Source organism: Dendrobates tinctorius, unplaced genomic scaffold, assembly GCF_039654945.1.
Source record: "Dendrobates tinctorius isolate UK_male_01 unplaced genomic scaffold, ASM3965494v1 ptg000066l, whole genome shotgun sequence".
Taxonomy (NCBI): Eukaryota; Metazoa; Chordata; class Amphibia; order Anura; family Dendrobatidae; genus Dendrobates; species Dendrobates tinctorius.
This window is the reverse complement of record NW_027361734.1, coordinates 349,632-482,500: the sequence shown is the minus strand read 5'-3', so window position 1 is coordinate 482,500 and position 132,869 is coordinate 349,632. Positions and strand designations below refer to the sequence as shown.

General features: G+C 43.8%; 2 protein-coding genes across 2 annotated transcripts; one reads left to right on the top strand and one right to left on the bottom strand.

Annotated features, from left to right (window-relative positions):
* Positions 1 to 12,034: 12,034 nt before the first annotated feature.
* On the bottom strand, positions 12,035 to 59,849 carry MEST (mesoderm specific transcript). Its single transcript, XM_073580978.1, has 12 exons — positions 59,737 to 59,849; positions 42,302 to 42,456; positions 41,950 to 42,029; positions 34,792 to 34,869; positions 33,369 to 33,505; positions 31,818 to 31,876; positions 26,511 to 26,551; positions 22,702 to 22,772; positions 20,718 to 20,819; positions 19,880 to 19,956; positions 12,859 to 12,922; positions 12,035 to 12,228 (listed from the first exon to the last, which is right to left on the bottom strand). Exons 2-12 carry the CDS (start codon positions 42,453 to 42,455, stop codon positions 12,111 to 12,113), a joined length of 981 nt encoding a protein of 326 aa, XP_073437079.1. The 5' UTR covers position 42,456; positions 59,737 to 59,849; the 3' UTR covers positions 12,035 to 12,110.
* LOC141095089 (acrosin-like) lies at positions 45,539 to 120,819 on the top strand. Its single transcript, XM_073580970.1, has 6 exons — positions 45,539 to 45,622; positions 59,926 to 60,049; positions 109,640 to 109,838; positions 115,712 to 115,977; positions 120,314 to 120,459; positions 120,559 to 120,819. Exons 1-6 carry the CDS (start codon positions 45,539 to 45,541, stop codon positions 120,742 to 120,744), a joined length of 1,005 nt encoding a protein of 334 aa, XP_073437071.1. The 3' UTR covers positions 120,745 to 120,819.
* The last annotated feature ends 12,050 nt before the right edge of the window (positions 120,820 to 132,869 follow it).

Genomic DNA, 132,869 nt, shown 5'->3' with positions numbered 1-132,869 from the left:
GGGTTTGGTGAGTTACCTTTTAAATGATTTTTTATACATTTATATTTAATAAATATTTAACGATTTTATGATTAGTTTAAAAACGTCCGTCCTTTATGACTCACCCGGTATATATATATATATATATATATAGATAGATATCGCATGCAGCGATTTTTCTCTGTCTGATTTCAGCTGAGAAAAAAATCGCAAATGAGACGTCAACTATTGAATAACATTGGTCCGAGTGCAATCCAATTTTTTATCGCATGGCACTCGTCCGTTTTTCTCTCCAATGAGTATGAGCCCTTAAAGGGATTTCCGGTATGGAAGTTAGGGCATTTCCACTCAGCGCTCTGGTTCTGAACCCAGGCTCTCTTAAAGGGATCCCCGGTATGGAAGTCAGGGCAATTGCCTTCAAATGCTCTGGTACTGACCGCAGGCTCTCTTAAAGAGATCTCCTGTATGGAAATTAGGGCAAATCCCTCAGCGCTCCGTTTCTGACCCCAGGATTTAGGACCGTTCCACTCAGCGCTGTGGTTCTGACCCCAGGCCTCTTAAAGGGATCCCTGGTATGGAAGTTAGGACCGTTCCACTCAGCTGTGGTTCTGACCCAGGGTCTCTTAAAGGGATCATTGGTATGGAAGTTAGCGCAATTCCACTAAGCGCTTTGGTACTGACCCGAGGCCTCTCTTAAAGGGCTCTCCGGTATGGAAGTTAGGGCAAATCCCACAGCGCTCTGATTTTAACCCCAGGCTTCTATTAAAGGGTTCATTGGTATGGAAGTCAGGGCAAATCCATGCAGCGCTCTGGTTCTGACCCCAGGCCTCTCTTAAAGGTATCCCCGGTATGGAAGTTAGGGCAATTGCCTTCAAATGCTCTGGTACTGACCCCAGGCCCCTCTTAAAGGGATTCCCGGTATGGAAGTGAGGGCAAATCCACTCTGCACTTTGGTACTGACCCCAGGCCTCTTTTAAAGGGATCTCTGGTATGGTAGTTAGGGCAAATCCCTTAGCGCTTTGATTCTGACCCCAGGCTTCTATTAAAGGGATCATTGGTATGCAAGTCAGGGCAAATCCACTCAGCGCTCTGGTTCTGATCCCAGGCCCCTCTTAAAGGGATTCCCGGTATGGAAGTTAGGGCAATTCCACTCAGCACTCTGGTTCTGACCCCAGGCACCTCTTAAAGGGATTCCCGGTATGGAAGTGAGGGCAAATCCACTCTGCGCTTTGGTACTGACCCCAGGCCTCTCTTAAAGGGATCTCCGGTATGGAAGTTTGGGTAAATCTCTCAGCGCTCTGATTGTCACCCAAGGCTTCTATTAAAGGGATCATTGGTATGGAAGTCAGGGCAAATCCACTCCGTGCTCTGGTTCTGATGCCAGGCCTCTTTTAAAGGGATCCCCGGTATGGAAGTTAGGACAGTTCCACTCAGCGATCTGGTTCTGACCCCAGGCTGATGGGATGATGTGGGATATTAGGGGTAGTAGTCCGGTGGCTCTGGCTGACGGGATGATGTGGGATTTTAGGGGTAGTAGTCCAGTGGCTCTGATGGAATGATGTGGGATATTAGGGGTAGTAGTCCGGCGGCTCTGACGGGATGATTTGGGATATTAGTGGTAGTTGTTGCGTGGCTCTGGCTGACGGGATGATGTGGGATATTAGAGGTAGTAGTCCGGTGGCTCTGGCTGACGGGACGATGTGGGATATTATAGTGAATGTGGCTATGCGGAGTGGGCAGGGCTATACACTCAGCTTTCTATATATAGATATAATCATTATAATTTGTTATAACTAACCGTAGTTAGTTACTATGCCCGGGCAGCGCCGGGCTCTTCAGCTAATTAAAGCAAATTAAAGTGCAATTCGTGCATGCCAAGCTCGATCGGATCAAATAGATCAAATGTTTTGATCGCCCCTTATTGCATTGTTACAACGACCAAAAAAAAGGTAATTCTCGTGTTTTGATTTTTTTTTTTCTCTTTACACCAATCGGATTCTTTTTATACCTCGATTCTGACCGTGGTGATACCAAATGTGTATTTTTTTAATTCTATTTTGAATGGGGCAAAAAGGGGGGTGTTTTTAACTTATTTTTTTGTACTTTGATATTTAAAAACTTTTTTTTTCTTTACTTGTTTCAACAGCCTCTATGGGAGACCAGACGCTGTGATCATCCGATCTTCTGTGCTACACAGAGCAGGGCTTCAGCCCTGCTATGTGTACCTAAAATGATCACCTGCTATGAGTGCGGACACTGGGCGGCGCTCATAGCCGTTCCGCAATGACAACCACAGGGGTCTCCTGCAGATCCCGGGTTGTCATGCCAACTCATTGGCGACCCACGGTTATGTGACACGGGCGCCGATTCGGTTTGCGCGAGTTAAAATCCACCCACGGCTGTTAACTAATTAAATGCCGCTGTCAGATTGACAGCGGGCATTTAATTAGTTAACAGCCGTGGGTGGATTGCGATTTCACCTGTGGCTGTTAGGGGCACATGTCAGCTGATTAGATCAGCTATCATGTGCCTGAAAAGGTGCGCGCTCCGGCGATAAGGGGGAGTTGACCTATGACTGACACTGCACGTCATAGGCCATTAAGGCGTCAAAACAACATTTTAGAGTAAAAACCCTATTTTTTTTTCATTTTCATTCAAATTTGCGTTTATTCTTGTGTAGCACCTGAAGGGTTGAAACGTTCCCTGACAGCAGTTTTGATGTATTTGAGGGGTGCCGTTTTTAAAATGGTATCGCTTTTGGGACTTTTCTAATATATAGGCCTCGTAAAGTCCATTAAAATTTGAATTAAGTCCCTAAAGAAACAGTTTTTGTAAATTTCTTGAAAAAATTAGAAATTGCTGCTAAAAATTTTTAATCTTTCTAACATCCTAACACAAAATGATGTTTGAAAAATGATGCAAATGTAAAGCAGACATATGGGAAATGTTATTTATTAATTATTTTGTACAACATGACTAACTGGTGTAAGGATATAAAGATTGAAAGTCTGAAAATTAAGAATTTCAAAATTTGTGCCAAAATTCCGATATTTTCACAAATAAACAAACCAAATCCACCTAAATATACCATTAGCAAAGTACAAAGTGTCTTAAAAAAACAGTCTCAGAATCACTGGGATACATTGATTGTTCTCCAGAGTTAATACCACATGAAGTGACACTGATCAGTTTTAAAAAAAAAAAAAAAAAAAATTGGCCTGGTCATTAAAGGAGTTGTCCGGTACAAGTCGCTGTTTGCTGCAGGAATTTGCCAGTTTCTGAGCCAGGACTGGAGGGTATGTATGAGTTATACATGCTCTGGGTCAGTGGGCGCAGCCTCGCTTGCAAACAATTGTATGGAGCGAGGCCGTGCCCGATAGTTTACCACACCCATTAGGAGGGCCACGTCACAAGACAGGGAACAGACCCAGCTTAATACAAATGTATGGAGCGAGGCCATGGCCACTAGACGGGCCCTGGCCGAGAGTATGTATAACTCACACATACCCTCCAGTTGCGGATCAGAATCCCCGGAGCGCATAGTGTGCGAGTAGGGGAGATTCAGAAGTATGCAGTCACTCAGGTTAAAATTAGCTAATTCACTCGGGTTAAAACCAAAATGCCTCTTCAAAGAGGACTTGAACTTTAGTGCCAGCTATTGGAAGTAGCAATCCTAAAAGTGACTTAGTATAAAAGACCAGACCGGATCTTAAATTGCAGACTCATGTTTTGGAGTCTGGCCCCGCCTCAGTGCAAAGCATGAGATCCGATTTGGCTGTATGACAGGCCGTGAACTCAAGTCTAGAAAAACATAAACATCTATGGCATTAAATTAAAGGTGGTGGACAGCATTGGTTGTAAATTTTTTTTTTTTTTTTTTTTTATTAAATGCCCATATTAGTCTAAAAATGTCTGAAATTAGGTTTAACACTACAAATTTTGTCTGGTTTGCCCTCTATCTCCTTTCAGCCTAGAGACAGTCAGTAGAAGACAGATAAAGGTTATAGTTGTCCGGCATGAACAAATTCCCTGATGTATTCTCAGTTAAACTGTTCATCATCCAGCAATAGACAGGTTGACACTGGGACTTTAGAAAGGAAGCCAAGTTTCTAATATGAAATCCAATATGCAAACTGCCTCTTCAGAGAGGACTAGAACTCTATAGCACCACCTGTTGGAAGTAGCAATCCTACAAGTCAGGTGAGGAGGGTAATGACTTCATGGATAGGTTCCTTTTAGTAAAGACCAGGTGACTGTTTTTCCTTCCTCCAACTGCCTTTTGTCCCATCGACAAGACCTCATATGGATATAAATTTTGCAAGAAGAGTTCTTGTTTTGACTAACCTCATACAACGTACTAGAAAACGAGAAAAAAAGGCCAAAAAACATGCAATTTTGCCATTGTTCTTTGAGTTTTGTTCATGATGCAGTAAACATCTCCTAGAAGCATGATTTTTCAGATTAGTGTGATGTGTGTCAAGCTAGTGTTTTTTTACTTGTATTATTTTGGGGTTGATTTGATGTGTTGATGTCAGGTTGTTTTTTTTTCATTTCTATTGGTGGAGATGCAGATACTGAAAATACGCATTTGTGATGTTTCAGTTTTTTTTCCCCTACAGTTTAACATACTGGTTATATTTTGATTGATGGACAAAATTTTACATTGGTCTCGGGCCAAAAAATGTTTGTTTTTTGGATGAGAATCTGTCAGCAGGTTTTTGCTTTATAATGTGAGAGAAGGATGATATTGGTGCTGAGACTCTGATTTCAGCTATGCGTCACACTTTGAAACAATCAGTTTTCTATATTCCTGCAGTGTATAATCCCACCCACACCACTGATTAGCAGCTTTTTGACAATGCATACACAGAAAGCTGTCAATCAGTGCTGGGGGAGGGGTTATATGCGGCAGTTAACTAGGAGAAACCTAGTCCTGTACTGAATTTCCTGCTGATAAAACACTGATTTTATTGAAACAGCAACACACACTAGTAAGGCTGGTTTCACACTAGCGCTATTTAGCGCAGAGCATCGTGCGCATGCGTCCTACACCCCTATCTTTAACATGGGGGCGCATGGTCTTGCATTTGCACGCGTTCGTATGCGTTTTCGTGCGCATGCGTTTTTTTGTAGTGTGCGCCTAGGCACCCCGGACGCAACCTGTTGCGTTTTTGGTCCGTCCGACCTGTGTCAAAAAAACGCTTGCGCACGGAATGCGACAAAATAACACATTACAGTCTATGGGAACGCCTGCGTTTAAAATCGCATGCGTTTTAAGAGTTAACATGGATAGAAACTGGTTAAAACGCATGCGCCTAAAAAAAGCAACCGCATGATGTTTTTCTGCATGCGTTTCTCTGCATGCGTTTCTATTGCACACGAAGCGCAGCGCTAAAAAACGCTAATGTGAAAGTAGCCTAAGTGACATCACTCACATACATTATGATGCTCTCAGGTTACATAACAAAAACCAGTGAACAGTTTCCCTTTTAATTTTTTTTTTTTTTTTTTACATTTTATTGTTTTAGTATCCCAGTTTCTGTTTTTTTCATATACTGCAATTTCACAGTCTCCTATGAAGCCAAACCTGTGACAGAGCTTGGTTTGAGTACTCCTATGGCAACCTATCACAACCACTCAGGGAGGTGGGCTGATGGGCAAATGGAACATACTACACACTTTAAAGGGAATCTGTCACCACATTTTACCTATCTAAATTATTAATATGGGCATACATGTTATAGACCGCTGAAAAGAATTATGCCTTTGTTGCCTCATATCAGATGGCTTGTTGTGTATAAATCACCTTTTTTCACTCTGTATGAACAATGCATTCAGGCTATGGGTAGGACAGTGCCTGGGAGAAAAGCTCTGCCTCCAGAGCTTATTTTACATGAAGGGGAGTTACCAGTGTGATGTGTAATGGCCGCTCTCTGCTCTCACTGCAGAGCTGTGTGTGATTATACCTGACACATCTGCAGGTTCCTTTCAGCTTCCATCTCACCGACAGACAGGGCAACAATATTGTTACAATACAGCAGAACTCAGAGCTGCAAAAAATGTGTTTGTAAGAAGACAAAGTACAGTTCTACTGTACTGTTTTAGTTACTAGTCTCACACTGGTAATGCAGTGGCGTAGCAACTGTTTGTGGCGCCCGGGGCGGTCGAAAAATTTGCCGCCCCTTTGGTCGTTGATAATTCGGAAGCATCCGAAGAGCCCACACTACACTCAAAGATCTAATTTTTAGTCTGCTACTATTTCTAAATTTCTAGACTTTCAACTTCTTGCAGTTCTCTATATATATATATGTATGTATTAGCTTGATGATGCTGGATGAAGACCTAATGGCTTTTTTTAATAATAATTTTTAATGTGACAGAAAAAAACCCAGAAAGTACAAATTATTTTGGCGGACAGGGGGCGGACACTGACAGCTTGGGGTCCCTGTGCAAGAAATGTGTCCGGGCCCCCCTCCTTTTATGGCGTCAAAGCTACGTGTGTGTGTGTGTGTGTGTATGTGTATATATATATATATATATATATATATATAGATTATTGATATTATATAGCCACACACACATACAGGTATATATTACATAGTCTCCTTTATTATGTATATTGCTGTCCCATACACAGTGCCTTCTCTTGTTATGTACAGTTCCGTCCCTTACATATTGGATTATATAGAGCCCTGTTTTTTATTACATACCGTCCTGTCTTGTTAGCTGTATAAAGCAATGATGGCTGATAGAGCATGGGAAAGCTTCCTTTCTAATGGAGGAGCTGATGGACTGGTCGTCTGGTCACCGGCTCCTCGATCAGCAGTCATTTTATATCTAACAAGAGAGGGGACCATGTAATAAAAGAGGGCGCTGTGAATAACAAAAATACACTATGTAAGAGACAGCACTATACATAACAGCAGAGGAAGCTATATAATAAGGGACGGCACCATATATAACTAGAGAGGATGGTAGGTAATAAGGGGCGGTGTTATACATAATAAAAGAGGAAACTATGTAACTAAGGATGGTGTTATACAGAATTAGTGAGTACACTATTTACTAAGGGACTGTGTTAGACATAATAAACGATAATGTCTTCCTCCACCTCCCCCTGTTCCTAAGGCCATTATAAGTCCCCCTTCCTCCCATCCCAATCCCCCACACCCCTCATTGTCCTCCTCACCTCGCATCCAATTATTGTCCTCTCCCCCACCTCCATCATTTTCTTCTCCAACACTATCTTTGCTTTCTCCCCCACCACTCCCATCATTGCCCATTCCACCACCTCCATCATTTCCTCCTCCTCCACCACCCCCATTTATTGCCCTTTCCACCACCACCATCATTGCATTCTCACCCACCACCCCATCATTGCCCTCTCGACCATCACCCCATCATTGTCTTCTCCCCATCACTGCCTTCTCCATCACCCCATCACTGTGCCTTCTCCCCATCACTCCCATCATTGCCTGCTCCATCACCCCCATCATTGTCTGCTCCATCACCCCCATCATTGCCTGCTCCATCACCCCATCACTCCCATCATTGTCTGCTCCATCACCCCATCACTGCCTGCTCCATCACTCCCATAATTGTCTGCTCCATCACCCCCATCATTGCCTGCTCCATCACCCCCATCACTCCCCTCATTGCCTGCTCCATCACCCCCATCATTGCCTGCTCCATCACCCCCATCATTGCCTGCTCCATCACCCTATCACTGCCTTCTCCATCACCCCATCACTGCCTGCTCCATCACCACCATCACTCCCCTCATTGCCTGCTCCATCACCCCCATCATTGCCTGCTCCATCACCCCCATCATTGCCTGCTCCATCACCCCCATCACTCCCCTCATTGCCTTCTCCATCACCCTATCACTGCCTTCTCCATCACCCCATCACTGCCTTCTCCATCACCCCATCACTGCCTGCTCCATCACCCCCATCACTCCCCTCATTGCCTGCTCCATCACCCCATCACTGCCTGCTCCATCACTCCCCTCATTGCCTGCTCCATCACTCCCCTCATTGCCTGCTCCATCACCCCATCATTGCCTGCTCCATCACTGCCTGCTCCATCACCCCATCATTGCCTGCTCCATCACCGCCTGCTCCATCACCCCATCATTGTCTGCTCCATCACCCCATCATTGCCTTCTAGACCATCACTCCCATCATTGCCTGCTCCATCATACACACAGACATACACACACACAGACATACATACATACACACAAGACACCACCTCTCTCCTCTCACCTGTCCGCAGCATCGCCCGCGCTTCCTCCCTCACACAGCAGCGGCCGCTGAATGATGACGTCATTCAGCGGCGCTCCTCTGTGTGAAACAGGAAGCGCGGCCTCCGGGCAGGAAGCAGGACGGACCCTTGCCGCTCCGCTCCTGCTATTCACTCTTGCAGGCAGCGGAGCTGCCGTGATCGCATCGCTCCCTGCCCGCCGCTGCACTGCACTGCAGGGTGGAATTGCTGCTGCCGCGCCGCCCCCACACACATGCCGCCTGGGGCGGACCGCCCCCCCCACGCTACGCCAGTGTGGTAATGTTCCCCTTCATGCAAAATAAGCTCCAAAGCCAACATTATGTTCCAGGCAGCGTCCTCCCCAGAGCTTGGAAGATCTCCTTTACATATTCTAGAGAAATCCACGCTTTTCTTATAAGACATCAGAACACATATCAAGGCATCATTTTATTCAGCTTCCTATGACTTGCGTGCACATATAGAGGGCTACTGACAGATTCCGTTTAATTGTCGCTGGGTTGGTAGTTTTTTTTTACTTTTTTTTTTTTTCTAACATACAATCTACCAATGCATACTTCCAATGGAAAACATAAGGTATTTTGTATATGTATACAGTGATGAAAAAGGGGGGCAAAACCATTTATACATGAGAGCATACCGTATATAAGCCGAGATTTTCAGCACTTTTTTTGTGCTGAAAACGTCCCCCCTATACACGAGTCATTGTCCAGAAAGCCGGCGGGGGGAGGGGCAGGAGCCAGCGGCTGTGGTACAGTGATAGCTGCCGGCTAACAGAAGACATCATACTTGCCCCTCCTCGCGCCATCGCTGCATCTCCGTCCCGGCAGCTCTTCCTGTGCTCAGCGGTCACATGATACTGCTCATTAAGTTAACGACTATGCACGTGTCTCGACTCCCATAGGCGTGGCACGCATATTCATTACCTTAATGAGCAGTACCACGTGACTGCTGGGCACAGGAAGAGCTGCCGGGACAATGGAGATGCAGCGACGGCGTGAAGAGCGTAAGTCGGGGTGGGGTGGTGTGATCCATGCATACGATGGGACCGGGGGGGGTGAGCCATGCATACGACAGGTGGAGTCACACACATAGCAGGACAAGACAGGGGGGAGCCACACATAGCAGGACAATGCATACCCAGTTTATACTCGTGTTAATAAGCTTACTCAGTTTTCAGTGGCAAAATTACGTGCCTCGGCTTATACTCGAGTATATACGGTAACCGAAAAAAAATCTTTATTCGGGTACACCTTGCACTGGTGGGATGGCTTTTACATTTTATTTTTTTTTTTTAATCAAAAACAGTTTTACTAAGTACCCTATGTTATTTTTATGGACTATTGCTTTTTACTTACAGCATAGTATATGTTCATTTTGGTTCTGTTTTAGGTTTATCTGTTTAATGGCCAGTGTGAACACGCTCCCATTTTGCCTGTATACCAACTTATACTCTAGTTCCTTTTTTTTGTTAAGTTTCAGGTTTCTGCACCTAGTGCTGGTAAGGGTGTCCTCTCCCCTTCTTTGAGCTGGACATTACATTTATAAAGCTTTCCTGTTGCTGGGTATCCATATTCAGAATCCAATCCTGCTCTGCCCTTATTCACATTGATGTCACTTTGACTCTTGGTAAGGTTTTAATACTACAGGTTAGGACTGTTCCGATTTTGGTGCACCTTGATGCTAGTGGCATGGCCTTTACGCTTTTGTTTAATTTTCTTTTAATCAAAAACAGTGCTTACCAAGTATCCCATGTTAGTCATATGCAATATTGTTTTTACTTACAGCAGGGTATATGTTTATTTGGTTTCTGCCTTAGGTTTTACATGGGAATATATTCTAAATGTGATTGTTTCAATATAGTGTAATAAGACATTCCTGTCTCTAGACAAAAAAGAAAAATGTCGACATCTTTGGTTAAACAATATAAAAAATTTTTAAAAATCACTACAAACTAAAAGCAAATATTGTTCTCTGAATATCAATGTGTCTGCTCTGGCATGTTGTTAAAGAGGTTTTCCAACAAGCTTGTCAACTGTTTCCGGTTGTGCCAAGGAATACTGTAAAATGTAGGTTTTGACTACAAGGGTACTTTCACACTGCGCTTTGCCCCATGTTCAGTGGTCCCAGCGGGGCAATATGCGTCAACGGGGCCTACTCCATATGAGTGTCCTACTCCAGTAGGCATATATGCACAACAGAACACACGTTGACTAGGGGGCAAATAAGAGTTTTGTGGGGAGTTCAGATGTAAGCCCCGACGGCACCACCGGAATGTGGGGATGAACGCAATGTGAAAGGGGCCTAATACTGCAGCTCAAGATGAGATCTGTATTACCTGTTAGTGTCTACATGATAAATTAAACAATATTTGTAGATACAATTAAATGAAAATACAGTCCATCCTAGATCACTAGCTTTTAAAATATTTCTATAAATGAAGAAACTGAAGGTGTTGCCTCCCTTAAAGAGGTTGTCCACTACTTTAGCATTGATAACCTATGCTTAGGATAGATCATCAATGTCTGATCGATCAGGGTCCAACACCTGGCAGCCCCACCGATCAGCGCATTGTGGAGCTAGCAGTCTTCTGATAATGGCCGAGGCTTGTACAACACATTTGCCTCCTATTCAAATCAATAGAAGATGATCAGCTCCCGTGAGTACGGCGGGCGGCCACTGATAACAGCTGATCGCTGGGTGTGCCGGACCAGATATTGATAACCTATCCTAAAGGCCCCGTCACACTAAGCGACTCACCAGCGATCCCGACACCGATATGAAGGTGTCAGGATCGCTAGTAAGTCGCTATGTGATCGCTGGTGAGCTGTCACACAGACAGCTTCACCAGCGATCAGCACAGCGATGCAGAGCGCCCGGCATTGCTGGCTATCGCTGTAGAAAATAGTATCAAAATAAAAAATATAGTTATTCTCACCTTCCGACGTCCCGTTCAGCCATCCTGCCTCTCTCCACGCTCCGGTCCCAGTGATCCTTTGCACGAATGACCGTGAGATGTCACGGTCTCGAGGGATAACAAAGTCTCGCGGTCATTCATGCAAAGGATCACTGGGACCGGAGCGTGGAGAGAGGCAGGATGGCTGAACGGGACATCGGAAGGTGAGAATTACTATATTTTTTTTTATTATTTTTTTACACCTGATCGCTGGTCTCCCGCTGTCACACACAGCGATGCGTGCTGGCCAGCTGGAGACCAGCGACCAAAGAAATGTCCAGAGGTTTCTTGCAGCGATCAGCGATACCAGCAGGGGGGCCGCTCGCTGATCGCTGTCACACACAGCGATCTCGCTGGTGAGATCGCTGTTACATCACAAAAGTTGTGACTCAGCAGCGATCTCGCTACCGAGATTGCTTAGTGAGACGGGGCCTTTAGGATAGATCATCAATGCAAAAATAGTGGACAACCTCTTCAAGATCAAAACACTGCAGCCCTTAGTGCACTCAGTGTATGGCTTAAAGTATTTTAAATACATTTTTCCAAACACCAAGGATCTGTAAATCTTCTTACTGTGCTGGCAATCCTGTCAGTTATATACTGTCTAATCATCTCTCATATCAAAATGGCTTCAAATACAAATTAGACTAGGAACATGCAATTTCCTCCTTGGTGTCATCAAAAACATTCTTAGTGAATATGTATGAGTTGTATAAATGACCAATTCATAAGTGTTAAAAGACAAGCCATCCCTGAGATATTCCGGAGGTCCCTGCTAGGGAGCTGGTGCGGAGCAATTAAAAAGCCCATTACATGAAAATTAGAAATGTTATTGCTTTACAGGAGCTCTGTTCTCCTAGGATGAAATGGCACTCGGTTTGTCCTTCATGGCTCAAAATGAATTGATAAAGTTTAGATAAGCATTCAGAAATCCAGTGGGATCCTCAAGCTGAGGGTAGTGACTGATGTGGTCATCCAGCACAGTAAAAGTTGACTTGGGAATAAGTTTCCTATAAGGCAAAAGACAAGAAAATAACTTTTTTTTTTACTACCGTATTTAATGCTTCATAAGGGTACAATCACATGAATGTATTTTCGTGCAAAGTGTTGTCCATTTAAAATGGAAAGTACCCAGCCAATGTTGGCTAATATGCTACTGGTCACACCGTGCATTCATACACCATACTAGTACCTGTATTTAGCACACAGCTCGTTTATTAATCTTTATTTATCGGCCCCAACATCACATCCATATTGCCTCCATAACAGCTCTTGGTTCCTCCACTAGACTAGGTCAGACTGTCAATCATACGCCAGTTTACCCCACTGGGATTTTTTTCTGCCCAGAAACCTGATCTCCAGCCAGTTGGTTTCTGCACAAACTTTGTCAAACTCACCATTGGGTTGAATGTTTGTGATGCCAAAATGGATTACAAATGTAAAATCCCTGAATAAGTGTTGGCATTAAACAGTTACTACATGGATAGTGCTTCTACCTAATAAAATGTCTCTATTCTTATTTACCCCCTTATGTTCTCTATACAACAGCACGTTGATTTAGGTTTCTTAGCTTTGGCCTGTGTTATACACCAATGGTATAGAATGGAAGTGTAATTAATAGCGAAAAAGGTTACACTTACTTGTATTTATCCAAGAATTCAGGATGGGGATTGACTGGATCCAACGGTCCATAAATTAAATGCACTGTTGGTATAAAATGCAAATGATAACATAACAGTTTAGGATTTGGTAAGTAACTGCTCTCCTAACATCACACAATGACCATATGCTACTGTGTTTCTGAAATCAGCACAGGCGATCTCCAGAACAACGTCCCCAATGTACATTACATTTTGCCACCTGCAGAGTTCAATTATCTGAATTTGAATCGTGGAAGGGAGGGGGACAGGCAATTTGCACACTAAAACGCATTGATATATATTATGCTTGTCTGAAAGGAGACTAATGAGCAGTATTTAGCAAATTAAAGGATGGTAACTTGCTAACCCCAGTGCATGGGGAGGAAGTTATTACCTGTAATTGAATAAAGATGGAAAATAAAGCCCATTTATCAGTCAGTCTGCCTGTTTTCTACCATAATTCATTTAAAAAAAAAAAAAAAAAAGGCAGCAATGCAATATTTATCAAGAATTACGCCAACAAAGTAATTTGTTCCGCTATGCTGTTGCCATAGAATCATAGAATCATAGAATCGTAGAGTTGGAAGGGACATCCTGGGCCATCTGGTCCAACCCCCTGCTCAAAGCAGGATTCGCTAAATCATCCCAGTCAGATGTCTGTCCAGCCTCTGTTTGAAGACTTCCATTGAAGGAGAACTCACCACTTCTCGTGGCAGCCTGTTCCACTCATTGATCACTCTAACTGTCAAAAAGTTTTTTCTAATATCTAATCTGTGTCTCCTCCCATTCAGTTTCATCCCATTGCTTCTAGTCTTTCCTTGTGCAAATGAGAATAAAGTTGATCCTTCTACAATGTGACAGCCCTTTAGATATTTGTAGACAGCTATTAAGTCTCCTCTCAGTCTTCTCTTTTGCAAACTAAATATTCCCAAATCCTGCAACCTTTCCTCATAAGACAGGGTTTGCAGACCGGTCACCATTCTGGTCGCTCTTTTCTGAACTTGCTCCACTTTGTTGATGTCTTTTTTAAAATGTGGTGCCCAAAACTGGACACAATATTCCAGATGAGGTCTGACCAAAGAGGAGTAGAGGGAAATAATGACGTGATCTAGACTGTATGCTTCTGTTAATACATCCTAGAATTGCATTTGCCTTTTTTGCTGCTGCATCACACTGTTGACTCATATTCAGTCTGTGATCTATTAGTATACCCAAGTCTTTTTCACATGTGCTGTCACTTAGCCCTATTCCTCCCATTCTATATATGCTTTTTCCATTTTTATTGCCCAGATGTAGTACTTTGCATTTCTCCCTGTTAAAAACCATTCTGTTTGTTGCTGCCCACTTCTCCAGTTTATTTAAATCTTTTTGAATCCTCTCTCTCTCTTCTCTATTAGCTATCCCTCCTAGCTTTGTGTCATCAGCAAATGTAATCAGTTTACCCTCAATTCCTTCATCTAAATCGTTGATAAAGATGTTGAACAATACAGGGCCCAGGACAGAGCCCTGTGGTACCCCACTTGAGACATTCTTCCAACTGGATGTGCAGCCATTTACGACCACTCTTTGGGTCCGATCACTAAGCCAGTTATGAATCCACCTAACAGTTGCCTTGTCCATTCCATACTTAATCATTTTTTCAATAAGGATTGTATGAGAGACTTTGTCAAATGCTTTGCTGAAGTCAAGATATACTATATCTACAGCATTTCCTTGATCCACCCAATCAGTGATACCATCATAGAAGGAAATTAAGTTAGTCTGACATGACTTATTAGTTACAAACCCATGCTGACTCTGTTTAATCACTTCATTCTTATCCAGGTATTGACATACATGTTGTTTAATAATTTGTTCAAAGATCTTTCCTGGTATAGAAGTCAGACTCACCGGCCTATAGTTACCTGGGTCCACCTTCTTCCCCTTTTTGAAGATAGGAACAACATTTGCTCTTCTCCAGTCTTCTGGCACTTCTCCTGTTCTCCAAGAATTTTCAAAGATTATAGAGAGGGGTTCAAAAATTTCTTCTGCTATCTCCTTCAGTACTCTGGGGTGTAATTCATCTGGACCTGGAGACTTGAATTCATTTAGGCTAGCTAAGTGTTTCCTCACTATCTTTCTGTTTATAGATATCCTGGATACTTCTATTCCCTTTATAGGACAGTGAATAACAGTTGATGTTACATTTCCTTTCTGAGAGAAAACAGATGCAAAATAGGAATTTAAAAGTTCAGCCTTCTCAACATCCTGTCTTACCATTTCATCATTTTCATCCTGTAAAAATCCTATAGCATCTTTGACTTTTCTTTTACTTTTGACATATCCCCAAAATCCTTTATTATTGCTTTTGACATCTCTTGCAAGCCTCAATTCATTTTCAGCTTTAGCTAATCTGATTTGTGCCCTGCAGGTTCTGCAGACAGCATTATATTCTTCTTTAGATATGCCTCCCTCTTTCCATTTTACAAACATTTTTTTCTTCCTTTTTAGCATGTGCTTAAGTTCTGTGTTCATCCATCCTGGTTTCCTTAACTGCTTCCTATTCTTCCCTCTTTTCGGAATTGTTAACAACTGTGCTTTGAGAATTTCATTTTTCAAGATTTCCCATCCTTCCTGGACATTTTTGTCTTTAAGGATATCCAGCCATTGGATCCCTCCAATTCTCTTTCTGAATCCCTTAAAATCTGCCTTTCTGAAATCTAACCTTGACGTCTGAGTCTTCACTGGTCTTCCGCCTCTAGTTATCCAAAATTCTAAAATAGTATGGTCGCTACCTCCTAGGGTCCCAGCCACTTTTACCTCCTCAACCATTTCCTCCCTGTTTATAAGGATTAGATCCAAGGTAGCAGTTCCCCTTGTTTTCTCCCTTAGCTTTTGGAAGATAAAGTTGTCAGCAAGAGAGGATAAGAATTTCCTTGACCTGTTAGTTTTGCCTGAGAGAGATTCCCAACAAATGTCTGGATAGTTGAAATCTCCCATGACAACTATGTCATATTTTTTGGAGAACTTGGCCATTTGATGCATAAAGAGTTCATCCATAGCTTCAGCTTGCACAGGCGGCCTGTAGTAAATGCCTACAATGGTGTCCTTTCCATTGTTCTGTCCTTGTATTCTTACCTAAACAGTTTCCACAGAACTCCCAGTCTCTGAAGCTTCAATCTCTGTGCAGATATACGCGTTTCTAACATACAATGCGACACCCCCTCCTCGTTTATCAAGTCTGTTTCTTGCAAATAAGTTGTATCCTTCTAGTCTTGTATTCCAATCATGTGTATTGTCCCACCAAGTTTCAGTGATTCCAATGACATCATATTTCTTTTCCTGTGTTAGTAGTTCCAATTCTCCTTGTTTGTTGCCCATGCTTTGTGCATTAGTATAGAAACATTTTAGTTTGTGATTGGTTTCTTTTTCCCCAATATTTTTATTAATTAGATTCTTTCATCTTTGTTCTTCCTTTCCACTTCTAATAGCAGAGTTCTCAATAGCATTTGTCAGGTGTATGGCTTTTTCTGGTCTTTTGCTTCCCTTCCCATGTTGTTCTAGTTTAAAGCTCTCCTTACAAGTGTAGCAAGGCGACTTCCAAATACATGCTTACCAGTCTTCGTAAGGTGCACCCCATCTCTAGCAAGTAGTCCATCGTATAAGTAGTTCACTCCGTGATCCAGAAATCCAAATCGTTGCTGACGGCACCATCGACGTAGCCAGTTGTTCACCTGCAGAATCTTATTCCACCTCCTTGTTCCATGGCCATCCACTGGGAGGATGGAAGAGAAGACCACCTGCGCTCCCAGTTCTTTCACTTTCTTGCCTAAGTCTTCAAAGTCTCTGCAGATGGTTTCCAGGTCGTTTCTTGCGGTGTCATTTGTCCCCACATGTAGTAGCAGGAATGGGTAGTCATCTGTAGGTCTGAAGAGTCCTGATATCCTGTCAGACACATCTTTAATTTTTGCACCTGGAAGACAACACATTTCTCTTGAAGTAATATCCGGTCTGCAGATAGCGGCCTCAGTTCCTCTCAACAGGGAATCCCCCATGACCACCACTCTCCGTTTCTTCTTCACAACATTTTTCTTTCTCCATCCAGGAGGACTCTGAAGGCGTACAAGGTTGCTGCTTGTTGGCAAAGTCTTATCCTGATGTATTTCTTCATTGTTTTCCTGCGTGAGAGCCTGGTACTGGTTTCTGAGCAGTATGGGTGCTGACTGCCTCCTGATCCTCCTGCTTCTCTGGGTCACATGTCTCCATTCCTCTGTTTCTTCAGGTGCACTTCGAATTTCTTCTCTTTCTGTAACATGAAGAGATAATTCTGCTCTGTCCAAGAACTCTTCACCTTCCTTAATGATCTTCAACGTAGCTAACCTCTCTTCGAGATTTTGCAACTTTTCCTCCAACAGGGACACAAGCTTGCATTTGTGGCATGTGAAGTTTGGCTTTTCCACTGGTAAGTCTGTGAACATGTAGCAAGAAATGCAGCTCACCAAATGGCTCCTGGCCTCTTCCATCTTGAGATTTCTTAAAAACGATGAAAGATGAGCCCAAATTCCCAGAAGGCACTGGGAATATGCAAATGATCTCCTCAAGACTCTTCCCCTGGTTTTCCGATTTCCTCTTTTCAGCTGCAACGGCCAAAACCCAGTGATCGTTGAGCTCGCGGAGACTCTTCACTTATCCCAGAAGGCACTGGGAATATGCAAATGATCTCCTCAAGACTCTTCCCCTGGTTTTCCGATTTCCTCTTTTCAGCTGCAACGGCCAAAACCCAGTGATCGTTGAGCTCGCGGAGACTCTTCACTTATCCCAGAAGGCACTGGGAATATGCAAATGATCTCCTCAAGACTCTTCCCCTGGTTTTCCGATTTCCTCTTTTCAGCTGCAACGGCCAAAACCCAGTGATCGTTGAGCTCGCGGAGACTCTTCACTTATCCCAGAAGGCACTGGGAATATGCAAATGATCTCCTCAAGACTCTTCCCCTGGTTTTCCGATTTCCTCTTTTCAGCAGCAACGGCCAAAACCCAGTGATCGTTGAGCTCGCGGAGACTCTTCACTTATCCCAGAAGGCACTGGGAATATGCAAATGATCTCCTCAAGACTCTTCCCCTGGTTTTCCGATTTCCTCTTTTCAGCTGCAACGGCCAAAACCCAGTGATCGTTGAGCTCGCGGAGACTCTTCACTTATCCCAGAAGGCACTGGGAATATGCAAATGATCTCCTCAAGACTCTTCCCCTGGTTTTCCGATTTCCTCTTTTCAGCTGCAACGGCCAAAACCCAGTGATCGTTGAGCTCGCGGAGACTCTTCACTTATCCCAGAAGGCACTGGGAATATGCAAATGATCTCCTCAAGACTCTTCCCCTGGTTTTCCGATTTCCTCTTTTCAGCTGCAACGGCCAAAACCCAGTGATCGTTGAGCTCGCGGAGACTCTTCACTTATCCCAGAAGGCACTGGGAATATGCAAATGATCTCCTCAAGACTCTTCCCCATAACTCCCATTTGGCTGTTTTTTGTAGACTCGCCTCTGGTGGCCGAAACTTAGAAGCTGTTTTTCCTATCTCAGTTATGAAAGGCAGAGATGGGAATAACCCTTTAATAGATAAAAGCTTTAAAAAAAAAAAAAGCAGGAATGGCTTAAGTCCTATTATGTGCGGTTAGATGGCAAAGATTCTCTAAAATGTGTCTTTTATACATATGCAACTAGCTTTGCAAGTGCACTTGTGGGCGTATTGGTGTACGTGCAGTCCTTGATTCCTGTTCGCTTCTCCCAGCCTGTGCCATCCTCAGTTTCCTCAATTAATAGTGAAGAAAGAGGAAATGCTACATAACGTCATCTTTGCTCTTCACTGCCAATCAAGAAGTGAAGGTCGGCCCTAAGAAATGCAGCGAATTGCAAGTGCACTTTGTAAAGCTAATTTGCATATAAATAAAATAATTTTGATGCAAGATATAATGGCGAAACAGGTATCCCTGTAATTATTTTACATTAATCAATCCTGCGGTATCCCTGCCTGCTTCAGATAAATGTTACAGACAGATTCCCTTTAACACAAAACCCTCTCTAATTTATAATTAGAGATTTTAATTAGAGAGCTGTATAGAAATCATAGATACTCTATATTCTTAGCTATCGTAATATTCTACTTTATTTTGCAGTTTAAATGGATTGTGAGAAATTCTATTAGATTTTGGAATATACTTAATCATCTTTATATGTTCTACAATGATTATTGTTTCTAGGTTCAAGAATACATGTACCGTATTTTGCGGTTTAAAAGACGCACCCCAAATTTTGAGGAGAAAAATAGGGAAAAAACCTTTAATAAAATGGTGGCGCTCCTTACAATCCAGGCGTCTTATTGCTTACCGGGGGTGGTGGCTGCAGTGAAGCGGGGTCCCAGGGTCGCTGCTGGCGGAGGCAGGAGTGGGGTGATGCTGCGGACCCCAGACTGGGAGAAAGGGGTGTTCGGTGTTGTAGGCCGCAGTGGAGCAAGGTTGCAGCTGGAGGAGGCAAGAGTGGCACTGCGGGTGTTCGGTGGTGCGAGGGCTCCGCCGACATTTTGTGAAAGCCCAGAGCCCCCGCACTGTTTACTATGTGGTGGACTCCAGGAAAATGGCTGCCGGGGCAACACATGTGCAGATTGAGAGCTTGGCGCTGAGATCTCATCTCCAGAGATCTTGGTGCCAAGATCTCCATCTGCGCCTGTGTCGCATCCGCGGCCATTTTCCTGGAGACATCGCGTAGAGGAAGGCACGAATGGAGATCTCTGCTTTCCACCATCTGTGCCTGCGCTGACTGAGAAGGCGGACCCTGGAAGAAGAATGGCGGCCGCCACCACTCGCTGCAGGACCACTGCAACACCCCCAAGCTCCGGGCTCGCAGCATTGACCCCTCGGTAAGAACAGTGTTCGGTTTATAAGATGCACCCCCGTTTTTCCCCTAACTTTAGGGATCATAAAAGTGTGTCTTATAATCCGAAAAATACAGTACTTTTGTTTAATAAAAAAAAACAAACAACTACTACTCACATGGAACTGATGTATTGATCAAAGCTCCCACCCAGCGTTCTCTGTGCTTTTTGCGTTGGTTTATATACTGTAAAATACTAAACCAATATTAAGATTATAACACATTTTATTGTATATTTAGGACATGCCCTAAATGAAACAAATGCTGAAATTATTTAGCAGTTTAATTTGAACTAACTTATATTCAACTCTATAATAAAAAAAATAAAAAACTGCAAGGCACTCAGGAAACAATAAGTTCGTGGATGTTGCACAAGTAGGGTATCCGGCCCGTCATACAGAATAATAATAAACTTGGCACTCAAATTAGTGAAAAAAAGATTCCATTTTATTGGCATCCAATTAAAGTGTTACTCTAAATGTTTTCGGCCCAACATCAGCCCTTCATCAGAGAGTTTCTTAAAGGTTGCTGGATGCTCGGTTGAAAGGCTCAATAGCGCTTTTAGTATGGCGACATGCGCCGCTTTGAGATTGCGCTGGGACCACCATCAGAAATTCTCTGATGAAGGCCTGATGTTGGGCTGAAAACGTTTAGAGTAACACTATCTTTTTTTCACTAATTTGAGTGCCAAGTTTATTATTATTCTATATTATATATTTTATATTCAACTCTGGTAGGTGAAGCCCTCAGATACCAGATACTGGCACAACAGACAGTAACCCTGCTTTCTGGACTTGCAGAAAAATCACTAGATTCTTCTGGAAGGTCTACTTGATATGAATAAAAGTTACATATGTACAGCAAGTTATAAGCATTTCATGTTGGGTGACTAGCTTTAGTACAGTGATAAGATATTCATTGCCCTATGAAAACCAAAGTTTATTTATTATGCTTTACCTGTCTACTACTAGATTGCCATCATTAGTCCTCAGAGAAGTCCACATATCCCAATATTCAGACTCTGAAGGCTTAGTATAAGGACCAAATACTTCACCGATACTACCAATACAAAGTAAATAAATCCTGATTACAAAAGTATCACATAACATAGGCTACCCTTCTGTAATCACAATTACTGCATTATAAATTGTTATTTTGTGAACTACATTCCTGCTGTAAGAAATACATTTCAAGAGAATACGCCAACCAAGGGGATGTTCTAAAGGAGATAGTAAGGCTATGCCAAGGGGACATGATTGGAGATAGGAATTCTTCACACCTCAGACCTCTTTCTGGTAACAGATACCATAGAACAAATGGAGTAGCCCTAAACCACAGAGGATAGGATAAAAAAAGAAAATTTTAGGCTATGTGCACACGGTGCGGATCCGCAGTGTTTCTGGCCCTATAGCGCTATATAAAAATAAAAATAAAGATTATTAATGTAGTCTAACACCCATGTTGTAGTGAAGCTCGTAGTCCCCACACTGCCCCAATGCGCGTTTCGCTATCGCTTTCTCAAGGGTGTGATTTTCTAAATAAAATTTTTGTTTTTTTATCCTATCCTCTGTGGTTTATGGCTTCTCCATTTGTTCTATGGTATCAGTGTTTAAGAGTACTCCACTTTTTTCAAATTCTATAAACATGGGGGAATAATAATTCTGAATAGATTCCCGAGCCTATTAGTATTACAATGTGCATGTTGAATAATTGGATAACTCTTTCTGGTATCTGTGCAATTACTGAAGTAATTAAGTTTAAGAATTAATCTAAATATATAGTTTTTTTTTATTGTATTTTATCTTCCTTCATGCAGATCTGCTTATAAATCTCATAAAATGTAGACGGTATTTTACACAATATATACATTTGTATTACACTCACTGTTCTGTGTAATTTATTGACCGAACCTCGATCAGACCCAGTAAGATGAATGGATAAGAATTCTTAAGGCCCAGTCTCACATAGCGAGATCGCTGAAGCGTCACCGATTTTGTGACGCAACAGTGACCTCGCCAACGATCTCACTACGTGTGACACATAGCGGCGACCGGCCCCCCGCTGCGATCTCGCTGATAATGCGCGAATGTCCTGGGCCATTTTCTGATCGCTAGTGTCCCGCTGGCCAGTGCGCATCGCTGTTTGACACAGACGAGCGACCTCGTTAGTGACTAAGAAATCAAGGATGAAGGCGGGAGTCGTCAGAATCGCTGCTGTGTGACAAGGTCCCAATGACCGCCAATGTCGTTATACGGATCGCTAGATGGTTGCTGCGTCGTTGGGTAAATCTGCCTGTTTGACGGCTTACTAGCGACCATGTAGCGACGCACCAGCGATCCTTACCAGGTCGTATCGTTGTCGGGATCTCTGGTGCGTCGCTTAGTGTAACGGTACCCTTACAGTTGCAAAGTTTGGGCACCCCTGGTCAAAATTACTGCTACTGTGAACAGTTAAGCAAGTTAATTAAGAGACGGCAGTTAACCGTAACAGTGGAAATCAAGATAAAGGCTGGAAGACCAAGAAACATTTCAATGAGAGCTAAAGACCTTTGGAAATATTTAGCAGACTTTGGAGTTGTAGTACATTATCCTAATGTTCAGAGACACCAGCACAAATATGGCCATCATGGAAGAATCATCAGAAGAAAACCTTTGCTGCGTCAAACTTTTACATGCCACTGTATATTTCACATTTATATATTACATAGCTTGTTGCGCTTTACCATATCACATTAATTGCTATAGGAACATTATTCACTCACTTTTGTCATATGAGAAAATTAAAATTGCAAAGTGTGAGAGAAGGTAGACAATGAAAACATAACTAGCACAACTAATACAACCAGAAGAAAATTCTGGAGTAATGGCAACATTCCTTCCCATTTTTCCAGCCATAGATATAGATTATCACATCTGTTTATGATGCAAATGTTAATACTTACCCTTTGCTAAAGAAGTAAAAGTTCATCAGCCTTGTTATTACTGGTGAAAGAATCCCACCATCTTTCAGCAGCTAATGATAGGAAAATAAATATTTTGCTTTAACATGGCACCGTCTAAGAAAACTTAATACCACTTCAAATGAATTGCTATCCTTGGTTTCTTTCTCCTAAATCCTTCTACTAAAGTAAAGCTTGAAATGAGGCATAATCAAAATGTTGGCCTGTATTCAGATACATTTTTTTTTTTTTTTGGAGTGAGCTTACTATTAAGAGAGCTTCTGACATAGCATTAGACAGGGCTGTGGAGTCGGAGTCGTGGAGTCGGAGTCGGAGTTAGTTTTGGTTGGAGTCGGAGTCGGTAGAAATGTACCGACTCCAGCTTTAAAAAAAAATGTATTAATATTTCATAATTGAACTTTCATATGAATTTTATAAATGTTACTCAAATATATATGTTCTATCAAACTATGAACAACAGTGATAAGCAGTTCTGCTGGAGATAGAGACATTTCATAAGGCCCTTTTACATTTAGCGATGCACCAGCGATCCGACCAGCGATCCCACCCGGTCAGGATCGCTGGTGCATCGCTAAATGATCGCTAGTGAGCTTTCATACAGAAAGATCTCACAGCGATGCAGCAGCGACGCAGCGCACGATACTTACCATTCACACACAGCGATCCTGCGTCCTCCCGCCCGCGTCCAGCGTCGCTTGTCGTCACAGCAGGAAGTCTCAGCAGGAAGCGCCCGACGAGAAATGGAGCCGGACATTCTCGCGCGATCAGCGATGGACAGCAGGGGAGCCGGTCGCTGGTAAGTATCACACATAGCGATATCGCTAGCAATATCGCTATAACGTCACAAAACCAGTGACGTTTTAGCGATATTGCTAGCGATATCGCTTAGTGTAAAACCCCCTTTACTTCTTGTGTGTCACTGTTCTCCACTGCCCTTATCTAATCTTATACTTGGTTAACCTCATGCTGCCCCAACCCCCCTACTTACAATGTATGAAACTGAAAGTGAAAATGTGTTGCAAATTCTTAGTAGTAAAGCTCCTCCTCTAGACTAGATCATACTAGGTGTGCGTCTTCCAAGCATCTCACAGCTGCCTGCTACTCAGAAGAGGAAGACTGTAAGAAGTATTATCCTTTCAACAAACTTTGCATCAGTTAACTGTGAGTACATGAGGAATAATAACAGTATTACTGACCACTATATCAGTTGTACGACCTGGCAATAATTTTGTACAATTGTTTTTAGGAAAAACAATTGTCATTTGGATTGTGAATGCAGAATTAAAAACCTGAGAATGTCAAAGAAGCATCACATTAAATCAGCTGTATTTGAACATTTCACCATCACTCAAGATAGAAAACATTATGTCTGTCAGTGTATGACAAATGATCCAGACGAAAACAAATGCTGTGAAGCCAAAATGAGTGCATATTCAGGCAAAGATAAAAATGCTCCTACCAGAGCTTCTAATCTAAAGAGACATTTACAGCGCTTTCATCCAGAAGTACTGAAAGCAGTGGATGAGAAAGACTGCATCCAAACCAATGAACCAGTGCCCAGCTCTTCCAGCCAAACAAAGGAGCAGAGAACTTTGCAGCCATCAGTTGCAAGATATTTTGTCAGTGACAAAGTTACTGTGACAATGACAGTAGATACATTTAAAAAACAGATCATAGAGCTTGTTGTAAAGGATAATGTGCCTATTTCATTATTTTCACGACCAGCTTTTATGTGTCTGAATGGGGAAATGGCCCGCAAGCTTGGTGTTTCTCTGGAGAGAGAGAGTATTAGAAAATTAGTAATCGAAGCTTTTAAACAAAAGGAAGAACTTAAAAAAACTGTCAAGGGACGCTTTCTGTTTCTTAAAATGGATGCCTGCACACGTCACAGAGTGAACTATTTTGCCATCAATGTCCGATTTGTTTGTGACAAAAATGAAATAGTTACCAAGACATTGGCAGTAAAAGACACCAAAGCTCATCACACCAGTGAGTTTCTCCAGGTCTTGGTGGAAAAGGTTCTGCAAGACTATGAACTTAAAAAAGAGCAAGTTCTTTCTGTCGTAACTGACAATGCTTCAAATATGATAAGTACTATTAAGCTAATGAATGAGAGTAATGATGGTGACCAGCAGCTAGAAAAACAGTCTGGGTCCACAGACACAGAAATGTTTGAAATAGAGGAACACAGTATTGTAACTGAGGAGCAAACTGAAGTTGCTTCAGATGAACAGCAACATGATAGTTTAGATGATCTTGTTGAAACTGTCAATATGTTCTTTCATTCATCACATGCGCTGTGTTGTGCATACGCTACAGCTGGCTATAAGAGACAGTCTGCAAGAAGGACATGCTGCTGCACTGATTGGCAAGGTGAGAAAATTGGCTACTGTTGCCAGAACCCCTAAAGTTGACTCAATTTTGAAGAGACGTGCTGGAAAAGGGGCAATTATTGATCAAGCCACACGATGGGGCAGTACTTACTTAATGATTCAGCGCTTTGTTGAACTGAAAACCTTTCTTGTAGACATGGCTAACCCTCAACTGACGCTAAATGAAAGTCAGTGGAATCAGGTGACTGAGCTGGAAAAATTGCTAGAGCACCCATTTACAGTGACTAAAAAATTACAAACAGAGGACTTAACTCCAGGTATTTTCTTAAAGGAGTGGAAGAACCTGATGTTTCGCCTGTCCCAAAGAGGAGGGTTAATTGCAAGTGGCATTACTACATCAATGAAACGGAGAGAGGAGCTACTATTACAAAATAACATTCTTTTGGCAGCTGTTTATGTAGACCCAATGCATCGGATTCTTCTAGATGATCAACAGCTAAGTAAAGGAAAAGAAGCTCTGTTTGAAATAGCAGTAAGGATGAAAGCAGTAAGGATGAAAGGGTTGCAGAACAGTCAGGGGGCACAAGAAGAATTTGGTCGTCCTGCCACATCTTCACCCTCATCATCAACTGATGAAGAACTTAATTTCAAAAAATATTTGGATCACAAGGACCGTGCAAAGCGTTCCCGCATAGAAGAAGAGTCATCCCCATCAAGGAACACAGCAAGTACATTTCAGCAGAATTTTTCATGTGCACTAAAAGAAATTGAGAAATTTGACCGTTCATCAAAAATAACAGTGCAACAAGCGATTCCTCTGTATCCTGACATTGTCAGAGATGTTGCCCGAGTGGTTACTGCTTTGCCACCAACACAAGTTAGTGTAGAGAGGTTGTTCTCTGCTCTCAAAATAATTAGATCAGATTTGAGGGCATCCATGAAGGAGGATCTGACAGAGGCAATACTTTTTCTGAGGACAAATTTATAGATTTCTTCTTATTTTTACTTACAGTTTAGAAAAGTTTATAAAAGTTATTTGCTATATTCTAATTGTATTCTAATAAATGTAGTTTTTGCTCTAAGTGGTCTGATTACTTATATGATGGTGAGAAACTGAATAAGCACGATGTTTAATATTTTACAACAGTAAATTTGTGGTTATGAATTGGCCATTTATGAAGGAGTCGGAGCCTGATAAAATCCAGGAGTCGGAGTCGCAACGGTGGCTTACAGACTCCACAGCCCTGGCATTAGACGTACACAATGGTGGGGGTCTCATTACCTTGTTAGTAATGACAAAAGGGTTGCACAGGACACCTTTTAAACTTGGGGTACAATCTATTAATATGAAAGAAAAGCTTTTGTGCATTTCCAAACAAAATAATGGCTTTCTGCTGTAGATTTACAAATGAAAACCCCTAGCAATGACAATCTTGTATTAACCATAAATGAACAGACCTTCTGAATTAATCTTGGATAGTAATTCTCTGGGAAGATTCCTGTAATTAAAAAAAACAAACAAACACATCATGCATGGCATCCCAACAAGTGTATAAAAAACTTAATGTATTAGTTATTTAACATTCACAGAATTCCCAGTAAAGGCCCCATCACACTAAACGATGTCCCAGCGATCCCACCAACGATCCGACATGACGGGATCGCTGGGACATCGTTAGACAGCCCCAGCGACGCTGGTTTCTAATGTAAACGTCGGGTATCCAGGAGCCGTGGCTCCTGGATACCCGCTGTTTACCTTGGAAACCAGCGTACATGTATTAATATCCTGGTGATAAAAAATTGACTTTATTCTTTATTGAAGCTCTAACACAAACCATTAAGTGACACATACAGGAATCAGGCTCTCTGCCTCTACACCATGCTGCTCTCAGATTATATAGCAAAAACATGCTGATCGATTCCCTTTAGTTTTATGTTTTAATGACACCATTATGTGTTACATGTAAGTTATCGTTTAGTTAACTTTTTTTTGTTTGTTTGTGTGTAGGGGATGCAGACTCATTGCACACATTGTGCAAATCAATGTAATGATATAGAGGTGTAGCTGTCCCTTTTGTTGTCCATGCCCCCCATTGCATGGCTGGTATAGGTTAAAGGGGATTTGTCAGCAGAATTTCATACCACAATTTATTTATATGTGCAGGTGCATATAGCTTCTTCAAAAGTTAAGTCCAGCAATACCTTTACATGGCCAGTCTGTTCCTCTCTTACTTAGAAACTAGTGTTTCAATTGATATGCAAATGAGGCTGAGGAGCTCTTTGTAGATCTGAAGCCTGTCACTCCAGCTCTATTCTCCACCCAACGTTGCCTTCTCCTGCGTAACTGACGGGCACTATGCTGTGTGACTTCAGGCTAAGAAGCAGGCAGTCAGGAGGAGGCACTGCTGGTTAGGGGGGTGAATAGAGGTGGAGAGACAGATGCTTCATATCTGCAAATAGTGCTTCATTTGTGTTATCAATTCAAACTCGGATTTCTCAGGAACATACTGGCCATGTAAGGCTTCCTTCACAAGTCAGTTTTTCTCTGTGGGCTATCCGTGTTTTTCACAGATAACTCTTGTATTTATAATAGTGAATGGGCATATCACATTTTTCGTGGAATGAACGCAAAATCGTAGAGACATTTTTGACCTTGACCCAAAAATTTTAAAAAATCTAAATCTATTCCAATTTTCACGGACTGTTACATAGGGCCCGCATCAAACTCTGGGAGCCAGCATATGCCATATTGGTAGGGGGTTAAAAAAAAAAGTAATAAGAAAACTGGCTGAATCTGCCGCTCTCGGAGGGACACCAGTGGCAGTCTCACGAATATTATATCAGGCTCGTGGCGGCTCACTGGAAGGGATCTTCTGTACCCACAATCACAGAAGTTACTGATGCAGTTAATAATAATATAGATATGGAGAAATGTGTACCAAAAGAGAAGAACAATTAAGAAATGGGAGGATAAGTGGGCGCTTGGGTTAGACACACCCGGGTTGGCTCCTCCTAGATTAACATGGATGAGAGCGTTGAGGACGATATAACCGGAAAACTCTGGCTGTGCGAGACCAAATGCATTGGGAGAGAAGAGAGTTTTTTGTCGGGTGAGGGTAAGATGGGAGGGATTTTTGTGGGGTTCTATTGTATTTATGTAATACACTATTTGGGAACTATCCTGTATGTGATTACCTTTTTCAGTTTTTGAAAATGTTTAATAAAAAATTACCTGATAAAAAAAAAGAAAATTGGGACCCTCCCGGGAGTGATCTCGGATCACAAACCCATAGATTTAGTAAACGGACAGGGGGGATTGGGCGGGAAGTGAGGTGGAAATTACACCAGTTATGGCTTGAACATATCAATAGGAGTATCATTATGAAAGAAATGGAGGAATATTGGCAGATTAATGAGGGGAGTGTGGATAACCGAGTGGTGTGGGATGCCATGAAGGGGTCCTAAGAGGTCTTTTGTTTCTGGAAATCTCTAGATGTAAATCTAAAATGAAATTAGAAGACCAAGAGGTTATAGAAGCCTTGGAGAAAGTAAAGAGGGATATGATAGTGAACCCCTCAGTAGAAAATAGGAGCTCAGGAAAAGCTTAACGAGGTATGTATGAGAAAAGCAGAGAGGAGGAGGGCCTTTCAGAAAATACAATTCTATGATGAAGGTGAAAGAGTGGGGCATTTATTGTCAGCTGTGACGGCGGCGCAGAGGGAATCGTCCTATGTATATAAACTAAAGAATGATGCGGGAATTGAGTTAAGAGATACAGAGAGTATCCTGGGGGAGTTTAGACGGTTTTATGAGCAGTTGTATTCTTCTTCATTAGGGTCAGGGGACTCGTCTGGGAACATAGAAATATTTCTGGAGGAAGCAGAACTCCCGAATATTAAAGAAAGTGATAGGAGGAGACTGGAGGAGCCCATAACAAAAGAAGAAATTGAAGTAGCTATTATGTCTATGGCAAATAATAAAGCCCCAGGGGCAGACGGTATCCCGAGTGAGAGTTATAAACTAATGATTGAGATGGTAACGCCCAAATTGAAGAGGTTTTGAGGAAGCATTCCAGGAGGGGGTGGTGGTGGTTATCCCTAAGAAGTCAAGGGATCCAGAGTTGGCGGAATCTTATACGCCTATTTCGTTGCTGACGGTTAGATGTGAAAATTCTAGCTAAAATTCTAGCTGGCCGTCTGTCAAGTGTGATTCAGAATCTCGTCCACCCTGATCAGTCGGAGTTCATGCCGAACAAGTCTACAGCGATCAACTTGCGTAGGCTCTTTCTGAATTTGCAGTTGGCATCAGACAACAGAGGTAGTAGAGTTGTGGTGTCGTTGGACGCACGTAAAGCATTTGATAGTATCGAATGGCACTATCTTTGGAAGGTGCTGGAATGTTTTGGATTCGGACCGACTTTTATATCATTGTTGTGTACTTCCCCAACCGCTAAGGTTAGAGTTAATGGGCAGACGTCTAGAGATTTTATTCTTCATAGGGGGACTAGGCAGGGGTGTCCGCTGTCCCCGATTCTTTTTGTGTTGGCGGTGGAGCCTTTGGCGCAGACAATAAGGAAAGCGGCCTCAGTTAGGGGGTTCAGATATGGGCCAATAGAGGAAAAAATTTCCCTATACGCGGATGATGTGTTGCCCTTTCTGGAGGATTCAGGAAATTTGTTGTTGGGTGTCATGAATATCCTTAAAACATTTGGGTCTATTTCGGGTTTAGAAATTAATTGGGAGAAATCCACTATATTAGCGGTGGATGAATGTACAGATGAACTGATGTTATCGGGGGAGGGTAGTAGCTGGTAATTGTGCGACAGTTTAAATACCTGGGCATTCAGGTGGCGCTCCCGCTTTCAAGTTATGTGGACTTAAACCTAATTCCATTGTTGAATGGGTTCAGGAGCAAAGTAGGGGCGTGGTGTAAATTGCATCTTTCTGTGGTGGGAAGAACAAATTTGATTAAGATGACACTAATGCCCCAGCTGTTGTATGTGTTGCACAATGCCCCTATATGGTTTCCCAAAAAAGGTTCCGTATTATTGACTCTATATTTCGTGATCTTGTATGGGGGAAGAAGCAGTCGAGGATCAGACTTGAGATATTGCAGAGGCCCAAGGATGGAGGGGGACTGGCGCTTCTGAACCCTTGGATCTATTACTTAGCGGCCCAGGGCCAACAGATGAGGGGATGGAGGGAAGTAGCTGGTATGGGTTCAATACAAAAGGTGCTGGTTCAAGTATTGGGGAGGGACCCTTTGATCCAGGGGTTGAAGGCAGGTAGCTTTAGGAATATGGGTTTGATGTATCCCACTCTAGCGCTGATAAATAAGGTTTGGGAGGCAATTAAAAAGACCAGAGGTTTAAAACATTTGACAAAGCTTTCCCCGATTTGGCAAAATGAAGCACTACCAGAATTTGAAAAAAAAAGAGGGAGGTTAAAAATTGGAGGAGGACGGGAATACTATACATGGCTCAGATACAGGTCACGCAAGGGCTGTTATCCTTTGGGAAGTTGCAGGAAGATTATGGGCTGCCTGGGGCATGTGAATTCCAGTACAGGCAGTTTAGGCATGCATATGTCACACAGAGTAGGATGGTTAATATGGAGGTCAATAAGGATATATTCGTGGATTAGGTCTGCACAGAGGGGGGAACAAAAGAGGTGGTATCAAATATTTACAAGAATTCAATGTATACCTTTTTAAACAACTACCCAATTAAAGCAAAAGGAAAATGGGAGGAAAAGTTGGGAAGGATAGAGGAAGACAAATGGGAGGTAATTATGGAATATATACCCCAACTGTTGATGAGTGAGTGGGGCAGACTCTCACAGAAATATGTACTTCATAGAGTATATAGGACTCCTGAATGGTTGTATAGAGCTGGTGTGAGACAGACTTCTGGTTGTCCTCGATGTCAGGCTGAGGGAGCAGGGATACTCCATATGCTATGGCAGTGTCTACGGCTGAACTCATACTGGGTAGCAGTGGTTAGTACCATTGGGGGAGCGTATAATTGCAAGATTGAGAGGGACCCTATGGGGTGTATTCTAGGATATGTGGAAGAGATCCAGATACATAATAAATATAAGGTGGCCATAGCTGGACTACTATATATTGCACGGAAACTAATTGCCAGATGTTGGATAAATGAAGAACCGCCGATAGTGAGAGACTTTCTTAGACAGTCTGACTCCATTGTGAATGTAGAAAGGAATATTTATGTTAAAAAGAAAAAGGAAAAGACTTTTGACACACTGTGGACACCATGGGTGGAAAGAAGATGATCCCAGATGATGGCTGTATTACCAACTAGTAGTTTTGCATGTATGTAATAGGGGGGAGAGAGAAGGGAGGGGAAGAAATTTTGTAATTGTTGTCACTGTTAATATTGGCAATATTGTGACTGCCTTTTGTTTCCCATCTTGAACTTTGTTAATAAAAATTTATCTGATTTAAAAAAAAAAAAAAAAAGAAAATTGGGACCAGTTTCCCAAAATACCAGAAACCTATCTAGTAAACGTAATACTAAAAGACAGTTGCCGCCCCAATAAAAAAAAAAAAAAATATGAACTGATCATCTGCTCCTACTTATTATTGTGCATGCTCTTCATTAGTCCATAGCTAAATATGCATTTACACAAAAGCCACCGGCAGCTCAATACGACAACGCAGCCATGTCTTGGTAAAAAGAATATCAATATCCTTGCAGGAGATGCCTAAGTGCATCATATGCCATTTCTGCAAACATTTTCTTACCTCCATTGGAGAGACACAAACTCCCAATGTTGAGGTGTCCTTGTCTTCGGTTTTCATACCTAAAGAAATATACCATAAGAAGAAAGATCTGTAGGCTCTAATTCCTGAGCGCAGGCCCTGCATCCCAATATCAATTTACTGCTCAATATAAAAAAAAATCTAACAATTTTTGTAATCTCCTGGAGAATGTAAGGCTGTGTGCCCACGTAAGCGTTTTTTTCGCGTTTAAGCATTTTTACTGGCAAAAACGCTTAAAAATCGTTCAAAAGAAGCTTCCCATTCATTTTAATGCATTTTGCACTTTTTGTGCATATTGATGTTTTATTCTGCGGAAAAAACGCTTCGCGGTAAAAAAAACGCAACATGCTCATTAATTTTGCAGAAAAGTCTGTTTTTAGCTATTTTCTGTGTCGCGGTTTTTTTTTTTTTAGCAAAAATGCGCGTTTTCTGGGAAGGAGTCCGGTTTTCATGCAGAAATTTTCTGCATAGGTGGGCACATAGCCTAAAATTCATTTTTTCACTAAAGATTTGGAGCCAAATAGGCGTCTAAATATTGAACCAAGTGCTGCACTCATTTTACAGTAAGAACAACATTCAGGCTAGCAAAAGACAGGCAGGATCTCTGGAACAGTTTTGGTCATTCACATGACCAGCACTTCCAAATTGTCACGCCACCCGCTGCCACGCTCCCAGCTTCTTCTGTCACGCCGCCCGCAGCTGCATCCTCTGCCCCTCCTCCCGAACACCGGCGCACTCACCTCACCCGGCGCGCTCCCGAGGTGCGCACGCGCCATCCTGCCCCTTCTCTGCCGCCGCTGCAACCGGCCTTCCATGCCCGTCGGGTGCGCCTGCGCACTGTGCGCCAGTGATCCTGCCACTCATTTCCCCTGTTGCCGCTGCTGCTCCACCTCCTGGCCGACCCTGAAGCGCTGCCTGCAGTCCTATATCAGGTAGCCTTGCCTCCTGCCCAGTGCCTATCAATTGTGTCTAGCACTGCTGATTCAGGTCCACGCGTCCCTGCGCTTTCCCAGCATAGCACTCTGTCCTGCGCTCTGTGTCCCTGTGTCTTCTTGTAATCTCTCCCTGTGTTCTCTCCTAGTGCCTGCCTCGCCCGTCCCCGGCCTCAAGTCCTCTCCTGCAGTATCTACCATCGTCAGCCTAAATCCGTTCCTGTCTACAAACCCTCCCCTGCTGGTCCTTCCGCAACCCTTGTGGTCACCTCTGGTTTTCCTCCTGCTGTTGTCCCCGGGTATCAGCTTCCGCGGCGATAGTCTCCCCGAGGCTTGCCCCAGACGCTCCCTGTATAGGGGTGGTCCACTTGGCCAGCTCGCCCCGAGGAGGTTCGTCGTCGCGGTCCTGCGGGTTCACTTCTGGTTCTCCTCAGCCCTACACAAATATTCATCTCTTCCCATCTTCTACTAGGCCATGGTTGTAAACATTGAGCAGCACTAGGTTACTGTCCAACTTTGGAGTCATCTAGGGCTCCTAAGGACCCACCCATTAAACACAACACACATGAAACCTACATGCAAAAAGAGCTATAGAACTGACCTATAAATCAATTCCTGGGCAACAGTGTCTCCATAATCATGTGAAAGTAGGTTCACTCTTTGATCTCCCAAGCCGAGGTGACTGATGAGAGCTTCCACAATATTGGCCTGCTCAAAAATGGAGTAGTGGTGGAGTCTCTGCAAAATGAATGTTACTTCTGAAACACATGATTCTAAGCATGGTATGTTGCAAAGTTATGTTGTAATTAATACTGTGCTTGTGTAACTCAGTGCAACTCTACAAAAAAAAAACAAAAAAAACCTTAAAACAAGATAGGTAACATTTTTAATTTTGTGCTACAACTTTTCTGTAGTAGAACACTAATATCTAGCTTTTAGTACATGTAAAGGCAGGAATCCTGAGACAAGTAGGTTTTGATCAGCTACTGCACTCTCCTTTTCTAATTGCTGAGACATGCGACTAGCTAGAAAAGGGGATGCTCCTAAAGTCTATGTACAAGGGTGTCAGCTCATCAGCATTTACGCCAGTAAAATACTTTGAAAAGACGCAAATTTTTTCCAACGTCTGGCGTTTTCACATCAGTCCCATCAAAGTATGGGGCATGGTGACGCCCACCCACAGAACTCATTAAAAGTTATACCACATCAGTTTAGAGCAGGGGTGGGGAACCTCAGGCCCCAAGGCCATTTACGGCCCTCGATGACCTTTTATCAGGCCCCCAAGCAAAGCAGATTCTCAGGGACTGCATTCTTGGGCAGGGAGCTGTATTTTGATTGCCACAAGCTCATTAATTTCTTCTTGCTCTGTTAGCACACACACACGCAGTGTTCACTACTGAACATTGAAGGGCATGCAATGAAAGATTAAGTCATGAAACCAGTGCCAGAGCCAGGATGTACTTTGTGGGTGGGATTTGTACGGCCCCCGGAGGATGGTATAAATATCCAAATGGCCCTTGGCAGAAAAAAGATTCCCCACCCCTGGTTTAGAGCATGTCTGATGAGGTGCACGCCACTGAGAAGATGGGCCGAATTCATTAAGTGGTGTGTGCCTCTTAATTACTTCTGCACATCCTACTCCCCCACACGCCTTTATTAAGATTGGCATGCACAACGCCCCTATGATTAATGATTCGGCCCTATCATTAACAAATATGAGGACAGAATAAGCAAAGGCCTGAGAAGAAAAGAAAAATTTTTAAAAAAAAATGAAAGAACCAACCATATAAACAATATTATTAAAAAGAGAGCGCGAGAGAAGTAAGATATAGAATGCAGTAAGGACAGATAGTACACATACACGGCAGAAAGACCATGCAAAGTGTTAAAATAAAGAGATAAGAAAGGGGGAAAATGTATTCATGGTGACTACTGGACAGGGAGGAGGAGAAATCAATAATACACACATATTCAGTGGTCAGATACGCTGTGAATACTACGAACAGGTAACCTTATATACTTACTGGTTTGTCACTAAACCCAAAGCCTATAAAGTCAGGAGCAATTACTCTTTGGAATCTCTGTGTTAGCCCTTCCCAGACCTGGAAGAAAAATACCATACAAAACTGTGAACACCATGACGTGATAAAATGATATATAAATAAGGATAAAGTAATATAAATAAAGTGATTTATGTGATTGTAAGGGGCAGCAACAGAGAGATTCAATGGCAAATGAAGCAGAAAAAGGAGGGGAAAAAAACTTGTACATTGTTACTGAGCACGTGTTACAAATATCAAGTTGTGAACACACGAGAAGAAATGGAGCAAATAATCCCTAAAAATAGCAAAAACTAAGTATAAATCTTGCTTTTATTAGTACAAAATACAAGACCCCCAGAGGAAGCTATCGCGAATCGCGCGTAGGGGTACGCGCTTGCCAATGGACACTAGCACGGGTAATGGTTGAAACTCCCCTCCCTTGATTTTCCACCTCCCTCTCCACTCCCCTTTACTTTGTTGGTACTACACATGTTTGCATTTTTGCAGGATTTAGTTAGGGCTACTCCTAGCTGCATGTATGGGGATATTTAATGGGTGAGAGGGTTTGGACCCCATGAGATTGCTCCCATTTGTTTGGGTTACTAAGTGACTGTCGTTTTGGAGACAAGATACAATTTTGAAGATATATGTGGGGCCCTTAGGGTAATTTCATGCCTTATTCCGATGCTGGGTGCTCATTTTTGGCAGCACGTTGTATTCCAACTTTGGTGCATTCTGACCTGTGTCTTATGTCTCGGGTCCTAGTTTGTAATATTATGTGAAAATGTTTTTCTTACACTTTTTGTACTAATAAAAGCAAGATTTATATTTAGTTTTTGCTATTTTTATGGATTATTTGCTCCATTTCTTCTCGTGTGTTCTAGTTATTTGGGAGCTCTATAGGGAAGTATTTCCCATTAATATCCTGGTGTGACACCAGGAATAATTGCCATAGAGAATATGTATTCTGTACTTGAGATCAAGTTATTTAAATATCAAGTTGTGACAGGAGAGAAACAATAGGTGTGTTGTCCGCGCTGCCGCCGGAAATCTGAAAGAATGGTCCATGATACCAAGTAGACTTGATACAGTTTTACCATCAACGCGTTTCAAAGTCTTCAGACCTCTTCATTACGATAAAACCACATGTGATATATAGCAAATTTCCAACGAAAGGGAAGACTTACCAGTATAAGGATAGGCGTATCAGCAAGGTTAGAGATGGGTATATACTTAAGGTAAAATCTAGAAAAAGCCTCCTGGCTATAATAAAAAAAACAGGCAAAATATAATCATTCTGCAACCAAGGAAAGGCAATTAGAAATGTCCTAAAAGCTGTAAATGTAAAAATAAAAAAGGAACAATCTCACCATGGATGTGGGTGATGTTCTATTAATGATCCCTCCAGATTACTGATCCTCCAAGTAGAAAACAAGATGGGGAATAAATCCATCCAGCCACACATTACCCCAACTGGAATCAATAGGAATCAGTAGATCATAAATACTCCCAAAATCTCCCGATGCATTTCATCACAAGAATCAGAGGGATAGATTTAAGGGGAACGAGCTAGGCTGGGTATATACACTACCGCATAGGCCATTAAACATATCATCTGGCTCTTATTTGTGCAGACCGCATCTTTAAATCACAATGGCATGAATGTCATTTCCATGCGCCGGAGAGCGCAATGTCCAAGCCAGTGTGTCCGCTCGTCAGATTGTTCCTTTTTATTACGTTTACAGCTTTTGGGACCTTGGTATTCGCCTTTCCTTGTGGTTTTACCCAATTGATTGCAAAATGATTATATGTTGTGCCTGGGGTTTTTTGTTTTTTTTTATAGCCAGGAGGCTTTTTAGATATTATATAAAAAGCTAAGTTTTATATACCTATCTCTACCCTTTCTGATACGTATAATCACGTTGTATGTGGTTATATGCTGATGAATAAGTCTGGAGACTTGGAAATGTGTGGACCATTATTTTGGATTTCCATCAGTAGTGCAGATGACCTACTGTTTTCCTCTGGCAAATCAACAGTTTTTTAACCCGTGGGAGTGAAGGAGCTGAGAAATGTAAACTTTATCCTTGTGTGATACACAGCTTTACCAGGTGAGCAATTCCCTGCACCTTATTATCCTTTATTATCAGATAAGACCCTATTGCACTTTTTGCTCCTCAGCTATTTCCTAAATACCAAGTTCTAGCTCGCTAAATAATTTGTTTAGATGAAATTCATAGTCTGCAAATGTTGAGAGAGAATTTTGGTCCAAGGTTGTACAACACTAGATAATTCTAGTGAGATATTTTATAATATTCACTTATGAACTACAGTAAGACAAATGCAGCACATACACACACAGTGGCAATCGAAATTATTCAACTCCCATTGTAAATTTAACTTATTAGTAACATTTACAAGCTTTCTGCTGTTTGGAATAAACCCCCAAAAAATTATTAAGCAGGAAAGATTTAATCTGCAAGTAAATAGCTTCTGTGCTGAGCAAGCTTTCAATAAGAGTGCCTGGGTGTGCTTACAGCCGCTGTTCACATAAGTTGATTTTCTCCCCATAGCCGCACTACCAGTAAGGAAGCAGACAGCATTGTAACCCTATTTACCTGCAGACTAACCATATACCGTACATGCAGGAAAATAGTTTTTTCGAGTTGACAGGTCACTTTAATTAGCACAGCATAACTAATAAAACAAATGGTTTCTCCACATTCAAACACAACTTTTCATGACTTATGCAGTCTCAGAATTATTCACCCCCTGACACATTGCATTCGTTTTCTTACAGTGTCACATTGTGACAGTGAAACAGTCGCCCACATTTGTTGGATTTTCTGTCAAACTTGACATATACTTCCATGCAACGTGTGACTTATCTGCGACTTGGCTTTTTCATTTACAGCACATCTAAGGGGAAACATTTCTCCTCATGGAGAGTGCCAGGCTGATGTAAGGAGGCTTATAGACCATCTAATGCTCCTCTTGGAAATTAAAGCTACACCCAGGGCCGCCATCAGGGTATTACTGCCCTGACTGGTGTATGGGGCCTCGTCTCTTCTACTCACTGGGCCCCAGTGGCAGGATCCTGCGGGTGCAGTAACTCTATTACTGTGCGGACACAGTTAAAAGCAGGCCTTGATTGGGCATCTTCCAAGGCAGGCCGGCAGGGCTCCATCACAAAGTGGGCTGCCAGCGCTTTAAATCTTCTGAGTGAAGGCCCTGTATGCACGCGCACGCTGTCTAGTTACACGTTCTGACAAGGGCTGCGGCGGCCTGCGTCAGTGCGCGAGCACAGCTGCGGCCCCCTTTCGTGCGTACGTGCAGCTGCCAACCTTGTCAGTGCGGGCAAGCAGAAGACTGCGTGTGCACACAGGGCCAAGTTAAAAATTTGAAAAGGATGGCGCTGCTGCTGTGCACGTAAGGCTCCTCTATCTGTGTCTGCCTCTGGCCTGCCAGTACCATCGTCAGAGAACCCTGCTCTCACCGCCAACGCTGGACAGTGGACCCCTCTCATCTGTTCATCCTTACCCCATCTCAGGGACCTGAGTAAGTCCCAAGGTGAAAACATATTTTATGTATATACAGCAGGTGGACCTATATAATGTATAAAGACTGCTGTATATACAATATATAAGTGATACTTATATAAGTACTTATAAGTACTTATAAGTGATACTTATAAGTGATACTTATAAGTGATACTTATAAGTGATACTTATAAGTGATACTTATATATCTCAACTCAAAAATATTTCACAAATCCGTTCATTCCTCACCCAAGAAGCTGCAAAAACCCTAGTCCATGCCCTCATCATCTCTCGCCTTGACTACTGCAACCTCATGCTCTGTGGCCTCCCCTCAAACACTCTCGCACCCCTCCAATCTATTCTAAACTCTGCTGCCTGACTAATCCACCTGTCCCCCCGCTATTCCCCAGCCTCTCCCCTCTGTCAATCCCTTCACTGGCTCCCAATTGCCCAGAGACTCCATTACAAAACCCTAACCATGACATACAAAGCCATCCACAACCTGTCTCCTCCATACATCTGTGACGTCGTCTCCCGGTACTTTCCCGCACGCAACCTCCGATCCTCACAAGATCTCCTTCTCTACTCCCCTCTTATCTCCTCTTCCCACAATCGCATACAAGATTTCTCTCGCGCATCACCCCTACTCTGGAACTCTCTACCACAACATATCAGACTCTCACCTACCATCGAAACCTTCAAAAAGAGCCTGAAGACCCACCTCTTCCGACAAGCCTACAACCTGCAGTAACCACCGATCGACCAAACCGCTGCACGACCAGCTCTACCCTCGCCTACTGTATTATCACCCATCCCTTGAAGATTGTGAGCCCTCGCGGGCAGGGTCCTCTCTCCTCCTGTACCAGTTATGACTTGTATTGTTTAAGATTATTGTACTTGTTTTTATGTATACTCCTCCTTACATGTAAAGCGCCATGGAATAAATGGCGCTATAACAATAAATAATAATAATAATAATAATAATAATAATACTGCTGTATATAATCACTGTATCACCTATAATGTATATAGCAGTCTATATAAATTATATAGGAAATACTGCTACTGATGTGTATAAACATAATATAGGATATATAGATATATATATATATATACACACACACACACACATATATATGTGTGTGTGTGTATATATACAGTGGGTACGAAAAGTATTCAGACTCCTTTCAATTTCTCACTTTTTGTTTCATTGCAGCCATTTGGTAAATTAAAAAAAAGTTCAATTTTTTTTCTCATTAATGTACCCTCTGCACCCCATCTTTACTGTGAAAAAAACAGAAATGTAGAAATTTCTGCACATTTCTTAAAAAAGAAAAACATATCACATGGGGCAGGATGGAAACACATGGAGCAAGAGGGGGACATGGGGCAGGAACATGGGGCAGGATGGATACAATGGAGACAGATGGGGCAGGATCATGGGGCAGATGAGGCATGATCATGGGGCAGAATCATGGGACAGATGGGCCAGGATGGGGAGATCATAAGGGCCAGGATGGGGAGATCATAAGGGCCAGGATGGGGAGATCATAAGGGCCAGGATGGGGAGATCATAAGGGCCAGGATGGGGAGATCATAAGGGCCAGGAGGGGGAGATCATATGGGCCTGGAGGGGGAAATCATATGGGCCTGGAGGGGGAGATCATATGGGCCTGGAGGGGGAGATCATATGGGCCTGGAGGGGGAGATCATATGGGCCAGGATGGGACATCACATGGAGGCAGAATGGATACTCATGAGCGAAGAATGGGAGAATATATGGCTGGAGCCAGGAATGAGACACACGGGGGCCAGGATGGGGGATATTATTACCATAGGGGCTAATTAAGGGATATTATTACTGCAGTGATGTATTTATTTTATTTTTTGAGGATACTGTTTTAAACGGGGGAGGCGGTCCTGTTACCGTGCAGAGCGGCACTGTCGCCTTTTTTTCTTCATGTGGTGTAGTGTAGAAGTTGTGAAAAAATTAAGTAATGTGCTCTGCAAGCGGTGCTCTAGATAACTTATTTCCTGCAGAGACGAGCCCTAGTTGGAAGAAGTGATGGCGGTCTGTGGGTGTGCTGGATGAAGATGAAAAGCGAAGATGCAGGAATTCACCTAGAGATGTCACTGGTGAATCAGTGTGTTACCTGTACCCTGACACTATACACTATGCCTTATACAGAGCTCCTGCGTATAATGTCATTGATCACTGTATAACCTGTACACTGACACTATATACAGAGCTCCTGTATATATTGTCACTGGTGATCACTGTATTACCTGTACATGGACACTACATATAAAGTACAAATCTCCTGGGTATAATGGCACTTATTGTAGTATTCGGTCACTATGTGGTGGTAATATGTGGTCTGGCCATGGTGTGGCTGTATTTGTTCCTTGTTTGTGGTATTATAGGTCACTATGTGGTGGTAATATGGTGTCTGGTCATGGTGCGGTGGTATTTGTCCCTTGCATGTGATATTGGTCATTTTAAAAATGGAAAAATAAATAAAAATATACCTAAATTGCATTGCATATTTTAACAAATGTTTAACCCCTTCAAAACCCTGCCCTTTTTCATTTTGGGGTTTCTGTTTTTGCTCCCCTTCTTCCCAGAGCCATAACTTTTTTATTTTTCATCAACATGGCCGTGCGAGGGCTTGTTTTTTGCAGGACGAGATGTACTTTTGAATGACACCATTGGTTTTACCTTGGGTCAGGTGAGGGCTTATTTTTTGCGTGCTGAGCTGACGTTTTTATTGATACCAATTTGGTGTGGATACGATCTTTTGAACGCCCATTATTGCATTTATTGCAAAGTCGCAACCAAAAAAATGTAATTCTGGCGTTTTGACTTTTTTCTCGCTACGCCGTTTAGTGATCAAGTTAATCTTTTTTTATTGAGAGATCGGGCGATTCTGAAAGCGGCGATACCAAATATGCGTATATTTGATTTTTTTTTATTGTTTTATTATGAATGGGGCGGGGGGGGGTGATTTAAACCTTTTTTTTATTTTTTTAACATGTTTAATGACTTTATTTTTTTAATTTTGACATGCTTCAATAGTCTCTATAGGAGACTAGAAGCTGCCATAGCCCGATCGGCTCTGCTACATAAAGGCGATGATCAGATCGCCTCTATGTAGAAGAATTACTCACTTGCTGAGTGCCGACCACTGGGCGGCGCTCGAAACAATCCAGCACTGACAACCATAGTTGTCTTCAGGAGACCTCTGGATGTCATACCAACGAACAGGTGACCCGAGAAGACGTGACGGTGTCACCGGTGGGAGGATTTCCGGCCCGATGGCTGGAAGCTCGTGTTAAATGCTGCTGTCAGAGTTTGACAGCGGCATTTAACTAGTTAATAGCCTGGGTGAATCGCGATTCCACCCACGGCTATTGCGGGCACATGTCAGCTGTTTAGGCAGTCTCTAGTCACTGCATCCAGGCAGAGAATGAATGGAGAAGTAGCTGTGCATTTATGCTGCTATAGAAGTTATTGAAACACCCGATCACGGATTCTGAGCTGCTTCCATAAACTCTCATGGAAATTAATGGAGAGCCCCGTGTGAGATTAATTTATTGTTACCTTATACCAGTCATAGCTTGATGTTGGGAATCCATGTAAAATAATCACCACATCTGAGCTTCCAACAGCTCCAAAGGATTCTAAAAAGAAAAAAAAAAAACAAAGCTGTAAACAGCATAAGCTTTCATGCGCACAAGCTTAGAGCGATGGATGGGGTGGAATCCCAGTTTATGAGGCAAAAAAAAAAAAAACAAACAAATAAGGCTTTGGGAAAGGTTTCTAATCTTCCGGAATGAAATCCAGTCCTGTCCTTGACTCTAGACATACGTCTCATGCCTATAACAATTCCCCACCTAATAGGCCAAGAGCTTATTTCCCTCAGCAGAATTTTATCTATACCTCTAAATAATACCTCTATAAAAGATCCGTTGTTCTTGGAATGTGAAAAATGCACCGGATGACCTCCATGTGAAGAGTGCCGGGGAGAGGTTGGGTGGAGGAATGTGCAGGTAAACAGCAAGCAGAGGAACTGCAATCAGCCCAACCTGAATCCACCATTCCTTCATCCTGCAACACACACATAACCAGGTAACTTCATGTGTTTATATAGGCAAAAAGCTGTAAGAACATCTCTGGTCATAAATATTCTGTGCTCTTGACAAGTTACGCCAAACCTGGGAGGACGCAATAGTATTCCTCCCAGCACACCACAGTCACATGTTGTATGTCCACATCACTGAGGTTCTGATTCTTCACGGCTCAACTAAATAATGGACTTTACAATCCGCAATTCACATTCCTGGATTTAAAGCAAATTTGAAAAGTCCAGCATCTTCAGGACCAATAAGGGTTTTCAGAACCATAAAGGCCAGGAAGATTTTTAAGCGCTGATGCAGATACGGCTAAATAGGCGCTGTCAATGTTGTGCGTTGGAGACTGTTGTGTCATAGATAAAAAATATGCCATTCATACCATAGTATTTTTGAGCAATGGCAGACCCCCACTGTAAATATGGAGTCTGTGCATAAACTTGATCTGTGTATCAATAAAAGTGTAAAAACTTATCAAATACATATAGTTGTATTTCAGCAACCATCTGAATAACAGATCCAAAAGTGCTGAAGAAGCAAAGTTTGTGAAAAAGAGAAATCATATAAAAAAAGCACCATAAAGAACCAAGTAATAAAAATATGAAATTTTATTAGAAACATCAATATAACATGAAATAAATAAGTAGGGATATTACAGTTGTGAGCTGAAAGGATGGAACCACAGCAAAAAGAAAATTTGGTAAACCAGCAGGCATGTTAGTATAAGAAACTGATTTCCTCAAAGTGCATGTGCAATAGTGCAGTCAGTGTACCCTGAAATATGAGCAAGGTATATAGTGAACCAAATACACAAGGGTTATAAAAAGAAAAAAACTGAAGCCAGGAAGGCTGTATACCTATCACGGATAAATTGTGCTGAGCAACCAGAGTAAGTAAATGGTTAAACGCCTAGGTTACCTTTGCATCTGTGGTGCCACCCGCCCCTACGCGCGTTTCGGCGCTGTGCCTTTTTCCGGGGGGGACAAGTTTGAGAAAAGCAGAACCTGTATCAGTCGCTAAACTTTTTTCCGTGGCTGTACACATGTTATATACCATATACGTACATCCAGCTGTGCATGTTAACAGCCTTGTAGAATGGTGACTATTGCTGTTCAGATAAAAGATATCTGTGTTTTCTCCTGAAAGTATGGGGCTCCAGACTGCACCTGTATGGTTGTAAGCAGCTTTATAGCCACAGACATTTAATCTTCTTAACGTTTCTGCTTCCTCAGGACATAGCTGTGCAGCAGATTTATGAGTGCTCTAAAAATGTGTCACCACCACAATTATTAAACACTAATCCTTATCACTCTGGAACAACTTTTCAGAGCACAACGGCTTTTAGAGGCTTTAACCATATGTGACACAAGCAACTGACGGTTGGAAGTAGAAGTGTATGTCTACCAGAGACTGACATATAAATAGTAGAGAAGGTGATAGGGCAAAGTGTAATCAGAGTGCCTCTAGATTATGTGCAAATAGGGCTGATCTGCTGTTGATTTCTGCAGTAGAAAACTCCAAATAAAATCGTGCAGGTTTTGTTTGCATTGCAAAGAGTCAAATCCACAGCATAACTTGACATGTTGGAGGATTGAAAATCCAAACTATAGGCCAAAATATTTTTGGGGAAAAATACAACATCCACAATGTTATGGTCGTCATTTTTCTACCAGGAACACTCACAGATTAAATGAGGCTATCCCTTGCTGACGAACCTTATGGCTACCTACTGCAAGTCTTAACTACTGTATATGTCACAGGTCTTTGTATATAAAAAATTGAAGAGGACCTTTTACAGGTTTTTTGTTTTTTAAATATTTTATTTAAACCGATATCCTCCTTCAATAGCTGCGGCTCCACTGATTCTGGAACCGTTTTTCTTTGTCTTATGTGCTCCTCCGTTCCATAGTAATGCCCCTCGGTAATAAGGGTGCAAAATTTCGCTTCAACTAACTGGAATATGTCTCTGAGTTTCTCTGTGGATGCGACCATGTTCTGACTGGCCGACCCTGGAGATGAAATAGAAGTTCTGTGGCACACACCCCGGCTGGGTCAAGGAAACATTTGCATCTTTATTATTGTGGGGGGAGGCATAACTTTGGATCAGAGGGACACAGAAGAATAAGTAAATCTATTCCAGAATCAGTGGCATATATTCACTTTAAGGCCACATTCACACATCAGTATTTTACCTCAGTATCTGTAAGCCAAAACCAGGAGAGGAACAGTCAGAGGAAAAGTCTAATAGAAACACGTCACCACTTCTATATTTATCACCCACTCCTGGTTTTGACTTACAGATATTGATGTGACCAAATATTATACTATGAATATATTTACTAATATTCTGTATCATACTAATGGCTAAATCTGAAATATGGTCAAGGCTTAGATCATTTGGTATTTACAGCATACAAATGGCAAGAAGTATACAAAAAGTGTGTCACTTTGGCATAAGAAGAAATTATGATTTTCCTACTGTATACATAGAACCTGGACCAGAGAAGTGGTGTTCATGTGTAATGTAAGGAGGCTGACCGAACCGCGGGTACCTGCATGCCGGGTCCGGAACTAAAAAGGCGGCATCCTTTTTCCGGGGGGAAGCCTGAGAGAGGCGGACCTTCCCCTGCTGCAGGAGGGAAGGAAGAGACGGAGCTTCCTGCTGACAGGAGGGGGCGGGGAGAGCCAGAAAAGTGTGCACAGCAGAAGAGGTATAAAAGGAAAAAGCGGGGCAGTCTGGCGCCCGTGTGGAGCAGTGCGCTCTGCTTCCCCCATCAGAGAGTACCGGTCTGGCGACAGGCCATATGGAAGGAGCGTCCGTCGCCTGCAGATAGAACCATGCAGAGCAGAGCCATGTTAGCAGAGCAGAGCCGTGCACACAGAGCAGAGCTGAGCTGGGTGTTGCAGCAGCGAGAGGAGTGCTCCGTCCAGGAAGCACCAGCCCCACACAGACCAGCGACCGCTGTCACCTGCCGCGGGGACCAGAGAGAGAGAGACGGGCAGTGCGTGCCCGGTGACCGACAAAGCCAGGAACCAGACACTTGAGGTTCGCGAGTACCATGCGTGTGCCGCCTGAAAGAGACCGGGAGCGAGACCATAACCTACACCCTGATCGTGCTAGTGAATTTCTGCCCCAGACACTTGTGACTTGACTTGGCCTTTTATACTTGCATAGCTACTCTGGGCTCATACAGGACTGTGGCCCTCACCGTTGTTTAGCCACAACAGTATATGAACTAGGGGCAGTGGAAGGTACCGGAAACCGACTGCTGTCACCAGAAGATGGGGTGTTGTCATATACTTGGCCCCACTGGAAACGACATCGCGCCAGCCGCTGTCGGCGCAATTGAGTACGCAGCCGGAGCTGCAGATTTAGGACTTCCTAACACGCTTGCTACTGAGCTTGTACTGTTGTACCTCACCTTGCAAAATCCATTGTCATTTATATTGTTTAACCTTTTACCCTCCCTGCGTGGAGTATCCACCTGTAAATAAACCTGTTAAACCCTGCTCTGCCTGCGTCCCGTCACTGCATCTCGCGTTCCTGCTTGTTACCTTACACATGTGCTTTGGAGAAAAGTATGAGAGAACACATGGGAGAGAAAAAAAAACACCCCATCTACCGCATGATGTGTCGGAATAACAATTCAGGGACTTCCCCAAAAAGATCATCACAACTGGAAAATAAACACAATGCATTATTTGTACCGAGTTTCATATTTATCTAATAGCTTACAGACAACCTTGGGGGATAAAGAACACGTACAATCAACTTATGGAGATTTTTGCACTATAAAAGAAAAGCTTTCCTAAACTCCAATTTACTTAATGAGGTTGTCCAGGCAAGTGATACTGATGAATTTTCCTTAGGATAAATTAACAATTTTAAACAGATTGGTGGGGGGTCAACACCTGGCACCCACTTTGATCAGCTGTTTTCATCCCCATCAGTTGAATGTTGAGAGGAACAGCAAAGCTCCACTGTTTTAGAAGACATACTGCAGATCAGCTCCTATGGAAAAGAAAGCTGCAGTTCTACAAACCGGCCAGTACACAATAAATGGAGCTGCACTGTGACGGCTCCATTCTGTTTAAACCCGGAGACCACCGAAAAAGAGAAGATCGGTGCAGTTGCTGGGAGTCGTACCCCCACCAGTTTGATGCTGATGACTTAACCTGTATGGCATCTATATCATCAGCCTGGTCAGTCCCTAGAAGTGTAAGGGTTCATCAGGGCAAAGTAACCAAAAACATTTTCGGTCAATTGAATCATCCTGATTTTGTACTAATTGGATATACGACTAAATGTTTCTTCTGTATTGGAACAGATGTATTGACAACAATTGCAATGGAAAAACAACTCCTATATAAATATCATTAATGCCCAGAACAATCTGTACTGGTATGTCCCATTTCCATCAATCTGAGAAAATCATTACTATAGATGTAGTTATTACTCAGGACGGTTTGGGAGAAACGTGGATGCAAAAAAATGTCTTAAAGGGAACCTGTCACCAAAAGAAATGCAATTAACCTGCAGATATGGTGCCAATCTGCAGGATAATAACGTTCTAAACCTGCCAGGCGCCTGCACTTAGACGAACGCTGCAGGAAGAAAATTAACTTTATTGCCCCTGCCAGGTTTTAGCCACAGATCTGAGAATACAGAGCGGCGGCTGTAAGCGCTCCCCTAGCCCGCTCTGCATTGAGGCCCGTGGTGCAGTTAGTCGCCATTATGTATAAAACAAGATTTAGCTAGGTAGAAGGGCAAAATGAGCAATTGTACGTACACAGTGATAAAGTGATGACTACAATATTTTAAGAGGATGTTTTGGCCGCTATAAGATGCAGCCACTGCCTTTAAGGGCTTATCTACAGCATTTATTATACTCACCCTGGGGCGGTGGCGGTTCGATGCGGTCTGGTCCGATGGGTGTCGCAGGTCCGGGTCCGGCGCCTCCCATCATCTTGCAACGCTGTCCCTCTTGCTTACTTCATCGATCCCGGCATTACACTTCTGCGCAGGGGTACTTCTTTGCCTCTCTGACTTTTCCCCCGGCGCCTGCGCACTGCAGTATTTTGCTCTGCCCTCAAAGGGCAGAGAAGTACGCCTGCACAGAAGTGCAGTGCCGGGAGCGATGAAGCAAGCAGGAGAGCGGTGTCGCAAGAAGATGGGAGGTGCAGGACCTGAACCTGCGACACCCATCGGACCGGACCGCATCAAACCATCCCCCCAGGTGAGTATAATAAAACTTATTTTTCTTGTCTTTCAGGTCGGACCGGGGGCTTATGTACAGCATCATAGAATGCTACAGAAAAGCCTTGAAAGGCAGAGCGGCCAAAAGTGCTGACAGGCAGGGCTGTGGAGTCGGTAAGCCAAACCTGCCACTCCGACTCCTCAATTTCCCTTACTCCGACTCCAACTCCACGACTCCGACTCCCACATACACTCACTAGCCACTTTATTAGGTACACCTGTCCAACTGTGTGTTAAGACTTAATTTCTAATCAGCCAATCACATGGCGGCAACTCAGTGCATTTAGGCATGTAGACATGGTCAAGACAATCTCCTGCAGTTCAAACCGAGCATCAGTATGGGGAAGAAAGGTGATTTGAGTGCCTTTGAACGTGGCATGATTGTTGGTGCCAGAAGGGCTGGTCTGAGAATTTCAGAAACTGCTGATCTACTGGGATTTTCACGCACAACCATGTCTAGGGTTTACAGAGAATGGTCCGAAAAAGAAAAAAAATCCAGTGAGCGGCAGTTCTGTGGCCGGAAATGCCATGTTGATGCCAGAGGTCAGAGGAGAATGGGCAGACTAGTTCGAGCTGATAGAAAGGCAACAGTGACTCAAATTGCCACCCGTTACAACCAAGGTAGGCAGAAGAGCATCTCTGAACGCACAGTGCGTCGAACTTTGAGGCAGATGGGCTACAGCAGCAGAAGACCACACTGGGTACCACTCCTCTCAGCTAAGAACAGGAAACTGAGGCTACAATTTGCACAAGCTCATCGAAATTGGACAGTAGAAGATTGGAAAAACGTTGCCTGGTCTGATGAGTCTCGATTTCTGCTGCGACATTCGGATGGTAGGGTCAGAATTTGGCGTAAACAACATGAAAGCATGGATCCATCCTGCCTTGTATCAACGGTTCAGGCTGGTGGTGGTGGTGGTGGTGTCATGGTGTGGGGAATTTTTTCTGGGCACTCTTTGGGCCCCTTGGTACCAATTGAGCATCGTTGCAACGCCACAGCCTACCTGAGTATTGTTGCTGACCATGTCCATCCCTTTATGACCACAATGTACCCAACATCTGATGGCTACTTTCAGCAGGATAATGCGCCATGTCATAAAGCTCGAATCATCTCAGATTGGTTTCTTGAACATGACAATGAGTTTACTGTACTCAAATGGCCTCCTCAGTCACCAGATCTCAATCCAATAGAGCATCTTTGGGATGTGGTGGAACGGGAGATTCGCATCAGGGATGTGCAGCCGACAAATCTGCGCCAACTGTGTGATGCCATCATGTCAATATGGTCCAAAATCTCTGAGGAATGCTTCCAGCACCTTGTTGAATCTCTGCCACGAAGAATTGAGGCAGTTCTGAAGGCAAAAGGGGGTCCAACCCCTTACTAGCATGGTGTACCTAATAAAGTGGCCAGTGAGTGTATATTGCTTATATTTAAGTGAAAAATTTATTGTAGTACAACGTGAACATCAGACATTTAATCATTTTTATGATACAATAATCAAGATATTTAGATAGAACATAATATATATTTATTGGACTGCAACATTAGAACACAAAAAACTAATAAATTGTAAATATGTAATACACTATGTAATATCAAATATATATTACACACACACACATATACATACAGGGGTTGGACAAAATAATGGAAACACCTGGAAACATCAACAAAAGTTAGATTAATATGGTGTAGGTCCACCTTTTGCGGTGATTACAGCCTCAATTCTCCGAGGTATGGATTCATACAAGGTGTGAATTGTTTCCAAAGGAATTGTAGCCCATTCTTCAGTTAAAACACCAAACAGTTCTTTGAGCGACAATGGCGGCGGAAAGCGACGTCTAACTTGAATCTCTAAAATCAGCCATAAATGCTCAATAATGTTGAGGTCTGGGGATTGTGGGGGCCAGCAGAGATGCTCAAGTTCATTACAATGTTCGTTGTGCCATGCTTTAATGATTCTAGCTGTATGAATTGGTGCATTATCATCCTGAAAGATGGCGTTCCCCTCCGGGAACAGTGCTTGAACCATAGGATGCACTTGGTCGCCCAAAATGCCTAAATAATCGTGGCTGTTAATTCTTCCATGAAGGGATATCATTGGCCCGGCGGATCTCCACGAAATAGCACCCCAGATCATCACAGAACCTCCGCCATGTTCTACGGTTGGGAGAATGCAGTCTGGATGGAAAGCTTTTCGGCTGTCTCCAAACGTACACTCGGCCGGAGGTCGGAAATAGGGTAAACGATGATTCGTCTGAGAATATCACGTTTCCACTGCTCGAGGGACCAATTCTGGAGGTTTCTACACCACTCTAAACGCTTGGAAACATTTGTCATTGAGAGCAGCGGCTTTCGAATTGCAGCTCTTCCGTGGAATCCAGATTTGTGCAGCTCCCGACGAACAGTTTTCGTGAAAACTGGGTTCTGTAGGTGTTCATTGAGCTCAGCAGTGATTTGCGGAGTCGTGGTCTTGTGATCCTCTCTCACAATTCGCTTTAGAGTCCGACGGTCTCTCTCAGTCAACTTCGACTTTTGGCCAGACCTGTGCTTCGCTGCGGACATTTTTCCTTCTCTTTCAAACGCAGTCATCAGGCTACTTTAACACTTGCTTTTTTTGCGCTGCGCACCGTGCGCAGTGCAAACGCACATAAATAACGCATCATGCGTTTGTGTGCGTTTTTTTGCGGGTTTAGGCGCATTTTTTTTTTTTTTTAAAAACGCATGCTTTTTTTGCACTGACGTGCGCATTACCATGCACACGTCAGCGCACCCATAGACTATAATGGGTGTTTGGGTGAAAAAAAACGCATTGCGTGCACATGCGTTTTTTTGGGACAGGTCGGACGCACAAAAAATGCAACAAGATGCATTTTGTGCACCTGAGCGCACACTACAAAAAAAAACGCATGCGCATACAAACACGTATAAACGCATGTGTATGCGCACCCATGTAAAAGATAGGGGGAAAAAACGCATGCTTTTTTTTGCAAAAAAACGCAAGTGTGAAACCAGCCTTACTTTGGAGACAGTACATCTTGACACGCCAAGCATTTGGGCACTTTCTGTTACACTAGCGCCTGCCATACAAGCACCAACAATTTGGCCTCTTTGAAAATCCGAGAGGTCTGCCATTGTTATCAGGTTTTCATCAATGTTCTTACAATTCTGCAAAACAGTTCATTTACATACACATATCACATAACACAAATAATCAACTACAAAACATTACCATATGTCACAGATTCCATGTTTATAACATGTTCGAAGATTATGATGCCAAAACGTTAGGTGTTTCCATTATTTTGTCCAACCCCTGTATATACAGTACAGACCAAAAGTTTGGACACACCTTCTTATTCAAAGAGTTTTCTTTATTTTCATGACTATGAAAATTGTAGATTCACCCTGAAGGCATCAAAACTATGAATTTACACATGTGGAATTATATAATTAACAAAAAAGTGTGAAACAACTGAAAATACTGTATGTCTTATATTCTAGGTTCTTCAAAGTAGCCACCTTTTGCTACAGTTTTCAACAGAAACATACTAAATAACATTTGTGCTGTTTATGAATTTGTTCTCAGAAATAGAATTGCCTCAATCAGATCCTCCTTCATAGATGACCTCAAATCTGACCTAATAATTTTAAGGCCAGAGAACAACCTCTCTACAGTAACTTGGGTTGGAGGCAAAGCTGTAACCACTCGGGCAACATCTCTAACAATTTCCGGGTATAAAGGAATTGCCTCATGCACAGTCAGTTTTGCTGAACGGTTGAATTTTTCTATTTCTTTGAGAGCAAGTGAAACATTTTGCTGAAATATGGTCAATCTGCTTGCTATAGGAGACGGAGTGAAATCTTTTTTCCTTGCGGCAACGCTTTGCCTGCTCCATGTCATCCAAATACTTGTCAGTCAAACTCCTCATCTGATGAGGATGAAGATATGACAGCAGTAGCACTGTCAGGACCCAAGTCCTCTTGCGCCTGGCAGTCCTCCTGTAGGCCACTCATCCTAACTGCTACCTCAGTCAGAGCTTCTTTTCCTTTAGTAAGCTGTTGATCATCAAGCAGTATACGATGACTTGGATCCACATAAACAGCTGCCAGAAAAATTTTATTTTCCCAATAGCAGTGTCTCCCTCCATTTCATTGAAGCAGAATTGCCATCTGCGATTAAACCTCCTCTTTGGGACAGGCAAAATAGCAAGTTCTTCCACTCCCTTATGAAAATGCCAGGAGATAAATCCTCAGCTTGAATTTTTTTTGTCACGGTAAATGGGTGATTAAGCAATTCCTTCAATTCTGCCACCTGTGTCCATTGACCTTCATTTAGCGTTACCTGAGGGTTCGTCATATCTATAAGAAACGGTTTTAGTTCAAGCAATCGCACAATCATTAAATAAGTGCTGCCCCACGAGTGGCTTGATCGACAATTGCCCCTTTCCCAGCACGTCTCTTCCAGATGGAATCAATTTCAGGGGTTCTGGTGGCAATAACCAATTTCCTCACTTTTCCAATCAGATTTCCAGCATGTCCCTCTTGCAAACTACCTCTTATTGCCAGCTGCAGCGTGTGCACAACACAGCGCATGTGATGAATATGAAAGTGTTTTGAAGCAGCATCAACAAGATCATCTATTTCTAAAGTATAATTTTGCTGTTCTTCTGTTGTAATCTCTGTTTGTTCCTCAGTTACATGAACAGCACTGTGGCCTTCCATCTCAAACATACTGAATCCTAAATTTTCTTCTAGCTGTTGGTCATTACTTTCATTCATCAGCTTAATTGTACTTATGTTTGAAGCACTGTCCATTGCAATAGCAAGAACCTGTTTTTGTGTGAATGTAGCCTTAGATCAGGAATAGAACACCCATTTATAGGACATTTCATAACTTTCCCAAATTCCTATGAAAAAATATTCAGCACATCCTGCATTGAACTACTGTACCCAATTTATTATATATTTTAGGAGTCGGAGTCGGTCCATTTTATACCGACTCCGACTCCACAGCCCTGCTGACAGGTTCACATTAAGTAACAATACTGGGTAATCTTTTCTTAGGACTCAGTGTTGTGTTATCCCAATAATACAGTGGGGAAAAAAGTATTTAGTCAGCCACCAATGGTGCAAGTTCTCCCACGTAAAAAGATGAGAGAGGCCTGTAATTGACATCATAGGTAGACCACAACTATGAGAGTCAAAATGAGAAAACAAATCCAGAAAATCACCTTGTCTGATTTGGTAAGATTTATTTTGAAAATTATGGTGGGAAATAAGTATTTGGTCATTAACAAAAGTTCATCTCAATATTTTGTTATATATCCTTTGTTGGCAATGACAGAGGTCAAACGTTTTCTGTAAGTCTTCACAAGGTTGGAACACACTGTTGGTGGTATATTGGCCCATTCCTCCATGCAGATCTCCTCTACAGCAGTGATGTTTTGGGCCTGTCGCTGGGTAACACTGACTTTCAAATCCCTCCAAAGGTTTTCTATGGGGTTGAGATCTGGAGACTGGCTAGGCCACTCCAGGACCTTCATATGCTTCTTACGAAGCCACTCCTTTGTTGCCCTGGCAATGTGCTTGGTAACAATATAAAGCTGAAAGACCCATCCACGCTTCATTTTCAATGCCCTTGATAATAGAAGGAGGTTTGCACTCGAAATCTCACGATACATGACCCCATTCATTCTTTCATGTACACGGATCAGTCGTCCTGGTCCCTTTGCAGAGAAACAGCCCCAAAGCATGATGTTGCCACCCCAATGCTTCACAGTAGGTATGGTGTTCTTTGCATGCAACTCAGCATTCTGTCTCCTCCAAACACAACGAGTTTTATTTCTACCAAACAGTCCTACTTTGGTTTCATTATATCATATGACATTCTCCCAATACTCTTTTGGATAATCCAAATGCTCTCTAGCAAACTTCAGATGGGCCCAGACATGTACTGGCTTAAGCAGGGGGACACGTCTGGCACTGCAGGATCCGAGTCCAGGAAGCGTAGTGTTTTACTGATGGTAGCCTTTGTTACGGTGGTCCCAGTTCTATGCAGGTCATTCACTAGGTCACCCTGTGTGGCTCTGGGATTTTTGCTCACTGTTGTTGTGATCATTTTGACCCCACAGGGTGAGATTTTGTGTGGAGCCCCAGATCGAGGGAGATTATCAGTGGTCTTGTATGTCTTCCATTTTCTTATTATTGCTCCCACAGTTGATTTCATCAGACCAAGCTGCTTGCTTATTGCAGATTCAGTCTTCCCAGCCTGGTGCAGGGCTATAGTTTTGTTTCTGGTGTCGTTCGACAGCTCTTTGGTCTTCACCATAGTGGAGTTTGGAGTGTGACTGTTTGAGGTTGTGGACGGTGTCTTTTATACTAACAAGTTCAAACAGCTGCCATTACTACAGGTAATGAGTGGAGGACAGAGGAGCCTCTTAAAGAAGAAGTTACAGGTCTGTGAGAGCCAGAAATCTTGCATGTTTTTAGGTGACCAAATACTTATTTTCCCCCATAATTTGCTAAATAAATCTTGCCAAACCAGACAAGGTGATTTTCTGGATTTGTTTTCTCATTTTGACTCTCATAGTTGTGGTCTACCTATGATGTCAATTACAGGCCTCTCTCATCTTTTTAAGTGGGAGAACTTGCACAATTGGTGGCTGACCAAATACTTTTTTCCCTCACTGTATCCCTCCTTGTAATGAATGAATACATTGATAATTGGGGATACTATTCTACTTGTCACTAAGGTGTGGCCATCTGACCGAATGAGAGGTTGTGATCACAAATCCCAATCACAAGGGTAGTTGATACAATGTATGTTCTCCAGTCACTGGAGCAAAGTTACCTACATATATAGGTACGGTACAGCCATAAACCAGGTCCGGGCTCACAGAGGTCAGAGTACATGTACATGGTGATATGGCGTTACCGCTCACTCTGTTCATGCCGATCTCTGACCTCATTTTTCTTTTTAAAGAAAATGTGAAAAGTGTTATAAACTGTAGACAGAAATGACGAGCCTAGACAAACACCATGGGCCGCGCCAGCGCACACCTAAACTGACCTTATGCTAAAAATGTTACGTAAGCCACAAAATATAATGTAAATATGTAATAACCCAAACCAGAAAGATCCATCAATTAATAAAGGCATCAAATCTAACAAAGCAGGAGGCAGCGGATACAAGGAGAGATCTCCCGGAGAGACACTGAATCAGACGTGTTCTGGTAGGGGACAACTCTGCTGACTCCTGTTATGGGGGCACTGGGACCAGCTATTGTAAGAAAGGAACATAATTGTTATTGTTATGGAGGCACTAGGGCTCACTGGTAAGGGACCACTCTGTGTCTTGTTATGGGGACACTAGGGCAATCATTGGTAAGGGGACCACTCTGCCAGTCTTGTTATGGGGGCACTGGACAATCACTGGTAAGGGACCACTGTCTTATTATGGGGGCATTAGGGCAATCACTGGTAAGGGGACCACTCTGCCAGTCTTGTTATGGAGGCACTAGGGCAATCACTGGTAAGGGGCCCACTCTGCCAGTCTTGTTATGGGGGCACTGGACAATCACTGGTAAGGAAGCACTAGGGCAATCACTGGTAGGGGACCACTCTGCCAGTCTTGTTATGGGGGCACTGGACAATCACTGGTAAGGGACCACTGTCTTATTATGGGGGCACTAGGGCAATCACTGGTAAGGGGACCACTCTGCCAGTCTTGTTATGGGGGCACTGGACAATCACTGGTAAGGGACCACTGTCTTATTATGGGGGCACTAGGGCAATCACTGGTAAGGGGACCACTCTGCCAGTCTTGTTATGGAGGCACTAGGGCAATCACTGGTAAGGGGCCCACTCTGCCAGTCTTGTTATGGGGGCACTGGACAATCACTGGTAAGGAAGCACTAGGGCAATCACTGGTAGGGGACCACTCTGCCAGTCTTGTTATGGGGGCACTGGACAATCACTGGTAAGGGACCACTGTCTTATTATGGGGGCACTAGGGCAATCACTGGTAAGGGGACCACTCTGCCAGTCTTGTTATGGAGGCACTAGGGCAATCACTGGTAAGGGGCCCACTCTGCCAGTCTTGTTATGGGGGCACTGGACAATCACTGGTAAGGAAGCACTAGGGCAATCACTGGTAGGGGACAACTCTGCCAGTCTTGTTATGGGGGCACTAGGGCAATCACTGGTAAGGGACCACTGTCTTATTATGGAGGCACTAGGGCAATCACTGGTAGGGGACCACTCTGCCAGTCTTGTTATGGGGGCACTGGACAATCACTGGTAGGGGACCACTCTGCCAGTCTTGTTATGGGGGCACTAGGGCAATCACTGGTAAGGGACCACTCTGCCAATCTTGTTATGGGGGCACTGGACAATCACTGGTAGGGGACCACTCTGCCAATCTTGTTATGGGGGCACTAGGGCAATCACTGGTAAGGGACCACTCTGCCAGTCTTGGTATGGAGGCACTAGGGCAATCACTGGTAAGGGACCACTGTCTTATTATGGAGGCACTAGGGCAATCACTGGTAGGGGACCACTCTGCCAGTCTTGTTATGGGGGCACTGGACAATCACTGGTAGGGGACCACTCTGCCAGTCTTGGTATGGAGGCACTAGGGCAATCACTGGTAAGGGACCACTGTCTTATTATGGAGGCACTAGGGCAATCACTGGTAGGGGACCACTCTGCCAGTCTTGTTATGGGGGCACTGGACAATCACTGGTAGGAGACCATTCTGCCAGTCTTGTTATGGGGGCACTAGGGCAATCACTGGTAAGGGACCACTCTGCCAGTCTTGTTATGGGGGCACTAGGGCAATCACTGGTAGGGGAACACTCTGCCAGTCTTGTTATGGGGGCACTGGACAATCACTGGTAGGGGACCACTCTGCCAGTCTTGTTATGGGGGCACTGGACAATCACTGGTAGGGGACCACTCTGCCGGTCTTGTAATGGGGCACTGGACAATCACTGGTAAGGGACCACTCAACCAGTCTTGTTATGGGGGCACTGGACAATCACTGGTATGAGACCACTCTGCTGGTCTTGTTATGGGGGCACTGGACAATCACTGATAAGGGACCACTCTGCCGGTCTTGTAATGGGGCACTGGACAATCACTGGTAGGGGACCACTCTGCCAGTCTTGTTATGGGGGCACTGGACAATCACTGGTAGGGGACCACTCTGCCAGTCTTGTTATGGGGGCACTAGGGCAATCACTGGTAAGGGACCACTCTGCCAGTCTTGTTATGGGGGCACTAGGGCAATCACTGGTAGGGGAACACTCTGCCAGTCTTGTTATGGGGGCACTGGACAATCACTGGTAGGGGACCACTCTGCTGGTCTTGTTATGGGGGCACTAGGGCAATCACTGGTAAGGGACCACTCTGCCAGTCTTGTTATGGGGGCACTAGGGCAATCACTGGTAGGGGAACACTCTGCCAGTCTTGTTATGGGGGCACTGGACAATCACTGGTAGGGGACCACTCTGCCAGTCTTGGTATGGAGGCACTAGGGCAATCACTGGTAAGGGACCACTGTCTTATTATGGAGGCACTAGGGCAATCACTGGTAGGGGACCACTCTGCCAGTCTTGTTATGGGGGCACTGGACAATCACTGGTAGGGGACCACTCTGCCAGTCTTGGTATGGAGGCACTAGGGCAATCACTGGTAAGGGACCACTGTCTTATTATGGAGGCACTAGGGCAATCACTGGTAGGGGACCACTCTGCCAGTCTTGTTATGGGGGCACTGGACAATCACTGGTAGGAGACCATTCTGCCAGTCTTGTTATGGGGGCACTAGGGCAATCACTGGTAAGGGACCACTCTGCCAGTCTTGTTATGGGGGCACTAGGGCAATCACTGGTAGGGGAACACTCTGCCAGTCTTGTTATGGGGGCACTAGGGCAATCACTGGTAGGGGAACACTCTGCCAGTCTTGTTATGGGGGCACTGGACAATCACTGGTAGGGGACCACTCTGCCGGTCTTGTAATGGGGCACTGGACAATCACTGGTAAGGGACCACTCTACCAGTCTTGTTATGGGGGCACTGGACAATCACTGGTATGAGACCACTCTGCTGGTCTTGTTATGGGGGCACTGGACAATCACTGATAAGGGACCACTCTGCCGGTCTTGTAATGGGGCACTGGACAATCACTGGTAGGGGACCACTCTGCCAGTCTTGTTATGGGGGCACTGGACAATCACTGGTAGGGGACCACTCTGCCAGTCTTGTTATGGGGGCACTAGGGCAATCACTGGTAAGGGACCACTCTGCCAGTCTTGTTATGGGGGCACTAGGGCAATCACTGGTAGGGGAACACTCTGCCAGTCTTGTTATGGGGGCACTGGACAATCACTGGTAGGGGACCACTCTGCTGGTCTTGTTATGGGGCACTGGACAATCACTGATAAGGGACCACTCTGCCGGTCTTGTAATGGGGCACTGGACAATCACTGGTAGGGGACCACTCTGCCAGTCTTGTTATGGGGGCACTGGACAATCACTGGTAGGGGACCACTCTGCCAGTCTTGTTATGGGGGCACTAGGGCAATCACTGGTAAGGGACCACTCTGCCAGTCTTGTTATGGGGGCACTAGGGCAATCACTGGTATGGGAACACTCTGCCAGTCTTGTTATGGGGGCACTGGACAATCACTGGTAGGGGACCACTCTGCTGGTCTTGTTATGGGGCACTGGACAATCACTGATAAGGGACCACTCTGCCGGTCTTGTAATGGGGCACTGGACAATCACTGGTAGGGGACCACTCTGCCAGTCTTGTTATGGGGGCACTAGGGCAATCACTGGTAGGGGAACACTCTGCCAGTCTTGTTATGGGGGCACTGGACAATCACTGGTAGGGGACCACTCTGCCAGTCTTGTTATGGGGGCACTGGACAATCACTGGTAGGGGACCACTCTGCCGGTCTTGTAATGGGGCACTGGACAATCACTGGTAAGGGACCACTCTACCAATCTTGTTATGGGGGCACTGGACAATCACTGGTATGAGACCACTCTGCTGGTCTTGTTATGGGGGCACTGGACAATCACTGATAAGGGACCACTCTGCCGGTCTTGTAATGGGGCACTGGACAATCACTGGTAGGGGACCACTCTGCCAGTCTTGTTATGGGGGCACTGGACAATCACTGGTAGGGGACCACTCTGCCAGTCTTGTTATGGGGGCACTAGGGCAATCACTGGTAAGGGACCACTCTGCCAGTCTTGTTATGGGGGCACTAGGGCAATCACTGGTAGGGGAACACTCTGCCAGTCTTGTTATGGGGGCACTGGCCAATCACTGGTAGGGGACCACTCTGCCAGTCTTGTTATGGGGGCACTAGGGCAATCACTGGTAGGGGAACACTCTGCCAGTCTTGTTATGGGGGCACTGGACAATCACTGGTAGGGGACCACTCTGCCGGTCTTGTAATGGGGCACTGGACAATCACTGGTAGGGGACCACTCTGCTGGTCTTGTTATGGGGGCACTAGGACAATCACTGATAAGGGACCACTCTGCCGGTCTTGTTATGGGGGCACTAGGGCAATCACTGGTAGGGGAACACTCTGCCAGTCTTGTTATGGGGCACTGGACAATCACTGGTAGGGGACCACTCTGCCGGTCTTGTTATGGGGCACTGGCCAATCACTGGTAGGGGACCACTCTGCCAGTCTTGTTAGGAACTATTGCTCTGGTAAGGGGGATGGGTACACGGTGTCCATTCTACTGGAGGCAGTGACACAAGCACAGCCTTTGTGTGGACACTATGTATGATGAAGCAGCACTCTACAGCACGGACTGTCCGCAGCCATCACCAGCCAGTGCTATGAGGCGCAGTCCGGCGATATCTCCACTCCACTGACAGCCAAGGACTGCGGGTCACCGGCTGCCCCCTGCGTGCGTCCTCTCACGCCTCGTCCTCGCTGTCCTGCAAAGCATGGCGACCGTCCTCCTTACCTGAGCTCAACTTCCCATCCTGTTGCCTGGCCCTGCACCTCCTCAGGCGCGTCCACAACGACAAAAGTCTGGTGTGCGCGCCTGTGAAAAGCAAAAGGCGGAAACAAGCCAGAGACACGTAGGCGGCCATCTTTAGTCCTGGCAGGGAGTGGGCCAGAGCGAGCACAGGCGCCTTTCTGATCCCAGCAGCGGGGCTGGCGTCTGCTGTTAGTCCTAGAGCCATTTCCACAAGGAGTATGTACACGAGAAGCTGCTGCAAACGCTTCTTATCTTGGCAGCACATTATCACCCGGCATTGTGGTCACCTCTGCTGGTATGCAACTCCTGCTGGTTTTGTCATTTATGTCCCTGTTCATGCCGGGACGTGCTCAGCCTTTGCTTTCATTATCATCATCGTTTCTCTGGTGAGTGCATGCCTGTTCCCTTGAGGACGAGTATTTAATGATTACTGTTTTATGTGCAACTATCCATTGTATTTGGAGCTTGCACTTTTGTTGAGCTGGTGTATGTTTACTTAGGGGTGCCTGTGACTATCATTTGTTTACTTTTGTAGCCTCGATTTAACCCTTTTAGCGCAGGTCTTCCTGTTTATTTTGCATATGGTACTGTACATTGTTTGTGGATCTGCTGCGGATCCGCAGGGCCAAATCCGCTGCGGATCCGCAGCAGAATCCGCAGCGTGTGCACATACCCTAAGGATGTCATTTTAACCCCTTCACCCCCAAGGGTGGTTTGCACCTTCATGACCGGGCCAATTTTTACAATTCTGACCACTGTCCCTTTATGAGGTCATAACTCTGAAACGCTTCTATGGATCCCGGTGATTCTGACTTTTTTCTCGTGACATATTGTACTTCATGCTAGCGGTAAAATTTCATTCATATAACTTGCGCTTATTTGTGAAAAAAACGGAAATTTGGCGAAAATTTTGAAAATTTCGCAATTTTCCAACTTTGAATTTTTATGCCCTTAAATCACAGAGATACGGCACTCAAAAAAGTTAATAAGTGACATTTCACATATGTTTAGTTTACATCAGCACAATTTTGAAACCCAAATTTTTTTTTGTTAGGAAGTTATAAGGGTTAAAAGTTGACCAGCGATTTCTCATTTTTGCAACACCATTTTATTTTTACGGACCACATCACATTTGAAGCCACTTTGAGGGGTCTATATGATAGAAAATACCCAAAAGTGACACCATTCTAAAAACTGCACCTCTTAAGGTGCTCAAAACCACATTCAAGAAGTTTATTAACCCTTCAGATGCTTCACAGGAATTTTTTGAATGATTAAAAAAAAAAATGAACATTTAATTTTTTTTTCACAAAAAAATTACTTCAGGTCCAATTTTTTTATTTTACCAAGGGTAACAGGAGAAATTGGACTGCAAAAGTTATTGTGCAATTTGTCCTGAGCACGCTGATACCTGATATGTGGGGGGGGAACCACTGTTTCGGCGCATGGCAGAGATCGGAAGGGAAGGAGCGCTGTTTGACTTTTTGCAACACAAAATTGGCTGGAATTGAGATCGGACACCATATCGTGTTTGGAGAGCTCCTGATGTGCCTAAACAGTGGAAACCCCCCACAAATGACACCATTTTGGAAACTAGAAAACTAGACCCCCCAAGGAACTTATCTAGATATGTAGTAAGAACTTTGAACCCCCAAGGGTATCACAGAAGTTTATAACGTACAGCCGTACAATTAAAAAATCATATTTTTTCCACAAAAATGATCTTTTCACCCTCAATTTTTATTTTTCCAAGGGTAACAGGACCCCAAAAGTTATTGTGCAATTTGTCCTGAGTATGCTGACACCCCATATGTGTGGGTAAATCACTATTTGGGCGCATGGCAGAGCTCGGAAGGGAAGCAGCGCCATTTGACTTTTATGGCTGGAATTGAGATCAGACGCCATGTCGCGTTTGGAAAGCCCCTGATGTACCAAAACAGTGGAAACCCCCCACAAATGACACCATTTTGGAAACTAGACCCCCCAAGGAACTTATCTAGATGTGTGATGAGCACTTTGAACCCCCAAGGGCTTCACAGAAGTTTATAACGCCCACAAACGTGATCTTTTAGTCCCCAATTTTTTTTATTTTCCCAAGGGTAACAGGAGAAATTGGACCCCAAAAGTTGTTGTCCAATTTGTCCTGAGTACGCTGATACCCCATATGTGGAAGAAAACTACTGTATGGGCACACGTCGGGGCTCGGAAGGGAAGTAGTGACGTTTTGGAATGCAGACTTTGATGGAATGGTCTGCAGGTGTCATGTCGCGTTTGGAGAGCCTCTGATGTGCCTAAACTGTTGAAATTCCCCACAAGTGACCCCATTTTGGAAACTAGACCCCCCCCCACGCAACTTATCTAGATGTGTGGTGAGCACTTTGAACCCCCAAGTGCTTCACAGAAGTTTATAACGCCCGGGCGTGAAAATAAAAAAAATCATATTTTTTTTCCACAAAAATGATATTTTTGCCCCCAATTTTTTATTTTCCTAAGGGTACCAGGAGAAATTGGACCCCAAAAGTTGTTTTGTAATTTGTCCTGAGTAGGCTGATACCCCATATGGGGGTAAAACACTGTTTGGGCGCATGGCAGAGCTTGGAAGGGAAGGAGCACCATTTGACTTTCTCAACGCTGAATTGACTGGAATTGAGATCAGACGCCATGTTGCATTTGGAGAGCACCTGATGTGCCCAAACAGTGGAAACCCCCCAATAATAACTCCAACCCGAACCCCAACACACCCCTAACCCTAATCTCAGCCCTAACCCTAATGGGAAAATGGAAATAAATACATTTTCTTTTAGTTTTATTATTTTTCCCTAACTAAGGGGGTGATAACGGGGGGTTTGATTTACTATTTATGGCGGATTTTATATTTGGCAGCTGTCACACGCTAAAAGGCGCTTTTTATTGTAAAAATAGTTTTTGCATCACCACATATTGAGAGCTATAATTTTTCCGTATTTTGACTCACCGAGTCATGTGAGGTCTTATTTTTTGTGGGACGAGTTGACGTTTTTATTGGTACCATTTTCGGGCACGTGACATTTTTTGATCGCTTTTTATTCCGATTTTTGGGACGCAGAATGAACAAAAACCAGCGTTTCATGAATTTCTTTTGGGGGGTGCGTTTACACCGTTCCGCGTGCGATAAAATTTATGAAGCGCTTTTATTCTTCGGATCAGTACGGTTACAGCGATACCTCATTTATGTCGGTTTTTTATGTCTTGGCGGTTTTATGCAATGAAAACTATTTTATGTAAAAACTATTTTTTTGCATCGCTTTATTCTACGAGCTATAACTTTTTTTATTTCTTCGCTGATGATGCTGTGTGGCAGCTTGTTTTTTGTGGGACAAGATAACGTTTTCAGCGATACCATGGATATTTATACACGTCTTATTGCACGTTTTGTTCGGCGGTATGATAATAAAGCATTATTTTTTTGCTTTGTTTTTAATTTTTATTTTTTAAGGGGTTCGCTAAAGGGGTTAACGAATGGTACAGTGTTATAGGGCGGGTCGTTACAGACACGGCAATACCAAATATGTGTACTTTTATTGTTTTGGTTTTTTTTATTTCCAAAAAAATGAATTATGGAATTTTTTTTTTTTTTAATTTAGCGATTTTTTTTTTTTTTTTTTTTTTTTTTTTTAATATAAATTATTTTTACACTTTTTTTTTTTAACTTTATTACATTGTCCCAGGGGGGACATCATTGTCATGTTTGAGATCGCTGATCTGACACATCACACATGCGCTGGACAAGGCTTCCTCATGCCTGCGCTCTGCAGGCAGTGAGGAAGCCACTTCCCTGCAGGCCCCCAAAGGTCCCTGCCACCATATTGGATCCGGGGACCTGCAGGGAAGTAGGCCCCCGCAGCAGCGCTGCACATCACGCTGCTGCGGGGGTCTCAGGGAAGCACGGAGGGAGCCCTCTCCCTGTCTATGCTTCCCTAAACCCCCGGTACACTGCGATCGTGTTTGATCGCAGTCTGCCACGTGTTAACGTGCCGGGGCCGGTCCGTGAGCGCCGCTGACCGCTATGACGTACTATCCCGTCCATGGGCATAGGGGCCCGGGTCCCATGGACGGGATAGTACGTCAGATGTCAGGAAGGGGTTATTATTCCAGTAGATAATTGCTGTTGCTCATGTTATTCTCAAGCTCTTATGCAGCTGCCAGACCATGAAAGTTTAAGTAGGAAAGCTCAAGGCAAAGCACTATATGCACCAGAATTAATTCCAATGTCCATTTGGAATTTAATATTGTTGGCCAAATTTTTTTGCCTGTTTTTAACACTTTTATTTCCATTGTAATTAAACAAAAATGTGCAAAGTCTATATTTTATGTGTTCACTGTTCACTTGTATTTTTGTGTTTGCTATTGTGGGGAAATGTTTTCACTTGATTCGTCAATTGTGACTTTTTTTTAATTAAAAATCCCAAAATGTATCACAAATGTAACTCCAGTCTCCCCCTGGAGTGATTTTATGTACGTCACATATTTTGGCTCAATTTCTGCAACATTTTGGTTGCAATAAAGGTCAAAGAAAAAAAATAAAGAACATTTTTTTTACTTTGCATAAAATTTGTGAACTGCGTGCACCATTTTGAAGACTTTAGCACAAAAAACAACAACTATACCAAAAGCCAGACTAGAAAACTGATGTAAAAAAGCCGCAAATGGGCCATTCCTTGGTAACTTACGTTACATTCACAAGCCAAAAACTGAGTTAATAATGGCTACAGACTGTTCCTTGAAGGCAGGCACAAAAATGAGTGAATGTATATTGTACATTAAACTATTCTCAATAGATTTCAACAGTTTGATTTTTCAACAATACAAATTAAATACAAAATACAGTCATGGCCAAAAGTTTTGAGAATGACACCAATATTATATTTTCACATGATTTGCTGGCCTCTGGTTTTTATGTGTGTTTGTCAGGGCTGTGGAGTCGGTAAGCCACAGTTGCGACTCCGACTCCTGGATTTTATCAGACTCCGCCTCCGCCTCCTTCATAAATGGCCAATTCATAACAACAAATTTACTGTTGTAAAATATTAAACATCGTGCTTATTCAGTTTCTCACCATCATATAAGTAATCAGACCACTTAGAGCAAAAACTACATTTATTAGAATACAATTAGAATATAGCAAATAACTTTTATAAACTTTTCTAAACTGTAAGTAAATATGCAATAAACACTTTTATGCAGTTAATAAGAAGAAATCTATAAATTTGTCCTCAGAAAAAGTATTGCCTCTGTCAGATCCTCCTTCATGGATGCCCTCAAATCTGATCTAATTATTTTGAGAGCAGAGAACAACCTCTCTACACTAACTTGTGTTGGTGGCAAAGCAGTAACCACTCGGGCAACATCTCTGACAATGTCAGGATACAGAGGAATCGCTTGTTGCACTGTTATTTTTGATGAACGGTCAAATTTCTCAATTTCTTTTAGTGCACATGAAAAATTCTGCTGAAATGTACTGGCTGTGTTCCTTGATGGGGGATGACTCTTCTTCTATGCGGGAACGCTTTGCACGGTCCTTGTGATCCAAATATTTTTCGAAATTAAATTCTTCATCAGTTGATGATGAGGGTGAAGATGTGGCAGGACGACCAAATTCTTCTTGTTCCTCCTGACTGTTCTGCAACCCTTTCATCCTTACTGCTATTTCAAACAGAGCTTCTTTTTCTTTACTTAGCTATTGATCATCTAGAAGAATCCGATGCATTGGGTCTACATAAACAGCTGCCAAAAGAATGTTATTTTGTAATAGTAGCTCCTCTCTCCGTTTCATTGATGTAGCAATGCCACTTGCAATTAACCCTCCTCTTTGGGACAGGCGAAACATCAGGTTCTTCCACTCCTTTAAGAAAATACCTGGAGTTAAGTCCTCTGCTTGTAATTTTTTAGTCACTGTAAATGGGTGCTCTAGCAATTTTTCCAGCTCAGTCACCTGATTCCACTGACTTTCATTTAGCGTCAGTTGAGGGTTAGCCATGTCTACAAGAAAGGTTTTCAGTTCAACAAAGCGCTGAATCATTAAGTAAGTACTGCCCCATCGTGTGGCTTGATCAATAATTGCCCCTTTTCCAGCACGTCTCTTCAAAATTGAGTCAACTTTAGGGGTTCTGGCAACAGTAGCCAATTTTCCCACCTTGCCAATCAGTGCAGCAGCATGTCCTTCTTGCAGACTGTCTCTTATAGCCAGCTGTAGCGTATGCACAACACAGCGCATGTGATGAATGAAAGAACATATTGACAGTTTCAACAAGATCATCTAAACTATCATGTTGCTGTTCATCTAAAGCAACTTCAGTTTGCTCCTCAGTTACAATACTGTGTTCCTCTATTTCAAACATTTCTGTGTCTGTGGACCCAGAATGTTCTTCTAGCTGCTGGTCACCATCATTACTCTCATTCATTAGCTTAATAGTACTTATCATATTTGAAGCATTGTCAGTTACGACAGAAAGAACTTGCTCTTTTTTAAGTTCATAGTCTTGCAGAACCTTTTCCACCAAGACCTGGAGAAACTCACTGGTGTGATGAGCTTTGGTGTCTTTTACTGCCAATGTCTTGGTAACTATTTCATTTTTATCACAAACAAATCGGACATTGATGGCAAAATAGTTCACTCTGTGACGTGTGCAGGCATCCATTTTAAGAAACAGAAAGCGTCCCTTGAGAGTTTTTTTAAGTTCTTCCTTTTGTTTAAAAGCTTCTTCGATTACTAATTTTTTAATACTCTCTCTCCAGAGAAACACCAAGCTTGCGGGCCATTTCCCCATTCAGACACATAAAAGCTGGTCGTGAAAATAATGAAATAGGCACACTATCCTTTACAACAAGCTCTATGATCTGTTTTTTAAATGTATCTACTGTCATTGTCACAGTAACTTTGTCACTGACAAAATATCTTGCAACTGATGGCTGCAAAGTTCTCTGCTCCTTTGTTTGGCTGGAAGAGCTGGGCACTGGTTCATTGGTTTGGATGCAGTCTTTCTCATCCACTGCTTTCAGTACTTCTGGATGAAAGCGCTGTAAATGTCTCTTTAGATTAGAAGCTCTGGTAGGAGCATTTTTATCTTTGCCTGAATATGCACTCATCTTGGCTTCACAGCATTTGTTTTCGTCTGGATCATTTGTCATACACTGACAGACATAATGTTTTCTATCTTGAGTGATGGTGAAATGTTCAAATACAGCTGATTTAATGTGATGCTTCTTTGACATTCTCAGGTTTTTAATTCTGAATTCACAATCCAAATGACAATTGTTCTTCCTAAAAACAATTGTACAAAATTATTGCCAGGTCGTACAACTGATATAGTGGTCACTGTCAGTAATATTGTTATTATTCCTCATGTACTCACAGTTAACTGATGCAAAGTTTGTTGAAAGGATAATACTTCTTTCAGTCTTCCTCTTCTGAGTAGCAGGCAGCTGTGAGATGCTTGGAAGACGCACACCTAGTATGATCTAGTCTAGAGGAGGAGCTTTACTACTAAGAATTTGCAACACATTTTCACTTTCAGTTTCATACATTGTAAGTAGGGGGGTTGGGGCAGCATGAGGTTAACCAAGTATAAGATTAGATAAGGGCAGTGGAGAATGGGATTAAGATCTGGGGAGTTTCCAGGCCATGGTCCCAAAATATCTATGTTTTGTTCCCTGAGCCATTTAGTTATCACCTTTGCTTTATGGCAAGGTGCTCCATCATGTTGAAAAAGGCATTGTTGATCGCCAAACTGCTCTTGGACGGTTGGGAGAAGTTGCTCTTGGAGGACATTCTGGTACCATTCTTTATTCATGGCTGTGTTTTTAGGCAAGACAGAGAGAGAGCCCATTCCCTTGGCTGAGAAGCCACCCCACACATGAATGGTTTCAGGATGCTTGACAGTTGGCATGAGACAAGACTGGTGGTAGCGCTCACCTGGTCTTCTCCGAATAAGCCGTTTTCCAGATGTCCCAAACAATCGAAAAGGGGATTCATCAGAGAAAATGACTTTACCCCAGTCCTCAGCAGTCCACTCCCTGTACCTCTTGCAGAATATCAGTCTGTCCATGATGTTTTTCCTGGAGAGAAGTGGCTTCTTTGCTGCCCTCCTTGAGACCAGGCCTTGCTCCAAGAGTCTCCGCCTCACAGTGCGTGCAGATGCACTCACACCTGCCTGCTGCCATTCCTGAGCAAGCTCTGCACTGGTGGTAGCCCGATCCCGCAGCTGAAACACTTTTAAGAGACGGTCCTGGCGCTTGCTGGTCTTTCTTGGGCGCCCTGGAGCCTTTTTGGCAACAAGGGAACCTCTCTCCTTGAAGTTCTTGATGATGCGATAGATTGTTGACTGAGGTGCAATCTTTCTAGCTGCGATACTCTTCCCTGTTAGGCCATTTTTGTGCAGTGCAATGATGACTGCACGTGTTTCTTTAGAGATAACCGTGGTTAACAGAAGAGAAACAATGATGCCAAGCACCAGCCTCCTTTTAAAGTGTCCAGTGGTGTCATTCTTACTTAATCATGACAGATTGATCTCCAGCCCTGTCCTCATCAACACCCACACCTGTGTTAATGGAGCAATCACTGAAACGATGTTAGCTGGTCCTTTTAAGGCAGGGCTGCAATGATGTTGAAATGTGTTTTGGGGGATAAAGTTCATTTTCTAGGCAAATATTGACTTTGCAAGTAATTGCTGTTAAGCTGATCACTCTTTATAACATTCTGGAGTATATGCAAATTGCCATTAGAAAAAATGAAGCAGTAGACTTTGTAAAAATTAATATTTGTTTCATTCTCAACTTTTGGCCATGACTGTACAGTGTTATTACTTGGTAACTTACGTTACACAAAAAGGAAAGGCAATTGTCCATATCATGAGACTGCAGAATTGTCTGTTCTGGTAAGCAGGGCAGAAGCACTATTTTTATTGTATTAAAACACCATAGTCCAAGCAACTTTAACAAATTTATTTTAACCTCTCAAGTTAAATGCAACTGTTTTTATTACAAGAAATGTAGGTAACTTACGTTACAACACAATATAGTAACTTACGTTACAAACCAAAGAATGTGTTCAACTTTGTCATTGTTCATATTTGAGAAGGCAAACTGACTTTATTTAGACAAAACATAGGCTGCATATGATGATTAATGCACACTTGCGGAGTCTGGTTGGGTCCCAGGGGTGGTTAATGCAAGCTTTCGGGGTCTGGATGTGTTTCAGGGGGGTTAATGCACACTTGCGAGGTCTAGTAGGGACCCGGGGGGGGGGGTAGTGCATGCTTGTGGGGTATTGGTGGATTCCCGGGGGGTTATTGCATGCTTGTGGGGGTCTGGTTGGGCTCCCAGAGGGGAGGGGGGATTGATGCATGCTTGTGGGTTCTGGTTGGGCTCCCGGGGGGATTAATGCAAGCTTGTAGTTTCTGATTGGGCTCCCAGGGGAATTTAAGCATGCTTGTGGGGTCTGGATGGGCTCTTCACTGTGGGAGGGGGTTAGTGCACATTTTTGTGAGGTTTGGTTGGGCTCCTGGGGGGGCGGTTAGTGCACTCTTGCGGGGTCTAGTTGGGCACACTTGCAGCATCTGGTTAGCCCCCAGGGGGATTAATGCATGCTTTTGGGGTCTAGTTGGGCCCCAGGGGGGTTAATGCACGCTTGCAGGGTCTGGATGGGACCTGCATTAACCCTCCCCAGGAGCCAGCCAGACATCACAAGTTTGCATTAACCCCCCCAGGAGCCAACCAGACCCCACAAGCCTACATTATCCGCCCAGGAGCCCACTAGACCCCACAAGCGTGCATTAACCCACCCTCTCCGTGAGCCCAACCGGACCCCACAAGCGTGCATTAACCCCCGTGTTTGTGTTGTCTGCTTTGGCTCCCGGGGGGGCGGGGTTAATGCCCACTTGTGTGGTCTGGTTGGGTTTCTGAGGGAGGGGAGATTAAGGGTACGTGCACACGTTGCGGATTACCCTGCAGATTCTTCCATGCGGATTTGGCTAAATCAAGGGGTAAAATTACCTGTGTTTTACCTGCGGATTTAGTGCAGATTTACTGCGGATTTTCGTCTCTTCATCTTTTCAGCTGGCGTTAATGGCATTTGGACTCTAAAAATACAAAGAAAGACCCTATACTATAAAGTAAAATGAACATCAAAATTATGATAGTATTTAATTATTTCAAAAAGCTGACTGTAGATGTTGTGCAAAAATTGAAAGGCAGGTAACTTACATTGAAAAGCTGAAGTAACCTACGTTATAAAGCTGATGGTAACTTATGTTACAATAAGTTTACTTCATACAGAAACTGTGAAACTTTTAGCAGCAACATGAAACTTAGTGAATAGTTAATACATTATGCAATATAAGAACTCTGCAAGTTACAACTTAGTTTATGCTTAGTTCTCAATCCTACAAAAACTTTATATTTTTTTGGTAACTTACGTTACTGAGAAAATGTCTCAATGGATATGTGCAAAATTTCCGGTAAACAATAATCTAACAGAACCAAAGATATTATAGTATCTTGGTTTCCTAACAGTACTTCTTTTATATTTACTGAACTTAAGTTATGCATGTTTGTAGTTAATAGTAATCCACTTACCAATAGGGAAGAGTCTTGAGGAGATCATTTGCATATTCCCAGTGCCTTCTGGGATAAGTGAAGAGTCTCCGCGAGCTCAACGATCACTGGGTTTTGGCCGTTGCAGCTGAAAAGAGGAAATCGGAAAACCAGGGGAAGAGTCTTGAGGAGATCATTTGCATATTCCCAGTGCCTTCTGGGATAAGTGAAGAGTCTCCGCGAGCTCAACGATCACTGGGTTTTGGCCGTTGCAGCTGAAAAGAGGAAATCGGAAAACCAGGGGAAGAGTCTTGAGGAGATCATTTGCATATTCCCAGTGCCTTCTGGGATAAGTGAAGAGTCTCCGCGAGCTCAACGATCACTGGGTTTTGGCCGTTGCAGCTGAAAAGAGGAAATCGGAAAAACTTTCATCGTTTTTAAGAAATCTCAAGATGGAAGAGGCCAGGAGCCATTTGGTGAGCTGCATTTCTTGCAACATCTTCAAAGACTTACCAGTGGAAAAGCCAAACTTCACATGCCACAAATGCAAGCTTGTGTCCCTGTTGGAGGAAAAGTTGCAAAATCTCGAAGAGAGGTTAGCTACGTTGAAGATCATTAAGGAAGGTGAAGAGTTCTTGGACAGAGCAGAATTATCTCTTCATGTTACAGAAAGAGAAGAAATTCGAAGTGCACCTGAAGAAACAGAGGAATGGAGACATGTGACCCAGAGAAGCAGGAGGATTAGGAGGCAGTCAGCACCCATACTGCTCAGAAACCAGTACCAGGCTCTCACGCAGGAAAACAATGAAGAAATACATCAGGATAAGACTTTGCCAAGAAGCAGCAACCTTGTACGCCTTCAGAGTCCTCCTGGATGGAGAAAGAAAAATGTTGTGAAGAAGAAACGGAGAGTGGTGGTCATGGGGGATTCCCTGTTGAGAGGAACTGAGGCCGCTATCTGCAGACCGGATATAACTTCAAGAGAAATGTGTTGTCTTCCAGGTGCAAAAATTAAAGATGTGTCTGACAGGATATCAGGACTCTTCAGACCTACAGATGACTACCCATTCCTGCTACTACATGTGGGGACAAATGACACTGCAAGAAACGACCTGGAAACCATCTGCAGAGACTTTGAAGACTTAGGCAAGAAAGTGAAAGAACTGGGAGCGCAGGTGGTCTTCTCTTCCATCCTCCCAGTGGATGGCCATGGAACAAGGAGGTGGAATAAGATTCTGCAGGTGAATAACTGGCTACGTCGATGGTGCCGTCAGCAACGATTTGGATTTCTGGATCACGGAGTGAACTACTTATACGATGGACTACTTGCTAGAGATGGGGTGCACCTTACGAAGACTGGAAAACATGTATTTGGAAGTCGCCTTGCTACACTTGTAAGGAGAGCTTTAAACTAGAACAACATGGGAAGGGAAGCAAAAGACCAGAAAAAGCCATACACCTGACAAATGCTATTGAGAACTCTGCTATTAGAAGTGGAAAGGAAGAACAAAGACGAAAGAATCTAATTAATAAAAATATTGGAGAAAGAGAAACCAATCACAAACTAAAATGTTTCTATACTAATGCACAAAGCATGGGCAACAAACAAGGAGAATTGGAACTACTAACACAGGAAAAGAAATATGATGTCATTGGAATCACTGAAACTTGGTGGGACAATACACATGATTGGAATACAAGACTAGAAGGATACAACTTATTTGCAAGAAACAGACTTGATAAACGAGGAGGGGGTGTCGCATTGTATGTTAGAAACGCGTATATATGCACAGAGATTGAAGCTTCAGAGACTGGGAGTTCTGTGGAAACTGTTTGGGTAAGAATACAAGGACAGAACAATGGAAAGGACACCATTGTAGGCATTTACTACAGGCCGCCTGTGCAAGCTGAAGCTATGGATGAACTCTTTATGCATCAAATGGCCAAGTTCTCCAAAAAATATGGCATAGTTGTCATGGGAGATTTCAACTATCCAGACATTTGTTGGGAATCTCTCTCAGGCAAAACTAACAGGTCAAGGAAATTCTTATCCTCTCTTGCTGACAACTTTATCTTCCAAAAGGTAAGGGAGAAAACAAGGGGAACTGCTACCTTGGATCTAATCCTTATAAACAGGGAGGAAATGGTTGAGGAGGTAAAAGTGGCTGGGACCCTAGGAGGTAGCGACCATGCTATTTTAGAATTTTGGATAACTAGAGGCGGAAGACCTGTGAAGACTCAGACATCAAGGTTAGATTTCAGAAAGGCAGATTTTAAGGGATTCAGAAAGAGAATTGGAGGGATCCAATGGCTGGATATCCTTAAAGACAAAAATGTCCAGGAAGGATGGGAAATCTTGAAAAATGAAATTCTCAAAGCACAGTTGTTAACAATTCCGAAAAGAGGGAAGAATAGGAAGCAGTTAAGGAAACCAGGATGGATGAACACAGAACTTAAGCACATGCTAAAAAGGAAGAAAAAAATGTTTATAAAATGGAAAGAGGGAGGCATATCTAAAGAAGAATATAATGCTGTCTGCAGAACCTGCAGGGCACAAATCAGATTATCTAAAGCTGAAAATGAATTGAGGCTTGCAAGAGATGTCAAAAGCAATAATAAAGGATTTTGGGGATATGTCAAAAGTAAAAGAAAAGTCAAAGATGCTATAGGATTTTTACAGGATGAAAATGATGAAATGGTAAGACAGGATGTTGAGAAGGCTGAACTTTTAAATTCCTATTTTGCATCTGTTTTCTCTCAGAAAGGAAATATAACATCAACTGTTATTCACTGTCCTATTAAGGGAATAGAAGAATCCAGGATATCTATAAACAGAAAGATAGTGAGGAAACACTTAGCTAGCCTAAATGAATTCAAGTCTCCAGGTCCAGATGAATTACACCCCAGAGTACTGAAGGAGATAGCAGAAGAAATTTTTGAACCCCTCTCTATAATCTTTGAAAATTCTTGGAGAACAGGAGAAGTGCCAGAAGACTGGAGAAGAGCAAATGTTGTTCCTATCTTCAAAAAGGGGTAGAAGGTGGACCCAGGTAACTATAGGCCGGTGAGTCTGACTTCTATACCAGGAAAGATCTTTGAACAAATTATTAAACAACATGTATGTCAATACCTGGATAAGAATGAAGTGATTAAACAGAGTCAGCATGGGTTTGTAACTAATAAGTCATGTCAGACTAACTTAATTTCCTTCTATGACGGTATCACTGATTGGGTGGATCAAGGAAATGCTGTAGATATAGTATATCTTGACTTCAGCAAAGCATTTGACAAAGTCTCTCATACAATCCTTATTGAAAAAATGACTAAGTATGGAATGGACAAGGCAACTGTTAGGTGGATTCATAACTGGCTTAGTGATCGGACCCAAAGAGTGGTCGTAAATGGCTGCACATCCAGTTGGAAGAATGTCTCAAGTGGGGTACCACAGGGCTCTGTCCTGGGCCCTGTATTGTTCAACATCTTTATCAACAATTTAGATGAAGGAATTGAGGGTAAACTGATTAAATTTGCTGATGACACAAAGCTAGGAGGGATAGCTAATACTAGAGAAGAGAGAGAGAGGATTCAAAAAGATTTAAATAAACTGGAGAAGTGGGCAGCAACTAACAGAATGGTTTTTAACAGGGAGAAATGCAAAGTACTACATCTGGGCAATAAAAATGGAAAAAACATATATAGAATGGGAGGAATAGGGCTAAGTGACAGCACATGTGAAAAAGACTTGGGTATACTAATAGATCACAGACTGAATATGAGTCAACAGTGTGATGCAGCAGCAAAAAAGGCAAATGCAATTCTAGGATGTATTAACAGAAGCATACAGTCTAGATCACGTGAAGTCATTATTTCCCTCTACTCCTCTTTGGTCAGACCTCATCTGGAATATTGTGTCCAGTTTTGGGCACCACATTTTAAAAAAGACATCAACAAACTGGAGCAAGTTCAGAAAAGAGCGACCAGAATGGTGACCGGTCTGCAAACCCTGTCTTATGAGGAAAGGTTGCAGGATTTGGGAATGTTTAGTTTGCAAAAGAGAAGACTGAGAGGAGACTTAATAGCTGTCTACAAATATCTAAAGGGCTGTCACATTGTAGAAGGATCAACTTTATTCTCATTTGCACAAGGAAAGACTAGAAGCAATGGGATGAAACTGAATGGGAGGAGACACAGATTAGATATTAGAAAAAACTTTTTGACAGTTAGAGTGATCAATGAGTGGAACAGGCTGCCACGAGAAGTGGTGAGTTCTCCTTCAATGGAAGTCTTCAAACAGAGGCTGGACAGACATCTGACTGGGATGATTTAGCGAATCCTGCTTTGAGCAGGGGGTTGGACCAGATGGCCCAGGAGGTCCCTTCCAACTCTACGATTCTATGATTCTATATAGCCTGTTACTGTATGATTGCAGTAAAAACAGTAGGTGTTCACATGCAACCCTCTGCCATCTTGGAAATATATGGAATTTGAAAGAAACAGTGTTGCCACCTTATGCCATGTGTAATGAAGTACCAACTTACATAAAATTAACTATTTCCAAAATATTTGAAAATTTTGAAAATATTCCTTCTCAGCATGGAACTGCCCAAATGATGATTTGGGGAGACCAAACACAGAAGAATTGTACAGTAGAGTTGAGCGAAACGGGTCGAAAAAATTCAAAAGTCGTCGGGTTTCGTGAAACGAAACCCGACCTCAGCATGAGGTCGGCGACTTTAGCGCCAAAGTCGCATTTCAAAACATGCTTCAGCGCCCTTTTTCAGCCAATGAGGAAGAATGGACACTGTGGGCAACGTGATGACATAGGCAGCGTTCCCCACCATCTTTGAGAAGGGCATGCAAGTGATTGGCTTGCTTTGGGGGGCGTCACAGGGGGTATAAAAGGGCGTGCACGCCGACCGCCATCTTACTTCTGCTGATCTCAGTAAAGGGAGAGATGCTGCTGCATATTCTGTAGGGAGAGCGTTGGGCAGGGAAGAAGAAAAAAAATCAGCTGCTGCTGCTAGCGATTTTGCCTGTACAACACACCAGTCACTGTGCAGTGCAAGGGGAGGCTATATTTTGGTGGATCAGCTCTGTTGGTTGTTAGGCTGCCTTATAAGGCTACCTGATAGCTGCATTGCTGGTTTCACACTGCTTTGCAAACTGCTTTTTTTAAAAGCAATCCTTTTTTTTTTTTTTTGTCCTGGTGAGATACTGAGCGTGCATTTTTTCACACCGTACAGCGGTGTACGCTGCTCTCTCAGTACCGTGTAACGGCTGTTATCACGGCCACAGTGAAGCTAAGGGTGTGACTCTGTAAGGATAAGTCGAGAAGTTGTTCCGTTCTTACAGACCTCCACTTTATAGTTTTGTCTGTTTTTCAAACAGTCTAGTCTATTTGCTGTTTGATTACATTCAAAACTATAGAGAGACAGCGTGTGTCAGTCCGTATACTAAAAAAACACGGAGCTTGACAATTTAACATACACCGGACAGCGGTGTATGTGCACGCTGCTCTCTCAGTACCGTGTAACGGCTGTTATCACGGCCACAGTGAAGCTAAGGGTCTGACTCTGTAAGGATAAGTCGAGGAGTTGTTCCGTTCTTACAGACCTACACTCTAGGGAGATTCCAATCCTGCCCTGTCCTATATAACATTTTTCACACCTGCCAAATTCATCCTGTCATACAGCGGTGTGATATACACTGGCCTATCACAATACATCAGTGTCCAGAATTGTGTAAGGACATTCCATTTCTGCCGTCCTATGTCACATTTTTCACACCAGCCAAATTCAGCCTGTCATACAGCGGTGTGATATACATTGGGCCTGACACAATACTTCAGTGTCCAGAAGTGTGTAAGGACATTCCATTTCTCCCGTCCTATATAACATTTTTCACACCTGCCAAATTCATCCTGTCTTACAGCGGTGTGATATACACTGGCCTGACACAATACATCAGTGTCCAGAAGTGTGTAAGGACATTCCATTTCTCCCGTCCTATATAACATTTTTCACACCTGCCAAATTCATCCTGTCATACAGCGGTGTGATATACACTGGCCTGACACAATACATCAGTGTCCAGAAGTGGTAGGAGAATTAAATTCTCCCCTGTCCTATATACACCTTGTACCTTGTTTTACAGTTCCATATCGTTGGTGGAATTGTGGGTACATTTTTCAAAAAAATGAGGAAGTGTGGTGTAAGGGGCCGTGTTAGTGGGTGGGGGTTGCCAGCTGTTAATTATGGTGTTGGTGTTGGATCTGCTGGTAGTGGCAAAAGCAAACTAACACCTAATGCAGGAGGTGTTAAGCCTGCGTCATTGTCTGGCTCTACAAGGCCTCGAAGGCTCCCTTTTCTGGGAGTAGGTAAACCGCTTTTAAATCCGGAGCTTCAGGAACAAGTTTTGGCCTACATTGCTGACTTGGCCTCCAGCTCTATCGCCTCTCCTCTTATGAACTTGTAAAAAATAAAAGCACTGAGTCGTCTTTGGAGGCTCATGGTCATGAACCACACCTTTCTTTGTGTCCTTCACCCCAACCAAAATTAAAGGATGCGGCAGGCCACACAACAGATTACTCCATGGAGCTGTTTTCACATACCATGCCTGGGTTATCAAGTGAAATGGTGAATTACCCAGGCCAAGATGAATCTGCACTGATGCAAAGCCACTGATAGATGATTCTGCTGGTACATTCACTCAGAGCACGACATTGTCTTCGCAGTGTACTGAGCCAGATTCTGACCCTGATGAAACTCAGGCGCCCCTTCCCGCATACTATACTACCGTACACGGTGACACAGAGGAAGATGCACATGACATTGAAGAGGAGGTGATGGATGACCCAGTTGTTGACCCAGATTGGCATCCATTGGGGGAAGAGGGTGCCGCTGCCAATAGCTCCGAAGAGGAGGAGGAGCATCCGCAGCAGGCATCGACATCGCAACAGCTGTTATCTGGCAGGCACGGAGCAGTCCAAAAACGGGTTACAAAAAGCCAAAAAGTTGCTGGACTGCTTGGCCAGACGGTCAAAATAGCACAGCGTGCAAGGATGCAAAATGTCTTCCATCGTAGGAAGAGTGCAGTGTGGCACTTTTTTGAACAAAATCCTAATGATCAGGCCAAGGTTATCTGTAAGAAGTGCGCAAAGACCTTTAGCCGAGGGAAAAATCTGAAAAATTTGAATACCAGTTGCATGCTTAGACATTTACCCACCATGCACTTGCAAGCGTGGACGGAACACCAAACCTCAAGTACCACATGTGCAAATGCTCCCAAAGAAGGTAGTCGGCAACGCTACATTGTTTCCCCCACTGTAAGCCCACCGGTTAGCACAGCAGCAAATGTTGAGGTGTCGTTGCAAGGCCAAAGCTGTCAGGGAATCACAATGTTATATCAACGAAAGACTGAATCTAGGCCATCAGAAAGAACACCAACTCCATCATCAACCCTCTCTCAGTCCGCCCTGTCCACCGCTAGTTCCACCATAGGCATCTCTCAAGTCCAGCTCACCCTACCAGAGACTATGAGTAGGACAAGAAAGTACTTATCCTCTCATCCGTGTACACTGGGTTTGAACGCCCACATTGCCAAACTAATCTCGTTAGAGATGATGCCCTATCGGTTGGTGGAAAGCGCAGCTTTCCTCGAACTCATGGCCTACGCAGTACCACGCTATGAACTACCCAGTCGCCACTTCTTTTCTTGCAAAGCCATCCTAGCCCTCCATCTTCATGTGAAGGACAGCATTGTCATGCACTCAAGCAATCAGTGAGTAGAAAGGTGCACCTCACAACTGATGCATGGTCCAGTAGGCATGGCCAGGGCCGTTGCGTGTCCATCACTGCGCACTGGGTTAATGTGGTAGATGCAGGGTCCACAGGGGACAGCGGTGGTGGGACAGTGCTGCCTAGCCCATGGTATAGGAAACAGTTGGCTGTAGGCGTTCGACCCTCCTCCTCCTACTCCTCTAGAAGCGAAAGCTCGTCCCCAGAGCGCAGTCGCAGCAGCACTCCATCCGCAGCTGCCAGTGTTGCACACGAGGTGTCCCCCTATCGATCAGCTAGTGGAATGCGTCAGCAGGCTGTGTTGAAGATGATGTGTTTGGGAGACAGACACACCGCGGAGGTACTGGCCGACTACTTTCAGCAACAAACTGAGTCATGGCTGGGCAGTCAACATCTTGAGGCAGGCAAGGTAGTCAGCGATAAAGGCCGTAATTTTGTGGCTGCCATAGCCCTTTCAAAACTCAGACACATACCTTGCTTGGCTCACACCTTGAACCTGGTGGTGCAGTGCTTCCTCAATAATTATCCAGAGTTAACAGGTCTGCTCCAGAAGGTTCGAAAACTGTGCGCACACATCCGCCGGTCGCCCGTACACTCCAGTCGTATGCAGAAGCTGCAGCGATTGCTACACCTTCCCAAGCACCGGCTAATTATCGACGTTGCAACAAGGTGGAACTCCACCCTGCACATGGTTGAGCGGCTGTGCGAACAGAGGCAGGCCGTAATGCATTTGTGGGAGGATACCCGGACAGGCACTTTGAGGGCAGACATGGAGTTGACAGGTGTGCAGTGGTCAAAGCTGAAAGACCTCTGTAAAGTCCTTCAGTGTTTTGAGGAATGCACACGGCTGGTAAGCGCAGACGACGCCATTATAAGCATGAGCATCCCACTTATGCGTCTGCTCATGCAAACTTTGACGCACATTAAGGAGCAGGCGTCTGCAGCCGAGGTTGACGAAGAGGAGGAGGAAATCCTTGATGACAGTCAGCCATTGTCTGCTCCGTGACCTCTCCTGGACGAGGTAGAGGAGGAGGAGGGTGATGATGGGGATGATTATTTAGGGGAGGAGGATGCTTCTCGTGTGTCCAGAGAAAATGTTGGCGTGGCAAGGTCTGGTACAGGGTTTGTGCGTGACTGGAGGGATGTGGATTTGCCAGAAAGTGCTCCTCCACCAAACAGTCGCACTGCATCATTGACACCGGGAACATTGGCCCACATGTCAGATTATGCCTTGCAGATCCTAAAAAGGGACCCCCACATTGCCAAAATGATGAACGATGACGACTACTGGTTGGCCAGCATCCTGGATCCACGCTATAAAGGCAAATTCCAAAACATCATGCCACAGGAGAACCTTGACCTAATATTGGCTAACAAACAAGCTACTCTGGTAAACCGGTTGGTTGAGGCATTCCCAGCACACAGCAGCGGTGATGGTTCTCACACGAGCCGTAGGGGCCAGGGGCAGTTAGGAAGAGGTGTTCGTGGTGCACACATCAGAAGTGGCGTTGGAGACAGGGGTTTCATGACCATGTTGTGGACTGATTTTTCAAGTCCCGCTCACACGACTGGTAATACTGCATCGATGGAAAGTGACAGGAGACAGCACTTGTCAACTATGGTTACAAACTACTTTTCCTCCCATGTCGATGTTCTCCCTCACAGGTCATTCCTTTTTGACTATTGGGCCGCTAAACTGGACACCTGGCCTGAATTGGCACAATATGCGCTACAGGAGCTCGCTTGCCCAGCTGCAAAATGTGGATGATCTAACCTTCATTAAAATGAACCATGCATGGGTTTCCAAGGATTTTGTCCCACCTTCCCATGATGACACATAGGTTGACAGAAAAATGGCTTGCTTTGGTCCTCCTCTTCCTGGGACTTGAACAATTTCACCTTTTGCATCAGCTGAATGTCCAACATCAACATATGCCACTTTCTAAAACTCCCTAACTGTGCTGCCTCCCCCCCCATGGCCGGGGTCACCACCTAGCGCACGAAACCGTGCGAGTGCCGTTGCCCTGGACAGGTGGGTAGGCCGACTCTTGGGCACGGGCACTGGCACAGGGTCCCTCATAGTGCAATCAAGTGTCTCTGACGGTGGTGGTGCACACCCGCCGTCAGACACACCGCCGTACTACCGTGTTTCCCCGAAAGTAGGACCCCCCCGAAAGTAAGACAGGGTGGGTGTTACGGGGGGGTCCTTCAATGTAAGGCCTCCCCCGAATGTAAGGCAGGGTTGGGGGCCGCTGTGAAATGTAAGGCCCTTACCTTTGGGCCGCCGCTGTCCCCCATTGGGTCCCCAGGCTCCAGAGGTGTCCTCAGGTGCAGCTGGGCGGGTCCAGCGCTCATGGGGTTAACTCGCCGTGTTAACCCCGCAATCCGCCCAGCTCAACAGCTCATTGGCCGCCCCTGTTCCCCACGTCACCGCCGGCCCCCGGCTCGAGCACTGATTGGTCCAGCAGCTCGGGCTGTAATTGGCCGCCCCAGCCCCACGTCACCGCTGTTTCCCTGCTGATTGGCACAGCGTTCCCTGCAGCACAGGCCTTCCGCACCCACAGCCGCACCGCAGAGGAAAACGTCCAGCATTTAAAAACCAAGTAGGGAAACATGTACTGTATAGGGTATGGGGCTGTGTGCAGTGGGATACGGCACTGTTATGGGGTGTGGGGCTGTGTGCAGTGGGATACGGCACTGTTATGGGGTGTGGGGCTGTGTGCAGTGGGATACTGCACTGTTATGGGGTGTGGGGCTGTGTGCAGTGGGATACGGCACTGTTATGGGGTGTGGGGCTGTGTGCAGTGGGATACGGCACTGTTATGGGGTGTGGGGCTGTGTGCAGTGGGATACGGCACTGTTATGGGGTGTGGGGCTGTGTGCAGTAGGATACGGCACTGTTATGGGGTATAACAGCATGTTAATAAATGTTAATTTATTGGTTAAAAAGAAATTGTCATTTTTTTTCGGCTAATGTAAGACCTCCCCCGAAAGTAAGACGGGGTGGGACTTTTTGGGGTAAAATTAATGTAAGACAGGGTCTTACTTTCGGGGAAACACGGTATGAGGGGCCGAGTGCCAGTACCGACTCCCACGAGTGGGCCCCCCTTGCTTGGGCAGGGCCCCAGCATTTGCAATCTTTACCTCTCCCTGTTCCTCCGCTGTGCATTCTGGGCCGTCAAATCCATACTGGGCCGGACACAGTCTGAGCCTGCCTCCTGATCTATAGACATATATTTTGAATGCGTAAACTATGCTATCCATACATGTTATCCGGTGATACGGTACCCTTTCTCACCTTTGTGCAATCATGTGTAATCCATACTGGGCCTGAGAATGGCTGAGCCTGCCTCCTGATCTATAGACATATATTTTGAATGCGTAAACTATGCTATCCATACATGTTATCCGGTGATACGGTACCCTTTCTCACCTTTGTGCAATCACGTGTAATCCATACTGGGCCTGACACCGTCTGAGCCTGCCTCCTGATCTATAGACATATATTTTGAATGTGTACACTATGCTATCCATACATGTTATCCGGTGATACGGTACCCTTTCTCACCTTTGTGCAATCACGTGTAATCCATACTGGGCCTGAGAACGGCTGGCGAGCTGTTAAGCAAGCTACAGCACCTGTGGTTTGCACACGTAAGTTTTTCATTTTTTCAGGAATGACGGTTAGGCCTAATTCCGGAACTGCGGTTGACCTGCACTTACTGGGAAATCATCGTTCGCGGGTAATAATTGTAATCCCAGATCCCCATCACTAACGGTGTTCAGCGGGTTATCTGCACCTGTAAGCGACAAACGCTGGCCCTTTCAGTGTAGCGCACATGCAGCCACGGACATGTAAGGGCATGACACACCAGTTATTGGCCAATCTCACGTGCCAGAGCCTCGCGTGTCCCTCTAGTAAGCCGGGATCAGACCGCGGGGCGGGGCATGACGGAGTCTCGTTCGTTACCGGAATTAAGCTTGCAATGTGTGCATCTTTTTTGTTGCTGGATGGTTGAGGTTGCCCGTGTTGAGTCAATTTACGCCGCAGGCTCCACTCCTGGTGGTGCCCTTCTGGACATTCCTTTAAGGTTCAGCTTTGCAACCATACTGCCGACGTAAAACAAACACTTTGCCTTCATGAACGCTGTTTGGAGGGTCGTGACTCGTGGGAATAACGCCACCAAATCAGTTAACCTGCTAGAGAGATCCTTCGTTGCTCCCAAGCATGACATCACACTCCCTAGGAGGAAGGTAATGCCACTGTGGCGACCGTACTCCTGGGGGCGACACAAGTGCACTGATGCCCAGCCACTGCTCGATGAATCTGCTGGTACATTGACCCAGACCACTACATTCCCCTCGCACTCTACACGGCCTGAATCTGACCCTGATGAAACTCAGGTTACCCTTCCCATATACTGTTCCATCTTACACGGTGACAAAGAGGAAGCTGCAGATAAAAGTGCAGGTTCGGCCCACCCGCCGTCAGACACACCACCGTACTATCAGGGGCCCTGTGCCAGTGCCGTCGCCAACGAGTGGGTCCCCCCTGCTTGCTCAGGATCACAGCACTTGCAAGGTTGAAATACTGTGCAGTGAGATGGAAGATGGGGACGACGAGGAGTCCAGACTAGTACAGGGATTCCCTAGCGAGGAGACTTATTTCATTGTATTCAATGTTGGGACAGCAATTTTTGGGGAGCACTATACTCTGGAGAATGATAGATGGGGCCCACCATACACTGGAACATTCCAAAGGTGGACATCAGACACTGGAGCAGCATTTACAGGGCCCATTATACACTAGAGCATTAGAAATGGGGCCCATTATGTATGGAGCATTATTTGGGCCCATAAGACAGTGGAGCTTCATCCATGGGGACCAACATATACTGTAGCATTATGTGGAGCTCATCATATACTGTTTCAAACATTATATGGGACCAATGATTCTGTATGGAGAAATAGATGGGCCTCGTCATGAGATGTAAAAAGTGAAGTATTTTTCTTTGTAGTATACCACTATTTCTCTGCCGTATCGGAGCAGCATGAGTTGTGGTATGTGTTAAAGGGGCGCTCTTTCACCCAGGGCACATGAAAACCTGGAGCCAGCCCTACCCCCTCACAACTTTAGCCAAATAACCCCCATTTTTCAGTGCGTAACTAGTATTATGAAGTAAATAAAGGGTGACAAGCTTCAGTAATAAGAATTTATGCTTTTGGCATTCAAATAGGCACTGTAAGTGTGTTTCCTGTCCTCTCACTGACGACTTTTCTTCCCCATTGACTTACATTGGGTTTCGTGTTTCAGTCGGACTCCCGACTTTTCCCTATAGTCGGCAGATTTCGTTCTACCCGACTTTTGCGAAACCCAACTCGAACCGAAAAAAGGCAGTCGCTCTTCTCTAGTAAGCGCGCATAATGTCAATTGGTCCACAACATGGATAAAATTAGAAGTTTTATTTTGAAAAGGAGAGGGCAATAAATCTCCCCTCCCACCAAAGGGCTCTTTTTGTCTCCTATATTCTCTTAGTAAACACAACTTGAATGGCATTTCAGACTTAGGCTGCAATAATTTGAGCATAAAAGAACTTGAAAATCCGCTTCTGCACCCTACTTTATTCTCTGGCGTATGAAGATGCTGAACACAAACTTTACTTTTAAGTAGAAGGTAATTAAGCAAAAAGATTCATGCATGGGATCGTAGGCCCTATTAATCCCCTTACTTACTAAACAGGCGATAAAAATATGGGAGACCGAGGTTGGCATGAAATGGCCGAGAGGCTTTTAATAGGGTTACCTATATAATTAATCCAATTTATATAATAAATTAAAATCAAAGATTTTCAAGTCCACTTTAAATGACCAATAAACTCAAGGATCAACTTTAAAACTACTAACTTTCCCACCACCCCCGGGTTAGCCCCCCCTTAGTGAGAATTTGGGTAAAAAATGATTACATTCGTTAGATCTTTGTTAGATCCGGTTTGATCAACCAAAACTAACGTTAGATCACCCCTACAAAATGAGATATTTACGATCTTTTCCAGGGGGGGCTAACCCGTAGCTAGCCCCCCCCAACTATGAAATTTGCCGTTTTTTGGATGGATTCTGATAGATATTCGTTAGATCCGGTTTGATCAGCAAAAATTAACGTTAGATCTCCTTTCGTTCCCGAGATATTGGGGGGGGGCGGTGGGGGGTTAGCCCCCCCTAATTTGAAATTTGCAGTTTTTTGGATGGATTCTGATAGATATTCGTTAGATCCGGTTTGATCAGCAAAAATTAACGTTAGATCTCCTTTCGTTCCCGAGATATTGGGGGGGGGGGGCGGTGGGGGGTTAGCCCCCCCTAATTTGAAATTTGCAGTTTTTTGGATGGATTCTGATAGATATTCGTTAGATCCGGTTAGATCAGCAAAAATTAACGTTAGATCTCCTTTTGTTCCCGAGATATTGGGGGTGTCAGGTGGGGGGTTAGGTACGGGTTAGCCCCCCCAACTTTGAAATTTGCCATTTTTTGGATGGATTCTGATAGATATTCGTTAGATCCGGTTTGATCAGCAAAAATTAACGTTAGATCTCCTTTCGTTCCCGAGATATTGGGGGGGGCGGTGGGGGGTTAGCCCCCCCTAATTTGAAATTTGCAGTTTTTTGGATGGATTCTGATAGATATTCGTTAGATCCGGTTTGATCAGCAAAAATTAACGTTAGATCTCCTTTTGTTCCCGAGATATTGGGGGTGTCAGGTGGGGGGTTTGGTACGGGTTAGCCCCCCCAACTTTGAAATTTGCCGTTTTTTGGATGGATTCTGATAGATATTCGTTAGATCCGGTTTGATCAGCAAAAATTAACGTTAGATCTCCTGTTGTTCCCGAGATAGTTCCGATCTTTTTCTGGTGGGGGGGCTAACCCGTAGCTGTCTGAATGCAAAATCCTACAGAGACAAGTAGTGGCTTGGAAAATTCATTGTGGCGGTCTGGACTAGAAATAGGCAAAGCAAATGACCCCAGTAACAGCAAACGTCGCATGTGACCACTGGATATAAGGCCTCTTTCACATGATCTTAGTTTTGTCGTGTAATACGCTGTTTTTCACGCATGTGTATTTCACGATGAAATGTACCCATTGAAACCGATGCGTTTATTCTCATATGCGTTATTTTCACGCATACGCAAATGTGTGTAAAAAAAAAAAAAACAATTACAGGATGTTCTATTCTGTAGCATATTACACGATTAGCCCATTAATACAAATCACTGGGCTGCGTGAAATATGACGGGAAATGTGCAGTGACAACGCTGCATTTTTAACGCGCGCAATACGCATATGATCATGTGAAAGAAGCCTAAAAGTAACATAACCACTAGTGCGGTCTGCAGGGTGCCCGTGTAGCTAGTTTCTGCCTATCTATGGTCACTGTATAGGAGTAATATTGGTCTTTGCATGGTGTTTTATTCAGTCACAGTATGGCAGTATTATTTCATTACTACGTTGGTGTAACTCTCATCAGAGTGGGGGCAAGTAGGAAATCTTGGGTGAGTTCCCACATTTTTTTCCCAGAACTTGACTCCTGGTAGTAGCTGATCTGTAATCCAATGTGAGTATGTGATGTATGGTGCTGAAGGGGTTCCCCGGGATTTTCCCAGGCTGCAGAACGCTGGTGGGGTGACGTCACCCCCCCAGCGGGAAAGCTCAGGGAATCCTTACAGTGCCACAACAGAGGGACGCCTGTGAGCAGTGCTCCGCTGCAGCGGCATGGGTACTCATGGCCTCCCTTGCTGTCGGCTACCTGTGGGTCTTGTACTGCAGGGCTTGCCTGTGGTTCCCTGGCATTTCCCCGGCATAGGACACTGGAGGGGCGATGTCACCCCGCCAGCAGGAGACACCAAGGAACCCCTGCAGTACCACATTCAGAGTTTAATTTCGGCTCAGACAAAACAGGTGTCATATTTAAGCAGTGTGAACTTAGCCTACGTCAGCAGATAAACGTTGATATGCCTCTATGACTTATCAAAAGTTACCTGAAAGCTAAATACAGGGCAGGAAATGCAACAGGTGGCATAGCGGCGGAACAGAGGAGCGGAGCATGATGGAGCCGATCACATGCTCATCAGCTCCCTAAGCACTGCATGATGCCATTGAAAACCACATGTGGAAAAACCAGGTGGGGCAATGGCTTGAAAACCCACTTAGCTCCTTTTACATTTGCATGTAGTTTTATCAACACCATGTCTCCACTTTTGAGTGATTTTGATCCCGCCCTCTGTTTGACCCTGTGTGACCCATTTCTTTGGATGTTCAGCTTCACTTTAGTCATAAGAGCAGGCAGAGAAACACATCCTCGTATAAGTGTGATCACTAAATGTGAAGGTCGGTATTGATTTCCTATGTATGGCATATTTCTATGCAGGAAGGTCTGATCTGCTGTGTGTAATCCGTGCATGAGTGTGTGTATGGATCTGCAGGTCAGTGTGTGCAGATATGGATGGCGGCAGGAGAATGGATGTAGAGAGCTGTGTGTTAGGAAATTTAATCCCACTTTAAGCACATAAGTGCACAATAGGAAAATGTGCCAAGTAGCTGCAAACCCGTCCTTTACTTCAAGCCTCCCCATTACGTTATTTGTGTTGGCCAATTTATTCATATATAGGATATTAGTCATTCACACAAGTGTAGAATGCTTCACTGAAATGCTGAGAACTGGCAGCAGAGCTGGGCTAGTGACCACATGACCAGCCTAGTCGTGCTATTAGATAGCTGGCATGCGCCTAGTTCTGGGCGCTAAAGCACCCAGACGGCACCTCGGAGTGGAGCGCCACTGGTGTCATTATTCTGTGTGTCTGCAAGACAATACATGTCTGCTGACAGCTGCATAGGGTAGCATTAGGTGGAAGATTCCCTTTAAGCACACCAACATATATAAATCCAAAAGAGAAAGAAGCATGATGCCCATTAAAGAGGCATTCCCAGCCTGATGGGTGTGCAGAGGCATGCCGTCTGAGGCAGCTAACTATCTCATTTGTCTCCTCCTCCAGCTTCTGTGTTCAGATGGCGGACATCATCCAGTATACTTGATGATCTCCCCTGCTGGCACTGTTCACTTCCATGCAGGCTGATGTGCAGATTGCAAGTACACAAGAGTGCGCCAGACGTCAGCGATCCAACCACGTCCAGCTCATGAACTAGAGGAGGTGCCAGAGAAATGATAGTCGGCGGCCTGAAACTGCATTGAAAATTATTAATTCTCTGAGGGGCAGACGACAGGCAGTGCTCTGACCATCAGTGAATGACGACAAGAATAATGCTGCTAGCAGCATAATCTCCCCACTACTTTCCCACCCAGTCTTACAATGACATGACGGGACGGTGAAGTAGTGGGGAGACAAAAAATTGTAATGATGGTCCCATTCACTTTGAATCGGACTATCACCTCACCTTTTTTTCTTTCCTGCCATGATGGCAGTCATTGATGGGGAAAAATTGTGAGCATGGACACAGCGTTAAAGAGCACCTGAACCTTTACTCTATATTCTGTCATGCTGTGGCTGATGCCCACAGCATGACAGAAAACTGTGTGCAGCTGCAGCTGTGCTCCAGACCTCCTGCAGCCCTCCTCCCACCGCCAGAGCCAGAAATCGCTTGACTGATCTGGCAAAATGCTAAATGAGTCAAGGTCCTCACGCCAGGGGCAGGCAAGGCCACTTCCTGGAATGAAGGCCACACCCCCTGCAACATCACATGATTCAGCAGACTGCTGCGTCACGTGACGTTGGCTCTTGGCCCATTCAATGGCTGTGGGTGGGCGGGCTTCAGCGGCGGTGGGCGTTATGCCTAATGACCTGGTTCATCACCAGGTCATTGAAGGTTTCCACTCACCAGATTCGGCGGGGGTAGGGGGTCCCCCGACCGGTGCAGCGGCATTGGTGGACAGATGTCCCGCCGCACTGCCGCACATAACTTACTGTCATGCTGTGGCCAGCAGCCACAGCATAACAGAATTAAAAATAAATAAATAAAAAAAACGTTGCGGTACCCTTTAAACAAAATCTATTTTTTGATGACAGTTCAACTTTACAAATGAAATTCCAACCAAAACACTGAGATGTCCATGGTGTATTGGCGATTAAGTAGGATCACTTTCCATGTTACATGCAGTAATGTTTACAGACAATACATGTAATACAAGTAACAACCCTCACATACCCCCATCTTAAGCAATAATGCCCCCAAAGTCAGTAATGTTGCCTTCGCTTTGCTCTCCTGTGTGTCCTGAATCCCACTCCTCACCACCTGCTGCACAGCAATATGGCTTACATGGCAGCAGGAGCAAGTGGCTGCATGGAGCTCATCATCCCGCTCACCTACACGAGGGCTGCTGCTGTCTGAGCTGATCCGACATCTGCAGGCTGGGTCAGGACGCTTAGGAGGCAGTGACACACAGCAGCGCTTGCCAAGCTCCTCACAGGCTGAGCACAGCTACAGCCTCTACTAGGAGCTAAGCCGGCCTCGGAGGAGCGCCCCGACCGCCACACACTTCTTTCTATCCAAAGACTGTTCCTCCATTCCGAAGTAGGGTTTTTGTATGAGTGAAGAAAAACTAAAAGGGAAATGGAGATAAATTTATTGAAATGTTTAATCTCATAGAATACCAATAATAATTTACAATAAATATTCACGAAAGATGTAGGCTGTATCTGAAGAATAGAAGGACTGAAAATTCCCATGAGTGCAAAGTAACTCAAAGGAAAGAAGAAGAAGAACAGGAACGCCCCGGTGTTGGGGTGTTGGTGTTCTTCTTTGTTTTGTTTGAGTTACTTTGCACTCATGGGAATTTCCAGTCCTTCTCTTCTTCAGATACAGCCTACATCTTTCATGAATATTTATTGTAAATTATTATTGGTATTCTATGAGATTAAACATTTGAATAAATTTATATCGAGTCACATTAGTAATTTTCTTTGTTTTTTGTGTAACTCAGGAACTCCGTCTAGATGTTAAAATGTAGGTGTTCTATTTATATTACAGGGATTTGCAGTCCTAAACTTTCAGGTTTTCACTGTTAAATATCTATTTCTGTAAGGTATTACTTTTACTTGTGTTTTTCACTGTACTAATAAGATTTACAGTGGGGAAAAAATGTGATTTTCTGGATTTTTTTTTCTCAGTTTGTCTCCCATAGTTGAGGTCTACCAATGATGTAAATTACAGACGCCTCTCATCTTTTTAAGTGGTGGAACTTGCACTATTGCTGACTGACTGAATACTTTTTTCCCCCCACTGTATTTGTTTGATAATTAAATTGATTAAAAATGAGACCACATGAGGAGTTTTTGTTTAGTCTATGTACAGGCTTTTTTAACCCCTTGACGACCGCCCATTGACTTTTGCCGACGGGGCCAGCCGGGCCTTATTCCTCCGCCATAGAGTTTTCACGTCGGGCGGGGAATGGCAGCCCCAGCTTGCCCCGTCGGCAATCGCAGGAACCCAGCTGTCCTACCGTCAGCTGGGATCCCAACCCCCAAAAATTAAATATTTTAATATTTATTCCACACGGTAAACGCCATAAAAAATAAAAAAAAGCCATAATTTCTATTTTTTTCACTGTTTGAGTCACAAAAAAAGGCATAAAACGTAATTAAAAAAATCGGATATACCCCAAAATGGTCCGAATAAAAGCTACAACTCTTCCCGCAAAAAATGAGGCATCCCACAGCTCCGTAGTCAGACAAATAAAAGCTCTACGGGGCTGCGCATGCGGCGAGACCAAATCCTCTCTCATTATTTAAAAAAAAAAGTTTTACTTTTTAAAAGTAGTAAAAAAAAAAAAAAAATTACATAAATTTGGTTTCGGTGTGTCTGACCTGACACGGAGAATAAAGTTATTCTGCTATTTTTACCGCACAGGAAACTAACTAAAAATAAAACTCAAAAAACATTAGCGCAATTAATTTTTTTAAAATTTTCTCCATCCTAAAAAATAAATAAAAGTTATACAAAACATTATATGCACTCCAAAGTGGTGCCAAGGAAAAATACAACTTGCTAGCTATGCAAAAAACAGGCCCCCTGTACTTTGAAATTTGCCGTTTTTTAAATGGATTCTGATAGATATTCGTTAGATCCGTTTGAGCAGCGGCGACTTCGGCGGGGGCCAGTTGTGGGCAGCATCAGGACTTCACTGGCGATGTGTCGCGGCGAGGAAGGGGGGGGGGGAGTGTGGTGCGATGATTGCGAAGAGGCGGCCTGTAGGCATCATGGGGGACGAAAATGACTCACTGACCGAACTTTCAGATTGTCCCACTCACTCACCACCTCCTCACTTCACTCTCTCTCTGTTGGTCTCCCCCAATTGGACCCCTCCTCTTCTCCATCTACACCTCAGGACCGCTGCTGAACCGGATCTAACGAATATCTATCAGAATCCATCCAAAAAACTGCAAATTTCAAATTGGGGGGGGGCTAACCCGTACCTAACCCCCCACCTGACACCCCAATATCCCGGGAACGAAAGGAGATCTAACGTTAATTTTTGCTGATCAAACCGGATCTAATGAATATCTATCATAATCCATTCAAAAACGGCAAATTTCAAATTAGGGGGGGCTAACCCGTACCTAACCCCCCACCTGACACCCCAATATCTCGGGAACGAAAGGAGATCTAACGTTAATTTTTGCTGATCAAACCGGATCTAACGAATATCTATCAGAATCCATCCAAAAAACGGCAAATTTCAAATTAGGGGGGCTAACCCGTACCTAACCCCCCACCTGACACCCTCAATATCTCGGGAACGAAAGGAGATCTAACGTTAATTTTTGCTGATCAAACCGGATCTAACGAATATCTATCAGAATCCATCCAAAAAACGGCAAATTTCAAATTAGGGGGGGCTAACCCGTACCTAACCCCCCACCTGACACCCCCAATATCTCGGGAACGAATGGAGATCTAACATTAATTTTTGCTGATCAAACCGGATCTAACGAATATCTATCAGAATCCATCCAAAAAACGGCAAATTTCAAATTAGGGGGGGCTAACCCGTACCTAACCCCCCACCTGACACCCCCAATATCTCGGGAACGAATGGAGATCTAACATTAATTTTTGCTGATCAAACCGGATCTAACGAATATCTATCAGAATCCATCAAAAAAACGGCAAATTTCAAATTAGGGGGGCTAACCCGTACCTAACCCCCCACCTGACACCCCCAATATCTCGGGAACGAAAGGAGATCTAACGTTAATTTTTGCTGATCAAACCGGATCTAACGAATATCTATCAGAATCCATCCAAAAAAACGGCAAATTTCAAATTAGGGGGGCTAACCCGTACCTAACCCCCCACCTGACACCCCCAATATCTCGGGAACGAAAGGAGATCTAACGTTAATTTTTGCTGATCAAACCGGATCTAACGAATATCTATCAGAATCCATCCAAAAAACGGCAAATTTCAGAGTTGGGGGGGCTAGCTACGGGTTAGCCCCCCTGGAAAAGATCGTAAATATCTCATTTTGTAGGGGTGATCTAACGTTAGTTTTGGTTGATCAAACCGGATCTAACAAAGATCTAACGAATGTAGTCATTTTTTACCCAAATTCTCACTAAGGGGGGGCTAACCCGGGGGTGGTAACTTTCCCCTCAAGAAAAGCCTCTTGACAACAACGACCCTCCATCCTGTAATGCTTTGTCTCCTCACAGACAACTGAGGAGAATTCCTGAGGGAGGGACTATACATACAGCACCTTTCTGCACTTTTCCTACCAATCCAAATTAACAGCTGACAGACAGCCAGGCCAGCCAATCAGGGCAATGCCTGCTTCTGTTACATGACAACAGCGACTATTAACCCTTTACCAGATCAATCATGAGGATACCTCATGAGACAACTAGGGCAACCTACAGTAAAACAAAATGGTTACAGACAGCATATTCTTAACAATATCCCTACACATCATACATTTACCCTAAGTGCCACGAGCCCATGCAGCCCCCCCTGTAATTGATGTGGGGGCTTTCCATTCTGTGCACCTCTTAAATTTGTTAGGATATACAACGTTAAGGCATTGCGGGTCCTAGTAAACATAAGAGGTGCCCAAGATGTCAGGCAAAGAGGACCGACCGTCTGCAAAAGGAATGAGTTTCTTGGTCCAGCTGCCACTGAGGATTGGACAACGGCAAAGGGAAATCTTATTTCTCAACTCTACCAAAAACAGGTTAATCTACATTGTCATGTACTGTATGTTATTGAGGCATAGCTAGGGTTTTGGTTCAGAGGGGGCGAAACTTCTGAGTGGGCCCCCAACCAGAGAACCTCAGCAGATGACGGCGCTGTTGCCAAAAATAATCTTTTATATATATATATATATATATATATATATATATATATATATATATATAAACAACAACAAAAACTCTCACTGTCGCCCTGATCCACTCCCGCCTAGACTACTGTAATGCTCTATTAATTGGCCTCCCTCTCACTCGACTCTCCCCTCTCCAGTCTATCCTTAATGCAGCAGCCAGGGTTGTCCATCTGGCTAATCGTTACTCAGACGCGTCCGCTCTTCGCCAGTCGTTACACTGGCTGCCAATTCATTACAGGGTACAATTCAAAGTACTTGTTCTCACCCACAAAGCTCTCCACAGTGCGGCACCCCCTTACATCTCCTCCCTCATTTCTGTCTATCGGCCTAACCGACCGCAGCGCTCTGCAAATGACTTTCGACTAACCTCTGCCCTAATCCGTACCTCCCACTCCCGACTCCAAGACTTCTCCCGTGCTGCGCCAATCCTCTGGAATGCTCTACCCAAAGATATTAGGACCATCCACAATTTGCATAGTTTTAGGCGCTCGCTCAAAACACATTTGTTCAGAGCGGCCTATCACATTCAGTAATCAAAGTCATGTTTGTGTGTGTGTAGCCCATTCACTATCTCCATCTAACCCCCACCCCCTGAAGATGGCTGGACCGTCATTGTAAATACATCATTGTAAATACAAACCTGTGCTTTGTATCTCCCCCACCTCATTGTAGATTGTAAGCTCCACGAGCAGGGTCGTCTTATTTCGCTTTAATTATTGTATTGTTAACGTTGTTACTTATGACTGTTGTGTTTGAAACTGTTCAACTGTAAAGCGCTGCGGAATATGTTGGCGCTATATAAATAAAGATTATTATTATTATTATATATATTCCATTATTGCGGCGTCAGCGTGGCCCCCCCAGTGCGCGCCGTAATAATGTAAGAGAGCGTCACATGATGCTCCCTCTCCCATGATTACCCTCTTCCTCCGACACACAGCGGGTGCGCGATGACGTCACTTCATCGCATCCCCGCTGTGTGTCGGTCTGACTGCTACGCAGCTCCTGACATCAGAGCAGAGCCGAAGCCGAAATCAGCGTGGGGGCGAGGAGGAGAGGGGAGTATAGTTTTTTTTTTTTTTTTTAAATTTATATAGTGAGTCCTGGTTGCATGATTATGATACCCCGTATGAGGAGGGGGCAGCATGATACCCCGTATGAGGAGGGGGCAGCATGATACCCCGTATGATGGGGGGCAGCATGATACCCCATATGAGGGGGATAGTGTGATATCCCGCATGAGGGGGGCAGCATGATACCCCATATAAGGGAAGGCAGCATGATACTCTATGAGGGAGGCTGCACTATATTCTGAAGGGGCTACATTATATTTTTTTTGGGGGGCTGTATTATACCTCATGAAGGGGGCTACATTATAGAGAAAGAAAGAACAGAGAGAACGAAAGAGAGAAAGGAAGAACAGAGAGAGAGAGCAATAACAGAGAAAGATTAGAGAGAGAAAGATTAGAGGGAGAAAGAAAGAAAGAACAGAGAGAGAAAGAGGAGAGAGAGAGAAAACACAAATAAAGAACAGAGCGCGAGAAAAAGAAAGATTAGAGAGAGAATGAAAGATTAGAGAGAAAGAAGGGAAAGAAAGAACAGAGCGAAAGAAAGAACAGAGAGAGAGAAAGGAAGAGGGGAAAGAAAGAAAGAACATAGAGAGAGAGAAAGAAACAAAGAGAGAAAGATTCTATAAAGATACTATAGCAGCCCAGCTCCCATTGCAGTGCCCACCTGAGCCTCCCAGTGCAGGACATATCATGATCCACTCACATGGCCGACATCCCTGAGACATGTTCTTGCAGCGACGCCATCTTGACTATCGCGGGATTTCGTCGATCCAAAATGGCGTCGCCGCAAGAACATGTCGCTGGCGTGGACAACGTCTGGATCCAGGATGGCGCCGGCGGAAGAAGATGTCGGGGATCGTGGATCAGCGGCGATGACGGCGTGAGTATGAGAGACGGAGTGAGAGAAGGGGTCATATGTGGAGTGAAAGAGTGAGTGGAGATGGTGAAAGGTGAGAGGAGTGTGTGTTGAGGAGTGTGTGTGTTGAGGGTTAACATGGCAAGAGGTGTGATGCTATTCCTGTTAGAAACCCTGTCATAGGGCTCCATTATATGTCCATTTTGCAAGCCTGCGAGAAAATCTCAGCATACGGATGCCATACGGATTACATACGGATGCTTACATGCGCAAAATACGCGACCACACCTTGATTACGGATGACATACGGAGCACTATTTAGGGGCCATTCATCCGTATTACGCATGTAAAATACTGACCGTATTTTGCGTCGGTTAGTGTGACCCCGGCCTAAGTGTAAATCCGGGTGGGCCCCTTCAGAGCGCGGGGCCCGGGGCAACCGCCCCCTCTGCTCTCTCCCTACGCTACAGGTTGTTACAGAACAAAGCTCTGGATCACCTTCTGCTGTTAGGACAGGGATTTCTTCACACAGAATACGTTGTGGATTTTACATGCTGAAACCAGCATTTTTCCGAAGTGACTAGCCGCTTTCTGATATGGCCTTCAGAAGTCTCCTTTAGTCATTTTTTTTGTTTTAACAATAGGTAAAATGTTCATCTAAGTTTCTCAGGGCATAACATGGTATAACCAGAAAAATATAGACAGCAATATAAGTGATACAATGCATTAGAATGGCACTCAACTTTTTATTAAAATAAATTATGAAGGATGTTCAGAAGTCACCATTGAATTTAGGATATGTCATTGCCAACACAATTCAAGTTTTACAAGCATATTTCTGTTTATCTTTAAAGGGGTATTCCCATCTCCAAGATTCTATCTGTTATGATTAGGTAACCGAGGAGGACAACGGGGAATAGACTAGGCAACCAGATAACCAGAGAGGTTGGTAGCTAGCGGATTGCAGACCCCTAAACTGACAGCACAACTAGAATTAGCCGTGGGACATACCTAAGATGCCCTAGACGCCTCAGCACAGCCACAGAATTAACTAAGCCTAAAGACAGAAATGGGAAAGCTAAACTGCCCCGGAGTAGAACCCCAAAGGAATAGATGGCTCCCAAACATATATTGATGGTGAGACAAGATGAAGCACAAAACACAGGCAGAGAATAGAGTAAGCAAATGATGGGGCCCAAACTGTCTAGATAGAACAGGACAGGAAAGGATACGGTCTGCAATCACGCAAAAAACCCTAAGAAAAATCCAACACGTCTGATATGCAAAAATACTGAGGCCACACGACCTCTCCCCCTCTAAATTAGAACTCTGGTGTGAACTGGTTACCAAAAAGACTAACATACGCTGTGGCATATGGAACAGGGTCCAGCACAGGTCCCAACAGGGAACCAGGCTGAACTCACACCAGCTAAGCAAAAATCAGAGACAAGCAAAAATTGATCCAATGCAAAAAAAATTCAAGAAGACAAATAACTTATCTGAAAGATGCGGGACGGAGCAGGAGACAAGCAGACTTCAAAATGTGCTCAGGAAGCAAACCAAATCACCAGCAACAACTAAGGGAAGGTTGCTCACTTAAATCTCCCCAGTCTGTAACATCTGACCTCCAATCATCCTGCTCAGGTGATTGACTTCTGTCAGCTAGACCAGCTCCATTACCCGCAGCAACCACCAGAGGGAGCCCAAACTCAGAAGCCAGGTCAAAAGTGTTCACAACACCTATCCCAATATGTAGTGGGTGTAATAATAATATTTGCAAATACCTCCAATTAGAAATGTAGCATAGTTCTTCTGATTAGCTATGTCACTTACCTCATGTGCAGGCTTTGACGTAGCTTAAGTATCCATGGTTATATTCACTCCTATAGTGACAGCTAGTTAGTTAGTTAGTGGTTGTAACCATGGATATCAGGGCTACTGCAATGCCCTGCACATGGAGTAAGCAACATAGCGAATAAGAAGAACTATACTACATTTCTAATTGGAGATTTTTGCTGCTACTATTATTACACAGACTACATATTGGGATAGGATCTTGGAGCTTGGCATTGGGCTACCGCTCACTTGAATGCATACAAGTTTGCCTCATTTGTGGTATTTGATTTTGTCCTGTTTTTATCTATTTTTATTTTATGGAAAGAAAAACACTTATCTTGAATAGTGATCAAAATGTACCACCGTATAAACAAGTCACAAAGCCTTAAAGTATATATTGGATGATTGGCAAATTATGAAGAAATTTAATAGATCTGCTGTATTCGTTTTCTTCAAAAATGCCACACGTACCCATTAAAGCCTATGCTGCCATGCACATGTAGGTGTTTTTACATGGACCGCGTGTCTGTGCCTTTATTTTTCTGGCAGCACGGGTGACAAGGGTCCAATACAAGTTTTTGGGTTAGTGAAAAACATGTAACCCTCCATAGAATATAATGCTGCCCCCCCTCATAGGGTATAATGCTGCCCCCCCTCATAGGGTATAATGCTGCCCCCCCTCATAGGGTATAATGCTGCCCCCCCTCATAGGGTATAATGCTGCCCCCCTCATAGGGTATAATGCTGCTCCCCTCATAGGGTATAATGCTGCCCCCCCCTCATAGGGTATAATGCACCCCCTCATAGGGTATAGTGCTGCCCCCTCATAGGGTATAATGCACCCCCTCATAGGGTATAATGCTGCCCCACCTCATAGGGTATAATGCTAGAGATAGATAGAGAGATAGATAGATAGATATGGGATAAATAGATAGATCTATGGATAGATGGATAGATATATAGATAGAAGATAGATAATGGATAAATAGATAGAGATAGATAGATATAGAGATAGATGGCTATAGATAGATAGAAAGTCCGACCCTGATTTTATCCTATGTAAAATAAAAAACGCTGTGCACATGCTGCGGAAAAGTCCGCAGCTGATACGCTGCAGGTTCATTTCCACAGCATGTCAATTTTTGTGCGGATTCCACAGCGTTTTACACCTGCTCCATTATAGGAATCCACAGGTGTAAAAACGCAGGGGAAATCCTCACAAAATCTGCAGAAAATCCACAGGAAATCTGCACTAAATCCGCAGGTAAAGTTTTCTGATGTAATTTCCTGGTTCAGCACCACCTTTTACATTCTGATGCAGTAGCATCAGAATAGTGGGACTAGGGCTTGGTGTCAGTAGCTGTCATTGACACCTAGCCCTAGGTTTAATAATGAAAAGGTGTCAGCTAGACACCCTCATTACCAAGATGGTAAGTAAACAAATACACACATGGTAACCAACCTATGTAGGAGCCTTAATAGAATGAACCTACATAGATTGTAATCAAACAATAACTGTTAATTTAAAAAAAAAATGTGTGGGCTCCTGCATAATTTCATAATCAGCAGAGGGAAAGACGATGATTGAGTGATGATGTTAATATTCTAGGAAGAAGCCAATAGCCAGGTTTCCAGGTTATTAATATTAGCTCACGGCTATTTGCTTAACCTTTACTGGCTAGTTTACAGGCGGACCCCAGGAAAAAATTGACATAGGGTCTCCCTATAAAATCTAACCAGAAAAGGCTAGGCAGACAGCTGCGGGCTAATATTAATAGCCTAGGTTTGAGCCATGGACATTGGCCCTGTCCCAGGCTAAAAATATCGGTTCTCAGCCCCCCCCCCCCAGAAAACCCATATCTATAAGATGCATCAAATCTGGTGCTTAGCCTCGCTCCTCCCACTTGTCCTGGTGCGGTGGCAAGTGGAGTAATGGTTGGGTGAGGGGATCGATGTCACCTTTGTATTGTCAGATGACATCAAGTCCACAGGTTATTAATGGAGAGGTATCTATAAGACACATTACTAACCCCATAGTGATATTATTAAAAAACACACACAGAATAAAGTCCTTTATTTGAAATAATGACAGTCCTTATTGAATCTAAATTAAACCATACTAACCGAATGCCTAATTCACTGAAGCCAACGTCTCATGTAACAAAAATAAAATAATAAACCACAATATTCCTCACCAGTCCGCCGAGAAGATAATAATCCATACTGTCCCATGACAATCCTGATGACTTTGAGAGCAGTCACTGATCTGACACAGGGGTAATCGCTCATGAAGTGTATAGCACTGAGCTGCAGTGAGAGAGTTTACCGGAGTTCATCAGCTTCGATGATCTCCCTTACAGCACCACCGCTGAATGAGAAAGCTCTCACTCAGTTGTGGTACCGGAGGTGATCAGTTGATAAACTACGGTGAACTCACTCATCGCAGCTCAGTGATACACTGCGGGAGCAATGACACTCCTGTCAGTGTGTTGCCGGCGGCCAGTTAAAGCAGTCACTTCTCCTGATGTGACTGTTCTACACGTGGGACACTCTGGATTACGTGAACTATGGCGGACAGGAGAGTATATGGTGGTTTGTTATTTTTGATTGCTTACAGGAGACACGTCGGGGATTGGGCATTAAGGTGAGTATATGTCATTTTTTTATTTTACATTTTTTATAGGAGAGAAGGGCATCAGGGATTTGATGTTGAGTGAGTATATTGTGTTTCTTATTTTTATTTGAATAATTTGAATATGTATTTAATTATTTTCTGCTTTTTTTAAGTTTGAGCACAGGCGCCGGCTACTGAGAAACTACTTCTCCCATCATCAGCTGCTGCTATCACTGTTATCTGTGACAGCAGACATAGCCTGATGGAAGTAGTAGTCTCTCATCAGCTGACACCTGTTGACCCGTGGTAAGCTTTTTACTGCAGTTCACAGTATTTCTGTAGGGTCACGCTGACATCTGACAGCGTTACCTCGCAGCGCTCTGTCGGTGGTAGAAATCAGTACCGCCGCATCGGTATTTCCCATGTTATCGCACTGATGACAGCGTGGGAAACACAATAGGAAGCCCATAAAAAGCAAACAAAAACTCGGCAGAGCTGCAGCAAAATTTTTATACCTGCGTTTTGACTGCGAATTTGACTGACTCAAAGTCAATGGGTGAAAAACGCTAAAAATCCGCACAAAGAATTGCAGAAAAATACGCACTGCAAATACTCAAGGAAAATGACTGATCATGTGCACAACACTTCAGGATTCTCATTGAATTAGCTGGCATAAGGATTCCATAGCGTTTTTGTCTCATTTCCAAGCGTAAAAAACGCTGCAAAAATGCACCATTAACGCACCGCGTGCACATAGCCTTAGGCTACAGTCACACGCTCAGTATTTAGTCAGTATTTTACATCATTATTTGTAAGCTAAATCAGGAGAGCAACAATCCGAAGAAAAGTATAATGGAAACACGTCACCACTTCTGCATTTTTTACCTTCCCTTGCAAATACTGATGTGAAATACTGACCAAATACTCATAGTGTGACCGTAGCCGAATAGCGATTTTGCAAATGCCCCCTTTATAATTAGGGAGCAGCGACAGGTTGCTGTGCCGCTGATTCATTACAGTGTAGAGTGATTGCACATGAATTGCAATGTCTGAACAGAAAATAGGAGATGGGACCTTTTTGTTGCATCAAGAATAGACCCTCATCAGTATGTGTGTGTACCCGGCACCTTTATTACAGCTGCCTGGTACACATGAATTGGCCAATTTATGTGCCAAGTATTCTCAATTTTTCCTATTTTCTAGTGCAGTAATGCAATTCAAATTGCATATATTTTATGTTTGCATATTATAGCGCTACAGAGTGCTACGTTATGCGCATGCCTATACATGCGGCCTGCACATCCTCTCTTTAGCATTGGGTACGCAGGCCATGCGCAGGTATGCTTTTGCTGCCGCATGTGTCCTTTTGATGGTGCGGCGATCGTACCAAAATGCAACACGTTGCGTTTGGCGCAGGTCAAAAGGAAGCATGCGGTGGCAAAAGCATACCTGCGCACGGCCTGCGTACCCATTGCTAAAGATAGGGTACGCAGGCCGCATGCAGCGGCTTGCGCCCATAGGTGGAGCTGACTGGAGGAGGCGCGGCAGGGGGCGGAGCTTCACGGCAAGCATCCGCTGCGCCTCCAAATGCTAATGTGAAACCAGCCTAAGTCAGCCATTGATTTGCTGACCCCAATTCAATAGCCTCATTGGTACATGTAAGTATTTCGAGTTTGGGTCATAAGACCTGGGGCCATTCCAAACATTGCTGCCCATACTCAGACCATGAAAGTCAAGTGTTTGAAACTGGCATTAGAAGTTTATCTTTCTATAGAGATGTCTGTTAAAAAAATAACACTAAAAATTACAACATTAGAGCCTACTTTAAAAAAAAATCTAAACGTGCCACAGAGAATATTGCAAAAACACAGCATATTTCCTACAATACTGTTTATGAAGGCACTATAAGTGGCAGTCCCTTTTCCTCAATAGGCCCCATAAAGGCATAATAATTCCATCATGATGTCACACTGTAGAACTGGGCACAACACACACATTGCATTGTTAGGTCACTGTACTGCCACCTCCAACATTCTAAACTGACGTCTAGTTCCAGTTATTCTCATTAGCATCTGGGAAGACACAAAGTGGCAATGAAGTTCCAGCTGCTTGTACATGCCATCTCCATTTTGCTGTGGCATTTTATGGATTATGGCAATGGCGCTCCTCTCCCTAACAGTAAGTATGCATGTATGCAACCAAAGAAAATTTTATGTGATTTCAGATGCTGACAAATTGATAGAAACACCTTATTTCCAATCTTATATATCTCATTGCATACTATAAAAGTGTTGGAGCAACTTCACTATAAGATAATTTAATTCAGCATCTACGTAAAATGCAAAAATTATCTAACTAGCGTATATATGATGTCTGGTAAGATGTGAAGCTGAGATGATGCTCAATTTGTATAGTCTTCTCACAAAATATACAAGTATGACCATTGTTAGATGTAGGCGTACATTCTTATCAGTGGCATAAGTAAAGTCCGATGGGCCCTGGTGTAAGATTTGGACCAAGGGTCTCTCATCTTGGTGTATGTATGTGTATGTATATATATATATATATGTATGTACAGTCATGGCCAAAAGTATTGACACCCCTGCAATTCTGTCAGATAATACTCAGTTTCTTCCTGAAAATGATTGCAAACACAAATTCTTTGGTATTATTATCTTCATTTAATTTGTCTTAAATGAAAAAAGCCAAAATTGGATATAATTCCACACCAAACATAAAAAAGAGGGTGGACAAAAGTATTGGCACTGTGCGAAAAATCATGTGATGCTTCTCTAATTTGTGTAATTAACAGCACCTGTAACTTACCTGTGGCACCTAACAGGTGTTGGCAATAACTAAATCACACTTGCAGCCAGTTGACATGGATTAAAGTTGACTCAACCTCTGTCCTGTGTCCTTGTGTGTACCACATTGAGCATGGAGAAAAGAAAGAAGACCAAAGAACTGTCTGAGGACTTGAGAAACCAAATTGTGAGGAATCATGAGCAATCTCAAGGCTACAAGTCCATCTCCAAAGACCTGAATGTTCCTGTGTCTACCATGCGCAGTGTCATCAAGAAGGTTAAAGCCCATGGCACTGTGGCTAACCTCCCTAGATGTGGCCGGAAAAGAAAAATTGACAAGAGATTTCAACGCAAGATTGTGCGGATGTTGGATAAAGAACCTCCACTAACATCCAAACAAGTTCAAGCTGCCCTGCAGTCCGAGGGTACATCGGTGTCAACCCGTACTATCCGTTGGCATCTGAATGAAAAGGGCTGTATGGTAGGAGACCCAGGAAGACTCCACTTCTTACCCCGAGACATAAAAAAAAGCCAGGCTGGAGTTTGCCAAAACTTACCTGAAAAAGCCTAAAACATTTTGGAAGAATGTTCTTTGGTCAGATGAGACAAAAGTAGAGCTTTTAGGGCAAAAGCATCAACATAGAGTTTACAGGACAAAAAAGAGGCATTCAAAGAAAAGTACACGGTCCCTACAGTCAAACATGGCGGAGGTTCCCTGATGTTTTGGGGTTGCTTTGCTGCCTCTGGCACTGGACTGCTTGACCGTGTGCATGGCATTATGAAGTCAGAAGACTACCAACAAATTTTGCAGCATAATTTAGGGGCCAGTGTGAGAAAGCTGGGTCTACCTAAGAGGTCATGGGTCTTCCAGCAGGACAATAACCCAAAACACACTTCAAAAAGCACTAGAAATTGGTTTGAGAGAAAGCACTGGAGACTTCTAAGGTGGCCAGCAATGAGTCCAGACCTGAATCCCATAGAACACCTGTGGAGAGATCTAAAAATGGCAGTTTGGAGAAGGCACCCTTCAAATATCAGGGACCTGGAGCAGTTTGCCAAAGAAGAATGGTCTAAAATTCCAGCAGAGCATTGTAAGAAACTCATTGATGGTTACCGGAAGCGGTTGGTCGCAGTTATTTTGGCTAAAGGTTGTGCAACCAAGTATTAGGCTGAGGGTGCCAATACTTTTGTCAGGCCCATTTTTGGAGTTTTGTGTGAAATGATCAATGTTTTGCTTTTTGCTTCATTCTCTTTTGTGTTTTTTCATTTAAGACAAATTAAATGAAGATAATAATACCAAAGAATTTGTGTTTGCAATCATTTTCAGGAAGAAACTGAATATTATCTGACAGAATTGCAGGGGTGTCAATACTTTTGGCCATGACTGTATATATATATATATATATATATATAATATGTCTCCTGGCCTGAGCCCCATTCTGGTATATATATATATCCCCCATCATGGTGTATATGTCCCTTTTCCTGGGCCCTATCCTGGTATTCAAATACACCATCTTGGGCCCTATACTAGTATATATATCCCCCGTTTTGGTATGTATGCTCCCCACGCTGGTATATATCACCCGTTCTGCAGCTGTTCTTTCATGCATAGAAAAAAATAATTAGATTCACCTCCCATCTGCTCCCCCGCCGCACGGTGGCCTCTTCTGGAGTCTGCAAATGATTTCAGCTTGCAAGCGGCAGAAGCGCATGACATCACTGACGTATGTCCCTAGTCCCGTTCACGCATTGCTACCCAGGGACCCGAAAGATTTCTGCGCCGCTATATACTTGAGCTCACTGTGCGTCCTTGGACGCAAATCCAGTTGAAGTTTGTGCTGGCGTCAGAAGGCCCCTCACCCTCAAGAGCCCGGTGGTGACCTCTGTGACCGCGGCCGATTCTTAAACATTCTTAACTTCAGTTAAGTAAATCACAAAATGAATCCACCCAGATCAGCGGCAGGTAGCAATTTTTACCTCGAGTATTGAAAGACTTAAGTGTAATAAAATATGAACATTAACTTCTAGATTTCTGGGGTTTTATTTTGATTATTGTATTATCTCAGCATTTTAAAGAGTGTAGGCAAGAGGAACATAAAGGAAAGATATGTATTTCTTCTCCACTGACTGTCCCTAAATGAGAATTCAATCTCTATTACATGATGCATTTGCTGTGCTTATACACATGTAACTGAATAATTTACCTTGCCTATACATATATATGTACTAGCGTGTGTATAAATACATGCAAATTGCCTGCTCAGAGAGGAAGGGGATTTGAACTCTATAGCACCACCTGTTGGAAGCAGCGATCCTACAAGTCCCTAGCGACCCTTTAACAGGGCTTGAAATGTGATTTCAGTCCAGAGCCTCTCACCTAGCCAAATCGGTTCTCATACTTTGCACTGACGAGAGGCAATACCCCTAAACACCATGTCTGCAAATTCAGATTCTGATATGGCTTTTATCCTAAGTCACATTTCAAAGCCTATTAAAGGGTCAATAGTGACTTGTAGGATTGAGGCAATTTGCATGTTAAATTTTGCAGAGGAGCTTTGTACCACTAGTAATTTTCCTTACCTTTGGCATGCCAGAGCCAGTATGTCCCTCTCCACAAGGAGAAACATTACCCCATATATGTATTATATACTGTACATACACACACACTCACTTGAAAACACACACTCCTCCATAAAGTATAACGCACAGCCCATAGTCCTCCATAAAATATAATGCCCACACAGCCCAGTCATCCATAAAATATAATGCACCTCATAGTTATCCATAAATATAATGCACAGCCCATAGTCAGCCATAAAGTATAATGCACATCCCAGAGTCATTCATAAAATATAATGCACCCCAATCCATAGTCATCCATGAAGTATAATGCACATCCCATAGCCATACATAAAATACAGGTGCATCTCACAAAATTAGAATATCATCAAAAAGTTAATTTATTTCAGTTCTTCAATACAAAAAGTGAATCTCATATATTATATAGTCATTACACACAGAGTGATCTATTTCACGTGTTTATTTCTGATAATGTTGATGATTAGGGCTTACAGTCAATGAAAACCCAAAAGTCATTATCTCAGTAAATTAGAATACTTTATAACACCAGCTTGAAAAATGATTATAAAATCCAAAATGTTGCCCTACTGAAATATATGTTCAGTAAATGCACTAAATATTTGGTGGGGGCTCCTTTGGCATCAATTACTGCATCAATGCGGCGCGGCATGGAGGCAATCAACCTGTGGCACTGCTGAGGAGTTATGGAAGCCCAGGTTGCTTTGATAGCAGCTTTCAGCACGTCTGCATTGTTGGGTCTGGTGTCTCTCATCTTCCTCTTAACAATACCGCATAGATTCTCTGTGGGATTAAGGTCAGGCAAGTTTGCTGGCCAATCGGGCACAATGATACTGTTGTTTTTAAACCAGGTATTGGTACATTTGGCAGTGTTGGCAGGTGCCAAGTCCTGCTAGAGAATGACATTTCCATTTCCAAAAAGCTTGTCGGCAGAGGGAAGCATGAAGTGCTCTAAAATTCCCTGGTAGATTGCTATGCTGAGTCTGGTCTTGATAAAACACAATGGACCTACACCAGCAGATGACATGGTTCCAAAAACCATCATTGATTGTGGATACTTCACACTAGACCTTGGAAATTAAGATCCAAAAGTCTGGAGAAAGAGTGGAGAGACAGACAATCCAAGCTGCTTGAGATCTAGTGTGAAGTTTCCACTATCAATGATGGTTTGGGGAGCCATGTCATCTGCTGGTGTAGGTACAATGTTTTTTATCAAGACCAGACTCAGCATAGCCATCTACCAGGAAATTTTAGAGCACTTTATGCTTCCCTCTTCCGACAAGCTTTTTGGAGATGGAAATGTCATTCTCCAGCAGGACTTGGCACCTGCCCACACTGCCAAATGTACCAATACCTGGTGTAAAAACAACAGTATCACTGTGCTTGATTGGCCAGCAAACTCGCCTGACCTTAACTCCATAGAGAATCTATGGGGTATTGTCAAGAGGAAGATCAGAGACACCAGACCCCACAATGCAGATGAGCTGAATGCTGCTATCAAAGCAACCTGGGCTTCCATAACACCTCAGCAGTGCTACAGGCTGATCGACTCCATGCCATGCTGCATTGATGCAATAATTGATGCAAAAGGAGCCCCGACCAAGTATTGAGTGCATTTACTGAACATACATTTCAGTAGGCCAACATTTCAGATTTTATAATCATTTTTCAAGCTGGTGTTATAAAGTATTCTAATTTAGTGAGATAATGACTTTTGGGTTTTCATTGGCTGTAAGTCATAATCATCAACATTAACAGGAATAAACACGTGAAATAGATCACTTTGTGTGTAATGACTCTATATAATAAAGGATTTTCACTTTTCGTATTGAAGAACTGGTCAAAAGGAAGCATGCGGTGGCAAAAGCATACCTGCGCACGGCCTGCGTACCATTGCTAAAGATAGGGTACGCATGCAGCGGCATGCGCCCATAGGCAGAGCTGACTGGAGGAGGCGCGGCAGGGGGCAGAGCTTCACGGCAAGCGTCCGCTGCGCCTCCAAACGCTAATGTGAAACCAGCCTGAGTCAGCCATTGATTTGCTGACCCCAATTCAATAGCCTCATTGGTACATGTAAGTATTTCGAGTTTGGGTCATAAGACCCGGGGCCATTCCGAACATTGCTGCCCATACTCAGACCATGAAAGTCAAGTGTTTGAAACTGGCATTAGACGTTTATCTTTCTATAGAGATGTCTGTTAAAAAAATAACACTAAAAATTACAACATTAGAGAGTACTTTAAAAAAAATCTAAACGTGCCACAGAGAATATTGCAAAAACACAGCATATTTCCTACAATACTGTTTATGAAGGCACTATAAGGGGCAGTCCCTTTTCCTCAATAGGCCCCATAAAGGCATAATAATTCCATCATGATGTCACACTGTAGAACTGGGGATACAACAAACACATTGCACTGTTAGGTCACTGTACTGCCACCTCCAACATTCTAAACTGACGTCTAGTTAGTTATTCTCATTAGCATCTGGGAAGACACAAAGTGGCAATGAAGTTCCAGTTGTTTGTACATGCCATCTCCATTTTGCTATGGCATTTTATGGATTATGGCAATGGCGTTCCTCTCCCTAACAGTAAGTATGCATGTATGCAGCCAAAGAAAATTGTATGTGATTTCAGATGCTGACAAATTGATAGAAACACCTTATTTCCAATCTTATATATCTCATTGCATCCTGAAATAAATTAACTTTTTGATGATATTCTAATTTTGTGAGATGCACCTGTATAATGCACAACCCATAGTCATCCACAAATTATAATGCGAATCCCATAGCCATGTATTAAATATAATGCACCCCATAGTCATCCATAAAGTACAGTCATATGTTAAAGTTTGGGCACCCCTATTAATGTTAACCTTTTTTCTTTATAACAATTTTGGTTTTTGCAACAGCTATTTCAGTTTCATATATCTAATAACTGATGGACTCAGTTATATTTCTGGATTCAAATGAGGTTTATTGTACTAACAGAAAATGTGCAATCTGCATTTAAACAAAATTTGACCGGTGCAAAAGTATGGGCACCTCAACATAAAAGTGACATTAACATTTCGTAGATCCTCCTTTTGCAAAAATAACAGCCTCTAGTCGCTTCCTGTAGCTATTAATGAGTTCCTGGATCCTGGATGAAGGTATTTGTGACCATTCCTGTTTACAAAACAATTCCAGTTCAGTTAAGTTTGATGGTCGCCGAGCATGGACAGCCGGCTTCAAATCATCCCACAGATGTTCAATGATATTCAGGTCTGGGGACTGGGATGGCCATTCCAGAACATTGTAATTGTTCCTCTGCATGAATGTCTGAGTAGATTTGGGGCGGTGTTTTGGATCATTGTCTTGCTGAAATATCCATCCCCTGCGTAACTTCAACTTCGTCACTGATTCTTGCACATTATTGTCAAGAATCTGCTGATACTGAGTTGAATTCATGCGACCCTCAACTTTAACAAGATTCCCGGTGCCGGCATTGGCCACACAGCCCCAAAGCATGATGGAACCTCCACCAAATTTTACTGTGGGTAGCAAGTGTTTTTCTTGGAATGCTGTGTTTTTTAGCCTCCATGCATAACGCCTTTTTGTATGACCAAACAACTCAATCTTTGTTTCATCAGTCCACAGGACCTTCTTCCAAAATGTAACTGGCTTGTCCAAATGTGCTTTTGCATACCTCAGGCGACTCTGTTTGTGGCGTGCTTGCAGAAACGGCTTCTTTCGCATCACGTTCCCATACAGCTTCTCCTTGTGCAAAGTGCGCTGTATTGTTGACCGATGCACAGTGACACCATCTGCAGCAAGATGATGCTGCAGGTCTTTGGAGGTGGTCTGTGGATTGTCCTTGACTGTTCTCACCATTCTTCTTCTCTGCCTTTCTGATATTTTTCTTGGCCTGCCACTTCTGGGCTTAACAAGAACTGTACCTGTGTTCTTCCATTTCCTTACTATGTTCCTCACAGTGGAAACTGACAGGTTAAATCTCTTTTTCTATCCTTCCCCTGAAAAGCTATGTTGAATAATCTTTGTTTTCAGATCATTTGAGAGTTGTTTTGAGGAGCCCATGATGTCACTCTTCATAGGAGAATCAAATAGCAGAACTACTTGCAAGTGGCCATCTTAAATACCTTTTCTCATGATTTAATACACCTGGCTATGAAGTTCAAAGCTCAATGAGGTTACAAAACCAATTTAGTGCTTCAGGTAGTCAGTAAAAAGTAGTTAGGAGTGTTCAAATCAAGAAAATGATAAGGGTGCCCATACTTTTGCACCGGTCAAATTTTGTTTAAATGCAGATTGCACATTTTCTGTTAGTACAATAAACCTCATTTGAATCCAGAAATATAACTGAGTCCATCAGTTATTAGATATATGAAACTGAAATAGCTGTTGCAAAAACCAAAATTGTTATAAAGAAAAAAGGTTAACATTAATAGGGGTGCCCAAACTTTAACATATGACTGTATAATGCACATCCCATAGCCATGCATAACATATAATGCACTCCATAGTTATTCATAAAGTATAATGCATTTTATGTTAGGTACAAATTTTTGAGTGGAATATACAATATTTATTCCTATCAGCATACAGGCGTTTGTAGCCGCCAGGCTGCTAGTCATAAAAGAACATTTTAAGCCAAAACAAAATAGATAGTGACTGGTACGGTAAGTTTTGATTAACAGACGATATCCATTGGACATTCCTCTCAGCCTAAGAGGACAGGGGCTACCTATTATACTAGAAACATGTAATTTGGCAGCTTCAATGTTCATTATATAAACTAAGTGCCATCTTGCCTAAATAAATGGAATCCAAGGTGCTTACCCGACCCTCCGGATCAGGTAATTTCCAGTCTCCTGTTCCCTGAATAGTAGCCTGTGCCGGTGACTTAGGGATTCTAGCAAACCCCACGAGCTTCTCTGAAAGGAGTCTTGGCTGCCTACATCATCTTGGATGGAGGATTTTCTCTCGGTGGCTGCTTCTTTTCTCTGGTTTTCCTGCTGCAGATCATGATGTTTCGGGCTGTGAATCCGCTCACTGCACGGCAAAGGTGTAGGGTAATACAGGCCTTTACTCTGTGTCTTCCAAGCATGGTATATTACTGGGGTATTACAGGATTTTTGCATGGGCTGAAGCAGGAGCAATGAGCTGAGAATCCCCCTCACATGCCTGCCAGACCACGTGCCCCAAAACATGATATAATTGTTAGTGACATGAATACATCATTACTTAATATACTTAATCATGGACATTTTTTGACATAATGGTCTCCATCCATAATATTCAATATTGTTCATGCAATATCATTTCAAAGACTAAAAACATATTTTCTTCCCTTCTAGAATGCGGAAACCGTCTAGCAGACATTGACATTGGCTCACGCATTGTTGGTGGGAGAGATGCACAACCTGGGTCGTGGCCATGGTTAGTCAGCATCCAGCAACCGATCGATGAAGACACCTTTATACACCAGTGCGGAGGCTCAATCCTTAACGATCACTGGGTGGTGACAGCTGCTCACTGCTTCAAGAACCATGAAGAGTAAGAAAACCCTTCACGGTCTTTGTAATACAGAATATAGTAAGATTCTTAGGGAATTCCTAGGGTTTAGGCCTCATTCAGATGTCTGTTTTTAATGTACCGTATGTCTTTGTTCCTTGTTTTTTGCAAATAGAACACATACCCACTATAATCTGTGTGGCTGTTCACATATTCATATTTTCTTTGCAGACTGAGTGATCCACAAAAAAATCATGTCCACATTATGCCCGTTGTTGATCCAAATCACGGATCAAATTTACCTTTACAAGTCTATGTGTCCATGATAATCACGGTCAGCAAACACATGTCATCAGGGTGCCGTCCGTGGGCTGTCTGTGATTAACATTGTAAGGCTAGTTTCACACTAGCGTTACCAGGCGCAGCGCAGTGCCGTCGCTAAGTCCCCCCCCCCCCCCGCCGCCCCTCCTCCGGTCAGCTCCTATGGTCGCATGGCGCTGCATGCAATCAGCATACCCTATATTTTGCGTTGGGTACGCTGGCCGTGCGCTGGTATGTTTTTGCCGGTGGATGCGCCCTTTTGGCGCGGCGCCGACGTGCTCCAAACGCACCCAACGCTAAATATTGGGTACGCTGATTGCATGCAGCGTCATGCGACCATAGGAGGAGCTGACCGGAGGAGGCGCGGCCGGAGGCGGAGCTTAGTGGCGACCCTGCGCTGCGCCTGGTAACGCTAGTGTGAAACTAGCCTAAGAGACAGGAGAAGGTTTAATTTAAAAAAAAAAAAAAATTCATCTGTGAAAATCACTGATCAAACACTAATGGTAAAAACTGACATACTGACCAAACACTGATGACACTCGGATTCAAAACACTGAGGAAATAATGGTCTGTGTCTTTACATACGAGAGTCTGAATGAGGCCTAAATGCTGAAAGTTGGTTTAGACTTCATGTGTACAGTATTTATACTATACGGCAGCACATTTAGTCTTTATTGCTGTTCTCCATCTCGGTATAATATTGGAACCATGCAGTAAATCCTTAAAGGGGTTGTCTGTTTTTCCGATAAAAGTCTGCAGGCATTATATGTGACTGGAGACTTCTGAGTCTCTACAGTGTGCTCACCACACTCTTCTATTGATGGCGAGACCACAAGTAAGAAATTTGCATGATTCCATCATTCCATGATTATTATTTTTGTATAACACCATTGGTTCCATGGTGCTGCACATGAGAAGGGGTTACATGCAAATTACAGATATCACTTACAGTAAACAAACTAACAATCACAGACTGATACAGAGGGGAGAGGACCCTGCGCTTGCGGGCTTAAGCTGGAGTCACACATAGCGACTCACCAGCGATCCCGACAACGATATCAACGTGTCAGGATCGCTGGTGAGTCGCTATGTGATCGCTGGTGAGCTGTCACACAGACTGCTTCACCAGCGATCAGCACAGCGACGCCGAGCGCGCGGCATCGCTGTGTTCGTTAGTTACCAGGGCGCTGATGCAGGGAGCTGGTAACTAACGTACACATCGGGTATCTAAGGGACGCACGTCCCTTGGATACCCGATGTGTACATTACTTACCAGCAGATCGCTTGTTTCCCGCCTGTCACACGCAGCGATGCGTGCTGGCCAGCGGGAGACCAGCGACCAAAAAAATGTCCAGCGGTTTCCTACAGCGATCAGCGATACCGGCAGGGGGGCCGGTCACTGATCGCTGTCACAGCGATCTCGCTGTGAGATCGCCGTTGTGTCACAAAACTTGTGACTCAGCAGTGATCTCGCTAGCGAGATCGCTATGTGTGACGGAGCCTTTACATTCTACATGATGATGGGGAAGGAGACAGTAGGTTGGGGGGTTGCAGCAGCTCTGGTGTTGGTGGGGCGGTAGCTCTGTAGTGGTGAGAAGGCAGCGGGGTCATTGCAGGCTGTAAGCTTTCCTGTAGAGGTGGATTTTCAGGTTCCATCTGAAGGATCCGAGTGTGGTTGATAGTCGGACGTGTTGGGGCAAAGAATTCCAGAGGAAGGGGAATATTCGGGAGAAGTCTTGGAGGCGGTTGGGTGAGGAGTGAAAAAGCATGGAGGAGAGAAGGAGGTTTACGGAGGACCCGAGATTACGTGAGGGAAGATATCAGGAGATTAGTTCAGAGATATACGGAGGAGACAGGTTATAGATGGCCTTGTAGGTCAGTATTAGTAATTTGAATTAGATGCATTGAGGGAATGGGAGCCAGTGAAGAGATTTGCAGAGGGGAGAAGCGGAGGAGTAGCGAGTAGAGAGATGAATTAGTCGGGCAGCATAGTTAAGGACGGACTGGAGAAGTGGGAGGGTGTTAGCAGGGAGGCCACAGAAAAGAATGTTGCAGTAGTCGAGGCGTGAGATGATGACGGAATACACAAGCATTTTAGTAGATTGAGGGTTGAGGAAAGGACGGATTCTGGAAATATTTTTGAACTGGAGGCGACAGGAGGTGGAAAGAGCTTGGATGTGTGGTTTGAAGGACAGGGTAGAGTCAAGGGTTACTCCGAGGCAGCGGACTTCCGGTACGGGGGAAAGCGTGATGCTGTCAATTGTGATAGGTCAAGTAAGGAAGATCTGTGAGATGTAGGAAAGATGATGAGTTCAGATTTGTCCACATTGAGTTTGAGGAAGCGAAAGGAGAAGAAAGAGGATATGGCTGATAGACACTTCCGGATGCGTTGACAGTAGAGATGTCTGGGCCAGAGAGGTAGATCTGAGTGTCATCAGCATAAAGGTTGTACTGGAATCCATGGGACTTTATGAGTTGTCCCGGGCCAAGTGTATAGATTGAGAAGAGTAGTGGTCCTAGAACAGAGCCTTGGGGGACTCCAACAGAGAGGGTGGGATGAGGAGGTAGTGTGGGAGTGTGAGATGCTAAATGTGCGGTTGGAAAGGTATGACGAGATCCCGGAAAGGGCAAGGTCTTTGATGCCAAAGGAGGAGGGGATCTGTAGTAGGAGGCAGTGGACAACTGTGTCGGATAAAGAGAGAGGGGAGGTGGTGAAGTTACAGAGCAGAGACGGGTGAAGACCAGGTCTAATGTATGTCCGTTTGTGTGGGTGGCTGAGGAGGACCACTGAGCAAGTCCAAAAGATGAAGTAAGGGACAGGAGTTTGGAGGCTGTTGACTGAAGGATATCAATGGAGATGTTGAAGTCACCCATGATGATTAGTGGGGATGTCAGTGGAAAGAAAGTGAAGAAGCCAGGTAGAGAATTGGTCAATGAAGGCAGTGGTCGGGCCCGGAGGTCGGTATACGACGGCCACTTGGAGGTTGGAGGAAGAGTAGATTCAGACAGAGTGGACTTCAAAAGAGTGGAGGATTAGGGAGAGAAGAGGTGGGATTGGGTTAAAGGTGCAGTTAGAAGAAAGGAGAAGACCCACTCCTCCCCCGTGTCTGTTGCCGTGGTGAGGAGTGTGGGTGAAATGGAGGCCTCCGTAACAGCGCAGCAGGAAAGGTGGTGTCAGAGGGTGTCACCCATGTTTCTGTGAGGCCAAGGAAGGCAATATTGCGAAAGAGAAAGAGGTCATGAATCACTTGAAGCTTATTGCAGATGGAGTGGGCATTCCAGAGTGCTCCAGAGAGAGGGAGCAGGGAGGTGGGCATCAAGAGCACGGGTTTTACGTTGGAAAGATTGCGGTAGTTCATATTAGATAGGGAGCAGTAGGAGGGGGTAGTAATGGGAGGTATGAGCTGTGAGGGTCCAGGATTGGGAGATATGTCACCAGCAGTGAGGGGAAGCAGAGAATGGGAAAGCAGGTGGGAGGAGAGTGGGTAGCTTGTTTTATGTTTTATTAGGACAGATCTGAAGTTGAGCAGGTCAGCAGAGAAGGTCAGGTGGGGAGGAAAGAGGGAGGGGGAGATGATTATTTGTTTAGAGGGTGCTGGGGTTTGGGATAGCGAAGGAGAGTGAGGATTAATGGAGAAAACACTGTGAGGACATATGTAAACATGGTGAAGTAGTAACATGGGTTAATAGAAAATCAGGTCCAAGTAATAAGAATTGCTTACTTGGCAGACATACCCAAAAGAGACAGATACATAGTGTGGGATCCTGACTCCTGCCATGACTAACTGCCGTTGAAATAACTGCAGGTTCTCGATACTTTAGCTGCATTGATACTTTTGCTGCAGGAAGACACATGCCAGACTCCACATGCGTGCCCCTTTTAGGATGCTACTAAATTTATGATTCCAACCACATCCCAACTAGACTTGCTCAATTCTTTAATATTGATTGATGCCAAGCACATCTAGTCAAAATGGGTCCGGAACTATACAATTCGCCTACTTGTGATTATTGCTCTCACTGGCAATACCAGAGAATCCTGACAGCGTCAGGTGAAACGATTCAGAAAACATAGAGTCAAAAGACTGGACTATCCCTTTAACTCAGACATATTGACTATTTGCTCAGTTCAGATATAATGATCAGATTTACGTATTTTGTTGACATGAAAGAGATATAACATTATATATTTATAATAAGACCTTAAAGGGGTTGTCCCATTAAGGAAATCTTTGTCTCTGAGCACAGTTTTTTGTTTGTTTTTTTTAAGAAAAAAGCAAATCGCACTTTACCAACCTTTCAAAGGTTCAGCACCAAGTCTCCACCACTGCTCCCAGTATTTGATATTGGCTATGGGCTGGCGTCATGCTTACAGAACTGCTGAACACGGTAATTGCCTGCTGTGCTGTTCACTTGACATTAGTGCTACAGCCAATGTGAGATACCAGGAGCAGTAGCGGAATCTCAGCGGTGGACCTGGAGATGGTGAGTAAAGAAAATTTTCAGTGTGTGTGTGTATATGTGTGTGTGTGTGTGTGTATATATATATATATATATATATATATATATATATATCTCTCAAACTAAAGGATTTCCTGAAAAGATACAACTTGATACAAAGTGAAGAGAAGTGACATTGCCATAATTGATTTGTAGAAGGAAAATGAAATACAGGTTACAAGACACAAAAAAGGACAAACACCTTTTAGGCTATGGCTACAGGGTGACTTGTGGTTGTGTAACATAAGATTAGTGTTGAGTTACGAAAACACAATAACAGTGAATGTGGTTGCATTGTGCAACTCAAGGTGTTATGGCCAAAAACAAACCTTGCTGGATTCTCTATGACCACCGTAAGGGCTCATGTAGACGACCATATTGTCAGTCCAAGTGCGATCCGACAAAGCATCGAATTTGACGAGGACCAATGTTAGTCTATGGGGCTGTGCACAAGTCTAATTTTTTCCTTGGACAGCGTCTGTCCGAGGAAAAAAATCACAGCATACAAGATTTTCAACCAATATTTAGATCTCATCTTCAGATGTTATCCTCCTGAGGACTTATTTTCACGGCCTGACGGGATGTAGAAGATGGATAATTTTTTTTCCATCTTGTTCTCATATGAGAAAATTGGACCACAGTGATCACATCCTGATCAACCTACGATCAAAGTGTGATTAGCATAATCGGACCAATTTTTTCAAGTGAGAGAAAATACGGTTGTGAGTCCCTAGCCTATCTCATTAGTTGTTAATCTTAATAATAGCCTCTAAGAAAAATATTCAGAATTGAGAGTCCTCAGTGGTTGATACCTTTTAATGGCTAACTGAAAAGATGGTAACACATTGCAAGCTTTCGAGACTACTCAGGTCTTTTCATCAGGCTAGACTAATACAAAATCTGAAGTCACATATTTATGCACAACACAGCACAGAAAAAATGCAATAGATAAGACAAGTGACGTGAAGCAGAACTAGCAGAATGTAATAGCCTCTAGTCACTGTATAGCTCTAGCTTTATTCTACTTTTCTCATAGTGCTAGTTTAGTATATAATTGCTTATGTCCTCTGATATCTTCATTTCTATTGTTTTAGCGATGTCTACTCTTGGAGGCTGGTTTTTGGACTCTATCAACTGTCAGTTTTTGGCCCAGAAACTGAGATTCGAGGCATATCCCGAAAGATTATACATGAAAATTATGACCTTGAAACAGAAGAAAATGATATTGCCATGCTGTCTGTAGAACGGCCAATCAGTTACAACAGATTCATTCAACCAGCATGCCTTCCTCGGAAGACATCAGATGTTTCAGTTAAGACTGATTGCTACATTGCAGGCTGGGGTGTGCTGGAAGAAGAAGGTATATCTGATTTACATGTATATATATAAATATTGCTTATTTTTGAGTATTCAATAAGTAGCAAAAATGGAAACAACAATATCAATCAAGACAAAGAAATGTTAAGTAAGAGGGTATTAGGAAGTACAGTATATGAAGATAGTAGGAAAGGTGTGGGGTCTATTATACTGTGCGCAGGTCAGTACACAGTGTGGAGAGTTGTATGGGGTCCATTCTATTGTGCAGAAAATTGTGTGGAGGCCAGCATATGTGTGAGGGGTGTGGGGACCATTATACTATATGGAGGGCTGGGTGGGGGGGCCATGATATTGTGTGGTAGGATGGGGTGAGTATTCCCGTAGGGAAGAGCTTGAAATGGACTCTGAGTCAGGTGACAGCTGTTGCGCACTTACTTAATATAAAAGGCTGGGATGGTGAAGTGGAAAAGAAGCTGGCACCAGGATATGATAAGAGGAGGATGTATGAGCTGTGTAACAACCCCAGAATATAGAAATCTGAGTGTCTTGGTACCAGAACAAGAAAGGACACAGATCACTGGATGGGACAGAGTGTCTGTCATGCTGAAGAGAAGCTTTGGGTAAATTGGGCTGTTACTTCCGGCACAGAAAAACGTAAAGGGTGTGGGTCGGGCCCGTGCTTCAGAGAACAAAGGCAGCCAGTGAGACGAACACACTAGGCATCGAGTGGCTTACATATTGGGGACATGCAGCCCAGCATGAAGTACCGGTGACCCCCATTAATGCCAATGTAACAACCAGAGTTGTCTAGACAAACTTATGCTGGCGACAGACCTAGTATTAGATGTGACGCCTGTTAAGCTGAGACATACGGGGCATATTAGTCACCTAACTGCCAGTTAATAAGTACATGTGTCATGTGTCACCACACTGTTGTCAGATATCCCAGGGCCGGGGGCTCCTTTCCTATCTGTAAAGCTAGGTGAACCATAGCTATCCCTGCTCCCTGGATTACTTCTAATGGTGAAAACGCTGTGGCCAAGTGCTTGCTGACCTACTGAATCAGCTCTTATCTTGTCCCCTCCCCCACCCAGGGAAGCGGGGAGTTGTGTATAAGAATACATTTTCCAGACTAACAAGGGAAGACGTACAGGGATAAATGAAAATGCCAATCATACAAATATGCATTCACAAACAACAGATTGGAACACTGGAAAATAAAGGATGGTAAAACTAAATATGGCAAGATGAGGATATACACACAGAGGAATTACTCAGCAACAGTCTTTAGATTAACACACCAAACACCTCCTCAAACAACCAGCTCCTCCAACTCCAAAATCATACAGAGTCTAAAAAACTTGGCATTCACGGGGTGATGAAGTGTGAGAAAAAAGTTCCATTTATTATGCAGCCAATAATATCGTTAAACATTTTCCTTTCAGTTGTGGACCTTCATCAGAACTAAAATATGATTGTAGTGAGGGGCATGTAACAAAAACAAAGAAGGGGGAGGAAAAAAATACATCAGAATATGCATTATATCAATATAATAATAATAATAATCTTTATTTATATAGCGCCAACATATTCCGCAGCGCTTTACAGTTTAACAGTTTCAAACCACAAGTCATAAGTAACAACGCTAACAATACAATAATTAAAGCAAAATAAGACGAAATAAGACGACCCTGCTATATATAAAAAGTAACATATAGACAACAGTATACCATAATAACACATGTCATAAGTGCATACAAGAAGGTGGTAGCCATGAAGAACTTGTTCCCAAGCGGAGAATGACTGTGATAAATGATGTAGTATTCAGTGCTATCCAAGACTAAGAGAATCCAGAGCATAGAAGCAGCTTTAAGGAAATGTGGATATAGCTGGAAAAGCGGAGGTTACATTAAGTGCAAGCGAGAAAAAGAATATCGGAGCATTGGAATGTGAGTACTAGGAGGGAGTCCTAGGACTGAGGTTCCACCTGGTACAGTTGTAGAAATTATATTTCCCAATGTGGCTGTCCTGTAGTATAATGATACTTCTATGTGGACTCAGGCTGCCTGGGGGGTTATGGGTAAACACAGATAATTATCACTTGTACTGTAAAAAATAGGAATCAAATATCACCTTATTAACTGTATTTTTAGGGAGTGGTGTGGAAACTGTACATAGCATAGGACGCATTATCATTGAGTATATACAAGGATCCTGCGGTAAAGATGACTGTGGCATAGTGTGGGAGTAGTATAGAAAATGTACACCGCATGGAACAAATTAGTATATGTGAGATCTTTAAGGGTATGATTCCACGGGCAGAAACCGGCAGTGCTTTGGACGCAGCACATGTCCGCTCCGTCCAAAGCGCTGCCGGCTTTTGTACACGCGGTGATTGCACATGTGTTCTTTGAACCGGGTGGAATCACCGCATCCTATACAGTGGACTGTGATATTTATCTTATAAATAGATATGCTGCAGTCTAGAAAGATGTGCCGCATGTGCGTATACGCAGGGAAGCCGGAGGCGTGCTTGCTCGCATAGTGGAGATTGGATTTCATAAAATCCCCTCCACTATGCTGTAATATCTGGACGCTGTGGATTGGACGCTGCGGCTGTACGCAGCCTCCAATCCACAACGTTTACTGACCGTGGAACTATACCCTTAAGGATGGCAAGCATTTAATCTTACAATGTAGTAATAACCTTGCTCTACATAAGCGCAGTTTAAATAGTAACTACCTTTTTTTCAATAAATCAACATTACAAGTGAAAATAACAAACTTTATATTATGTTATCAAATAAAAATGCCACTTTCCCATCTTATCAGTCTTTTGCACTGATCATTCACTCTCAAAAATTTCTCAAATCTGTCTACAAATCTGGCATTATAAAAAGCTGCATGGAGAAGAGTGTGCGTGTACCCCCTGACGAAGGCGAAGGCCAAAACGCGCGTTGGGGTGGGCACGCACATCTCCCCGGACCACACAGTGAAGCCTGAGCCTGTCATTTTGTCCAGGTAATGCATCCATGTTTTGCTCACATATGTGGCTAGGATATGCAGTTTATTTGTCTTGCTCCTGGTATATTGGCTCAATACTATTATTGATTTACTAAATTGTACCTCTGTGGTACTAACTATCTTGCTTCTCTGACTGGGTCTCACAGAGTTTGTTGTGGCCGTTTCCTTGTACAGCAGCATCCTTGCACAAATGTTCCATCATTCCCCCTTGTCACTTCTTGTGTCAATTTACATACTCTCTTTGTATGAAATTTAAATAATAAAGTTTTGTATGATTCATATAATTACCTTTTTGGACTAGTACATCTTTTGTTGCCTTTGAGAACTATTTCTCTTTTGACTACAGATCTGTCTGCAGTGAGGATCAGATTGCACCTGCTGCTATAAAGGTCTATGGAGAAGGAAGAAGCTTGGCTTAGTTTATATTTTTTACTATTATAGAAGGATAAATTCTAAGAATATTAAACACCAATGAGTTCTTTGATCATATAAAAGCACAAGACCAATGTCTAAGTATTATTATTATATAGCACTCTACCGGCAGCAGAACCACTTATTGAAAAGAAAAGGGAGCTTGTTTATGATTTCCGACACCCTATATCTTGAAACCAGATGATTTGTTAATGGGAAGCGGGGACCATCCAGATATTTCTAATGAATCCACCAGTTTTCTTCTATATACTGTGCTTCTTTTATCCATGGGATTTACTGTATTATGTGGACAATAAGTCACACCAGACTATAAGATACACTGCAAATTTTGGTGTGGAAAATAGGAAAAAAATTGTTATTAAATAAACTGTTGGTTCTTCTTATAGTCTATTTTAATGGTAGCTTACTTGGGGGGCGTCTGCTCTGGAGTAGAGTCACAGGAGGCAGGGTCGCTACTTCAGGAGGTTAGCAGTTGTAGAAGTGGGGCGATGCTGCGGGTCCTAGGCTCTCGTAAAGTGTCGGCGCCGGTGAGTGAAGTCCCCTTTCCTGTAGGGTTCCCTGTGGGGGGCTTTGGGAAAATGGTCGCCGGAGGCAGTGAATGCACAGATTGAGATCTCGGAAGACGAGATGAGTCATGTGCTCCAACTGAACTCAACAATCAATCAATTTCTGCACTTTTATTGGAAAAATTAATACAGTTATATGGCTTGAGTTTATGGTGTCCTATACCATGAGTTGCATGCACAGATTGAGATCTGGAAAGTCAAGATCTAGTCTCCCGAGATCTCAATCTCCAAGTGTAATGTGTAACAACTGATGCCTAGCCCTCAGCAAACAATTTCTGAACTAATGTTGGAAAAATTGGCTTGAGTTTATGGTGTCCTATGCCATGAGTTATACATATCATATTGTTTGATTTGCAGCCACTGAACCATCAGATTTTCTTCAAGAAGCTCAAGTGCAGTTGATTCCTAATAAGAAATGCAATAGCCGTTCATGGTATAATGGTGCCGTGGGTGTCTACAACCTATGTGCAGGCTATGAAAAAGGAGGCATAGACAGTTGCCAGGTAATCACATGTGATGGAATGTAGTAATTGATATTTTTAAGATCAATATGTAAATAATCTTCAGATATGTGCATTGATATATTTTTTCTATCCCTATAGGGTGATAGTGGAGGACCACTGATGTGCAAGGAACCCGATGCAAGGATATTTTCAGTGGTAGGAATAACTAGCTGGGGATCAGGCTGTGCTCAAGCACGAAGCCCCGGGGTTTATTCATCTACCCAATACTTTCTCACCTGGATATTGGAAAAACTTGAATCCACCCCCTCTAGGGAACAAGTCTAAAAAACAGAAAACATATTTACCAACAATAACACCTTAAACTTGTTTTCTTGAAAAATAAATTACATTTCTGCATAAGTATTTTCTTTTATTGTTTAGAGTACTGTAGCAAATGCAAAGGCTGCCAACATTCCTTGGAGCACGGTGTTGCAAGTCAAGCTGCATCTCTTCCATCGAAACAATGCTTCTTTGAAGGATATAAAGAGTCTAGAATAGAGATGGGCAAAACCCAAACAGTAAAGTTCAGTGTCCATACTGAACACCTACTGTGCGGATGTAAAGGTCGGCCAGGGCAGTAGTCGTGGCTGAGCCTATCTGGCTTTGTAGGCCTTGACCTCCCTTTACATTCAAATCATGTTTCACCTTCATCTTACTTGTCTCTCCATTCTCTGTGCCATCAAGGTTCTTCCTTTACTCTCTAAGGTCACCTTTGGCCGTTTGTGGAATAACATGGACACAGTCCAGTTGTACCTCAAAATGCAAAACTTTACTCTCATATCATCGCAGCACATCCAGGTTCAATACAGCTTCTTAAGCAGGTTTCACATTACAAGAAACAACGCCATAACATATGACTAGTGCACACTTGAATGTCCAAACGTTATATAATACTTTATTAACATCACAACACACATAAAGTTAAAAACAATTAAAAACTAACTGTCTGTACCCATGTCCCACTGGGGACAACCACAAGGTGTCAAGTATGTGCATCAGTGGCGGATTATAATGAGGTCAATCTGGGCGGGGGCCCAGTGGTGTGGGGGGGCCCACTGGCCCAGGGTAAATTGCCCCATTAAAATCCACCACCATAGCACCACGCCCCCCCCATGTACCGACCCCATCCTCGCACTCCCAGACAGTCCAATGGCCACTGCAGCCCCTCACTTATAAATCCCTGCTCTGTGTGCACAGGACCTGTGATGAGGTCACAGGAGGGGAGGAGTCAGGGGTCACATGATCAAGGGTCTGATCATGTGACCCCTGACTCTTCCCCTCCTGTGACTTCATCACAGGTCCTGTGCGCACAGTGGGCCCTTGATGTAAGCAGGACTGTGCTGTGCAGGTTGTCATCATGCTGAATGAGGGAATTATGTGTGGGGTCAGGAGGGGTTTACAGGGTGGATGTAGCTGTATGTGTGTACGAGGTGTACGGAGTGGAGCCGCGCGTGTGCGAGGTGTACGGAGTGGAGCCGCGCGTGTGCGAGGTGTACGGAGTGGAGCCGCGCGTGTGCGAGGTGTACGGAGTGGAGCCGCGCGTGTGCGAGGTGTACGGAGTGGAGCCGCGCGTGTGCGAGGTGTACGGAGGGGAGCAGCGTGAGTGTGCGAGGTGTGCGGAGCCCTGTGTGTGTACGAGGTGTATGGAGCGGAGCGTGTGCAAAGCCGCGAGTGTACGAGGTGTACTGTGCTGAGCCCTGTGTGTACAAAGTGTACGGAGCTGAGCCGTGTGTTTAAGGAGCGGAGCGAAGCCACATGTGTATGGAGCAAAGCCGCATGTGTACAAGGTTTACAGAGTATGGCAGCGTGTACGAGGTGTACGGAACGGAGCCGAGTGTGTGTAGGAGGTGTATGGAGCGGAGCCCTGTGTGTACAAAGTGTACGGAGCGAAGCCGCATGTGTTCGAGGTGTATGGAGCAAAGCCGCATGTGTACAAGGTTTACAGAACGTGGCCTCGTGTGTACACTTGTATGGAGCAGAGCCGCATGTGTACAAGGTTTACGGAGCAGAGCCATGTGTGTACTGAGTGGAGCCGTGTGTGCAAGGTGTACTAAGCGGAGCCGTGTGTACGAGGCATACAAAGCGGAACCGTGTGTGTATGAGGTGTGCGGAGCCATGCGTGTACAAGGTGTATGATAGGGAGCATTCATACCTCCCAACCGTCCCAGATTTTGAGAGTCAGCTCCACTGCCCCGACCGGGAGCTTACTTTTCCCGCGGACACAGGAGTACACAGTGGAGCTCCAAATAGCACTTGAAAACTCGCACGTGACGTTCCATTTCGGGAGGAGATTGTGACGAACCATGGAGGCACTTCAGGGAATGCTTCAGATCATCACCATGTCCTCCGACAGCGTGGACAGCGGGATTGACTTGGACTTGGGGATGTTGGCCATGTGAGTGGATCATGTCCTGCACAAGAAGGCTCAGGTGGGCACTACAATGGGAGCCGGGATGGTATAGTATTTTTATAGAATATTTCTTTCTCTTTCTTTCCCCTCTTTCTTTATCTCTCTAATCTTTCTTTCTCTCTCTGTGCTTCCTTTCTTTCTCTGTTCTTTCCTTTTCTCTCTGTTCTCTTTCTTCCCCTCTTTCTTTCTTTCTCTGTTCTCTTTCTTTCCTCTTTCTTTCTCTCTGTTTCTTTCTTTCCTCTTTCTCTCTGTTCTTTCTTTCTCTCTGTTCTTTCTATCCCCTCTTTCTTTCTCTCTCCCTCTCTGTTCTTTATTTCCCCTCTTTTTTTCTCTCTCGCTGTTCTTTTTTTTCTGTCCCCTCTTTCTTTCCCCCTCTGTTCTTTCTTTCATTCTCTCTCTTTTCTTTCTTTCCCCTTTCTCGCTGTTCTTTTTTTCTTTCCTCTTTCTTTCTATGTTCTTTCTTTCCCCTCTTTCTTTCTCTGTTCTTTCTTTCTGTTTCTCTTTCTTTTTTTCTCTCTACTTTCTCTCTTTCTTTCTCTGTTCTCTTTCTACCCCTCCAGACCCCACACAGAAACTTCCCTTCATCCAGCACCATGAGATCCAGCACAGCAGAGTCCTGCATACACTGAGAGGCCCCTGATCATGTGACCCCTGACTCCTCCCCTCCTGTGACCTCATCACAGGTCCTGTGCACCCAGAAGAGAGTAGCTCTACGCTACTGCTCCAATGCCAGGGCGCCATGACATCCAGCACAGCAGAGTCCTGCGTAGTGCATACAGTCAGTGAGGCCCCTGATCATGTGACCTCGACTCCTCCCCTCCTGTGACCTCATCACAGGTCCTGCGGCAGAGAAGAGAACATAGGGGCAGAGCAGGGAGATGATCGATTCTCCTTCTCTGCTGCAGATACAGTTAAGTGTAAATCTGGGTGGGCCCCCTCAGAGTGCGGGGCCCGGGGTGACCGCCCCCTCTGCCTCCCCCCGGTAGCTACACCACTGCAGTCCACATATATTTCTTCTCATTTACCGAGATGGTGCCCATAGAGGCTGCTTGGTTATTCAGTTTATGCAACTTATACAAAAAGACAGCTGTCGGATCTGAGGATAATCTGATGTGAAATTTTGTATTTCCCAGCTGTCTGTTGGCCTCCTCTACATACATTGTGGAGGGCCACAATACCACATTCCCCTCTTGTCAGCCTCCTGGATGATAAAAGAATCATTATTCTTTAGGGCTCTGACTGCCTTTCTTTCCTCCATGGTGAGGTTGTTAGGGCTAGCTACATTTGGAGGTAGTCGCATAATGTCCCGTTTTGCAGATTCAAAAAAGAATTTGACTGCCGAGACCAAAGAAAAAGAGGGGGAGGTGGAGGATTTGTTTTTGTATGGAAATAGCCGCCTACCTGTTGGAGTGGCATTTTCCTCCTGTAATTCCAAGAGATCCTGGAATACTTGTTGTTCCTCGGTAGAGCTGGTGTGGATTGTTTCTGGTCGCCTGTGGATGACCTGTAGAAATAAAATAAATAAATCTTTATTTTTATATAGCGCTAACATATTCCGCAGCGCTTTACAGTTTGCACACATTTTCATCACTGTCCCCGGTGGGGCTCACAATCTATATTCCCTATCAGTATGTCTTTGGAGTGTGGGAGGAAACCGGAGTGCCCAGAGGAAACCCACGCAAACACGGGGAGAACATACAAACTCCTTGCAGATGTTGTCCTTGGTGGGATTCGAACCCAGGACTCCAGCGCTGCAAGGCTTGCAGTGCTAACCACTGAGCCACCGTGCTGCCCTTTAGAACTAGTTTCCTGCAAAAGAGATACAGATCTTTAATCATGTGAAATTTATCCATTTCTGAGGTTGGGGAGAACATCAAGCCTTTTTTCAAAACCCTGGTCTCAACTGTCGAAAGCACGTGGTCAGACAAATTTATAATCTATATTATATATTAATATATTATATTATATATTAATTTATAATTCCAGCCTACAGGCAAAGGTTGAAAACATCCAAACCTACAGTTTATACAAAGAAGTCTTGGTCTGAGGAGGCAAAATTGCAACTACAAGCATGCTTTGAATGCACGGACTGGGAGGTATTCCAGGAAACATGCTCGGGTCTGGATGAATGGGTTGATGCAGTGTCCTCATATATCCGTTTTTGTGAAGACACGTTTATTCCATCCAAATCTGTCCACTTTCGGGGAAACAACAAGCCGTGGTTTACAAATAAAGTCAGGTTGATCCGTAAGAGAAAAGAGGAGGCTTATAAAGCAGGCGATATTACTGAATTCAAGAAACTTAGGAACCCGCTATCTAAAGAGATCAAGTTAGCCAAACACGAGTATGCAAAGATTTTGGAGGAAAGGTTCTCATCAAAAGATACTAGATCTGCATGGAGAGGATTAAGAGAGGTCACCAATTATAAAAGCCACCCCACTATAGTGAACCCCAGCAGAAGTCTGGCAGCAGAGTTAAATGAATTCTACTGCAGATTTGAGGCAAGCTCTACACACAGTGGCTATTCATCTCTAAGCTCCTCAGTCTGTTCATATAAAGATCATTTATTGTGCAACACCCAAGTAGTGATCTCTGAGGCAGAGGTGATACGCATCCTGAAGGGACTTAAGGTCAAAAAGGCACCTGGCCCTGATGGTGTATCTCCAATGTGTCTGAAAGTATGTGCTACCCAGCTTGCCCCTATACTGACAAATATATGCAATGTGTCACTGAAAGAGTCCGTTGTACCTCAGTGTTGGAAAAGTTCCACAATTATCCCTGTCCCCAAGAAAGTGGGATCCTCTGAGTTGAACGACTATAGACCAGTAGCACTCACATCTGTAGCTATGAAAGTCTTCGAAAGAATTATGATGTCCCACCTGATAAAATTCACGCAGAAGCTATGGGACCCGCTTCAGTTTGCCTATAAGGAGAATCGTTCGGCAAACGACACTGTCAATCTGGCACTGAAGTACATTTTGGATCATACAGATGAACTGCACTCATATGTCCGGATTCTTTTCATGGACTTTAGCTCAGCGTTCAATACCATTGATCCGAATTTACTTCATAAGAAAATGGTAGCTCTTGGAGTCCCTCTCAACTTATGCTTGTGGATTTATAACTTCCTGACAGCCAGGATACAGAGTGTAAAAGTTGGACCATTCCCTTTGGACACCTTGGTCACAAACATCGGGGCACCTCAGGGGTGTGTTTTGTCCCCGTTACTGTTTTCTCTCTATACGAATGATTGCATCTCTTCAGCAGACTCAGTAAAAAGCTTGAAATTTGCCGATGATATGACACTGATTGGTCTCATCAGGGGAAATGCTGAAGACTTGTATCGGAGTGAGGTGAAAAGAATATGTGACTGGTGTAAAGCCAATAATCTTGTACTCAACACTAAAAAAAACTGCTGAGATGGTTGTGGATTTTAGGAAAGATCAACATGAGATACTTCCAATCTACATCCATGACGAAGTGGTTCTTAGGGTCACAGAGACCAAATTCCTTGGTGTTATCATCTCTCATGATCTTAAATGGGGGAAAAATGTGGATGCTGTTATAAGAAAAGCACAACAGAGGATGTTCTTCCTGCGTCAGCTGAAAAGATATGGTTTGTCTAAGAATCTGCTGATCTTATTCTTTAATGCTGTCATCAGATCTGTGATTTGTTCCTCTCTGATAGTCTGGTATGGGGGAGCCACTGCGCATGACAAACTCCGCTTACAAAGGACTTTCAGAACAGCAGAGAGAATTATAGGTTCCCTCCTGCCTAAAATCCAGGATCTTTATGATAAGAGTATTCGATCCCACGCATTGAAAATTTCATCTGATCCCTCTCACCCAGGACACTCCTCATTCCAACTACTCCCTTCAGGACGTCGCTTCAGAGTCCCCAAATGCAGCACCAACCGCCATATGAACAGCTTCTATCCACTCTCTGTTCAACAATTAAATCGTCATGTGTAGACTATATACTGTATCTCTCTTGTTAGATGTTACTTGTTGTATCTGTTGTTATATATTATGTTGCCTCTGCCACAAAGAATTCCTTGTATATATGTAATATGTACTTGGCGATAATAAATTTGATTGATAATCTGAAAAGTGGAAGACCGTACCTGGGAAGAGGTGTCAACAGAAGAAACACTGTTGGAAGACATTAACGGCGTTTGGTCCTGTAGTTGCGGCGAAACGGTGAGGGGGGACCCCTCGGGGCATTCTGACGTTTTCTGAGACTTCTTATGTTTCCGACCCCGCCTGGTCCAGTATCGAGGTCGCTGCCTCCTGAAGATAAAAAAATCGCTTGAACTGAAGGCACCTGTAGTCGTCTCAGGAGGTCCCTGCATCCTCGTGTCCATAGAAGATTTCACCTGGCGTGAAAGGCTCTCTGATTATCAATATCTCAGGCAGATGGCACTTTTTGCTTTTATTTTTCTTATTTATTTATTCCCTTATATTTTCTTTTAAACTTTTTCATATTTTTTCATATTTTTCATTTACATATTTTCTAAAAAAAACTTTTTCATGTGTATACACGTGTCGTCCAGTACATTATGCAAATTGTCTCTTCAGAGAGGAAGAGGACTAGAACTCTAGTGCCACCTATTGGAGGTAGCAATCCTAAAAGTCAATGTTGACCCTTTAACGAGCCTAGTTACATGACTTAGGATAAAAGCCAAGCCAGAATCTCCATTTGCAGACACTGTGTTTCGGGGTACTGCCCCTCATCAGTGCAAAGTGGGAGATCTGGTTTGGCTGTGAGAGAGGCGTCTGACCGATATCCAAGAAGTATCATTTCTCCTTGCGGGAAATATGCTAATTATGCAAATTGTCTCTTCAGACAATTTGCATAATTTGTCTCTTAGTCCAGTACATGTGACACACACATCTGTTAATTTTTATTTTTGTTATTTTTATTCGCTATATCATTGGTCCACCTACATTTTTGTATATAATGGCATTTTCTTTGCTTTTATGTTCATTCGTTAACTAGTCGGTGTCATATTTTTCTTTCTTGATTATATCCTATTATGTTGGGCTTTTGCTGGCCACGTATTATCTGGTGGGCGATTGGTTCCTTATTCCCATGCATTTGCATTTTGTCTACCCTTCATATTTATGGGCACTTTATTAGGATGTTCAATCCCTTATTCTGTGCAGCTGCACATCGTGCTGGCATTTGTGTTCTCTTCTTGACACATTAAAGATCACAGCTTTCGTACATTTTACACTTGCCCTAACGAAGCTGCGGCACAGCAGCAATACGCGTGGGGCTCTCCTGCGCCCTGACCCCGAGCCTCCTGTCCCTGTATTATGGGTGATCTCTCTTTGGCACTTTTGTCTGGCAGTCACAGATGGGTGGTACTTTTTCCACATCAAGTGACTTATTCCTGCCATCTCTTTGAACATAGTTTGGGCTTATTGATTATATTTAACTTTATTGCTTGTCCTCTTGTGGTATTTCTTGGATAATATATTATCATTTCTTGTTACCGCAGCCCCCTCATTTTTTCTTACCTTTTGGTTACTGTTCATTGAGTGTCAGGGCTGCGGACATCCCAGTGTTTCAACATCCATGTTTTATCCATTGTTGGGTAATTGCTGTTTATGGGGACACCCTTAACAGCTATATGCTTATATATTGATTGTTCTAGGGGTACCTGCATTGTTTTGACTTGTCTCTGATGTAATTTTGATTAAGTAACCAAGCTTTCGCGTATTCCCCATTATTGGGGTATATCCCGTTATAGGTACTACTTTGTCAAGTCATTGCCTTCAATCAGGTGACCTCATCATGCTTACCCGATGTTTATATTACTGTTGATGCACATACTTGACACCTTGTGGTTGTCCCCAATGGGACATGGGTACGGACAGTTAGTTTTTAATTGTTTTTAACTTTGTGTGTTGTGATGTTAATAAAGTATTATATAACTTTTGGACATTCAAGTGTGCACTAGTCATATGTTATGGCCTTTTTTCTTGTACTGATAGTAGCTTTTTTTCCATGCATCTAGTAGCATATTGCAATTCAAGTGATTTGTACTATTTCATTGTGGTGCACCCAGCGCTATTTTGCCTTTCAGGTTTCACAATACATGTCACTTCAGCTTTCCCTTCACTTCTCTCCCTGTCACATGGCTCGAGATCGGGTCCTCCCTGTCCAGACTCACTGCCACCGTGTGTTCCCTCAGCCGTTTCACCCCGGATCTGAGGTCATCATCCCAGGATAACACCTGCCACATGGTGAGTGACCCACCTGTCTGTCCTGCTGTGTCCACCTCTGCAGCTTTTACACTTGTAGCTCAATCTTCTGTAAGTCCTGCAACTGTGTCTATGCTGTTCCCCCACACAATGGATGTCTGGGCAATTTCTTGAAACTAACGTTACAGGGTCTGACAGTTACCCGGGCTATTAGCCCACCCGACTTCTATGGGCGCCCTCGCTCTTCTGGCATTAATCAAGAAGCTCTCTGTTGTGAACATGTTTGACCTGGCTTCTGAGTTTGGGCTCCCTCTGGTGGATGCTGCTGGTAATGGAGCTGGTCTGGCTGACAGAAGTCAATCACCTGAGCAGGATGATTGGAGGTCAGGTGTTAAAGACTGGAGTGATTTAACTGAGCAACCTTCCCTCAGCTCTTGCCGGTGATTTGGTTTTCTTCCTGAGCATTTTGGAAGTCTGCTTGCCTCATGCTTCGTCCTGCACCTTTCAGATAAGTTATTTGTCTGCCTGAATCTTTTTGCATTTGCTCCATTTTTGGCTTTTCTCTGATTTATGCCTTGCTGGTGTGAGTCCAGCCTGGTTCCCTGCTGGGACCTGTGCTGGACTCTGTTTCTTTTGCCACAGCTTATGTCAGTCTTGCAGTATTTCTAATCCCCTGTAATATCAGTATCTTTTGTTTGCATCTAGTTACACCAGAGTTCTGATTGAGTGGGGGAGAGGTCGTGTGGCCTCAGTATTTTTGAATATCAGACGTGTTGGAATTTTTCTTAGGGTTTTTTGCGTGATTGCAGACAGTATCCTTTCCTGTCCTATCTAGACAGTTTGGGCCCCATCATATGCTTACTCTGTTTTCTGCCTGTGTTTGTGCCTCATCTTGTCTCACCGGCAATATATGTTCGGGGGCTAGGATCATCAGGTGTCAAAGAAAACGCCCAATCCTGGGGATCGCCGCGCAGCAAAGAGATGACAATTTTAACCTGCGGCGCAGAGCTCCCCGATGAGTTAGGCTTCAAGGCAAGAAATAATTTCCAATTATTCTTAAAATTCAAAAACTTAGATCGATCCCCAAAAAACACATCAGGAGTAGGAATCTTTGGTTCAGCAGCATGTGAATGAGCAAGGTAGGCAGAAATTCCCTGCACTTCAGCAGCCAGCTGCTCCACACGATCAGACAATTGCTTAATCTCCATTAAGAAAATTCCTCCTACGGCCCCAGAGAAAAAGAGGAAAAAATATACATAGAAAAAAAAAAGATTCTGACTTTTTTTTTTTTTTTTACAATTCTTTCCTGCTATTGAGTACCCTAGAATCTGCGGTATGGCTGGTGATTCTGTTATGAATGAGTCACCGGAGGAGGAAAAAACAAAAATACAAGCTAAGTCCAGAAAACCGGAGAGGTTGGTAGCTAGCGGATTGCAGACCCCTGATCCTATTCAACAACTAACAGTAGCCGTGGGGTGTTCCAACGGTGGTCCTAGACACCTCGTTCACAGCCGGAGAACTAAATAAACCTAAAGAGAGGGGAAATCTAAACTGCCCCAGAGCAGACCCCAAAGCAATAGACAGCCCCCAACATGTATTGACGGTGAAAACGGAGGAAAACACAAACACAGACCGAAAGACAGGCTGAGCAAACGATGGGGCCCTCACTAACTAGATAGGACAGGAAAGAAAAGCAACTGTTTGCAATCACGCAAAAACCCTGCCAAAAATAATGTCCAACACGTCTGATAGAAAAGGCCCTGAAGTCACTAGACTTCAAAATCACTATATCAGCACTCAGGTATATTCTGAAAATAGAGCAAAGAGATCAACTGATCAGAGACAAAAATGGAGTTCAGCCAGTCTCAACCAGGGCTGGCTGAACACAAACACTAAGTAAACAGACAAAATCTCATGGAACAATAGCAGAGCAAAAACTTAGCTTTAGTAGACAGGACTCAGAGATCAGAGCAGAGAGGATCACCAGCAACCCAGCAGGGCGTCGGCGGCCTTATATCCACTCAGAGATTCCGGATGTCCAATCACACTCCACCTGTTCAGATGACAGGTTTTTCCCATCCAAATCAATTTCACTACCTCCTTTCACCAGCAGAGGGAGTTCATCGGACATCAAAGGTGAAGGAGAAAATGAGCTCATAACACCAGCCCCTTTCCCCTGCTGTCACCCCTCACCTAACTAAAATATTTAACCTCTCTCTTCTGGTATCTTTCCCTCCTCATTTAAGCATGCCATCATACATCCTCTACTTTAAAAACCATCACTCGACCAAAACTGCCGCAAGCTATATTCCGGTCTCTAATCTTCCCTTCATCTCTAAATTCCTGGAACGCCTGGTCCACTCCCGTCTTATCCGCTATCTCTTTGATAACTCTCTTCTCGACCCTCTCCAATCCGGTTTCCGCTCTTTACACTCTACTGAAACTGCCCTCACTAAATTCTCTAATGATCTACTAACAGCTAAATCAAGTGGTCATTACTCCATGCTAATTCTCTTGGATCTCTCTGCAGCATTCGACACTGTGGATCATCAGCTCCTTCTCACTGTGCTCCGTTTCATTGGCCTCAAGGACACCGTTCTCTCCTGGTTCCCCTCCTATCTCTCTGACCGCTCCTTTACTGTATCTTTTGCTGGCTCCTCCTCTCATCTTCCCCTTACTGTTCGGGTTCCTCAAGGATCAGTCCTAGGCCCCCTCCTCTTCTCTTTGTATACTGCCCCTATTGGTCAAACAATCAGTAGATTTGGTTTCCAGTACCATCTCTATGCTGATGACACCCAATCATATGCTTCTTCTCCTGACATCACGCCAGCCTTTCTAGACAACACTGGCAATTGTCTAAACGCTGTGTCTAACATCATGTCCTCAGTATATCTGAAACTGAACCTGTCAAAGACTGAACTCCTTGTGTTTCCTCCCGCTACTAATGACTAATGTACCTATACCCGACATTGCCATTTCCGTGTGTGGTTCCACTATTACTCCCCAGAAACATGCCCGCTGTCTTGGGGTCATACTTGACTCAGAGCTTTCCTTTGTCCCCCACATACGATCACTGGCTTGCTCATGTTATCTGCACCTCAAAAACATTTCTAGAATTCGACCTTTTCTTACTTTTGACTCCGCAAAAACTCTGACTGTTTCTCTTATTTATTCTCGTCTTAACTATTGTAACTCCCTTCTAATAGGTCTCCCTCTTACCAAACTCTCCCCCCTCCAATCTGTCTTGAATGCTGCTCCAAGGATCATATTCCTCGCCAATCGTTACACCGATGCCTCTACCTTGTGCCAGTCATTACACTGGCTACCCATCCACTCCAGAATCCAGTACAAACTTATTACCCTCACCCCCAAAGCTCTTCATGGCTCAGCACCACCCTACATCTCCTCCCTTGTTTCAGTATACCATCCTACCCGCGCCCTCCGTTCTGCTATTGACCTGATGTTAGCATCCTCAATAATCAGAACCTCCCACTCCCATCTCCAAGACTATACACGTGCTGCGCCAATTCTTTGGAATACACTTCCCAGGTCAATACGATTAGTCCCCAATCCCCACAATTTTAAGCGTGCCCTGAATACGCATTTATTCAGACTGGCCTACCGCCTCAATACATTAACCTAATCTATCCCTATGTGGCATAGCCAAAAGTTTTTACCATAACCAGGTTCCCCGCATTATGTTCCCACATGCATTATGCATCCATTAGCCCTCTGCATCTGTACTGTTACACACTTAACATTATGGCTGGTCCATACAATCAGGGCAACT

Bases quoted from the DNA above. Each gene is read 5' to 3' on its own strand.
- MEST (XM_073580978.1), bottom strand. From the start codon at position 42,455: ATGAAGGAATGGTGGATTCAGGTTGGGCTGATTGCAGTTCCTCTGCTT. The intron at 19,957-20,717 runs GTAAAGCATAAT...ATATTGGTTTAG, and splicing joins GGCAATCTAGTAGTAGACAG to TATTTTACAGTATATAAACC. The intron at 12,923-19,879 runs GTGAGTAGTAGT...TTATACCAACAG, and splicing joins GATCAATACATCAGTTCCAT to TGCATTTAATTTATGGACCG.
- LOC141095089 (XM_073580970.1), top strand. From the start codon at position 45,539: ATGCGTGTGCCGCCTGAAAGAGACCGGGAGCGAGACCATAACCTACAC. The intron at 60,050-109,639 runs GTATGCAACTCC...CTTCCCTTCTAG, and splicing joins CATTGTGGTCACCTCTGCTG to AATGCGGAAACCGTCTAGCA. The intron at 115,978-120,313 runs GTATATCTGATT...TTTGATTTGCAG, and splicing joins GGGTGTGCTGGAAGAAGAAG to CCACTGAACCATCAGATTTT.